Below are 144,179 nucleotides of genomic sequence, written 5' to 3'. Positions count from 1 at the left end.
GAGGAGGCGCCGAGAGTGAGCGAGGGGTCTAAGGACTGCCAGCACACTGTCACCTCTCTGATTTTTAGAATTTTCAGCTTTTCTGCTCTGTTTTTTCCCCATCTTTGTAGTTTTATCTACCTTTGGTCTTTGATGATGGTGACGTACAGATGGGGTTTTGGTGTGGATGTCCTTTCTGTCTGTTAGTTTTCCTTCTAACAGTCAGGACCCTCAGATGCAGGTCTGCTGGAGTTTGCTGGAGGTCCACTGCAGACCCTGTTTGCCTGGGTATCAGCAGCAGAGGCTGCAGAACAGCGAATATTGCTGAACAGCAAATGTTGCTGCCTGATTGTTCCTCTGGAAGCTTAGTCTCTGAGGGGTACCCAGCCGTGTGAGGTGTCAGCCTGCACTTACTGGGGGGTGCCTCCCAGTTAGGCTACTCAGGGGTCAGGGACCCACTTAAGGAGGCAGTCTGTCTGTTCTCAGATCTCCAGCTGCATGCTGGGAGAACCACTACTCTCTTCAAAGCTGTCAGACAGGGACATTTAAGTTTGCAGTGGTTTCTGCTGCCTTTTATTTGGCTAATATACAGTTTTTTGTTTTTTTTTTTTTTGTGACAGAGTCTCACTCTGTTGCCCAGGGTGGAGTGGAGTGCAGTGGTGCAATCTCGGCTCACTGCAGCCTCTGCCTCCTTGTTTCAAGAAATTCTCCTACCTCAGCTTCTCAAGTAGCTGGGATTAGAGGCATGAACCACCACACCGAGCTAATTTTTATATTTTTAGTAGAGATGGGCATTTCACCATGTTGGCCAGGCTGGTCTCGAACTCCTGACCTCAGGTTATCCACCTCCCCTGGTCTCCCAAGGTGATGGGATTACAGGTGTGAGGCATTGCTCCCAGCCCTCTTGTATATTTTGGGTATTAATCCTTTATCAGATATAGGGGTTACAAATACTTCTCCTAATCCGTAAGTTATTTCTTCACTCTGTTGTGTCCTTTGCTGTGCTGAGGCTTTTTATTTTGACATAATCCCATTTATCTATCTTTGCTTTTGCTGCCTCTGATTTTGGGGGTAAAATCTAAACAATTATCACCCAGATCAATGTCCTGTAGTTTTTCCTCAATATTCTCTTCTAGTAGTTTACTGTTTCTGGTGTTATTTTTAAGTCTTTAATCCATGTTGAGTTGCCTGAGTATATGGTGTGAGATAAGTGTTCAATTTTATTCTTTGGCATATGGATATCCAGTTTTCTCACCATTTATTTAAGAGACTTAAATTAGTAGTCTCTTTCTATGGCATATTCTTGGTACCTTTCCATATTCTTGGTACCTTTGTCTAAAATCAATTGTAGTTGCATGGGTTCTTTTCCAGCTGTCTATTATATTCTGTTGGTTGATGGGTCCATTTTTATGCCAGTACCATGCTGTTTTAATTACTATTAATTTGTAGTATAGCTTGAAATCAGGTAATGTGATGCCTCCAGCTTTGTTTTTTCTACTAATTATTGCCTTGGATATTTGGGTATTTTTGTGGTTCTATATGAATTTTTTGGGGATGACTTTTCTTGTATCTATGAGAGATAACATTGGAATTTTGATAGGAATTTCAATGAAACCGTAAATTGCTTTAGATAGTATGGACATTTTAACAATATCAACTCTTCCAATCCATGTATATGGTATCTCTTTTTTATTTGTGTCTTCTTCATTTTTTTAATTAATATTTTATATTTTTTGGTGACTTTCACTTTTTTGGTTAAATTTACTCCTAAATACTTTATTTCTTTGATGCTATTGTAAATGGAATTGTCTTTCAAATTTCTTTTTCATATCCTTTGTTGTTAGTGTATTGAAACACTATCAATTTTTGTGTGTTGATTTTATATCCTGCAACTTTACTGAATTTGATTATCAGTTCTGAGTTTTTTGGTGATGTGTTTAAGGTTTTCTGTATGTAAGATCATGCCATCAGCAAACAGAGACAATTTTACTTCTTTTCTTCTTTGGGTGTCTTTCATTTATTTTTCTTGTCTCAATGCTCTGGCTAGTACTTCTCATACTGTGTTGAATTGAAGTACTGAGAGTGGGCATCCATATCTTTTTCCTGATCTTATGTGAAAATCCTTCAACTTTCCACTATTGAATATGAGGTTAGCCATGCACTTGTCATATATGGACTTGTGTTGAGGCTAGTTATTAGCTCCACTGTCAGGAGCAGCAATTTGCAGGACATGCTAACAAGTCTCATCCAGGCAGAAACTTGGACTTTTGAGTTTCATCCCTTTCTCTGCCCTGATCCCAGAGGATTAAACCTCTGGAAGTGCTTGTGCACTAATATAATACTGGTACTTTTTCCGGTGGTCTAGAGAGAGACTCCTGTATACTTAGTCCTCTCTGCTTCCAGAGTTGGTAAGTTAAGTGGATAGCTGTGCGGAACCTTAGAGTTAGGGTGTTAATGAACGGTCTAAACCCTCCTTTCCACAGGGAGAAGCTGGATGTTGGGGATTCATTCTCAATTGTATGGCACAGTGCCTGGGTGAGGTTGGTGCTGTAGCTTTTTCTTCCCAGTCTATGTGGATATTTTCTTTGTTGCCCTGTACATAGAAGTCTCTCAACTTGTTTCTGACTTTCTCTCAGAGGGAATTGATCTGTGAATAGATATTTATTTGGTGTATACTTGGGTGGAAGAAGAGACTGGAGCCTCCTATTCTGCAATGTCACTATTGTGACACTGAGAATTGCAAACCCTTGATTCTTGCTTATAATGTATTTATGTCTCTAATTTACTTATTTCTATTTCTATCAATTAAGATTGTATATATACAAATAAGAAAAAAACAATTAACATGGCTTAAACAAATAATGTGTTCATTTATTTCACATACAGGGTGTCATGTTGGGCAGTGCAGAACTAGTACTGTAGCTCTGAAGCATCCTAGAACTAGGTGCCTGCCATTTTTGATCCCCATACTTACAACATGAACCTTCATCTTGATTGTTTTTTTTTTGAGACAGGATCTCTCTTTGTCATCCAAGCTGGAGTGCAGTGGCATGAACATGCTTCACTGCAGCCTTGACCTCCTGGGCTCATATGTTTCTCTGTGTCAGCCTCCCATGTAGCTGGGACCACAGATATGTGCCATTCACCTGGTTAATTTTTTTATTTTTAATTTATTTTTTTTGAGAGGAGTTTCACTCTGTCACCCAGGATAGAGTGCAGTGGTGCGATCTCGGCTCACTGCAACCTCCATCTCCTGGGTTCAAGTGATTCTTATGCCTCAGCCTCCCGAGTAGCTGAGATTACAGGCGCATGCCATCACGCCCTGCTAATTTTTGTGTTTTTAGTAGAGACGAGATTTCACCATGTTGCCCAGGCTGGTCTCAAACTCCTGACCTCAGGTGACCTGCCTGTCTTGGCCTCCCAAAGTGCTGGGATTACAGGCATAAGCCACCATGCCTGGCCAATTTTTTAATTTTTTTTTAGAGACAGGGTGTCTCACTTGTTGCCCAGGCTGGTTTCAAACTCCAGAACTCAAGTGATCCTCCTGCCTTGGCATCCCAAAGTGTTGGGATTACAGGCATGAGCCACCACAGATGGGCTTGTTATGATTCTTAAATACTCATGTTCCGAGGTGATATCTATACCACCTCTACCTTCATATATGTGTTTTGAGTAAAAAGGAGAGAAAGTGCCATCAACAGGTACTGCTTATATGTCATAGACAAGAAATATGTTTCATGGCCAACACAGCTCCGAAAGATATTCAGAAATAGAACTTTTAGACAAGCAATAGATAAGCAGGAATGGGAAATGAACTATTTTACATTCTCTGCCACACTGTGCAATTGTTGTAGTTTTAATACTGCACTCTGTAGTTTCCAAATTTCCTTATCTTTAGAACAACCTGATATATTTTGGATTTTTTGTAATTTAATATGCTGGCAAACTACCAAATAATTAAATTATGAAATAATTTTTAGGAAAAGCACAATCAACAGTCTGAATTTGCTATTGAAAGCTTGATAGCCACTGTAACTGATATGTTTGGGGCTGGAACAGAGACAACGAGCACCACCCTAAGATTTGGACTCCTGCTCCTGCTGAAGTACCCAGAGGTCACAGGTATGATGATACCATAGGTGAGCAGGATGATTTTCAGAAAAGATGTTGGGAAGACACTGCTATTTTCCTCCATCTTGTTTCTCTTAGAGAAGCTTCATTATTGAAATTTCTGTGCCATTGGCTCTAAGTTGTCTAAATATGATGAAGGGCTAAGAATGAGACAAATTTACACAATAGGGAAGAGGGACTGAGAGAGGTGAAGACAGTGTGATCAGTAGCAAAAGTAATAAAGCCCTGGATTTTAGTGACTAAATACTTTTAATAAATGTCTAGATTTCATGGGAAAGGATTTGTAGCAGGCACAGGCATGATGAACTGGCCTAGGATTGTATGTTGGCTTTCTAAAGAACAGACCACTTTGTTGCAGTTTCTTTTTTGAAATGAGTAGAAATTTTATTTCACTAAAAGCCATGTCTACAAAATTCCATTTTCCAGCAGAACAGACCACTTTGAATAATAGATATGCTTTTTTTTTTTTTTTTTGAGACAGAGTCTCACTGTGTCACCCAGGCTGGAGTGCAGTAGTGCAATCTTGGCTCACTGCAACCTCCACCTCCTGGGTTCAAGTGATTCTCCTGCCTCAGCCTCCTGAGTAGCTGGGATTACAGGTGTACCCACCACACCTGGCTAATTATTTTGTATTTTTAGTAGAGACAGGGTTTCACCATGTTGGTCAGGCTAGTCTTGAACTCCTGACCTCAAATGATCTGCCCACCTTGGCCTCCCAAAGTGCTTGGATTACAGGCATGTGCCACTGTGCCCAGCTAGGTATGTTCTTATAGATCTTCTCTTATTCTGATAACGTAGTGTTTTAATGCTGGGATAGTAAAGACAGAAACTCTTTTTATTTTTATTATTGGCAATTCTTTTGTGGTTGGTTTGATGCCATTTTTTAATGTTTTGGTAAATTTCTATTTTTATAGACTTAGGGGTACAAGTGCAATTGTGTTCATGAATATATTCCCTAGTGGCGAAGTCTGGGCTTTTAATGTACCCTTTACCTGAACAGTGTACATTTTTCCCAATAGGTAGCATTTCATCCCTCACCTCCCTCCCACCTTTCCACCTTTTGGAATCTCCAGTGTCTATTATTCCACTCTGTATGTCTCTGTGTACCCATTGTTTAGCTCCCATTTATAAGTGAGAACATGTGGTTTTTGACTTTCTATTTTGAGCCTTTGCACTTAGGATAATGGCCTCCAGTTCCATGTTGCCACAAAAGACACGATTTCATTCTTTTACATGGCTGAGTAGTAGTGCATGGTGTGTGTGTGTGTGACACACCATAGAATACTAGATGCAGATTTTTAAATCCCACACATAACATTTTTAATCCAATCGTCTGTTGATGGATGCTTAGGTTGATTTTATGAATTTGCCTTGGTGTATAGTGCTGCAGTAAACATATGAATGCAGATGTCTTTTTGATAAAATGATTTATTTTATTTTGGATAGATACCCAGTAGTGGGATTGCTGAATCAAAGGGTAGTTCTATTTTTGATTCTTTGGGAAATACTATTTATTGAAGTGCATAGCGGATATTCTAGAAATGTCATGAGATAGACTGAGAAAATCTGTATATTCTGGGAAGTATTTTAAACACTTAGGTGTATAATAAAGGTGTATGATATTTAAGCAGAAAATGTGCCTGAGGAATTTTATGATTATCAAAATCTGCATCTAGAAAAATGGTACTTGTCAATATTTTTTCTTAGGGTCAATAGTTTTATCTTTTCCAAGCAACTTTTTTTTTTCTTCAACTTTTGTATTTATCTATGAGCAGATTCTGGCTCTGCATAGCATATTAGCCAGACACTTGTTTTTCTGGGGTCAGAATCACACTGAAATGATGATAAATCTATTACAAATGAGAATTACTCCTGTTAAAGTTGGAGTATAACCATCAAATCTTTAACAAACTTCTCAGACACAGAGAGCAGATAGAAGGATGATAACCAATTTGGCAGAGAGATTGAAGTTGCAACCTAAGGGTCATAAGAATTTATGTTGCTATAGTCCCATAAGGCTGAGTATTCAAAAGAACTAAGACCCAAAGAACATAGAGGGAGAATGAGGCAGAAAACAGAAAATTCTCCCTGCCTAGGTTCCCTCCACAACTCCATTTGTCAACTAATTGTTTTTCCCCACAGAAAAGGGAGGTTCACTCTCTAGAGAAACTGAACCTAAGAGGCTCACTCATGGACAACAGACAGAGACAGGGAAAGAGTGAGGGGTTAAGTAAGAGTCCACTTGAATTCTAAGGCCTTTAGCGCCTTTCTCCATCTTGTTCCTAAAATTCAGCAGCCAGGTGTAAACTCCAGAGGACAAGTAGCACCAGTGGAAAGACCTCCATTTTTCACCATTTAGATAGAAAATTCTTACCAAATGTCCAGCAAAGTGAATGAAATGGAAAATATTCATCCAAGACACCAGGCCATGGGGAATTTTAGAACATCAGAGTTAAAGAGAAAGTCATAAAAACATTCAGAGATAAATTAGGTCACCTATGAAGGATCAGGAATCAGAATGGTATTAGAATTCTCAAGAGCAGCTGTCATCTTGTGTATTTATAGATAAAGAATATTTTCAGACCTGCATTTGGCAAAAAATTTTTGCCCTTTGTGTTTATTTTCTTAGAAAGATACTAGAGAATATTTTCCGTCCAAATGTCTGAAACCAATTCAGAGGAAGTCATGGGCTGCAGGGATCAGGAGATCTCATGTAGGAGGATGGAAGTGTCAGGGAGGCTGCTGGATACCAGGCCTAGAAAACAAATGCTTTAGAATGGACCAGGTGGATCATGGAGGTGTGAGGGAAGACATTAAGGGCAAAGAGAAGTTGATTGATTATTTGATTATTTTTAGTGTTTAGAAAATTATTAGTAAGAGTTTGAAACATTTCTGAGCATTTGCAATAATTCTAAATTGGCATATGAAAATTAGAATTGAAATAGACACAAAAGTCCAAGAATATACAAAAAGGAGACATAATTACAGCTGTCCCACTTGTGGTCAATGTTTATGAAATAATAATGATGTGAACATGAGTATTAATCTAATAAAAATGTGATATAAATACATTGAGGAAACTAGAGTGGGGGCAAGTGTGAATGTGTGTGCATGTTTCTGTTTGTGGGTGTGTGTCTATTTGTTATGGGGTGATGATGGAGATATAAGTCCTCATCTTTCTTACCATGAAGTTTTAGAAGTTTTCTAAAGATAAATTAAAAAATAAAAAGAGAGTCATTATTTAGAAATATGAATATAAGCTTCAGAAGAAACTTCTAGAATGTTTCAGCATAGTCACCTTTGTGGAGTGTGAGGATGAGAGAGAATATCATTTCAAGTTTCAAATAAACATATGCACACAATACACAAATCCATCCATACATATAGATCTGTTAGTAGAATTAAAGTTTTAAAACATTATATATTATTCTGATACAACATTAATTTGATTTTCTTCTTTCTTCAAGAACAGTAATTTCTTGAGTTTATAATGTACTAAATATTTATATTTTGAAGCATTTTATCATTTATATTTGTACTGATTATCTTGTATGCTAATGTGTAGGTGGTTACAGATTTATCTTAATACTTAGCTTGTAGGAGAGTTAGATGTATCTATAATGTAGTAATTTCTTCCCTAAGTCTAGGTGTACTTTCAGTCCTATAAGTTTATAATGACGTTGGGACCCCTTCCTTATGCTTCTTGTAACCTGAATTGCTACAACAAATGTACCATTTTTCTCCTTTTCCATCATTTCTTACTTGTGTCTTATCAGCTAAAGTCCAGGAAGAGATTGTGTAGTTGGCAGAAACCGGAGCCCCTGTATGCAGGACAGGAGTCACATGCCCTACAGAGATGCTGTGGTGCACGAGATCCAGAGATACACTGACCTCATCCCCACCAACCTGCCCCATGCAGTGACCTGTGATGTTAAATTCAGGAACTACCTCATCCCCAAGGTAAGCTTGTTTCTCCTACACTACATCTCCATGCTCTTCAAGTCCCCAAATTCATAGTATGGTCCCAATCCTCTAACAACACATGATGACAGAAGTGTAAAATTCATACTTGGGGCAGCTTTCTGGACTCTGCTGTTTCCATTCCAGTTTGGGCCTATGAAGATTTATAACAGGTCTCGGTATCTAGCAGTGTATGTCTTCCAAATTTGTTCTGCTTCTTTAATATTTTTTTTGTGGCTATTCTCAGGTGTTTACACTTCCAAATAAGTGTTTAAAGTATCATTTTGTCAATTTCCCAAAACACTGTGCTGGGATTTTTATCATGGTGACATTAAATCTTTAAATCAATTTAGAAAGAATTGATGTCCTGACAGGTTGAATCTTTCAGTTCATGGATATGATTATGCTCTTTATTTATTTGAGCTTTCTTCTATTTTGTCAGTAATGTTTTGTCTTCAGTTCAGTGGCTTTCTCATGTATTACATTTTTTTCTGAAATGATATTTTGATGTAATTGTAAGTTGTGTATATAATATATAAATATATATAATATGAAATATATATAATATTAAAAATATATTTTCAAAACAGAGTCTTTCTATGTTGCACAGATTGATCTTCTGGGCTCAAGCAATCCTCCACTTCATCCTCCTGAGTAGCTGGGATTAGAGATGTGTGCCACCGCTTTTAAATAATATACTTAAAAAAATGCCTTTTCCATTTCTTTGTTTCTCGTGCATGGAAATATAATTGACTTTATTATTTTGATGACCTTACATCAAGCAAATTTACTTAGCATTGTTAAATTTTTGTTTGTAAATTTATTTGTGATTTCTATGTATTCTGTGATCTTTTAATATTTATTTTATTTCTTATTTTTCAATTCTTATAACTCAATTTTCTCTTTATTGCTTTATTTCACTGGTTAGGATTTCCAGGACAGTGTTGAATAAATCATGATGGTGGGCATCCTTGTTTCATATATGATGTTCAGGATGGGTGGAGGTTTAACGTCTCACCAGTGAGAATGATGTTTTATGTATATTTTTGTAATTAAAAAATCAGATTAGAGAAGGTTGCCTTCTACTTTTGATGATTTTTTTTGGTCTTGAATGTGTATACAATTTGATCAAATGGAGTCTCTGCATCAATTGGTATGGCCATATATTTTGTCCTGCCTATATTAGTTAAATATTAGTTAAATATTTAGTTAAAATGTAGTTAAAATACACACAAATGCACACACAGAGACATACAGAGCTGGGTTTTATTTGCTATGTTTTTTCAGGATGTTTGAACTTATATTTACAAGAGACATTGGTTTGCAATTTTTCTTCCTCAAAATTTTCTTGTCAGATTTCTGATATTGAGGAAATGTTGGCTTCATAAAATAAGGAAGATAATGTTCCGTATTGTGGTTGTTTTTATAATCTTTTCTCCCTTCTCTATTCTTTTTGTGCTCACTTAGTTCTGTCTTTGGAGTGACTCATAAATTTTGGTTAAGTGCCAGTTATGACATATGAAAAAATGCAGAATGTCAGATGAAGTTCATCTTTTTCCAGAAAGGGTTCATCCCTCCCATGGTAGACAGACAGAATTATGCAACACCTTCTACCTTCATTCAGAATTAGATATCAACAAAGTCAAAAAATTTTTTTTTTCAATTTTTTAAATTATACTTTAAGTGCTGGGATACATGTGCAGAATGTGCAGTTTTGTTACATAAGTATACACGTGCCATGGTGGTTTGCTGCACCCATCAACCTGTCACCTACATTAGGTATTTCTCCTAATGTTATCCCTCCCCTAGCCCCCCATCCCCCACAGGCCCTGGTGTGTGATGTTCCCCTCCCTGTGTCCTTATTGTTCAAATTCCACTTATGAGTGAGAACATGCGGTGTTTGGTTTTCTGATCTTGTGATAGTTTGCTGAGAATGATGGTTTCCAGCTTCATCCATGTCCCTGCAAAGGACATGAAGTCATCCTTTTTTATGGTTGCATAGTATTCCATGGTGTATATGTGTCACATTTTCTTAATCCAGTCTATCATTGATAGACATTTGGGTTGGTTCCAAGTCTTTGCTATTGTGAATAGTGCCACAATAAACATGAAACACAGTCAAAAATTGACTGTAGCCATCAGCTGACCTCTCTGAGGTTCCCCCATGCCTGCAACCCTGAGTCATTTTTGTCTCAGCAGCTTTTCCAGTGCCTTCTAACACATGGTTTCTGTGTTTATTGAGACTTTTTAGTTGCTATTCTGCAAACTGCTCTATTCCACTTGAAGCGAGTACATATTGCCATTATAAAGAAATAAAATAATGAAAATTTAACTTTGAGAGGAAGAAGGATTTTAGTTTGATAAGATTGAAATCACTACTGCCATCTTATAGGGAAGAGGGAATTCTGAATGTCGTATTGTGCCCTATGGAATCCACTAGCCACAGGTACCTATTGAGCACCGGAAGTGTAGTGAATGCAACTGAGGAAATGAATTTAAAATTTTATTTACTTTTCATTACTTTAAATTTAAATACAAATAACCATGGATCATTCATGGCTACCGTGCTACAGAACACATATCTAATTTTTTAATTTTCTGTAATACAGGGTTAGAAATATCTCATTCTCAATTATGCAATACTAAAAGCCTGAATAGTTAAAAACAATTTAAGGTGGGTATAATTTCATTTGGCTAAACCTTTACTTGCATGGAGTGAATGTATTTATTTTCCTTATTTATCATACTTTGTATAAGTATTAATGTTTTGCTAAAGAAAAGGCCAGCAATTTGGGAGGCCAAAGTGGAAGGATCATTTGCACCCAGGAGCTGGAGGCCAGCCTGAGCAACATAGTGAAACCCTATCTCTACAAAAAATAAAAAAATTAGCTGGGCATAGTGGCATGTGCCTGTAGTCCCAGCTACTTGGGAGGCTGAAGTGAGAGGATTGCTGGTGCCCGAGAGGTTGAGGCTGCTGTGAGCTATGTTCGTACCACTGTACTCCAGCCTGGATGACAAAGCAAGGCCCTGTCTCAAAAAAAAAAAAAAACAAGGAAAGAAAAGAAATATCATGTATTCAATTATATGGTATCTCCCCACTCCCACATTACCAGGAGTATTAGAAAATCTATAGCAACTATTATGTAGCATAATATCTTTCTAGAATGAATATATGTGTGTGTAGGTATATAGTATACATATAATATATGGAAATGTGTATACATCTACATTTTAATCTACACATTTATCTGCATTTATTTATCATCTGTCTACCTATGTAATCTAATCTGTCACATTTACCACCTAAGTACTTCAGTATATAATTCCCAAAAACAAGGACTTTCTCCTACATAATAATAATAACATCCACACTCAAGGAATTATTATCAATACATTAATATTATCTAATATCTTACAACTACATTTCCCCGGTTATACTAAAATATCTCTTACAACTTTTTTTTTGGTGGACTTCCTGTAGTCCAGTCAAGGAACAAGCTTTTAATTTGGTTATCTTGTTTTGTTAGTCCTCCTTCATCACGAACAGTTTTTTTTAGTTTGTTTCACTTTAATACACTGACAGTTTTTAAAAGTCCTGTCCCCTTGTTATGTAAAATGTTGCTCAGTCTGGTTTTGTTAGAATTTTTTTTGACAATTAGATTCCAGTTATGTGTTTTTGGCAAGAAAGTTACATAGGTGATGTTATATATGTGCCATTGCATCACATGTATGGTCCACATTTTGTAAGGGTGTATCTGCTAGGTCTCTCCATTGTTGGAGTTCTGTTTTTCATATGCAGTTAATAAAAAGATGGCATGGTACTTTAAGATCCTGTGAATATTACTTTCCCAAATAATTTACCCAGTAGTTTTAAAGTTAATTGATGATCCTTGCCTGAATCTGTGGTCCTACCTGAATGGCTGCAAAAATGATGATTTTTCTAATTTTATCCTTCCTTCTGTGTTTTTTAGGTTGGATTCATCTCTAATGAAGAGTTCTCCCACATGTTTTAACTAAAAGAAACATATAGCATTTCTGTGATCAACCCCTCAATAGATTTTAGTGTACTTGTTGATATCATCTCAGAAGTCATTTTTAATTAGATCAGACCTCCATTTAAAAAACCCCTATGAACAGATTCCAAATTCTTCTGACTCTTTTTTTTTGTAAATAAAAGTTTTATTGGAGAAAAATAGAACCACCACGTACACAGGGAAAAGAGCACAAAAATTCAACTGATACAGAACAACAAATGAAAGTCACAATTATCCAATGTGGTTTGCAATTACTTTTCAGCTTCTTAAACAGCTCCCTTCAACTTCTTTTTTTAACAGTCTTGCTAATTTTTCAGCTGAAATAGCATCAAGTTTTCAAAGAATTAAGAGCCTCGGGGAGGGGACCCGCTTTCAAGATACCGAAGGTGGCATTAAGAGTCTCCTCCTAACAGGACCAACTCTATCTAAAAGTTGCTTACGAGTAACTTGAATCTTGTGTAATAGTCTACATCTCACAGACCATCAAGGATGAGTTAGAACACTGTTGTTGATGGTCCAGTATGAAGAGAGGGCAACCAACTAGCTGTATTTGCTTGTCAGCTGAGCTCATATAAAGAAATCAGTGAGGAGCTGAGAAAATATAGGCAATGGCTGCTCAATAAGAATTATAAGTTCCAAATACCACATATAGTTAGACACCAGTGCGCAAGTTGATGCAACTAGAAAGAAACAGACGACTTTTTAAAATACCTGGCCACAGGTCTTTGAGAACTCAAGAAAACAATCAACAGTAGACACAAGAGTCAAAAATCTTCTCAGGTTGACGATTAGGACATAGGTAATCTTCCTAACGGCTCCAACAGACAAGGAAATATGCTGTGGCAAAAAGCATTAAGTAGTTCTGATTTTTAAAAAACAAAAACGAAATTTTCTGCTTCTCCTCCCTTCAAAGCTTCAAGGAAATAGGAACAAGGAAACAAAACAAAAACAAAAAAAAATAGTGATGGTAAAGAGAAGCCTTTTGCTTGAATTATCACTTTGAAAAACAGTACTTTTGCCATTTTGTATATATAAACAATCTTGGGACATTCTCCTGAACACTAGTTGTCCAGTGGCTAAGAGAACTCAATTTCAAGCAATTCTGAAACAAAAACCAGCATGACACAGAATCTCAAATTCCCAAACAGGGGCTGTGTGGGAAAAATGAGGCAGGACCTTTGTATCTAGGGTTTTAGCAAGTTAAAATGAAGATGGCAGGAAAGGCTTATTTATCAACAAAGAGAAGAGTTGGGATGCTTCTAAAAAAACTTTGATAGAGAAAATAGGAATGCTAAATCCTAGGAAGCCTGTAACAATCTATAATTGGTCCAAGTTGAAGACAAAACTGTCCAAACAACATTTAAAGTCTAAAGTATGTTGAAAACTAGTTGAGAAGTTTTTGCTCCTGTAACAATTTACAAAACACGTTCATTTTGGTCTCTTTTGCAATTTTCTTATTGTATTCATTTTTAATATAAAGAGTTGGATTTTTCTCTTCTATGATGTTCCTCTAGTACAACTGATCATTAATTTTCTATTTTAGCTATTTTTATAAGTACTTGTTAATCAGCACAGTTAACTTGGGGCTAAGCCATATATACACATCCCATACTCATAAATGAAAAGTTTTAGGATGTGAATATACAAGATATTATGTAAGCAACTGTCCCCCTACTTGAAAACTTGTTTCCAAATAATTTTTTTTAAAAACATCCCTTTCAGTGTAACAGAACATTACCTAGTAAAATATCAATAGCTATGACAATTCATTTCTCTTTTCAAGGGAAATCACAAAACAGGTGAACAACCAAGTCAAGGGTGGTTTTTCTATTTGATAAATACATCCAGAACTCTGTACAGTAAACAAAGTTTGCATGCAGTTTAAGTATCTTTAAATGACATTTTAAGCAAATAAATCTTTTGCTTCATAATTAATGGTGTATAAGAACCTTCCCCCCTTTTTAGTAGCCACAGGGATCTCTTTCCCAGTTCCAAAGAGGAATTCATGAAGACCAGGTATGTTCAGAGGCTTCTATTTAAAAACCATCTTCTGGAAGTCCTAGCCAGAGCAATCAGGCAAGAGAAAGAAAGAAAATGTATTCAAACAGGAAAAGAATAAATCAAACTATCTCTCTTCACTGATGATATGATTCTACACCTAGAAAACTCTGAAGACTCTTCCAAAAGGGCCCCCGGAAGTGATAAATGACTTCAGTAAAGTTTCAGGATACAAAATAAATGCACAAAAATCAGTAGCATTTTTATATATCAATAACGTTCAAGCTGAGAGCCAAATCAAGAATGCAATCCCATTTACAATAGCCACAAAACATTAAATCCCTAGGAATACATCTAACCAAGGAGGTGAAAGATCTCTATAAGGAAAACTGCAAAACACTACTGAAAGAAATCAGAGGGCCGGGCGCGGTGGCTCATGCTTGTAATCCCAGCACTTTGGGAGGCCGAGGCGGGCGGATCATGAGGTCAGGAGATCGAGACCACAGTGAAACCCCGTCTCTACTAAAAATACAAAAAATTAGCCGGGCGTGGTGGCGGGCGCCTGTAGTCCCAGCTACTGGGAGAGGCTGAGGCAGGAGAATGGCGTGAACCTGGGAGGCGGAGCTTGCAGTGAGCCGAGACTGCGCCACTGCACTCCAGCCTGGGCGACAGAGCGAGACTCCGTCTCAAAAAAAAAAAAAAAAAAAAAAAAAGAAATCAGAGATGACACAAACAAATGGAAAAGCATTCCATTCTCATGGATTGGAAGAATCAATACTGTTAAAATGACCATACTGGGCCAGGCATGGTGGCTCACGCCCATAATCCCAGCACTTTGGGAGGCCAAGGCCAGCGGATCACAAGGTCATGAGATCAAGAACACCCTGGCTAACACGGTGAAACCCCATCTCTACTAAAAATACAAAAAATTAGCCAGATGAGGTGGCGGGCACCTGTAGTCCCAGCTACATGGGAGGCTGAGGCAGGAGAATGGCATGAACCCAGAAGGTGGAGCTTGCAGTGAGCGGAGATCACACCACTGCACTCCAGCCTGGGTGACAGAGTAAGACTCTGTCTCAAAAAAAATAAAAAAAATAAAAAAGGCCATACTGCCCAAAGCAATCTACTGATTCAATGCTATTCTTATCAGACTACCAGTGTCTCTTCTAAAATTTATAGGGAAACAAAAAAGCCTGAATAGCCAAAACAAACCTAAGCAAAAAGAACAAAGCTGGAGTCATCACGCTACCAGACTTCAAACTATGCTATAAGGCTACAGTAACCAAAATAGCATGGTATTGGTACAAAAACAGACACACAGAACAATGGAACAGAATAGAGAACCCAGAAATAAAGCGGCATACCTACAGCCATCTAATCTTAAACAATGCTGACAAAAAACAGGCAATGGGAAAAGACTCCCTATTCAATAAATGATGCTGGGATGGCAGGCTAGCCGTATGCAGAATGAAACTGGACCCCATCTTTTCACCATATACAAATATGCACTCAAGATGGATTAAAGTTTTAAATGTAAGACATTGAACTATAAGAATTGCAAAAGAAATACCTAGGAAACACCATTCTGGACATTGGCCTTGGGACAGAATTCGTGACTAAGTCCTCAAAAGCAATCACAATGAAAAAAATTGATATGTTAATTAAAATTGATACATTAGTTACAAATTAAACTAAAGAGGTTCTGCATAACAACAGTAACTATTAACAAAGTAAACAGACAACCTACAGAATGGGAGGAAATATTTGCAAGCTATGCATCTGACAAAGGTCTAATATCCTATAAGGTAATTAAACAATTGAACAAACAACAAATAACGCCATTAAAAAGTAAAAGACATGAACAGACACTTCTCAAAAGACATACAAGTGGCCAATAAACATATGAAAAAATGCTTCACATCACTAACCATCAGAGAAATGCAAATCAAAACCAGAACGGGATGCCATCTCACATCAGTCAGAATGGCTATGATTAAGGTCAAAAAACAATGGATGATGGCAGATGGCAAGGCTGTGGAGAAAAGGGAACACGTATAGGCTCTTGGTAGGAATGTAAACTAGTTCAGCTACTGTGGAAAGCAGTTTGGAGGTTTCTCAAAGAACTTAAAACAACTACAATTTGATCCAGCAATCCCATTACTGGATATATTTCCAAAAGAAAATAAATCATTCTACTAAAAAGACACATGCACTTGTATATTCATTGTGACACTATTTACAATGGCAAAGGATTGGAATCATCCTAAATGCCCATCCACAGTGGATTGGATAAAGAAAAGGTGGTACAAATACACCAGGAAACCCTATGCAGCCATAAAAAAGAATGAAATCTTGTTCTTTGTAGCAACATAGATGCAGCTGGAGTTAATTAACGCAGGAACAGAAAGCCAAATATTGTATGTTCTCACTTACAAGGAGGAGTTAAACATCAGTACTCATGGACATAAAGATGGCAACAATAGACACTGGGGACTACTAGATGGGGGCTGAAGAGGAGGAAGGGTTGAAAAACTACCTGTTGGATACTGTGCTATCTACTTGGCTGATGAATGAGCAGGAAGTGGGCAGATTCCCCTGCTGAGCTCCCCAACATCCTGCGCTTTCCCCTCTGGCAGCCTTCCTCCTACTATCACCTCAGCATCACACAATATACCCATGTAACAATCCCGCAAACAACAACAAAAAAGGTAATCCATGTGTGAGATGTGTGAAAACCGAAGTGATGAGATACAGCAGCAAGTGGGGATGTACACCAGGGTCCAAGCTTGATGCTAAACAGGGATTCAGAAGGCTTCCCCCAAGTACTCAAATGCCCAGGACTTCAAGTGCAATTAATTGGAGGGGACTTTAGCAAAGTCACTGCCACTTGCCTTAAAGTCATCCTGCTTCTTACTAGGTCTGTCTGGGTGGGAATGTAACTTCTCTGGACCTCAATTTTCTTATCTATTGATCAAAGAGATTGGACTAGGTGATTTCCATCACTTCTTCCCACTCTTTGACTTCTTTATAACTTAGTTTGTCTGTTTTGTTATTTCCAGGGCACGACCATAATAACATCCCTGACTTCTGTGCTGCACAATGACAAAGAATTCCCCAACCCAGAGATGTTTGACCCTGGCCACTTTCTGGATAAGAGTGGCAACTTTAAGAAAAGTGACTACTTCATGCCTTTCTCAGCAGGTAATAGATATTCATTTCCACCTGTCCTTCAGGGGACACGATACCTTTTTGAAATCAGTTGACTCTTACATGATGCCACCTCTGAGGTTTGGCTGAATTGCTTTGCAGATCATTAGCACCATTCCCTATGCCTATGCGATTTCCTTGCTGATGAACATCCTTGTTATTGGGCCAGGTTAGTGGGGCTTTGGGGAGTTGATCCAGTTTTTCAAACTGAAAAAGCTAGAGTGTAGGTTAATTTAATTCTGCCTCTAGATACATCACTGAGCTACCCAAGAGCTTCTCTTAATGGGTGAAACTTATTTAGACATTTCTCATCTGCCATGAGAAAGGTATCTAATTCCACAACTTTGAATATCTTCCCTGTGGTGTCCCTAGCTCTGTAGACTGAGCTCTGGAGATACAAGTATCTGAGAGCAGAGAACGGGCTCTTAAGAGGCTCACTCCTGATTTAGAGAAGTAGACAAGTAAACAGATCATTGTAATATAGTAGGAGGAAGGCTGCCAGAGGGGAAAGCGCAGGATGTTGGAGCTCAGTGGGGGAATCTGCCTGCTTCCTGCTCATTCATAGGCCGTACCACTTCCAAGAGGAAGGAAACTTAAGCTGCCTCATTGCAGCAGGAAACAGGACAAGAAGAGAAAGCAAGGCACTTTTACAGAAGTAATGGACCATAGTAGCAGGACATTTTCTGTAGATCTAGGGGGTCAGAACCTGCCAACAAATTTCAGGGTCAGGAAAACCCTGGGAATATGGAAGGATAGTCTGCGATAATTCCAGAGCACCTTGATCTCCCTCCACTCATGATCATACATCTTGGATATTCAATCTCTACAGCTAAAGTGTGTGGTGAGTCTGTGGACATAGAGTTCCCTTCATTTTTTCCTCTGGCTTTTGATCCCTGCTTTGGATCTGGCACTGTATACACTGAGATGTCAAGAACTAAGACCTTCTTTTAAGGATTTCACGTTTTAGCAAGATAGAAAAGTAAATACACAGAGAATAGAATTCCACGTGATCTGTGCTCCAGTGGAAGCATGAATATGATGAGGAAACCTAGAGAGGGTGAGTTTCTATTGACTAGGGATCACAGAAATCATAAAGAGGAAATGACATGGGGCATAAATTCTGAAGGAAGCATAAGAGTAGAGCTTTTTAGGCAGATGGGACAGCAAGAGATAAAGCTTGAAACTTTGTGGTGTGTTGGAAATTGATGAAGAATGGATATGCCTAGAGCTGAGAATGGAGGAGATGAAGAATGGAAGGAGTGATATAGAACGTCAGACTGGGAACAGAATGTGAAGAGTCAGGTCAAGCCATTTGGCCTTTATCCCATAGGACAGATGGGTGTTGTTTAAAGTTGTAAAATGAGAGACTGACATGTTTAGACATGTACTTTTGAAAGTACACTAGGAAAAAAAATCTTTGGCTAAATATTGTGCCAGAGGTACAAAGGGGAACACACTATATGAGCCTTCTCCTTTCAGCCCGTCTTCCTTGTGAGTGCATTTCTAGAAAAAGACTGATAGAAACTTGTAGTGTCCAAAGAGCAGTTATAACACGGGAATACTTAGTGAAGTGCATGGCATAGAGCTGATACTCCATAAATATTTGTTGAGTGAAGGGTGCCTAGTAAAATAATATATTAAGGAGATAGGAAGTGTATTCATTTTTCTGTTTTTCTGTGTATCCAACCATCCTTCCAGTCATTCTGCCTTCGATCCATCCATTTAATCATTTATCAAATAGTTACTGCATACTTTTTGTGACTGTTCATGACCTAATGTTCAAGGAACAAATCCCCTATGTCTCTTATTTTCAGGAAAACGGATGTGTGTGGGAGAGGGCCTGGCCCACATGGAGCTGTTTTTATTCCTGACCACCATTTTGCAGAACTTTAACCTGAAATCTCAGGTTGACCCAAAGGATATTGACATCACCCCCATTGCCAATGCATTTGGTCATGGTGCCACCCTTGTACCAGCTCTGCTTCATTCCTGTCTGAAGAAGGGCAGATGGTTTGGCTGCTCCTGTGCTGTCACCTGCAATTCTCCCTTATCAGGGCCATTGGCCTCTCCCTTCTCTCTATGAGGGATATTTTCTCTGACTTGTCAACCCACATCTTCCCATTCCCTCAAGATCCAACGAGCATCCAACCTCCATTAAAGAGAGTTTCTTGGGTCACTCCATAAATATATCTGCTATTCTCCATACTCTGTATCACTTGTATTGACAACCACATATGCTAATACCTATCTACTGCTGAGTTGTCAGTATGTTATCACTATAAAACAAAGAAAAATTATTAATAAATGACAATTCAGAGCCATTTATTCTCTGCATGCTCTAGATAAAAATGATTATTATTTGCTGGGTCAGTTCTTAGATTTCTTTCTTTTGAGTAAAATGAAAGTAATAAATGAAAGAAAATAGAATGTGAAGAGGCTGTGCTGGCCCTCATAATGTTAAGCACAAAAAGGGAGAAAGGTAAGAGGGTAGGAAAGCTGTTTTGGCTGAATGTCACCTAGAGTTACTGGAGGTCTGAATTTGGAGCAAAAAAACTATGTCCAGGAGCAGCTGTAACCTGTAGGGAAATACTGGAACAATCAGCCATAAGAGGAATGAACATTAAGTGTTTGAATTCATGCTCTGCTTTTGTGTTACTGTAAACACAAGATCAAGATTTAGATAATCTTTTTCCTTTGCGTTTCCATTCCATATTAGATCATGTCTAAATATATGCTTTCATATGGCTAATCATGTGTTAATGACTGTTATTTTTCTCTTCCAAACAAGAGCAAAATCTCCAGAAATCCTCACCAGGTTTTATTTTTTTCTGTTTTGCACTGCATACTTTTTTTTTACTGAACATAAATGCAATGGTAATTAGATGCTATGATCCTGAAATTATTAGCCTTATGTCAACTCTAAAGCTTAAACAAGTTAACAAATCATATATATCAAATTCTAGTCATCTTTTTTCCTTCCTTCTGTCTTGAAGTGTATGAAATGAGAAGTGACACATTAACCTTTTCCCAGCTCATCTCCAAGAGAAAGTCATTTATACTTATCATGCATTTGTAAGATGACTCATGTGTATAGTTTTATAAACACACATGCACATATGTCTGCATAGATGTATATTTACATATATACACATATATATGAGATTAATAGTGGTTCTTTAATGGGTTCATATTACACATTGTATTATACAACTTGCTCTTTTTTAACTTTTATTTTAGGAGGTACACATGCAGGTTTGTTATATAGATAAACTCATGTCACAGTGATTTTTTGTACAGCACATGTCATCACCCAGGTACTAAGCCTAGTACTCAATAGTTATTTTTTTCTGCTCCTCTCCCTCCTCCCACCCTCCACCCTCATGCTGTCCCTAGTGCCTGTTGTTCCCTTCTTTGTGCTCATGAGTTCTCATCATTTAGCTCCCACTTATAAGTGAGAACATGTGGTATTTGGTTTTCTGTTTCTGTTAGTTTGCTAATGATAATGGCCTCCAGATCCATCAATTTTCCTGCAAAAGACATGTTTTGTATTAAACAATATGCCAGGAAAACTTCCAAGGTAGTAGAAACATGACAAGTCATTTCATTGGGCAGATTACAGAAGAAAATATGAAAATGGCTATTAAAAGTATTAAAATAGCTTAAAAATAAAAAAGTATACATTAAAGCTACATTACTTGTAGTATTAGCAATAAAACAGACATTTCCTTATTTAAGCAATAGATAATATAGAGCAACTTTTTCACCAACACTACTATCCCATGACTGTGTTGAGCTTAAAGCAGGGAGTGGGCAGTGGTTGTATTAGCAATGTTGTCCAAAGTTGCCCTCCAGGTGGACTAAAGATTCTGTAAGTGAAAATCATAAGCATTAATAGTGATAACAGTCTTATGATATGGAGTCTTTTTCTAGTGTTGTGGGAAATGCTGTCAATAGCATGAAGCCATGAAGCCATCAACTTCTCATCCTGGTTTGCAGTTTGAATGTCTCTGGTTATGGGCTTTGGGAGGTTTGGTAAATTTTCTTTGTGCCCCACACATCAGGAATGAGACTCATCCCTTAAAATTAATCTAGTTTCAGATTATAGGGCTTCAGGAACAGATCAGTTCTCAGTTTACTAATTTCATAGAAGAAAATGGGATTAGAGAAATCTAGAAGAATTCAGGATCTAGTCTAGTCTGTAGGTAGATAACAAGAACTAGAAAACAATGCACAGGGCTACAATCCAGTAACAGGTGTAAGTTTTCTCTACAAACATACTTTTTCTCTCTACGTTGATCACAGAGGAATCTCAGATTTATTGTTTATTTCTTTTTTTAGGTTCAAGGTACATGTGTAAGTTTGGTATGCAGGTTAATTTCATGTCACAGGAGTTTAGTATACAGATTATTATTTCATCACCCAGGTAATAAGCATAGTACTTGATAGGCAGTTTTTCGATTTTCACCTTCCACCGTCAAGTAGGCCCCAGGGTCTGTTGTTCCCTTCTTTGTGCCCATGTGTTCTCAATGTTTAGCTCCCGCTTATAAGTGAGAACATGCACTACTTGGTTTTCTGTTCCTGTGTTAGTTCTCTTAGAATAATGGCCTCCAGCTCCATCCATGTTCCTGCAAAGGATGTGATCTTGTTCTTTTTTATGGCTGTGTAGTATTCCTCAGTGTATATATACACATTTTCTTTATCCAGTATACCATCGATGGGCATTTAAGTTGATTCCATGTTCTTGCTATTGTGAACAGTGCTGCAATGAACATATGTATGCATACATATGTCTTTATGGTAGAACAATTTATATTCCTTTGGGTAGTATATACCCAGTAATGGGATTGCTGAGTTGAGTGGTAATTGTGTTTTAAGTTCTTTGATAAATCACCAAAGTGCTTTCCAAAGTGGCTGAACTAATTTACATTCCAACCAGGAGTCTATAAGCATTCCTTTTTCTCTGCAGCCTTGCTAGCATCTGTTATTTTTTGAGTTTTTATTATGATAGCCACTCTGACTGGTGTGAGATGGTGTGTCATTGTGATTTTGATTGGCATTTCTCTAATGGTTAGTGATGTTGGGCATTTTTAAATGTTCATTGGCTGTATATATGACTTCTTTTGAAAAGTGTCTGTTCATGTTCTTTGCCCACTTTTTAATGAGATTTTTCAATTTTTGTTTTTTAATTTGTTTAAATTCCTCATGGGTTCTGGATATTTGACCTTTGTTGGATGCATAGTTTGCAAATATTTTCTCCCATTCTGTAGGTTGTCTCTTTACTTTGTTGGTAGTTTCTTTTGCTGGGGAGAAGCTCTTTAGTTTATTTAGGTCTCATTTGTCAATGTTTGCATTTGTTGCAATAACTTTTGGCATCTTTATCATGAAATCTTTGCCAGGCCTTATGTCCAGAATGGTATTTCCTAGATTATCCTCCGAGGTGTTTATAGTTTTAGGTTTTATATATAAGTCTTTAATTCATCTTGACTTTTGTATATGGTGTAAGGAAGGGATCCACTTTCAGTCATCTGCATATGGCTTGCCAATTATTTCAGCACCATTTATTGAAGAAGGAGTCCTTTTCCCATTGCTTGTTTTTGTTGACTTTGTTGAAGATCAGATGGATGTAGGTGTGTAGCATTATTTATGGGCTCTGTATGTTGTTCCATTGGTCTATGTGTCTGTTTTTGTACCAGTACCATGCTGTTTTGGTTATTGTAGCCTTATGGTATAGTTTGATGTCAGGTAATATGATGCCTTCATCTTTGTTCTTTTTGCTTAGGATTGCCTTGGCTATTCAGGCTCTTTTTTGGTTTCATATAAATTTAACATAGTTTTTTCTAATTCTGAGAAGAATGTCACTGATAGTTTGATAGAAATAGCATTGAATCTGTAAATTGTGTTGAGTAGTATGGCCATTTTAATAACATTGATTCTTCCAATCCATTAGCATGGAATGTTTTTCCATTTGCTTCTGTCATCTCTGATTTATTTCATCAATGTTTTGTGGTTTTCTTTGTAGAGCTCTTTCACTTCCCTGGTTAGCTGTATTCCTAGGTATTTTATTCTTCTTGTGGCTGTTGTGAATGGGATTGTGTTCTTGATTTGGCTCTCAGCTTGGATGTTGTTGGTATATAGAAATGCTATGAATTTTTGTACATAAATCTTATTTCCCAAAACTTTGCTGAAATTGTTTATCAGATCAAGGAGCTTTTGGGTATAGATTTTGGGTTTTCTAGGCCTAGAATCATATAATCTGCAGTGATAGATTGACTTCCTGTCTTCCAATTTGGGTGAGTTTTATTTCTTTGTCTTGCCTGATTGCTCTGGCTAGGACTTCCAATACCATGTTTAATAGGAGTGGTAAGAGAGGGCAACCTTGCCTTGGTCCCGTTTTTAAGGGAAATGCTTCTAGCTTTTGCTCATTCAGTATATGTGGCTGTGGGTTTGTCATTGACCACTCTTATTCCTTTCTTTCTTTATTCCTCCTTTGTCTTTCTTTCTTTTTAAATTATTATTGTTTATTGGATAAGATGGCTCTTACTATTTTGACATATGTTTCTTAAAAGCCTGCATTGTTGAGGGCTTTTTAACATGAAGGGATGTAGGATTTTATCAAAGGCCTTTTCTGAATTTATTGAGATAATCACATAGTTTTTGTTTTTAATTCTGTTTATGTGATGAATCACATTTACTGATTTATGTACATTAAACCAATCTTACATACCAGAGATAAAGCCTAATTGACTGTAGTGGATTAGCTGTTTAATGTGCTGCTGGATTCAGTTTGCTGGAATTTTGATGAGGATTTTTGCATCAATGTTCATCAAGGATACTGACCTGAAGTTTTTTTTCTTTTTGGTGTGTGTGTGTCTGCCAAGTTTTGATATCGGGATGATGTTGGCCTTAAAGAATGGGTTACTGAGGTATCCCTCCTCCTCATTTTTTGGGAATCATTTCCATAGTAATAGTTCCTGTTCTTTTATGCATCTGGTTGAATTCAGCTATTGATCCATCTGGTCCTGGGCTTTTTTTTTTTTTTTTCCTGGTTGGTAGGCTTTGTATTGCTAACTCAATTTTGGAACTCATTATTGGTTTGTTCAAGGATTTGATTTCTTCCTGGTTCAATCTTGGGAGGTTGTATGTTTCCAGAAATTTGCCTGTTTCTTCTAGGTTTTCTAGCTTGTGTGCATAGAGTGTTTATGGTAGTCTCTGATGGCTTTTGTATTCTTGTGGGTTTGGTAGTAATGTCCCCTTTTTCACTTCTTGTTGTGTTTATTTGGACGTTGTCTTTTTATTAGTGTAGCTAGCAGTCTATCAATCTTATTTATTCTTTCAAAAAACAAACTGGATTGATTGGTCTTTTATATGGTTTTTCATGTCTTGACTTCCTTCAGTTCAGCTCTGATTTTGGTTATTTCTTGTCTTCTGCTAGCTTTGGGGTTGGTTTGCTCATTGTTTTACTGGTTCCTCTAGGTGTGTTGTTAGGTTTTAATTTGAGATCTTTCTAATTTTGTTTTGATTTCCAACTTTTATTTTAAATTCAGGGGTACTTGTGCAGGATATGCAGCTTTGTCACATACTTAAGTGTCTGCTATGGTGGGGTAGCTGCACAGATCATTCCATTGCCTAGGTTTAAGCCCAACATCCATTAGCCATTCTTCCTGATGCCTTCCCTCCTCCCACTCCCAACCCTCTGATGGGTCCCAGTGTGTGTTTTCCCTTCATGTGGCCAGGTATTCTCATCATTCAGCTCCCTCTTATAAGTGAGAACACGAGGTACTTGATTTTCTGTTCCTGTGTTAGTTTGCTGAAGATAATGGCTTCCAGTTCCATCCATGTCCCTGCAAAGGACATAATCTTGTTCCTTTATATGGCCACGTGGTATTCCATGGTGTATATGTACCATATTTTCTTTACCCAGGCTATCATTGATGGACATATAGGTTGATTCCATGTATTTGCTACTGTGAATAGTGCTACAATAAACATACACGTGCATGTATCTTTTATTTATTTATTTATTTTTGAGATGGACTGTCACTCTGTTGCCCAGCTGGAGTGCAGTGGCATGATCTCGGCTCACTGCAACCTCCACCTCATGGGTTCAAGCAATTCTTCTGCCCTAGCCTCCTGAGTAGCTGGTATTACAGGCATGCATAACCATGCCTGGCTAATTTTTCTGTTTTTAGTAGAGACAGAGTTTCACCATGTTGGCCAGGCTGGTCTCAAATTTCTGACATCAGGTGATCCACCCGCCTCCTAAAGTGTTGGGATTACAGGCATGAGCGACCACACCTGGCTGGATGTATCTCTATAATAGAATAATTTACATATTTTTGGGTATATACTCAGTAATGAGATTGCTGGGTCAAATGGCATTTCTGCCTCTAGGTCTTTGAGGAATAACCACACTGTTTTCTACAATGGTTGAACTACTTTACACCCCCACCAATGGAGTAAAAATGTTCCTTTTCCTCCACAATATTGTTAGCATCTGTTGTTTTTTGACTTTTTAATAATAACCCTGCTGACTAGGAGATCCTTTTAACTTTTTGATGTGGGCATTTAGCACTAAATGTTTCCCTCTTAACACTGCTTTAGCTGTGTCCCAGAGATTCTGGTATGCTTTATCTTTGTTCTCATTAGTTTCAAAGAGCTTCTTGATTTCTGCCTTAATTTCATTGTTTACCCAAAATTCATTCAGGAGCATGTTGTTTAATTTCCATGTAATTGTATGGTATTGAGTGATATTCTTAGTATTGATTTATATTTTTATTGCACTGTGGTTCACGAGTGCGGTTGGTATGATTTTGATTTTTTCGAATTTGCTGAGAATTGTTTCATGGTCAGTTGTGTGGTCTATTTTACTGTATGTGCCATGTGGCAATCAGAATATATATTCTGTTGTTTTGGGGTGGAGCATTCTGTAGATGTCTACTAGGCCCATTTGGTCATGTGTCGAATTCTGGTTCCAAACATCTTTGTTAGTTTCTGCCTTGATGAACTGTCTGATGTTGTCAGTGGGGTGTTGAAGTTTCCCACTATTATTGTGTAGTTATCTGAGTCTCTTTGCAGATCTCTAAGAACTTGCTTTATGAACTAGGTGCTTCTGTATTTGGTGCATAAATATTTAGGATAGTCTGGTCTTCTTGTTGAAGTGAACCCTTTACTATTATGTAATGCTTTTTTGTGTTTTTTTTTTTTTTTATCTTTGTTGGGTTGAAGGCTGTTTTGTCTGTAATTGGAATAGCATCTCCTGCTTTTTTTGTGTGTTTTCTAATTACTTGGTAGATTTTTCTCTGCAAATTTACTTTTTGCCTACGGGTGTCATTGCATGTGAGGTGGAGCTCTTGAAGACAGCATACAGTTGAGTCTTACTTTTTTATCCAACTTGCCACTCTGTGCCTTTCAACTGTGGCAATTAGCCCATTTACAGTCAAGGTTAATATTGACATGTACAGGTTTGATCCTGTCATCATATTGTTAGCTGCTTGTTATACAGCCTTTTGTGTGTGTGTGTGTGTGTGTGTGTGTGTGTGTGATTGCTTTATAGTGTCACTGATCTGTGTACTTAAGTGTGTTTTTGTGGTGGCCAGTAATGACCTTTTCTTTCCACATTTAGCACTCCTTTCAGGACCTCTCGTAAGATAGGTCTTGTAATAAATTATCTTAGCATTTGCTTGTCTTTTTGAAAAGGATCTTATTTTTTCTTCATTTATGAAGCTTAGTTTGGCTGGATATGAAATTCTTGGTTGGAATTTCTTTTCTTTGAGAATACTGAATATGAGCCCCTAGTCTGGCTCGTAAGGTTTCTGCTAAAAAGTCTACCACTAGCCTGATGGGGTTCCCTTTCTAGGTGACCTGCCTTTAATATTTTTTCTTGCAATTTCAACCTTGGAGAATCTGTGTGTCTGGGGGATGGTCATCTTGTATAGTATCTCACAGAGGTTCTCTGCATTTTCTGAATTTGAATGTCAGCCTCTGTAGGTGAGGTTGGGGAATTTTCAAGGACAGTATCCTGAAATATGTTTTCCAAGTTGCTTGCTTTCTCTCCCTCTCTTTCAGAGACACCAATGAGACTTAGATTTCATGTCTGATATGGTTGGGCTATGTCCCCACCCCAAATCTCATCTTGAATTGTGGGCCCCATAATCCCCATGTGTTGTGGGAGGGACCTGGTGAGAGGTAATTGAATCATGTGGGTTGTTTTTTCCCATGCTGTTCTCATGATAGTGCATAAGTCTCATGAGATCTGATGATTTTATAAAGGACAGTTCCCCTGCATATGCTCTTTTGCCTGTGGCCACTTAAGATGTGCCCTTGCTCCTCCTTCACCTTCTGCCAAGATTGTGTGGCCTCCTCAGCCATGTGGAACTGTGAGTCCATTAAACCTCTTTTTCTTTATAAATTACTTGGTATTTCTTCATAGCAGTATGAAAGTTGACTAAGGCAGTAAATTGGTCCTGGAAGTGGAGCACAGCTATTAAGATACCCAAAAATGTGGAAGTGACTTTGAAACTGGATAACAGTTTGGAGGGCCAGAAGAAAATAGGAAAATGTGGGAATATTTTCCTATTTAATAAGTCCATTGTTGAATGGCTTTGATCAAAATGCTGATAGAGATATGGACAATAAGGTCCAGGCTGAGGTGGTCTCAGATACAGATGAAGAACTTTTAGGGAACTGGAGTAAAGGTCACTCTTGCTATGCAAAGAGACTGGTGGCATTTTGTCCCTTCCCTAGAGATCTGTGGAACTTTGAACTTGTGAGAGATGATTTAGGGTATCTGGCAGAAGAAATTCCTAAGTGGTAAAGTGTTCAAGAGGAAGCAAAACATAAAATTTTGGAAAATTTGCAGCCTGATGATGCAAGAGAAAAGAAAATCCCATTTTCTTGGGAGACATTCAAGCCTGCTGTAGAAATTTGCATAAATAACAAGGGGCCAAATGTTAATCACCAAGACAATGGGGGAAAATATCTCCAAGGCATGTCAAAGACCTTTGTGGCAGCACCTCCCATAACAGGCCCAGAGGCCTAAGAGAAAAAAATGGTTTCCTGGGGTGGGCCCAGGGTCTCCCTGTTGTGTTCAGTTTAGGGACTTGATGCCCTGCATCCCAGCTGCTCCAGCCATGGCTAAAAGGGGCCAAGGTACAGCTTGGCCTGTAGCTTCAGATGGTACAAGCCCCAAGCCTTGGCAGCTTCCATGTGGTGTTGAGCCTGTGGGTGCACAGAAGTCAAGAATTGAGGTTTGGAGGCCAGGTGTGGTGGCTCATTCCTGTAATCCCAGTGCTTTGGGAGGATGAGGCAGGCAGATCACCTGAAGTCAGGAGTTTGAGACCAGCCTGGCCAACATGGAAAACCCCATCTCTACTGAAAATACAAAAAAATAAACTGGGTGTGGTGGTGGGCACCTGTAATCCCAGCTACTCGGGAAGCTGAGGCAGGAGAATAGCTTGAACCCAGGAGGTGGGGGTTGCAGTGAGCCAAGATTGTGCCACTGCATTCTAGCCTGGGTGACAGAGCAAGACTCCATCTTAAAAAAAAATTGAGGTTTGGTTACCTCTGCCTAGATTTCAGAGGATGTATGGAAAAGGCTTGGCTGTCTAGGCAAAAGTTTGCTGCAGGGGTGGAGCCCTAATGGAGAACTTCTGCTAGAGGAGTGCGGAAGGGAAATGTGGGGTACGAATCCCCACACAAAGTCTCCACCAGGGCACTGCCTAGTGAAGCTGTAAGAAGACGGCCACCATCTTCCAGACCCCAGAATGGTAGATCCACCAACAGTTTGGCTTGTACTGTGTGCCTGGAAAAGCCACAGACACTCAACACCAGCCTGTGAAAGCAGCCATGAGTGGGGCTGTACCCTGCAAAGCCACAGGGTTGGAGCTGCCCAAGACCATGGGCACCTATCTCTTGCATCAGTGTGACCTGGATGTGAGTCATGGAGTCAAAGAAGATCATTCTGGAGCTTTAAAATTTGACTGTCATGCTGGATTTCAGACTTGCGTGGAGCCAGTACCTCCTTTGCTTTGGCCAATTTCTCCCATTTGCAATGGGTGTATTTACCCAATGCCTGTATCCCCATTGTATCAAGGAAGCAACTAACTTGCTTTTGATTTTACAGGCTCATAGGCAGAAGGGACTTGCCTTGTCTCAGGTGAGATTTTGAACTGTGGACTTTTGGGTTAATGTTGGAATGAGTTAAGACTCTGGGGGACTATTGGGAGGGCATAATTGGTTTTGGAATGTAAGGACATGAGATTTTGGAGGGGCTGGGGTGGAATAATATGGTTTGGCTCTATCCTCACACAAATCTCATTTTGAATTGTAGGTCTCATAATACTCAAATGTTGTGGGAAGGGCCCAGGTGGGAGGTAATTGAATTACGGAGGTAGGTTTTTCCTGTGCGGTTCTTGTGATAGTGAATAAGTCTCATGAGATCTCATTGTTTTATAAAGGGCTGTTTCCCTACACATGCTCTCTTGCCTACCACCATGTAAGACATGCCTTTGCTCACCTTCTGTCATGATTGTGAGGCCTCTCTAGGCATGTGGAACTGGGAGTCCATTAAACATTTTCTTTTTTACAAATTACCCAGTCTCAGGTATTTCTTCATAGCAGTATGAAAATGGATAATAATCTCATATTTTTTTGGAGGTTTAGTTCATTCTTCTTTTATCTTTCTTCTTTATTTTTGTCTGAATGAGTTATTTTGGAGAACTGGTCCTCAAGCTCTGAGATTCTTTCCTCAGCTTGGTTTATTCTGCTCTTAATACTTATGATTGCATTACAATATTCTTGCAGTGGTTTTTCAGCTCCATCATGGTAGCTAGTTTGTTTCCTAAGATGGCCATTTCATCTTTTATCTTACAACTTGTCCGTTAATTCCCTGTGGTCATTTGATTTTTCAATTGGTTGCCTTTAAACCTAGGTTCATGGCTTAAAGCTATTTTGCAAACTGAGATTATCATGCTACTATTAATTTACTTGAGCCTGCCAAGAAGAGACAGTTTTTATGCAATCACTGTAAAATGGGGAGCTCTAGAAGCCAGGTTTCTACATATGGTTACTTGTTTTTCTTGTGTTTTTACCTGTAACCTGCAGAAGTGCAATTCTTAACAGAAGAATGCTGGCCTAGCACTTTGAGATTATCGCCATTACCTACACAACAGACAAAATTAACTTAACAGTAAACTCCAGGAAGACAGCCTGGGGACCACTTTTCTGAAACTTCCTTCTTGCTCAGATGTGGCTAAAAGGGTTTTGGCACTGACTCCTAGTCACTGGTCATTTCCTTCTAATGTGGGACCAGTAAAAATCAAACAGGGAATGCTTTTTCTCAGCGCCAAGAGACCTCAGTATTTACCTAAATGAGTTGAAAACTGATTTCTACACAAAAACCTGCACATGGATGATTTTAACAACTTTTTATTTGTCATTGCCAAATATTGGAAGCAACCAACATGTCTTTCAATAGGTGAATAAACAAAGTGGTAAATCCATGCAATGGCATATTGCTTATTGTTAAAAAGAAATGAGCTGTCAAGCCATGAAAAGACATGAGGGAAACATATGCATACCAGTAACTAAAATAAACTAACCTGAAAAGGCTATATACTGTATGATTCTATCTATATGACATTCTGGAAAAGGCAAAACTATGGTGACACTAAAATATTATATTTTTTGCCAAGGCCTGGGGAAAGAGAGGAATGAATAGGCAGAGCATAGAGGACTTTTAGGGGATTGAAACTATTCTGTGTGATACTAACGTGCTGGATACATGTCATACATTAGTGAAAGCCCATCGAATGTACAACACAAAGTGAACCCTATATAAGCCGGACTTTGTTGATGGTGATGTGTCAATATTGGTCTATTGATTGCAGCTATGAAACCTCACTGCTGAGAGTAACTAATTGTGGGGGAGGTTATCTGTGGGTGAGAGGAGGGAGTATGTGGGAACTGTGTACTTTCCACTTAGTTTTGCTGGGAACCCAAAACAATCCTAAAAAATAACTTCTACTAATTAAAAAATCCCCACTGTAATCCACAATTGCAGCCAAGCTGAGGTTTGCATTATTCTGTGACTGTGGAGGGCTTAATGCTGATACTCTCCTGATCACTTTGATTGAGATGTGTGTTTTACAGGATGGGATGTGCAATATCATTAAACTGGGAGTTGAAAAACTGAAATTCTCACACACTTTTGCATTGGTGGCACTTTATCTCATTGTGTTACCAAATGCTCATTCCTTAAAAATGAATCAAAATTAAAGGCCCCCTCTATCTTTAACTTATCTATGATTCTTTCATTCTATAAAAGGTCCAGGCAGGAGACTTAGTTCATCAAAAGGGAGGAGGGCAAATCAGGGACACTCACCTCTCAAGGAATAAAATAATTGCTGTAAAGAGAGCAATTGAGCTTATTTTATCCAAAATAAGGTGGTGTAGTTGTAGTTCTTCTAGAATTTGTAGGTATGGGAGTTAGGCAGTAACCCTTCACCCTGGGTACAGAATTAACCAAGATCTAGACTCACTCAAGTACTAAAAGTGTATAAAAGTATACTCTCTGACCCCCATTTTAGTCGATTGCCACTGTAATTATTAACGAAATTAATATTTACTTTTCAAGTCACTCACTTGGCTGAATCATGAAATATCAAAACACAGTACACAATCAGTCAATGTTAGCAAACCCAGTTGAACTGAATGTTTTATTTGGGAGAAAGGGTACAAGACTCAGAGGTTATGGGTTCCATAGCACCTGCAGACACCATGTACTTGGTCAAGATATTGAATTTCTGAGGCCCAGCTTCCTCATCCCTAAAATAAAAATACTTTTACCTGAGGCAAAAGTAATTGAGTGAATAAAGAGGAGTATGATGGGTATGAAAATTGTATGTTAATTGTCAGAATCCCTGTAAACATGACTGATAAAACATTGTGTAACTGCATATTAATTTTTTTAATTTTAATTTTATGGGTACACTGTAGGTACTTGTATTTATGGGGTATATTCGATGTTTTGATACAGGTATCAAATGTAATAATCATATCAGGGTAATTGTAGTCATGTCAAGCATTTATCATTTTCTTGTGGTAGGCACATTCCAATTCCACTCTGTTATTTTCAAATATACAATAAATTATCATTGATTGTAGTCACCCTATTGTGCTATCAAATACTAGATCTTATTCATCATATATAACTATATTTTTACACTCATTAGCCATCCCCACTTTATCCCCCAATTTCTGCTACCCTTCTCAGCCTCTGGTCACCATCATTCTACTCTCTATCTCCATGAATTCAATTGTTTTAACTTTTAGCCCCCACATATGAGTGACCATGTATTTGTCTTTCTTTTAACATAATATTTTATTTAACATAATATCTTCCAGTTATATCCATGTTGTTGCAAATGACAGGATGCCATTCTTTTTTATGGCTGAATAATATTCTATTGTATAAATGTACCATATTCTTTTTATCCATTTATCTGTTGAACACACTCCAAATCTTGGCTATTATGAATAGTGCTGCAATAAACATGGGAGTGCAGGTGTCTCTTCAATATACTGATTTTCTTTCTTTTGAGTATATATCTAGCAGTGGGATTGCTGAATAATATGGTAGTTCTATTTTTAGTTTTTGAGGAACCTCCATACTAGGTTGCTAAAACGTTTTCCATAGAGATTGTACTAATTTACATGCCCACCAACAATGTACAAGGGTTCTCCTTTATCCACATCCTTGCCAGCATCAATTGTTGCCTATCTTTTGGATAAAAGCCATTTTAAGTGGGTTGAGATGATATCTCATTGTAGTTTTGATTTGCATTCTGTGATGATTAATGATGTTGAGTATTTTTCATATATCTATTTGCCATTTGTATGTCTTCTTCCAAGAAATTTCTATTCAAATCTTTGGCCCATTTAAAAATACAATTATTAGGCTTTCTCATATTCAGTTCTCTGAGCTCCTTAGATGTTCTGGTTATTAATCCTTTATTAGATGGATAGTGTGTAAATATTTTCTCCAATTCTGTGGATTGTTGCTTTAATTCGTTGAATGTTTGCTTCACAGAATCTTTTTAAACTTGATATGATCCCATTTGTCCATTTTTGCTTTGGTTGTCTGTTCTTTTGAGGTATTACTCAAGAAATGTTTGCCAAGACCAATGTCCTGGAGAGTTTCCCAGATACTTTCTTTTAGTAGTTTCATAGTTTGAAGTCTTAGATTTAAGTCTTCAATTTATTTTAATTTGATTTTTGTATATGTTGAGAGATAGGGGTCTAGTTTCATTTTTCTGCATATATATGTCCAGTTTTCCCAGCACCATTTATTGAAGAAAATATCCTTCCCCTAGTGTATGTTTTTGGCACTTTTGTGATAAATGAGTTCATTGTAGGTGTGTGGATTTATTTCTGGGTTCTCCATTCTGTTCCCTTGGTCTATGTATATGTTTTAATGCCAGAATCATGCTGTTCTGATTACTATAGCTCTGTAGTATAATTTGAAGTGAGGTAATGTGATTCCTTCAGTTTTGTTCTTTTTGCTTTGGATAGCTTTGGCTATTCTGGGTCTTTTGTGGTTCCCTATAATTTATAGAATTTTTTTCTATTTCTGTGAAGAATGTTATTGGTGTTTTGATAGGGATTGCATTGAATATGTGGAGTGCTTAGGATAGTATGGACATTTTAACAATATTAATTCTTCCAATCCATCAACATGGAATATCTTTCCATTTTTTGGTGTACCCTTCAATTTCTTTTATCAATGTTATATAGTTTTTATTGTAGAGATCTTTGGTTAAATTATTCCTAGATATTTTATTTTGCGTGTAGCTATTGTAATGGAATTACTGCCTCTATTTCTTTTTCAGATTGCTCATCGTTGGCATATAGAAATGCTACTGATTTTTGTGTGTTGATTTTGTATCCTGCAACTTTACTGAATTTGTCAGTTCTAATAGTTTTCTTGGGAAGTTTTTAGACTTTTCCAAATATAAGATTATATCTTCTGCAAACAAGAGTAAATTGACTTCTTCCTTTCCAATTTGGATGCCATTTATATCTTTCTGTTTTCTGATTGCTCCAGCTAGGACTTCCAATACTATGTTGAATAACAGTGGTGACAGTGGGCATCTTTGTCATCTTCCAGGTCATAGAGGAAAGGCTTTCAGTTTTCCCCATTCAGTATGATACTAACAGTGGGTCTATCATATATGGCTTTTATTACGTTGAGTCATGTTTCTTCTATCCCCAGTTTTTTGAGGGCTTTTATCATGCAGTGATATCGAGTTGTATCAAATGCTTTTTCAGCATCAACTAAAATAATCATATTGTTCTTATCCTTCATTCTATTGGTATGTCACATTGACTAATTTGTGTATATTAAACCATCCTTGCATCCCAGTGGTAAATCCCACTTAGTCATGATACATGATCTTTCTAATGTATTGTTAATTTTGGTTTGCTAATATTTTGTTGAGGATATTTGCATCAATATTTATCAGAGATGTTAGCCTGTAATTTTCTTTTTTTTGTCTGGTTCTGATTTTAGTGTCAGGGTAATACTGGCCTTGTGGAATGAGTTTGGAAGTATTTCCTCCTCCTCTATTTTTTGGAATAGTTTAAGTAGGATTCGTATTATTCTTCTTTAAATGTTTGGTAGAATTCAGCAGTGAAGCCATTAGGTCCTGGATTTTCTTAACTGAGAGATTTTTTTCTTAAGGCTTTGATCTTGTTACTTGTTAGTAGTCTGCTCAGGTTTTGGATTTCTTCATGGTTCAATCTTGGTAGGTTGTATATGTCTAGAAAATTGTCAATTTCTTCTAGATTTTCTGATTTATTGGCATGTAGTTGCTCATAGTAGCCACTAATAATCCTTTGAATTTCTGAAGTATCAGTTGTAATGTCTCCTTTTTCATCTCTGATTTTATTTATTTGTATTTTCTCTCCTTTTTTCTTAATCAGAAAAAAGGCTTTGTTAATTTTGTTTAACTTTTCAAAAAACAAATGTCTTGTTTCATTGATCTTTTGTATTGTTTTTAAATTTCAATTTTATTTCTGCTCTGACCTTTGTGATTTCTTTTTTTCTACTAATGTTGGGTTTGGTTTGCTCTTGCTTTACTTATTTGTTAAGATGCATCATTAGATTGCTTATCTGAAGTTTTTCCTGTTTGTGATGCAAGCAGTTACAGCTGTAAACTCCCTCTTTGTACTTGTCTTGCTGCATTCCATAGGTTTTTGTATGTTATGTTTCCATTATTATTTTTTTCAAGAATTTTTTCAATTTTCTTCTTAATTCTTCATTGACCCACTGGTCATTCAGGAGTGTATTGTTTAATTTCCATGTATTTGCATAGTTTCCAAAATTTCTTGTTATTGATTTCTAGTTTTTGTTTTGTTTTGTTTTTTGAGATAGAGTTTTGCTCTTGTTGCCCAGGCTGGAGTGCAGTGGCACAATCTCGGCTCACCACAACCTCTGCCTCCTGAGTTCAAGTGATTTTCCTCCCTCAGCCTCCTGAGTAGCTGGGATTACAGGCATGCACCACCATGCCTGGCTAATTTTTGTATTTTTAGTAGAGACAGAGTTTCTCTATGTTGGTCAGACTGGTGACAAATTCCCGACCTCAGGTGATCTGCTCACCTCAGCCTCCCAAAGTGCTGGGATTACAGGCATGAGCCACTGCACCTGGCCAATTTCTAGTTTTATTCCATTGTAGTCAGAGAAGATGCTTGATATTATTTCAATTTTTGTGTGTGAGTGTGAGAGAGAAGCATTATGTTTCTGCCTATCTTGGACACAGAGCTGGTGCAGCCCAGTTGCCCTTCACAGAGACATCAGTGAATCTTACCAGGAGCTCCTCTCAGCCATACTCATCAAATCCCATGCCTGTGCTCATCACTGAGGTATTTATGGGCAAGCCAGCTTTGCCCAGCTGTGGCCCTGCATCCACACAGAACAGGAAGCTCAGGGAACTGGGTACTCCAATGTCCAGCCTATCACCTTAAACAACAGAGAACATCTCACAGTAAACAAAGATCCACTACATACCCATCTGCTTGTGCTACAGCTGGTTCTTACCTGTAAGTGCCATCTACTTGCTTGTAAGTTGAGTCAGACAGTTTAATATAAAATCTGCTGACAGTGGGCTTAGGGCTGTAGAAGAAAAGCCAAAAGACCTTACCCAATATACTCTAGAGTCACACCCCATAGGAAGGGAGGGAAGAATAAAGGAAAAGAAAAAAATAATAAGAAAAGAAAAATTCTGTCCACAGAAAAATAATTTCAAAAATTAAAAGTGCCAGCCTCTCCAAATGAGAAGGAACCATCATGATAATTCTGATACCATGAAATATCTGAGTGTTGTAAAGCACCAAAAGATCATGCTAGCACCCCAGAAATGAACCCTAAGCAAAATGGGAACTCAGAAATGACATATAAAGAATTCAAAATATAGATTGCAAGGAAGATCAATGAAATTCAAGACAAGATTGAAAATCAACACAAAAAAACTACTAAAGCCATCTGGGAAATGAAGAAAAAGATACACATCTTTAAAAAATCAATCAGAATTCTGGAATTGAAAAATTCACTTAAAGAATTTCAGAATACAATGGAAAAATTTATCAATAGAGTAGACCAAGCCGAAGAAAGAATTTCAGGATCTGAAGACCAGTCTTTTGAACTAACCCAGTCAGATAGAAATAAAGAAAAAGAATTTTAAAAAATGAAGAAAGGCTTTGTGAAATATGTGATTATGTCTAACAACCAAACCTATGAATTATTGGCATTCCTGTGAGAGAAGATAAAGTAAACAACATGGAAAACGTATTTGAGGGAATACTTCAAAAATTTTTTCAAGAAAAAACAGCAATAAAGTCTGGATGACAGCACATCTGTTTGCATCATAATTTACTGAATATCTTAAGACCACTTTTGAGATCTACCACTCAGAAAAAAATTCTTTTGAAAATATTACTGCTCCTTGACAATGCAGCTAATCATGGCACCCATGATCTCTGATGGAGATGTATCAGGAGTTGTTTTCGTTACTGACAACACAACATTTATTCTTCAGTCATGAATCAAGTAGTAATTTCAATGTGTAAGTCTTATTTGATATGTACAGTTCAGAAGGCTACACCTGCTAGAGATAGTCATTCCTCTAATTAATGTGTGCAAACTAAATTAAAAACCTTTTGAAAAAGATTAAGAACATTTGTAATTCATGGGAGGATTCAAACTATCAGTATTAACATGAATTGGAAGAAATTGATTCCAACCCTCATAGATGACTAGGCAGGTTTCAAGACTTCAGTAAAGAAAGTAAATGCAGGCCAGGCGTAGTGGCTCACACCTGTAATCCCAGCACTTTGGGAGGCTGAGGCGGGCGGATCACGAGGTCAGGAGATCAAGACCATCCTGACTAACACGGTGAAACCCTGTCTCTACTAAAAACATTTACAAAAAATTATCCAGGTGTGATGGTGGATGCCTGTAGTCCCAGCGGCTCAGGAGGCTGAGGCAGGAGAATGGCGTGAACCCGGGAGGTGGAGCTTGCAGTGAGCTGAGATCGCGCCACTGCACTCCAGCCTGAGCGACAGAGCAAGACTCCATCTCAAAAAAAAAAAAAAAAAGTAAATGCATGCAGATGTGGTGGAAATAGCAAGAAAATTAGAAATAGAGCTTGAAAATATGACTAAATTGCTGCAATCTTATGATCAAACTCTACTGGATGAGGAGTTGCTTCTTACAGATGAGCAATGAAATTGTTTCCTTGACAGTGAATCTACTACTGTTGAACATTGTTAAAATGACAAAAAAAGGATTTAAAATATTATATAAATTTTGTTGGGGAAGAAGCAGGATTTCAGAGGATTGATTCCAATTTCAGAAGAAGTCTTATTGTGGGTGAAATGTTATCAAAGAGCATCACATGTAATAGAAAAATCTTTCATGAAAGGAAGAGTCAATGTGGCAAGCTTCATCATTGTCTCATTTTAAGAAATTTTTACAGCCACTCAAAAATTCAGCAAGCACTACCATGATTAGTCAGCAGCCATCAACACTGAGGTAAGACCCTACACTAGCAACAAGATTATGACCTGCTGAAGACTCTAATGATCATTAGCATTTTGTAGCCATAAAGTATTTTAAAATTAAGTTATGTACACTTTTTAGATGTAATGCTATTGCATACTTAACCTACAGTATAGTGTAAACATAACTTTTATACATACTGGGAAACCAAAAAATTCATGTGTCCTACTCTATTGAAATATTTGCATTATTGTGGTGGTCTGGAATTGAACACACAATGTCTTCAAGATATGCCTGGTGATCCTCATAACCAAAAATGTAGTTTTCCATTCAGTTTTGTACATTGTGGTCATTCTGTACTGTGTGTCTGTTTAATAGTATACCTACCTCCTATATACCACTGAAGCACTTGTTGTTGCTGTTCCATCAGCTTCCTTTCTTGGTATGCATTACTTTATTCTATTATTTCTGACAATGACAGGGCAAAAAAATTACGGATACAGCTATGTCTGGAGGTGACTAAGAAGTGGGAGAAGCCATAATTTCTCAAGTGTTCTCTACTAAATTCTTTGAGATTGGCTCTTCCATTGGTTATTCTGAGCACGTTTTACTTCTGCAGTAATGGAGAGAGGAGAACCATATGTTTTTTCCATTCTCTTGAACACCTATGACCTTTGTCTCCTTGGAGTGAAATAACCTTCTATTTGATGTGATGACTTTTTTGATGAAGGAGCAGAGTTACTAGAGTATGCATTCATGGAAACTAATGACTTTGGAGTTTGTTTTGTTTTGCTAAAATTGCTCTTGAGGCAGCCGTGGTATAAGCAATAATGTACCACAATGCAAATCATAAGATCTCCATTCAAATCTGAGTTCTGCCATATAATGAGATATGTGACACTAGATAGATCTCCCTTTCCCCATTTGAAAAATAAAAAAATATTATTCTTTGCCTTCTAGTGCTTTGGAAAAAGCTTAATGATATAGTGGTGAAAATTGTCTCTAGTTGCTTTCAGAATCTCTGTCATTGTCTTTTGAAAGTTAAGTTATAATGTGTCTTGATGTGAGTCTCTGAGGATATATTTATTGGAGTTTCCTGAGCCTCCTTAATGTTTATCTTCATGACTATCATCAAATTTGGGTTGTTTTAAGCCATTGTTTCTTCAAATATTCTGTCTATCTGTTTTCATCCTTGGATTTCCATAATGCACGTCTTGGTCTGCTTGATGGGGTCTCACAGATCCCTTAGGCGCTATTTAATTTTCTTTAATTTTTTTTCAGTCTGTTCATTAGGCTTGATAATTTCCACTGACCTATCTATCTTCATGGTCTCTGATTCTTTCTTCTGCCTGCTCAAATCTGCTTTCGAATCCATCTAGTGAATTTTTAATCTCAGTTATCATACTTTTAAGCTCCAGAATTTCTTTTTGGTTTAATTTCAGGTTTTTATCTCCTTATTAACATTGATATTTTGTTGATACATTTTTTTAACCTTTATCATATCTTACCTTAGTTTGTGAACTCAAAATATCTGAGACAAGTCTCAGTCAATTTAGGAAGCTTATTTTCCTAAGATTAAGGACACACCCATGACACAACTTCAGGAGATCCTGATAACATGTGGTCAAATTGGTCAGGGAGCAGCTTAGTTTTAAACATTTTAGGGAGACATGAGACATCAGTCAATATATGTGAGATTTGCATTCATTTGGTCTGGAAAGATGGGACAACTCAAAGTGGGGAGTGGGGCTCATGTCATAGGTAGATAAAGGCAAACGATTGCATTATTTGGGTTTCTGATTAGCCTTCTTTTAATTGTGATGTTAGAGTGTCGATTTTAGATCTTTCCTGCTTTCCCTTGTGGGCATTTATTGCAATAAATTTCCCTCTACATACTGCTTTAAATGTGTCCCAGAGATTCTGGTATGTCTTGTCTTTGTTCTCATTTGTTTCAAAGAACACCTTTATTTCTGCCTTCATTTTGTTATTTACCCAGTAGTCATTCAGGAGCAGGTTGTTCAGTTTTCATGTAGTTGTGCAGTTTTGAGTGAGTTTATTTTATTTTATTTTATTATACTTTAAGTTTTAGGGTTTCTTAATCCTGTGTTCTAATTTGATTGCACTGTGGTCTGAAAGACAGTTTGTTGTGATTTCTGTTCTTTTACATTTGCTGAGGATTGCTTTACTTCCAACTATGTGGTAATTTTGGAATAACTGCGATACGGTGCTGAGAGGAATGTATATTCTGTTGATTTAGGGTGGACAGTTCTGTAGATGTCTATTAGGTTCACTTGGTGAAGAGCTGAGTTCAATTCCTGGATATCCTTGTTAACCTTCTGTCTCATTGATCTGTCTAATATTGACAGTGGGGTGTTAAACTCTCCCATTATTATTGTGTGGGAGTCTAAGCCTTTTTGTAGGTCTCTAAGGACTTGCTTTATGAATCTGGGTGCTCCTGTATTGGGTGCATATATATTTAGGATAGTTAGCTCTTCTTGTTGAATTGATCCCTTTACCATTATGTAATGGTCTTCTTTGTCACTTTTGATCTTCGTTGGTTTAAAGTCTGTTTTATCAGAGACTAGCATCGCAACACCTGCTTTGTTTTGCTTTCCATTTCCTTGGTAGATATTCCTCCATCCCTTTATTTTGTGCTTCTGTGTTTATCCAATTTGCAAGGCTGTGTCTTTTAATTGGGGCATTTAGCCCATTTACATTTTTTTATTATTATACTTTAAGTTTTAGGGTACATGTGCACAACGTGCAGGTTTGTTACATATGTATACATGTGCCATGTTGGTGTGCTGCACCCATTAACTCGTCATTTAACATTAGGTATATCTCCTAATGCTATCCCTCCCCTCCTCCCCCCTCCCCACAACAGTCCCCGGTGTGTGATGTTCCCCTTCCTGTGTCCATGTGTTCTCATTGTTCAATTCCCACCTATGAGTGAGAACATTCAGTGTTTGGTTTTTTGTCTTTCTGATAATTTGCTGAGAATGATGGTTTCCAGCTTCATCCATGTCCCTACAAAGGACATGAACTCATCATTTTTTATGGCTGCATAGTATTCCATGGTGTATATGTGCCACATTTTCTTAATTCAGTCTATCATAGTTGGACATTTGGGTTGGTTCTAAGTCTTTGCTATTGTGAATAGTGCCGCAATAAACATACGTGTGCATGTGTCTTTATAGCAGCATGATTTATAATCCTTTGGGTATATACCCATAATGGGATGGCTGGGTCAAATGGTATTTCTAGTTCTAGATCCTGAGGAATCACCACACCGACTTCCACAATGGTTGAACTAGTTTGCAGTCCCACCAACAGTGTAAAAGTGTTCCTATTTCTCCACATCCTCTCCAGCACCTGTTGTTTCCTGACTTTTTAATGATGGCCATTCTAACTGGTGTGAGATGGTATCTCATTGTGGTTTTGATTTGCATTTCTCTGATGGCCAGTGATGATGAGCATTTTTTCATGTGTTTTTTGGCTGCATAAGTGTCTTCTTTTGAGAAGTGTCTGTTCATGTCCTTTCCCCACTTTTTGATGGGGTTGTTTGTTTTTTTCTTGTAAATTTGTTTGAGTTCATTGTAGATTCTGGATATTAGCCCTTAGTCAGATGAGTAGGCTGCAAAAATTTTCTCTCATTCTGTAGATTGCCTGTTCACTCTGATGGTGGTTTCTTTTGCTGTGCAGAAGCTCTTTAGTTTAATTAGATCCCATTTGTCAATTTTGGCTTTTGTTGCCATTGCTTTTGGTGTTTTAGACATGAAGTCCTTGCCCATGCCTATTTCCTGAATGGTATTGCCTAGGTTTTCTTCTAGGGTTTTTATGGTTTTTAGGTCTAACATGTAAGTCTTTAATCCATCTTGAATTAATTTTTGTATAAGGTGTAAGGAAGGGATCCAGTTTTAGCTTTCTACATACGGCTAGCCAGTTTTCCCAGCACCATTTATTAAATAGGGAATCCTTTCCCCATTGCTTGTTTTTGTCAGGTTTGTCAAAGATCAGATAGTTGTAGATATGTGGCATTATTTCTGAGGCCTCTGTTCTGTTCCATTGGTCTATATCTCTGTTTTGGTACCAGTACCATGCTGTTTTGGTTACTGTAGCATTATAGTATAGTTTGAAGTCAGGTAGCACGATGCCTCCAGCTTTGTTCTTTTGGCTTAGGATTGACTTGGCAATGCGGGCTCTTTTTTGGTTCCATATGAACTTTAAAGTAGTTTTTTCCAATTCTGTGAAGAAGGTCATTGGTAGCTTGATGGGGATGGCATTGAATCTGTAAATTCCCTTGTAGCCCATTTACATTTAAGTTTAATATTGTTATGTGTGAATTTGATCCTGTCATTATGATGTTAGCTGGTTATTTTGCCTGTTAGTTGATGCAGCTTCTTCCTCACATCAATGATGTTTACAATTTGGCATGTTTTTGTGGCTGGTACCAGTTGTTCCTTTCCATGTTTAGTGCTTCCTTCAGGAGCTTTTTAAGGCAGGCCTGGTGGTGAGAAAATCTCTCAACATTTGCTTGTCTGTAATGAAATTCTGAGTTGAAAAATTTTTTTTTTTTTTTTGAGATGGAGTCTCGCTCTGTCACCCAGGCTGGAGTGCAGTGGCACAATCTCGGCTCACTGCAAGCTCCGCCTCCTGGATTCACGCCATTCTCCTGCCTCAGCCTCTCCTAGTAGATGGGACTACAGGCGCCCACCACCACACCCGGCTAATTTTTGTTTTTTGTATTTTTAGTAGAGACGGAGTTTCATCGTGGTCTCGATCTCCTGACCTCATGATCTGCCCACCTCGGCCTCCCAAAGTGCTGGGATTACAAGCGTGAGCCACTGCGCCCGGCCGAAAATTCTTTCCTTTAAGAATGTTGAATATTGGCCCCCACTCTCTTTTGGCTTGTAGAGTTTCTGCCAAGAGATCCACTGTTAGTCTGATGGACTTCCATTTGGGGTAACCTGACCTTTCTCTCTGGCTGCCCTTAACATTTTTTCCTTCATTTCAACCTTGGTGAATCTGACATTTATGTGTCTTGTGGTTGCTCTTCTTTAGGAGTATTTTTGTGGTGTTCTCTGTATTTCCTGAATTTGAATGTTGGCCTGCCTTGCTAGGTTGGGAAGTTCTCCTGGATAATATCCTGAAGAGTGTTTTCCAGGTTGGTTACATTCTCCCCGTCCCTTTCAGGTACAGCAGTCAGATGTAGATTTGGTCTTTTCACATAGTCCCATATTTCTTGGAGGCTTTGTTCATTTCTTTTTACTCTTTTTTCCCTAAACTTCTCTTCTTGCTTCATTTCATTCATTTCATCTTCAATTACTAATACCCTTTCTTCCAGTTGATCGAATCAGCTACTGTTGTTTGTGCATGCATCGTATAGTTCTCATGCCATAATTTTCAGCTCCATCAGGTCATTTAAGGTCTTCTCAACACTGTTTATTCTAGTTAGCCATTCATCTAATCTTTTTTCAAGGTTTTTAGGTTCCTTACCGTGGGTCAAACATCCTCCTTTAGCTTGGAGAAGTTTGTTATTACCAACTTTCTGAAGCCTACCTCTGTCAATTCATCAAAGTTATTCTCCATGCAGCTTTGTTCCATTGCTGGCAAGGAGCTGTGATCCTTTGGAGGAGAAGAGGCCATCTGGTTTTTAGAACTTTCAACTTTTCTGCTCTGGTTTTTCCCCATCTTTGTGGTTTCATCTACCTTTGTTCTTTGATGATGGTGACCTACAGATGGGGTTTTGGTGTGGATGTTCTTTCTGTTTGTTAGTTTTCCTTTTAACAGTCAGGTGCCTCAGCTGCAGGTCTGTTGGAGTTTGCTAGAGGTCCACTCCAGTCCCTGTTTTCCTGGGTATCACCAGCAGAGGCTGCAGAACAGCAAATATTGTAGAACAGCAAGTATTGCTGTCTTATGCTTCCTCTGGAAGCTTCATCTCAGAGGGGCACCTGGCTGTATGAGGTGTCAGTCAGCCCCTACTAGGTGCTGTCTCCCAGCTAGGCTACATGGGGGTCTGGGACCCACTTGAGGAGGCAGTCTGTCTGTTCTCAGAGCTCAAACACTGTGCTGGGAGACCCACTCCTGTCTTCAAAGCTGTCAGACAGGGACGTTTAAGTCTGCAGAAGTTTCTGCTGCCATTTGTTTAGCAATGCCCTGCCCCCAGAGGTGGAGTCTACAGAGGCTGGCAGACCTGTTTGAGCTGTGGCGGTCTGCACTCAGCTTGAGCTTCCTGGCTGCATTGTTTATTCACTCAAGCCTCAGCAATGGCGGATGCCCCTCCCCCAGCCAAACTGCCACCTCGCAGTTCGAACTTGGACTGCTGTGCTAGCAGTGAGCAAGGCTTCATGGGTGTGGGACCTGCTGAGCCAGGCACAGTATAGAATCTCCTGATGTGCCATTTGCTAAGACCATTGGGGAAGCACAGTATTTGGGTGGCAGTGTCCTGATTTTCCCAGTACAGTATCTCACGGCTTCCCTTGTCTAGAAAAGGGAAATCCCCCAACCCCTTTCACTTTCTGGGTGAGGCAATGCCCTACCCTGTTTTGGCTTGCCCTACATGAGCCACACCCACTGTCCAACTCATCCCAATGAGATGAACAAGATACTTCAGTTGGAAATGCAAAAATCACCCATCTTCTGCATCAATCACCCTAAGAGCTGCAGACCAGAGCTGTTCCTATTTGGCCATCTTGGAATGGGGGGCCTCTATTTTTATTATTTTTTATCTTTGGATATTTACAGTATGATTGTAAAGTTTATATGGAGGGACCAAAAAACCCAGAACAGCCAATGTTAAGAAGAACAAAATCAAATGATTAACCTTACCCGATTCAACTTCAAGACTTATTATGAAGCTGCAGTAATCAAGACAGTGTGCAATTGTGAAAAAACAGTCAAATAGATTCATGCAAATGAGTAAAGAGCCTGAAATAGATCATCAGAAATACAGCCAACTGATCTTTGAAAAAAAAGCAAAGGCAACTCAATGGGGAAAAATAGTCTTTTCCACAAAGACTAATGGAGTAACTGGAGATTCACATACAGAAAAATGAATCTGGAAATAGACCTTACATCTTTAATGCAAGTTAACTAAAAATATAGATCTAAATATTAAATGCAAAACTATGAAACTCTGGTAATATAAGGCAGGAGAAAATAAAGATTACCTTGATCTGGCAATGGTTTTTAAAATACTACAATGAAGGCACAATCCATGAAATAAAAGAATAACTAAGCTGGACTTTATTAAAATTTAAAACTTCTACTCCACAAAAGACACTATCAAGGGAATGAGATGACAAGACACAGACTGGGATAAACATTTTTCAAAAGATATATCTGATAAATGATGGCTATCCAAAATTTTTAAAACTCAAAAATTAGAAATCAGACAACTTGATTAAAAAAATGGGCAATGGGTCTGAAGAGACACCTCACACAAGAAGACATACAGATGCCAAATAAATATACGAAAAGTGCTAATCATTAAATGTCATTAAGGACCTGCAAGCTAAGACCCCAATGACATACTATTACACACTTATACAATGGCTAAAATTCAAAATACTGATAGAACCAAATGCTGGCAAGGATGTGCAGCAAGGAGAACTATTAGTCATTGCTGGTGGAAATGCAAAATGGTACAGACACTTCAGGAGACAGTTGGGCAGTGTCTAATAAAGCTAAAATATGTTTACTATATTATCTAGCAGTTGTGCTCCTTGGCATTTGCCAAATGAATTGAAAATATATTTCCACACAGAAATCTGCACATGGATGTTTATAGCAGTTTTATTCATCATTGTCAAAAATTAGAAATCACCAAGATGTTCTTCAATAGATAAATGAATAGACAACATGGTAAATCTATAAAATAAATGTTATTTAGTGTTAAAAGAAATGAACTATCAAGCCATGAAAAGACATGGAGAAATTTTATACATATTAGTAAGTTAAATCTTAAAAGGCTATATACTGTATAATTCCAAACATATGACATTCTGGAAAAGGCAAAACTATGCCGACACTGCAAAGATTATTTGTTGCTAGGGCTCGTGAGGAAGACAGGGTGAACAGGTAGAGCACAGAGGGTTTTAAGGGCAGTAAAGCTATATTATATGATACTACAATGGTGGATACATGTCATTATGCATTAGTCAAATCCCATAGAATGTACAACACAAAGAATGAACCCCACAGAAACTATGAGCTTTGGTTGATGATGTGTCAGTGTTGGTTCGTTGATTGTAACCTATGAGAGTTCTTGATTGTGAGAGAGGCTGTGTGTGAGTGCAGGGAAAGAGGCATGTGGTAATTATGTACTTTCCACTTAGTGTTGCTGGAAACCCCAAACTGCTGTTAAGAAATACATTTTTCTAAAGCCTACTCTAACCCACCATTCTAGTCAAGCTGAGGTTTGTATTACCCAGTGACTGTGGAGGGCTTAATGTTGATACTCCCCTGATCATTTGGACTGAGATGAGAATTCTATGAGATGGGATGTGATATGTCACTGAACTGGGAGTTGAAAAACTGTGATTCTAAGTCTTATACTGAGGCATTGTGATACTTTGTCTCACTGAGTCAACAATTGCTCATTTTTTAAAAAAACAAATCAATTCCTGTTTAGAATAATTGATCTCGGAGATCCCTTTTGTCTTCAAATTATCTATAATTCTTTCATTGTATAAACTGAAAGATCTAGGGAGGTGCCTCAACTTAGCAGAAGAGAGGAGGAGCAGAGCTGGAACACCTAGCGCTCAAGGAATGAAATGATTATTCTAAAGAGAGCAACCGAGCTTATTTTACCCAAAATAAGGTAGTATATTTCTGTTAGAGTTTAGAGTTACGTGAGTCAGGGACCAAGTTATTGCTTTTCTTTGCCCTGTATAAAGGGTTCTCCAAGGCCTTGGACTCACCCAAGTACTAAAGGTTATCAAACCAAACTCTTCTGACCCCCAATCTAGTCAACTTGGGCTGTAATTATTAATGAAATTAATGTTTATTTTGAAAATCATTTACTAGACTGAATCACAAAATACTGAGCCATTGTACACAATCAGTAAATATCTGTGGACTCAATTGAACTGAATGTTTTGTTTGAAATGAAACCTTCAAGATGCAGGGCTTATGAATTCTAGTCTCAGCTCTAGCACCAGCTGACACCATGTTCTTGGCTACGGTACTGAATCTTCAAGGCTCAGCCTCCTCATTCCTGAGATGGGTCAATTTTATTGTAAGCAAAGGCAATTGAGAGATTCCAAAGGGTTATGAGGTGTGAGAATTCTCTCTAAATGGGGTTAGGATCCCTGTTAAAAATGACCAGTGAAACACTGTTCAATTGTGTCTTAACATAACTTAATTTTTCTTAATAAGAGAACTGGAAATAACCTCACTAGGAAATTTAGAACAAATATGATGATATATTTAAAGAAAATGGCTTTGGATAAGTATTGTCGTTAGTGATCTAGTAATGTGTATCTTTCTGGTTGTATTTAGACCCTCAACTCAAATGTCAGCTCCTGTTAAGGTCTATACATTGTGGTGGTTTTGTGCTGTGGGTCCATTTAGTGATTTCCCTACCTCCCATCCTCTATTAGATTCACAACTCTTGTTCTGCCCATAATTTCCTATGCTTGCTTTGCATTATTACATTTTTTTTGAAAATGAGAGACCAAAATCAACAGAAAGCAGCCATGTCTGGAGGTGACCAGGAGGTCAAGAAGCCTTAGGTTCTCAAGCCCTTAGCACCAAATTCTCTGAGATCAGCTAAAAACAAAGTTTTAGCAAACAATTTTTTTTCAAATTTGAGACTTCTGTTCTCAAGGCATCTCTGATGTAAGAGATAATGCACCATGATGGGCATCAGAAGACCTCAGCTCAAATCCCAGTTCTGCCAGCTATGAGCTGTGTGGCACCAACAGGCTCCCTGTTCTCCCAGGGTCTCCCTTTTCCCATTTGAAAAATAAAAAATAACAATTCCTGCCTTCACGTGTTTTTTTGGGGGGTCAAATGGTAAAGGTGTTTATATCTGCTAAGCTAATTTACTTGATATATGTTTGGTTATTGAAGATATATGAGTTATGTTAGCTATTTCATGTTTAGGCTGCTGCATTTTTAGTAGGCTATATTAAATAAAGGATTTCATTATAAAGGACAAAGTCTCCTAATCTTTGATATAGCATTGACATACTTTTTAAATATATAAGGCATAGAATACATCCATTTCCGTCAAACTCATAAATCCCCAACTGGTTATTAATCTAAGAATTCAGAATTTTGAGTAATTGTTTTTGCATCAGATTGTTTACTTCAGTGCTCTCAATTATGATGGTGCATTGGAACCACTTGGGTTAACATTTTTTTTATTATTACCAATACCTAGGCTTCAGCCAAGTACAATGAAACCAGAATGTACAGAGTGGGCACTGGAACGAAGGAGAACAAGACCAAAGGACATTTTATTTTTATCTCTATCAGTGTGTCAAAGTCCTTTCAGAAGGAGCATATAGTGGGCCTAGGTGATTGGTCACTTTATCCATCAAAGAGGCACACACTGAATTAGCATGGAGTGTTATAAAAGGCTTGGAGTGCAAGCTCACGGTTGTCTTAACAAGAAGAGAAGGCTTCGATGGATCCTTTTGTGGTCCTTGTGCTCTGTCTCTCATGTTTGCTTCTCCTTTCACTATGCAGACAGAGGTCTGGGAGAGGAAAACTCCCTCCTGGCCCCACTCCTCTCCCAGTGATTGGAAATATCCTACAGATAGATATTAAGGACGTCAGCAAATCCTTAACCAATGTAAGTATGGTCCTTCAGTGGCTTGCAGAAGGTAAGTAAATTCACCTGTATTTTTTGAATAAAGTATATCCCTAGAGGTACAGTGTTACAAGAGATCATTGTAAAGTAAAATACTTTGAAAGGCTTTGTTGCCTTTTCCAGTCTGTCAGTGTCAGAAATAGTGGAATGAAATAATATCTTTTGTGAGTAGAGAAAGATTTAGGTCTTTGCATGTTAAATTCAGAATAAGAAACTGTCAATAGTTTGAAATGTTGTGTTCCTTCTTTATTTCATAGCCATTTGCTATAATTTTTGGCTGAAGGTAAATGGTAAGGGACGTGTTTGTTATTAGAGATTTTATTAAATAAGTCCTCTGCTATATTAGCCATGTGTTTTATTCAGAATAGCCGTGAAAATTGAACTTCTCTGAAGAAATAATTTATGCCTGTTGTAAAGGAAATAGCTGTGGGTTTAGGACTAGCAAAAGCAGATAAGTGGTAGATAAGAAGTTATAGACTTCAATTGTTAGATCCACAAACTAATGTTTTAATTAAACTGTAGCTACAATATATAAACCCCAAAATGACCTTAGGGTTTAGTAATAGTAGAAAGAGGGTTAGAAGATGTATAAGTATTAGGGTTTTTTCTCGAGTAAAAGATGTTTTGATAGTGTTAATATGATATGTGAATACACCTCGTTGTGTAATAATTAGCATATACAGAGAGTAAAGGGCTGCGATTAGTATATTAAGCCTTATAAGCATGATGGTATGATTAGATCAAGAGAATGAGGCTGTAGTTATGAAGACTACTCCTACTAGATTGATGGTAGGGGGCAGGGCAAAGTTGGTGAGGATAGTTAAGAGTCATCACTTTCAGGGAGAGCAGTGTTTGAAGGCCCCGTGTTATTAGTATGCTTTTGTGTCTGGAATTGGTTCCTTCCAGTGGGTACTTCGTCTCGCTGTCTTCAAGAATGAAGCCACGGACCCTCGTGGTGAGTGCTACAGTTCTTAAAGATGTTGTGCCCAGAGTTTGTTCCTTCAGATGTTCAGATGTGTCCAGAGTTTCTTCCTTCTGGTGGGTTCATGGTCTTGCTGACTTCAGAAGTGAAGCCGCAGACCTTCACAATGAGTGTTATAGCTCTTAAAGGTGGTGTGTCTGGAGTTGTTCATTCCTCCTGGTGGGTTTGTGGTCTTGCTGGCTTCAGGAGTGAAGTTGCAGACCTTTGCAGTGAGTGTTATAGCTCATAAAAGTAGTGTGGACCCAAAGAGTGAGCAGCAGCAAGATTTATTGCGAAGAGCGAAAGAACAAAGCTTCCACAGCATGGAAGGGGACCTGAGCAGGTTGCCGCTGCTGGCTCAGGTGGGCAGCTTTTATTCCCTTATTTGGCCCCGCCCATGTCCTGCTTACTGGTCTATTTTACAGAGTGCTGATTTGTCCATTTTACAGAGTGCTGATTGGTCTGTTTTTACAGAGTACTGATTGGTGCATTTACAAACCTTTAGCTAGACACAGAGCACTGATTGGTGTGTTTACAATCCTTTAGCTAAACAGAAAAGTTCTCCAAGTCCCTACCTGACCCAGAAGCCCAGCCAGCTTCATGTCTCAATCCCCCCTCTAAACAGGACACCCCAGCTGCTGTTGGGAATTGGGTGATGACCACTCTATCTACTTCCTGCTGGAGAGGAGCAAAGAAGGGGCCCTGCAGTTGTAGTGTCCTCCAGAGGGGAACTCTTTAGGCCAGTGAAAGGGCCAGTGGGTCAGTCCAGGTGTCCTCAGTAGGAGTTGTTAGTTGAGCTCATTTGGGGTTCCATTTGTAAGACCATCTGTAGCTTGATGGCTTTGATCCTAGAGGAAACAAATTTGACAAGGAGGTTAAAAATACAGGGCCCAAAGGCGAGTAATAGCAAGATGGCTGCCATGGGACCTAGAAAGGGGAGAAGCCATGTTGCCTAACTTCAGAGGTTGGTATAAGAGTTTGAAAGGCATTGTCTGATTTCAGAAGCCATTTCCTGTAAATGCTGGACAGCATCTCATACTATTCCTGATTGGTTAGTGTAAAAATAACACTCTTCCCCTAAGAAGGTGCAGAGTCCTCCTTTCTCAGCAGTGAGGAGGTCTAGTCCTCAGTGGTTTTGGAGATTAACTGTTGCCAAAGAGTCTATTTGAGATTGTAGAGTAAGGATAGATTTTGTTATTTCTTGTAAACTGAGAAATTCTTTGAGAGTATGTGGTAGTAGGATAATGAAGAAGACAAACTGGCTATTCCGGTTCCTATAGCAGTAGCCATTCCTAACCCTATAAGTAGGGATATTAGTTGTATGGCTTTGCACTGATGGAGTTGAGTTTTGAGGGGTAATGTTACGGTCTGATTTCCTGGGGCAATGTTTATGTTGGGACTTAGGAAGACTAAGGTGCAGGTGCCAGTCCAGTTAGTGGGAAGGCAGATATAGGTCGACATTCCACATAAGAATATACCTTGGCTGGGTAGACACAACTGGTTGCGTATGTTAAAAAGGTGTGTGTTTGTTGTTTTCATTTTCCCATACTCCTAGAGTACTTGCCAAGGTAGCTCTGGTGAGTGGCTGGAAAGGGGTGTTGGGAGCAAACTGAGTGGCTCCCTGTGTTCTATTTTCCCACTGAAGAAAAAACCGTTTTGTGTCTACTAGGAACCACTCAAGAGAGTGATTGAAAGGGGATGAGAAGACATTTACTAGTGGTGGGGCAACTGCTGCAGGGGGTCCAGGGGTGAATGGTCATGCAGGGAGTGTTTGCCATTACAAAACCTGGACTGTTTGTTAAGCAGGGAGGAGGTGATGATTTTTTGGGGCCCTGAGAAGTGGACAGTCCATCTGAATAGAGCTGCTTGAGTGACTTGGAAGTTACTATGATCAGTTGGGGCTTGAAGTTGTAGGGTGTAATTATACTGATGGGGTAGTAGGTGCCCCAGGGGCAGGCCTGATAACAGGTTGCATTGGATGCATACAGGGGCTTGGAAAGTTAAGATGGTATTTGTAGTTACAGGGCTGTGTATGGGCTTTTCATTGCTTGTGTAATAGGTGAGGTGGAAATGTAATAACGTTAAAGTTGGATTGCACGTCCTGTTAGGGTATTCTTGGTCCTATCAGAGATGGAGAAGTCAGCTAATGATTGCATATTTAAAAGTTGGAAAGGGTCTTTTCCTTCATAATGAGGGTGGTAGGTTAAGTTGGTAAAGACCCAGTTTTTTTGTGGGAATGGGGGTGGCAACGTAAGCAGAGGTTGATAGAGAGATACAAAGCGAACAATCATTTGCCAGGGAAGGATTGGACTGGTTTAACAAAGAGTGGGTTAATTTGAGATTCTTGTAGAGATAATTAGGAGCTAGTGGAAAGGGAGGGGTGATTGTATGAGGTATCCAAGGAAGCAAGAGGGATAGATAGGCAAAGAGTAAATAGGAAGGTAAAGATGGTGCTCTGGAAGATGAGATCATTTTATCCAGGCCAAGTTAAAGGTAGGAGTAAATTGCTGTCAGAAGGAAGGAAGATAGAAAGAAGGTTGATGTGATTAGGATTTTCATCCCAGCAGGAGCTACAGTATATAGTCCTATTGCAAAGAGTATGGTTAGTATGCTGCTTAATAATATGAAGAAATAGTAAAAGGGTTCCATTAAAGGGGCAAGAAGAGGTGTTAAGGTTAAAGATTATGTAGGTTTTCACTTATCTTTTTTAAGGAGGAAGGGGCTTTTCTTCAGGATCAGTGGTAGGAGCCTTTTTAGTCTGGGATGTTTCCTTCCAAAATAAGAGATGCAAGTCCTCCAACAGTTCGCAGGTGTATCAAGGCTGGTCTGGCTGATCTTGGGACTGCTGAGTTGATGGTCCTGCAGATTCCTCAGGGGATGTTCAAAATTAACTCAGGTGTGGTGAATCCAAGATTCCACTCCTGCACCTTAACTGCAGTGGGGTTAGAGAGGATTACTGAGTATGGTCCTTCCCACAAAGAGGCCATAGATAGGGAGGTAGAGGTGAGATATTTGATCAACACTAGATCTCCTGGTTGAAACAACTCTGTTCCCTTTTCTCTGTGACATCCTTCAGGTAGGTTTTTAAGGTTTCATTGATATTTTGCCAAAGAAGTTATATCTTTGACCAAGTTGGCCATTTCCTGATCAAGTAGGAAGTCATTTGTGAAAAAAGGCCATCCATACAGCATTTCATCTGGACTGAGCCCCATTTTGTGAGGAGAATTTTGGATTCTCAACAAGGCCATGGACAAAAGAGTAGGCCATGGGAGATGAGATTCTTGTGTTAGTTTCCTTAAGTGCCTCTTGAGTGTTTCATTTGCCTTCTTGACCTTCCCTGAGGATTGTGGCCTTCAGGTGCAATGAAGGTGATATTGTATCCCTAGCACCCTGGAAATTCCCTAAGTTATCATGGCTTTAAAAGCCAGACCATTGTCACTCTGTAAGCTTTGGGGAAGCCCAAATCTAAGAATTATTTCATGAATCAGGACTTTACTCACTTTCTGAGCCTTCTCTATCTTGCATGGGAAAGCTTCTATCCAATTTATAAAGGTATCAACACAGAACAACAAGTATTGAAATCCTTTGACTTAGGCATATGGGTGAAGTCTAACTGCCACTCCTCTCCAGGATAGTGACCTATTCTTTGTTCCCCCAAAGTGGCCTTACAATGGACCAAGGGATTATTCCTTTGGCACACCTCACAGGCTTTGACTACCTGTCGGATTGTCCAGAGGAGATTTGGCCCTGTAAATAGGGATTTGGCCATTTGATTAGTGTTTTCATACCCATATGAAAAGTTTGGAGGAGTGCTTTAAGTATTTTCCACTGGCTGGCTTCAGGTATAAGTACCTTTCCTTCTTCTGTCATTAACCACGCTGAGGGGAGAGAAAACTATGCCCCTGTGAAAGTCCCCATTCTGTTTCAGTCAGGGAATACTGAGGCTTAATCTCTTGGAAGGGTTTGTTCCATACCAAGGGTCCTTCCATAGGTATTTCTAATGGGAGGTTCCGCCTGGCAGCAATTTTGGCCTCAGCATCTGCCTGATGGTTTCATTCTGCCTTTTGTCCTTCACCTTTCTGATGGCTTTGGCAGTGTAAGACTGCCACCGCCTTGGGTTTTTGCACTGAGCGCAATAACTCCATAATTTCCTTGTGGTATTTAATGGGGGTTCCCCCAGAGGTTAGGAACTCCCTTTCTTTCCATATTGCAGCATGGGCATGTAGGATTAGATAAGCATACTTACTATTTGTATACACATTTATTCTTTCTCCCTTTCCCAGTTCTAAGGCTCGGGTAAGTGCCAGCAGTTCTGCTAAGTGGGCGCTGGTCCCTGTGGGAAGAGGCTTACTTTCAAGTATGGTTACATCACTAACTATGGCATAACCTGCCCTTCATATCCCATTCTCCACAAATGAACTTCCATTGGTATATAGGTTAAGGTCAGGATTAGCTAAGGGGACTTCTAAGAGCTCATTTCAGGTGGCATAAATCTGGACTGTAATTTATTGGCAGTCATGCTACATTGGTTCCCCATCCTCTGGGAGAAAAGTGGCAGGGTTGGTGGCTATGCATGTATGTATTTGAAGCACCAGTTCCTCAAGGAGTAGCACCTGATATCTAAGTAGGCAGTTGTCTGATAGCCATAAACTTCCTTTGGCACCTAGTATGCCATTTACATCATGAGTAGTCCAGACAGTGAGAATTTTTCCTTGTATTATTTTGATAGCCTCTGACACTAAGACAGCCACTGCCACAACTGCCCATAAACAGTGAGGCCAGCCTTTTGCCACAACATCAATTTCCTTGCTTAGGTATACCACTGGTTGTGGGGTTGTCTCACGAGTCTGAGTAAGGACTCCAAGAGGTATCCCTGCTCTCTCTGTGACAAATAAAGAGTTTTGTCCTGTGGGAAGGCTTAAAGCTGGAGCTTGTACTAGGGCCTGCTTTAAGGTTTTGAAGGCTGTTTCTGCCCCTGGTTCCCATTCTACTAGATGAGTATTTGCCCTCTGTGTCTCCTTGATTAGAGTATAGAGGGGCCTGGCTATCTCGCTGTATCTGGGGATCCATAGTCGGCAAAAGTCGGTGATTCCAAGGAATGCCCACAACGGTTTTAATGTCTTAGGGTGAGGATAAGCCAGTATAGGCTGTATTCATTCCTTGCTGAGGGCCCTGGTCCCTCTGGCTAAGATTAGGCCTAGATATTTGACCTGCTGTAGGCAAAGCTGGGCCTTTGACCTAGACGCCTTGTACCCTTGATTAGCTAGAAAGTTCAAGAGATCTAGAGTAGCCTGCTGGCATGAGGCTTCCGAACTGATAGCCAAAAGTAAATCATCCACGTACTGAAGGAACAGAGTGCTTGGACTTGAGAACTGGCCTAGATCTTGGGCCAGTGCCTGACCAAACAGATGAGGGCTATCCCTAAGCCCTTGGGGCAAGACCATCCACGTAAGTTGGGACATGTGGTCTGAGGGATCCTCAAAGGCAAAGAGAAACTGGGAGTCAGAGTGCAGGGGAATACAGAAGAAGGCATCCTTGAGGTCCAGAACAGTGAACCATTCTGCTACCTCTGGTATTTGACAGAGCAGGGTATAGGGGTTGGGTACAACTGGATATAGAGGAATTACCTCATTGATGACTATAAGATCTTGCACTAGTCTCCACTGGCCGTTTGGTTTTCGTACTCCTAGAATTGGGTTGTTGCAGGGACTGCTGCCTTTCCTTGCTGAGCCTTGAGCTTTTAAATGTTTAACAATATCCTGTAATCCTTCATTAGCTTCAGGCCTTAAGGGATATTGCCTTTGATAAGGAAAAGTGGCGGGGTCTTTTAGCCTGCTTTGGACTGGGTAGGCATTTTTTGCCCTTCCAAATTGTCCTTCCAGTGCCCAGACTTCAGGGTTAATTCCCTCAAGTAGGGGACAATAAATGGGTAACTTGTTTCCCATATTCATGTAGATAATAGCTCCAGCTTTCATTAATATATCCCTCCCTAATAAGGGTGTGGGACTTTCAGGCATAACAAGAAAGGCATGTGAAAAGAGCAAAGTCTCCCAATTACAACTGAGGAGGTGGGAGAAATACCTGGTTGCAGGCTGTTCCAGGTTTCCTCAGATGGTAATGGACCTTGAGGACAGTCATCCAGGACAGGAGATTAACACTGAGAAGGCCACACCAGTGTCCAGGAGGAAGCCAATTTCCTGGCCCTCAATGGTTAAACATACCCAGGGCTCAGTGAGGGTGATGACATGAGCTGGCGCTTGCCCTGGGCACCCTGAGTCCTGTTGTTGGATCATCTGGTTGGGGGCTTCTGGCCCAGAGAACCATTGCACTCTGGGGCAGTGTGCCTTCCAGTGATTGCCTTGGCATAGCAGACATGGGCGAGGGGGGCGGCTTGTTTCTCATTGGACAATCTTTTAAAAGTGTCCTTGTAAACCACACTGATAACAAGCCCTACCAGGTGATTGCCCTGCTCCATTTTCTGTCCTCTCTGAACCACCAAGCTTTGTTTGTCTGAGAGCCATGACTAAGGCTGCAGCCTTTCTCTGATCTCACTTTTCCTTTTGGGCCTGTTCCTCTTGGTACCTGTTACAGAACACCGAGGTTGCCAGGTTTAATATTGTCTCCAGATTTTGTTCAGGGCCCAGGGCTCACTTTTGGAGCTTTCTCCTGATATCTGCAGCTGATTGGGTAATAAACTTATCTTTTAAGATCAGTTGACCCTCTAGTGAGTTGGGTGACAGGGGAGTATATTTTCTTAAGGCCTCCTGTAGCCACTTGAGGAAGGCAGAAGGATTTTCTTCCTTTCCTTGAGTTATAGTGGACATCATTGAATAATTCATGGGCTTTTTCCTAATTCTCCTTAGTCCTTCTAGAACACAGGTCAACAGATGTTTATCACTCCAGTCCCCATGATCTGAGCCAAGGTCCCAGTGGGGATCCCTACCGGGGTTGGGTTGCTGACCAGTAGGGAATTTGTCCCTTTCTTTAGCTGTCATTCTATCATTTACTTGACTAAGATACTAGGTATCTCCAAACTCTCAGGTTGCAGCTAAAGCCACATTCTTTTCATTAAACGCCAGGGTTTGATCTAACAATAGCATGACATCTCTCCAAGTGAGATCGAAGGTTTGTCCTAGACACTGTAGGATATCTATGTACCTATCAGGATCATCTGAAAACTTCCCCAGGTCTGCCTTGATCTGCTTTAAATCAGAGAGGGAAAAGGGGCCATGTACCCAGGTTGGGCCAAATTCCCCTTCCCCTACAGCTTGAAGGGGACATAACCGATAGCCCGGGGGTTTTTGTAGACCTTTGGAGATTTCTTTGCTTATTTCTTTCTGGGAAGGGGAGATTAGAGGAGGCTTATCATTAATAGGAAGTGGAACTATAGGGAGGCTAGGATATGGGGGTAAGCTGAAAGGTCCTCCTGTGGGATGTAAATTGCAAGCTTTGCATAGTTGTGTATTCTCCTTCAATGAAAAGAAAGCTTGGACATAGGGTATTTCACTCCATTTGCCTTTCCTCTTACAGAAAAGGCCAAGCTGCAGGATAGCTTTGTAATTTATACTTCCCTCAGGTGGCCATTTTTCCCCAACAGAGAGAGAATAGTGGGGCCAGGCCATAGTGCAGAAAAAAATAAGCCACCTCTTTTTCAGGTTTTGTGAGTCAAATTGGTCCCAATGGCTTAGGATACATTTCAAGGGTGAGCCTGTTGATGCCTGATTGTCTTCTATCTGAAAGACAAAACTCTCCATGGTTTTGGTTTGTTTGTTTCTCTCCTGCCCAGGAACCTGCAACAGTCCCTGGACCCTGCTGATCAGAATAGTTGTACTCACTGACGCAGCAGCAGAAACACTTCTTGCCCAAGAACCCAAAATGGTCCCTGGACCTTGCTGATCGGAATAGTTGTGCTCACTGACACAGCAGCAGAAACACTAGTTTTCCTCTTAGACCACAAAGAGGACTGAGGAAGGTCAGATTTAGTGGCCCTTACCAATGCATTCTTGAAAACCTGTACCCTTGCCTGTCCTCCTAGACCACAAAGAGGACTGAGAAAAATCAGATTTAGTGGCCCTTACCAACGCATTCTTGAAAGCCTGTTAGAGTCCTAAGTGTTCTCCTGTTAGTATTGGGACTTTACCTGTGTCCTATAAAGATGTTATGCCCCAAAAATGAAGTGGAGGGTCATACCCTGAGGGAGGGAAGGGATCTCCAGAGTTGGAAGAGTGGTGCCTTTTGTCCTCATTTATATGAATAGGAAGGATAGAATTTCTGAGGCTCCCCATATCCTAGCTTCAGGAATAGTTTTTGTTAGGCCTGCTTGTCTGAGGAGGGATTCTAAAATTCCAGATAGTACTCCCTAAAATGGGGCTTTGGGCAAAAATTATGTCTTTCTGATTGGTGAGCCTGGGTACCTAAAGAAGGTAACAGAGTCCTGGAGTTTATACTAGAAATCATTCATTTGGGAGAAACTAGAAAAGCACCAGAGACAGGCAGTGGTTTTTAGAAGTGGGACTAGCCTTGGAGAAGAGAGGCAAGAGGAAGTTTGTCTGGCAGGCATTAGGACCCAGGAGGCAAGGGTCAGGATAGATAGGATAGATGGGCAAGTCTTGCTTGGGTGACATGACTTTGAGAGTTCTGGTCATGGCCACAGGGCCAACCAACTTGTTGTCGGGACCCCGGAGCTGAATGGCTTTCCTCTCTGTTGACCCTTGGCTCAGCCCAGAAATACAAGAAAAGTGGAAGCTGGTTCCAGGCAAACCAACGCTCCCAACTCCAAAGAGCCAGGGATTGTTAGAGAGCCCTTTCCCAGAAAGCCTGACACCTATGTCTTTAGTCTGGTGGCCACACTGGTCACTTTTAACTGGCTGACAGGTGCCCGGTATTTAGCCCCCGAATTCTAAGGAAAAATAGGACAGAATAGCAAGAGAAAGGGATCCAATGGTACTCACTGCTTGGCGATGGGCAAAAGTCCCTTCATTGTCACCAAAATGTGTCTGGAATTGGTTCCTTCTGGTGGGTTCTTGGTCTCACTGACTTCAAGAATGAAGCTGCGGACCCTCGTGGTGAGTGTTACAGTTCTTAAAGATGATGTGTCCGGAATTTGTTTCTCCAGATGTTCAGATGTGTCCAGAGTTTCTTCCTTCTGGTGGGTTCATGGTCTTGCTGACTTCAGGAGTGAAGCTGCAGACCTTCGCATTGAATGTTACAGCTCTTAAAGGTGGTGCATCCAGAGTTGTTCATTCCTCCTGGTGGGTTCATGGTCTTGCTGACTTCAGGAGTGAAGTCACAGACCTTCTCAGTGAGGGTTACTGCTCTTAAAGGTGGCACGTCCAGAGTTGTTCATTCCTCCTGGTGGGTTTGTGGTCTTGCTGCCTTCAGGAGTGAACCTGCAGACCTTTGCAGTGAGTGTTAAAGCTCTTAAAGGTGTCACGTCCAGAGTTGTTCATTCCTCCTGGTGGATTTGTGGTCTTGCTGCCTTCAGGAGTGAACCTGCAGACCTTTGCATTGAGTGTTACAGCTCTTAAAGGTGGCACGTCTGGAGTTGTTCGCTCCTCCTGGTGGGTTCGTGGTCTCACTGGCTTCAGGAGTGAAGCTACAGACCTTCACAGAGAGTGTTACAGCTCATAAAGGTAGTGAAGACACAAAGAGTGAGCAGCAGCAAGATTTATTGTGAAGAGTGAAAGAACAAGGCTTCCATAGTGTGGAAGGGGACCCAAGAAGGTTGCCGCTGCTGGCTTGGGTGGCCAGCTTTTATTCCCTTATTTGCCCCACCCATGTCCTGCTGATTTGTCCATTTTACAGAATGCTGATTGTTCCATTTTACAGAGCGCTGATTGATCCATTTTTACAGAGTGCTGATTGGTGTGTTTACAAACCTTTAGCTAGACACAGAGCGCTGATTGGTGCATTTTTACAGAGTGCTGATTGGTGCATTTACAAACCTTTAGCTAGTCACAGAGCACTAATTGGCATGTTTACAAACCTTTAGCTAGAGAGAAAAGTTCTCCAAGTCCCCACCCGACCCAGAAGCCCAGACAGCTTCACCTCTCAGTTTGGCTGTATCCTTGTTTGTAGTTTGAATTTGCAAGGCAGAATAATAGGGATGAGGTTAGTCCATGGGTAATTATTAGGGCAGTTGCACCTGTAAAACTTCAGGGGGTTTTAATGAGAAGAGCCATGATAATAAGTGACATGTGGCTTATGGAGAAGTAAGTAATGAGTGATTTTAGATCAGTTTGGCACAGACAAATTGAGCTTGTTATGATTATTCCTCATAGGGATAGCCTGAGGGAGGAATAAACTATAAACTCTGTGAGGGGGTTAAGGATTAAGGTGATTCTTATAATCCCATAGCCACCTAATTTTAGGATTACTGCTGTGGGGACTATTGACCCAGCAATGGGGACCTCTACATGGGCTTTTGGGAGTTCTAGGTGGAGTCCATAGAGAGGTCTTATTACTATAAATGCTATGGTACATGCTAATCATAAAAGGCTGTTAGACCAGGAAATTTTTAGTTCTGGTATTTGTCTTAAGGTAGACACAAGAGTGCTGATAAATTTCTCAAGAATGAGTGTTTGAATAAACAAAGTTTCAAATTTGGGTCTTTTGTATATTAGCTGTGGGACACTGAAAATGAATTTGTCATTCTCTTAGCTCAGTTAGTTTGTTTAAAATAGAGCAAATAGACTGCTGAATATGTTGGTGTAAGGATTAATTGTAATCTGTGTAGCAATTGTCTGACCATTGCCTTGCACATCATAGGCCATCTGAGTGGCAAGTATAATAATCATCATCATGTTTATATATACAATTCAGAAATATTTGAGCCTGTGTGACTGAATAAAAGCATACAAATACAATGAAAATCTGAATCTAAGTCAGGCTTAGTAAATGGATGAAACAGTGACTTCATTTGCTGTTAACTGTATCTCCTTTTCTAGCTCTCAAAAGTCTATGGCCCTGTGTTCACTCTGTATTTTGGCCTGAAACGCGTGGTGGTGCTGCATGGATATGAAGCGGTGAAGGAAGCCCTGATTGATCTTGGAGAGGAATTTTCTGGAAGAGGCCATTTCCCACTGGCTGAAAGAGCTAACAGAGGATTTGGTAGGTGTACATGTGCCTGTTTCAGCATCGGTCTTGGGGATGGGGAGGATGGAAAACAGACTAGCAGAACTTCTTGGGCAGAGCTTGGCCCATCCACATGGCTGCCCAGTGTCAGCTTCCTCTTTCTTGCCTGGGATCTCCCTCCTAGTTTCTGTTTCTCTTCCTGTTAGGAATCGTTTTCAGCAATGGAAAGAGATGGAAGGAGATCCGGCGTTTCTCCCTCATGACGCTGCGGAATTTTGGGATGGGGAAGAGGAGCATTGAAGACCGTGTTCAAGAGGAAGCCCGCTGCCTTGTGGAGGAGTTGAGAAAAACCAAGGGTGGGTGACCCTACTCCATATCACTGACCTTACTGTTCTACTATCTTCTCTACTGACATTCTTGGAAGCATTTCAGAGGTGGCCAGATCTTCTATTTGGAGTCCTGGTTGTTAGCTCATGTGAAGCAGGGTTTGAAGCTGAGGGCCAAGGGAATTTGCACATATTTGTGCTGTGTGTGTACAGGCATGACTGTGCATACAGTGTGGGTATAAAAGGTTCATTTAATCCTATGTTCTCCTGAACTTTGCTTATTTGTTTTCAAATAAGAAATGATGAATATAGATTTTGAGTTCATATTTTGGAAGAGTTAAAGAGCAGTGTTTTTTCCATTACCTATTCCAGAACATGTCACCAGAGAATACTTGACAAGTGGACATGGTGGGAATGGCCCTATCACACCCCTAGGGAGCATGAACCAAATGGCATGTGCTTTTATTTAATTGGACTGTGTTTGTATGGTCAGCCTCACTGACTTGTCTAGGGTTTCTTTTAGGCCGATGCTTGCTGTCCTGGCCAGTAATGACATTCTACAGTTTTTATTGCTTAGGCATATCTTAGTGCAGTTCTCATCAACTTTTATTTCTCTGTAAATACAGCATTATTTAAAAAATAGTGTTGATTATTTCTTGTTACTCTATTGATTTATTTTGAGTAAACATATGCTATAACATAATTCTGTGAAATAGACAAATGTCAATTTATAAAATAATTTATTTAACTAGATTTTAATTATTAGTAATAACTGTAATTTTTATTCCTTAAGTATAATTTGGCTCTGTTTCATTTTGCTTATCTCTTTCCAAACATATTTATGAAATTTTGGCTTAGAAATTTATTATTATTTTCCACTGCCAACTCTACTCACCTATGAAGTTTTACGATGAATCTGTTTATCAGCTTGGATACCAAATTACCTCATTTTTAAATTCTGTTTTCCAAATGAAGTGAAAGACTGAAAATCAGATTTATCTGTGAATGACACACACACACTCAACAGACTTCCAGCTGTTCAATGCCTTGCTATTCATTCAAAGTACTTTTGACTAAAGTCACTATTTAGGGCCTATAGGTGTGAATTTGGAAGCTCTTTAAATATAAAGTTTAATACTTCAAAATAATAAGAGCTATTTATGACAAACCCATAGCCAATATCATATCGAATGGGCAAAATCTGGAAGCATTCCCTTTAAAAACCAGAGCAAGACAAAGATGACCTCTCTCACCACTCCTGTTCAACATAGTATTGGAAGTTCTCACCAGGGCAATCAGGCAAGAGAAAGAAATAAACGGTATTGAAATAGGATGAGAGGAAGTCAAATTGTCTCTGTTTACAGACGACATGATTGTATATTTAGAAAACCCTATTGTCTCATCCCCAAAACTGTTTATGCTGATAAGCAACTTCAGCAAAGTCTCAGGATACAAATTCAATGTGCAAAAATCACAAGCATTCCTATACACCAATAATAGACAAGGAGAGAGCCAAATCATGAATGAACTCCCATTCACAACTGCTACCAAGAGAATAAAATGCCTAGAAATACAACTTAAAAGGGATGTGAAAGACCTCTTCAAGGAGAGCTACAAACCACTGCTCGGGGAATTAAGAGATTACACAAACAGATGGAAAAACGTTCCATGCTCATGAATAGTAAGAATCAATATTGCAAAAATGGCCATACTGCCAAAATTAATTTATAGGTTCAATGCTATTTCCATCAAGCTGCCATTGACTTTCTTCACAGAACTAGAAAAAACTACTTTAAATTTCATATGGAACCAAAGAAGAGCTTGTAAAGCCAAGAAAATCCTAAGCAAAAAGAACAAAGCTGGAGGCATCATGCTACCTGACTTCAAACTATACTATAAGGCTACAGTAGCCAAAACAACATGGTACTGATACCAAAACAGATATATAGACCAATGGAACAGAACAGAGGCCTCAGAAATAATGCCACACATCTACAACCATCTGATCTTCAACAAACCTGACAAAAAAAGCAATGGGAAAAAGATTCCCTATTTAATAAATGGTGTTGGACAAACTGCCTAGCCATATGCAGAAAACAGAAACTGGATCCCTTCCTTACATCTTATAAAAAATTAACTCAAGATGGTTTGAAGACTTAAACATAAAACCTAAAACCATAAAAACCCTAGAGAAAAACCTAGGTAATACCATTCAGGACATAAGCATGGGCAAAGACTTCATGACTAAAACACCAAAAGCAATGGCAACAAAAGCCAAAATTGACAAGTGGTAAACTAAAGAGCCTCTGCACGCAAAGGAAACTATCATAAGAGTGAACAGGCAACCTACAGAATGGAAGAAAATTTTTGCAATCTATCCATCTGACTAAGGTCTAATATCCAGAATCCACAAGGAACTTGAACAAATTTACAAGAAAAACAACAACAACAACAACAACAATAAAACTTCTGGGTCTGTCCTGCAGACCCTGGCCAATGGATGAAATGAGTACTCATATACAGGTATGCGGTGTAAGAGCAGCTAGGGGACTGTCTGGCTCAAGTGGCCAGAGTGTAGCCTCGAGAAGCTGGAGCTGCATGCTTTTATTCAGTGCAGGCACAATGCTGAAAACCTGGAGCCCACACAATCTGTAGGTAATTAATATTTATCGTTCCCCTTTCAGGGAACATCAAGAACGGATGATCAGGCCAGGCATGGTGGCTCACGCTTGTAATCCCAACACTTTGGGAGGCCGAGGTGGGCGGATCACGAGGTCAGGAGATCGAGACCACGGTGAAACCCCGTCTCTACTAAAAATACAAAAAAATTAGCCAGGCGTGGTGGTGGGCGCCTGTAGTCCCAGCTACTTGGAGAGGCTGAGGCAGGAGAATGGCATGAACCTGGGAGGCGGAGCTTGCAGTGAGCCGAGATTGCGCCACTGCACTCCAGCCTGGGCGACAGAGCGAGACTCCATCTCAAAAAAAAAAAAAAAAAAAAAGAACGGATGATCAAAGGTCAGTTCCTGGTCAACATAAGTAAACAAGCCTGTTCAAGATGACTTCCCTTTCCCTCCCTTGTGCATACTTCTCACCCTCTGCTTCAGGGTCAGAGAACAGCTGCCTTCAGCTATTCTCACCTGAAGCTGTGCAGAGCCTTCCGACCTTTCAGAAGGCCTGCTCCTTTCCCTATACTTTCTCCCACCACTCTGACGGATCTCCTACAAACAACTCCATCAAAAAGTAGGTGAAGGATATCAACAGACACTTCTCAAAAGAAGACATTTATTTGGCCAACAAACATATGAAAAAAAGGTCATCATCACTGGTCATTAGAGAATGTAAATCAAAACCACAATGAGGTACAATCTCATGCCAGTTAGAATGGCGATCATTAATAAGTTAGGAAAGGAGATGCTGGTGAGAATGTGGAGAAATAGGAACACTTTTACACTGTTGGTGGAAGTGTAAATTATTTCAACCACTGTGGAAGACAGTGTGGCGATTCCTCAATGCTAGAACCAGAAATTCCATTTGATCTAGCAATCCCACTACTGGGTATATACCCAAAGGATTATAAACCATTGTACTATAAAGATACATACACATGTATGTTTATTGCAGCACTATTTACAGTAGCAAAGACTTGGATCCGACCCAAATGCCCATCAATGACACACTGGATAAAGAAAATGTGGCACATATACACTGCGGACTACTATGCAGCCATAAAAAAGAATGAGTTCATGTCCTTTGCAGGGACATGGATGAAGCTGGAAACCATCATCTTCGGCAAACTAACACAGGAATAGAACACCAAACACCGCATGTTCCCACTTATAAGTGGGAGTTGAACAATGAGAACACATGGACACAGGAAGGGTAACATCACACACCAGGGCCTGTTGAGGGGTTGGGGGGCAAGGGGAGGGAGAGCATTAGGACAAATACCTAATGCATGTGGAGCTTAAAACCTAGATGACAGGTTCATAGATGCAGCAAACCACCATGGTACATGTATACCTATGTAACAAATCTGCACAATTCTGCACATGTATCCCAGAACTTAAAGTAAAATTAAAAAATTAAAAATATATAAAGTTTAACAATCACTTGATTACAACAACTTTATTTCAGAGATCCTCCACCAAACAAGAAAATCTTTCATATAATTTAATTTATTTAGCTATTAAATGATAGACTTGGTCTAATCAATGTCAAATTTCAAATAAGTTAAATTTGAAGGATGATTAGAGATGATGGGCATTTAATTCCTAGAGGAGAAAATTCATTTTTAAAAAACTAAAGAAGAAACAAAAAACTCCATTTATTAATTTACTTTATTTATTTATTTTTTTTTTTTGAGTTGGAGTCTCACTCTTTTGCCAGGTTGAAGTGCACTGGTATGATATCAGCTCACTGCAACCTCTGCCTCCTGGATTCAAGTGATTCTCCTGCCTCAGCCTCCCAAGTAGCTGGGATTACAGGCACCCACCACCACACTCGACTAATTTTTGCATCCTTAGCAGAGATGGGGTTTCACCATATTGGCCAGAATGGTCTTGAACTCCTGACGTCAGGTGATCCACCTGCCTTGGCCTCCCAAAGTGCTGGGATTACAGGCGTGAGCCACTGTGCCCTACCTAATTTACTTTTCCTTTTTTGCCTTATCTGGGATTTACATTTCAAATAACAAGTTTTTGTTTAATTTTTTTTGACAAACTAATCTATGTTTAGGCATACTATTCATTTATGTTTGTTTTCCTTCTCATAAAACACATTCTGCTTCTTACATTTATTTTCTCAAATATGTGAATTCACCCATAGTCTCTCTAGTTCCTCTCTACTGGTTCAATACTGATTCTTTCAGCTATTCATTATAATATAAAAGGTTTGAAATCCCCAACTATTCTCACCTTTTCTATCTCAGTGCTTTGTTGTCTACAGACTTTGCAGACTGATGTGATTCCCTCTGAAACTTGAATTATTTGGTTTCCAAAAAAGTCTCTTTTTTTTCTTTCCAAAGTAAAAGACAAATAGGCCGGGAATGTAAATTTAGCATTTGAGCAACCATTATTTAACCAGCTAGGCTGTAATGGTTAATTCGGGATTAATGTAAAAGTGATGTGTTGATTTTATGCATGCCAAACTCTTTTTTGCTGTTAAGGGAATTTGTAGGTAAGATATTGCTTAAAATTTCTAAACTATTATTATCTGTTAACAAATACAAAGTGTTTTATATCTAATGTTTACTCATATTTCAAAACTGTTTCCAATCATTTAGCCTCACCCTGTGATCCCACTTTCATCCTGGGCTGTGCTCCCTGCAATGTGATCTGCTCCATTATTTTCCAGAAACGTTTTGATTATAAAGATCAGCAACTTCTTAACTTGATGGAAAAATTGAATGAAAATATCAGGATTGTGAGCACCCCCTGGATCCAGGTAAGGCCAAGATTTTTGCTTCCTGAGACACCACTTATGGTCTTTTTTTTCTGAGAAATCCAAAATTCTATATGGATCAAGCCCTGAAGTACATTTTTGAATACTACAGTCTTGCCTAGAAAGCCATGGGGTGAATATCTGGGAAAGATGGCAAAGCTCTTTATTTTATGCACAGGAAATGAATACCCCAATATAGATCGGGCTTCTAAGTCCATTAGCTCCCTGATCAGTGTTTTTTCCACTAAATTACAAAGTCCTTTTTCTATAAAGTACTTTGGTGACAGCCCCAAAGTGTGCGCATATCACTCCATGGACATCCAGGCACTTTGGAGTCTTCCATTACTCACAAGGCTTGTCCTTCAATTCACACTTTGTCATATTATGTGACAGAAATATCCTAATCTAAAAGACATTATCTCCTTCAAGGAGAGAGAATCTTTGGAACCATAGAAGCTGCCAAGAAACACTGAATAGGGCAGAGGTGTTTGATGTCTCAGTTGGGATTCTAGCTGTTGAGATAGCTGGGTTAGGAATGAAAAAATTATTGTTTTTTTGGTGTATGAACCATAAACAGACATCACACTTTTACCCTGTGCTGAATTGGCATGTTTTATACTCTGCCTAAATAATAATTGTATGATTTTACAGAAGTCATTTAACTGCTCTGGTGCACAGTTGGAATTTGAAGTATCTTTGAGCCCCTCCCACTTCTAAAATGCTAATTCAATTTCAGAGTCTGCTTGATAGAAATCAATATAGCAGGGACTAGCTTTGTACTATCAATCAGGTTGTGCAAACTCTTTTAACCTATGCTGTCATCTCCAAAATATTAATGTAGTAATTCATACCATCTTATATTTCAAGATTGTAGAGAAGAATTGTTGTAAAAAGTAAGAGAATTAATATAAAGATGCTTTTATACTATAAAAAGGAGGTATGAGTCTGGGAAATGATTATCATCTTTGATTCTGTGGTCAGAATTTTCTTTCTCAAATCTTTTATAATCAGAGAATTACTACATATGTACAATAAAAATTTCCCCATCAAGATATACAATATATTTTATTTCTATTTATAGCTTTAAATTACAACCAGAGCTTGGTATATGGTATGTATGCCTTTATTAAATGCTTTTAATTTAATAAATTATTGTTTTCTCTTAGATATGCAATAATTTTCCCCCTATCATTGATTATTTCCCGGGAACCCACAACAAATTACTTAAAAACCTTGCTTTTATGGAAAGTTATATTTTGGAGAAAGTAAAAGAACACCAAGAATCGATAGACATAAACAACCCTCGGGACTTTATTGATTGCTTCCTGATCAAAATGGAGAAGGTAAAATGTTAACAAAAGCTTAGTTATGTGACTGCTTCGTATTTATGATTTATTGACTAGTTTTGTGTTTACTACGGATGTTTAACAGGTCAAGGAGTAATGCTTGAGAAGCATTTTTAAGTTTTTATTGTATGCATGAATATCCAGTAAGCATCATAGAAAATATAAAATTAAATTGTTAAATAATTAGAATACATAGATGAAATTGTTTAGATAAATATAATCTACATGAACAATACAGATGACAGAATAGAAAAAGCTCTGTTCTGCAGCTTCCAGTGAGATCAGCACAGGAGGAACTTAAACAAATTTAAAATAAAATAAAAAACATCTCTATGAAAAAGTGAGTGAAGGATATGAACAGATACTTTTCAAAAGAAGTCATTAGAGAAATGCAAATAAAAACAACAATGAGATACCATCTCATGCCAGTTGGAATGGAGATCATTAAAAAGTCAGAATACAACAGATGCTGAAGAGGATGTGGAGAAATAGAAATGTTTTTACTCTGTTTGTGGGAGTGTAAATTAGTTCAATCATTGTGGAAGGCAGTGTGGTGATTCCTCAAGGATCTAGAACTAGAAATACCATTTGACCCAGCAATCCAATTACTGGGTATATACCCAAAGGATTATAAATTATTCTATTATAAAGACACATGCACACATTTGTTTATTGTGCCACTATTCACAATAGCCAAGACTTGGAATCAACCCAAATGTACATCAATGACAGACTGGATTAAGAAAATGTGGCACATATACACCATGGAATACTATGGAGGCATAAAAAAGATGAGTTCATGTCTTCTGCAGGGACATAGATGAAGCTGGAAGCCATCATTCTCAGTAAACGAATACAGGAACAGAAAACCAAACACCTTATGTTCTCACTCATAAGTGGCAGTTGAACAATGAGAACACATAGACACAGGGTGGGGAATATCACACACTGGGGCCTGTCAAGGGGTGGAGGGCCAGGGGAGGGATAGCATTAGGAGAAATACCTAAGGTAGATGACAGGTTCATACTTGCAGGAGACCACCATGGCCCATGTATACCTATTTAACAATCCTGCACGGTCTTTACACATATCCCAGAACTTAAAGTATAATAATAATAACAACAACAAAAATCTACCCAAGGGGAAACAAAATGCAGGTTTTAGGTGAAATGGAAGCAATTATCAACAAGTTAGAAAATATAAAATATTATGTCATAGGATGAAAATGGACATCATTATTGCACACAGTTTATTTGAGAATGGGAAAGAATGGCTTAACCTAAGTGGGTTGCCTGCATTCCTGCAGATTGAAATAGGCCTTGAAATATTTGCAATGAGAGTCAGAGGAGGCGTTTCAGACGGGTTGGAATGCTTTACATGGAGGTGTAGAGGTGTGTGATGGGAAAGAGTAGGTGGATGGAAGAGGGAAGGCTTCATTGAGTGTAAGCTAAAATGATTTGTACAGATAAGAATTGGAATTTGGTATCTATCAGATACCGTGTAAACATCACCTCTGTTGTCATTGCACCATTTTTGAAAAGGCTATTTTTTCCTCTTATTGAATTGTCTTGACAACCTTGTCAAAATCCAATTGACTATAAATGTGTGAAGGGTTTTTTGGGGGGCTCTCAGTTCTACTCCATTGATATGTGTGTTTGTCCTAACGCCTATAGTACACCATCTTGAAGTCTTAATTACTGTACCTTTGTATTAATATCATCTTATTAAATCAAGGAATGTGAGTCTTTTGTTGTTCTTTTTCAATATTGTTTTCACTATTCTGGGTCCCTTGAATCTTCATATGAAATTTAGGATCAACTTGTCAATTTCTTCAAAGGAGCCCGTGGGGATTTTGACAGGATTGCATTAAATCTGTAGAACAGGGAGTTATGCCATTTTAAAAAATTGAAGTAAAATTCACACAACATACAATTAACCAGTTTAAAGCATACACCTAAGTGGTATTTAATGTATTCACAATGTTTTGCAACCACCAGCTTTCTCTGGTTTCAAAATGTTTTTATCACGCCACGAAAACATATTATATTCACTAAATAATCACTCCATTCCCCCGCTCCATCAGGTAATAACCACTAATCTTTTTTCTGTCTCTATGGGTTTGCCTGTTATGGATATAGAAAGAACTCATAGCATATGCGACCTTTTATTTCTGGGTCCTTACACTTACAATGTTTTGGAGGCTCGTCTAAGTTGTAGCATATGTCAGTACTTCATTCTTTTTTGTGGATAAAGTATATTTTATTTTCTAAGCACATTTATCACAAATTGTTATTCATCTGCTTATGGACATTTGCATTGTTTCCAACTTTTGGCTCTTATAGATAATCTTTCTTTAACTATTTGTGTATGTTTCTTTTTGGGCATGTTTTCATCATTCTTGGATATATTCTCAGGAGTTGAATTGCTGGGTCAAATGGTAATTTTATATTTATCTTCTTGTATAAGAGCCAAACTTTTCTACAGTGAATGTGGCATTTTATATTCCTTCCAGCAATGTAGAAGGATTTCTATTTTTCCACATAGTTGCTAATACTTGTAATTTTCTGTGTTTACTAAAGCCATCCTAGTGAATGTAAAGTGGTATCTCATTATGGATTTATTTATTTATTTATTTTGAGACATAGTCTCACTCTGTTGCCCAGGCTGGAGTGCAGTGGCATGATCTCATTCAAGCAATTCCCCTGCCCCAGCCTTCAGAGTAGCTGGGATTACAGGCATGTGCCACCACATCTGACTAATTTTTATATTTTTGGAAGAGATAGAGTTTCACCATGTTGGCCAGACTGGTCTCAAACTCTTGATCCTGCCATTATGATGCTAGCTGATTATTTTGCCTTTTAGTTGATGCAGTTTTTTAATAGTATTGACAGTCATTACAAAATTTGGTATGTTTTTGCAGTGGCTGTTCCCAGTTGATCCTTTCCATATTTAGTGTTTCCTTCAGGAGGTCTTATAAGGCAGGCTTGGTGATGACAAAATCCCTCAGCATTTGCTTATCTGTAAAGGATGTTATTTCTCCTTTGCCTATGAAGCTTAGTTTGGCTGGATATGAAATTCTGGGTTGAAAATTCTTTTCTTTAAGAATGTTGAATATTGGCCCCCACTCTCCTCTGGCTTGTCGGGCTTCTCCAGAGAGATATGCTGTTAGTCTGATGGGCTTCCCTTTGTGGTAACCCGACCTTTCTTTCTGGCTTCCCTTAACATTTTTTCCTTTATTTTAACCTTGGTGAATCTGACGATTATGTATCTTGGGGTTGCCCTTCTTGAGGAGTATCATTGTGGGTGTTTTCTGTATTTCCTGAATTTGAATGTTGGTCTGCCTTGCTAGATTGTGGAAGTTCTCCTGGATAATATCCTGAAGAGTGTTTTACAACTTGGTTCCATTCTCCCCATCATTTTCAGGTACACCAATCAAACGTAGATTTGGTCTGTTCACATAGTGCCATATTTCTTGGAGGCTATGTTCATTTCTTTTTATTCTTATTTTTTAAATTTTTTCTTCACATTTTATTTCATTAAGTTGATCTTGAATCTCTGATATCCTTTCTTCTGCTTTATCAATTTGGCTATTGATATTTATTTATGCTTCACAAAGTTCTCATTCTGTGTTTTTCAGCTCCATCAGGTCACTCATGTTCTTCTCTAAACTGGTTATTCTAGTTAGCAATTCATCTAACCTTTTTTCAAGGTTCTTAGCTTCTTTGCAATGGGTTAGAACATGCTCCTTTAGCTCAGTGGAGTTTGTTATTACACACCTTCTGAAGCCTACTTCTGTCAATTCATCAAATTCTTTCTCTGTCCAGTTTTGTCCCCTTGCTGGCAAGGAGTTGTGATCCTTTGGAGAAGCGGTGTTCTGGTTTTTGGAATTTTCAGCCTTTTTGTGCTGTTTTTTTTTTTCTCATATTTGTGGATTTATCCACCTCTTGTCTTTGATGTTGGTGACCTTTGAATGGGTTTTTTGCGTGGACATCCTTTTTGTTGATGTTGATGCTATTCCTTTCTGTTTGCTAGTTTTTCTTCTAACAGTCAGGCCCTTCTGCTGCAGGTCTGCTGGAGTTTGCTTGAGGTCCACTCCAAACCTTGTTTGCATGGGTATCACCAGTGGAGACCACAGAACACCAAAGATTGCTGTGTGTTTATTCCTCTGGAAGCTTCATCCTAGAGGGACATTTGCCAGATGCTAGCCAAAGCTCTTTTGTATGAGGTGTCTGTTGACCCCTGCTGGTAGGTCTGCTGCTCTCTTTAGAGCCAGCAGGCAGGAACATTTAAGTCTGCTGAAGCTGCACCCACTGCCACCCCTTCTTCCAGGTTCTCAGTCCAGTGAGATGGGAGTTTTATCTATAGGCCCCTGACTGGGACTGTTGCCTGTCTTTCATAGATGCAACTGCTCAGAGAGTAGGAATCCAGAGGGGCCGTATGGCTACAGTGGCTTTGCGGAGCTGAAGTGGGCTCCACCTAGTTCTAGCTTCCTGGAGGCTTTGTTTACACTGTGAGGGGAAAACCACCTACTCAAGCCTCAACAATGGCAGATGCCCCTCCCCCTCCCCCAAGCTCGAACATCCCCAGTCAACTTCAGACTGCTGTGCTGGGAGATAGAATTTCAAGCCAGTGGATCTCAGCTTGCTGGGCTCCATGGGGGTGAGATCCCCTGAGCTAGATCTCTTGGCTCCCTGGCTTCAGCCCTCTTTCCAGGGTACTGAATGGTTCTGCTTTGCTGGTGTTACAGGCACCACTGGGACATGAAAAAAACCCCTCCAGCTAGCTTGGTGTCTGCCCAAATGACAGCCCAGTTTTGTGCTTGAAACCCAGGGCCCTGGTGGTGTAGGCTCTCAAGGGAATCTTCTGGTCTGTGGGTTGTGAAGATCATGGAAAAACTGTAGTATTTGGGCCAGAGTGCACCATTCTTCACAGCACAATCCCTCAAGGCTTTCCTTGGCTATGGGAGGGAGTTCACCAATCCCTTGGGCTTCCCAGGTGAGACAGCATTCCTCCCTGCTTCAGTTTAGCCTCCATGCACTGCACCTACTGTCTAAACATTCTGAGTGAGATGAGCCACGTACCTCAGTTGGAAATGCAGAAATCACCTACCTTCTTCATTGATCTTGCTGGGAGCTGCAGACTGGAGCTTTTCCTATTTGGTCATCTTGCCAGCCACCCTCCTTATTGAGTTTCTTTAAGGTAATTATTTTGAATTCCTTTTTTTGAATGTTTGTGGATTTTTTTTCATTGAGATCTGTTATTTAAGAGTTATTATGTCCCTTTGCTGGTGCCATATTTCTTTATTTTTCATGTTGTGTCCCTGCATTGATGTCTATGCATGTGATGGAACAATTGCTATTCCAAAATTTCTAGAGTGAATTTCATAGAGAAAGACTTTTATCTGAAGTTGAGTGTTTGTGTACAGTTGACGAAGAGTGGGTAACTCAGTTTTCGAATAGATGCATTGTGATAGTTTCTGTGGAGTTTCTCTAGCTATGGCCAACATCAGCAATAATTTTAGGGGCCTCAGTGGCCTAGGCTGTAGAAGGTTGCAGCAGTATCAGGAGTAGTGTAGGTTGTTAATGTCTTTAGTGTCAAAGTATTTGGGCATCCTCCTATTTTTATTTTCGTAAAATTAGGGTGACTTAGCCTAAGGGATTCCTTTTGGTGTCAGCTCTGACATGGCATACACTCAGTGGCATTTGTGCTGGGTTATAAGTACAGGTCCTTGAAGTTGTCATAGAAGCATCATTCTAGACTCAGGGTCTTTTAATCATGTATTGTGACACCTGGGTCTTGTGGTGCAGGTTCACTCTCTGTGGCAGGGTTGAATGTAGATTGCCCACAGAACCAAGGCCTATGACTCTGCAGCACACCCTAGCAGCTGAAGCCCACAGACTGAGTTGTAGCTGTGAGTCTGTTTCTGAGGGTGAGGTGCAGGAAAATGCCGTGGCCTGCCTCTGATGTAGAACGGGTGCTCTTTAGATTTGAGTCCAGCAACTATAATATGGCTACTATCATTAATAAGATAGGATATACTACCTTATTAATGCTAAGTAACCAAGCTCAAGTCAACAGATGGAAATGTTAATACTGGTTTGTGACTGCATTGTTCTTCTTACTTAAGAGTAATTTTCAACATGACAAGCTTAGAAAACTGTGTGAAGCTGATGTTACCAAGGGAGAGGACTGTCTTTGTCTACACATGTTGAGAGAATCTAGTCTATTTCAGCGGTGTTAACTACACAATATTTAACACAACATAGGTCACTTGGAAACTCTAAAAGCATCATTAATATATTGCTGGCCTAGGGACTTGTTAGAAAGTAATATGTTTTTGTATATTGATGATCTCTTGTACTCAGTATTCAAAACTTTCCCCTTATTGTTGTCAATTCTGCATCATATCAACACCCCAGTCCTAATTCAAACTAAGTATTCCTCATCCGTTGCTTTCTCTCTCCGAACTTCCAAATTATGAGAACTCCAGTCTCTGAGCCTTGGCATATGCCTTACCCTTACTCTCTCCTTTATTCCCTGTGGGCAATTAATGTCCTTATTCTCCATCTTCATCATTTTCCTTTCTCTTCACTTTGTATATTTTTATTTATTCCTGCACTACTTGCATTCTAGAACAAGTTGTCCATTGCCTCCCATATAGATTACAATAGTGTGGGCCCATCTTGTCATTGTAAACTCACTCTCTTTCTCTATAATTTATTCTAGGTTTTACTGTCATGTTCTTTTTTTCATATTTGTTTTTACAAAATTTCAACTTTATAATGAATCTTCAGGCAATATTGAGTCCATGTACCTTTCTGACAGAAGAAAATTGCAGACTCTTGATTCAGGCTCATAGTATCTAATGATATGGCCCTAATTTCCCTATTTTTATTAATTTAAGTTGTGGCTGTCTACAGGTAATAATAACTTTAACAGATAATGTCTTTATATCTTCACATTTGTGTTTTGAGTATGAAAGAGGAAATAGAAGAAGTGGACCTAGAGATCTTCTGCTTATTTTTTTTTTTTTGCCAAAATATATGCTGTGTGAGTCAGCTAACTGCAGAGTCTGACAAATGGAATTTTTAAGCAAGCATGGAATAAGGGGGTAGGAAATAAAGTTTGGGCCAGTTGGCCTACAGCATCCACTATACCTTACAATATTTTCTTCGAGTGCTATACTTTACAGTTTCTATGTTGGTAAGTATATAATGTGAGTAATTTTGAATTTACTGTCATCAAATATGCTGTTAAATAATTTGTCAGATAATTGCACCAAATCATTCCTAGGAAAAGCAAAACCAACAGTCTGAATTCACTATTGAAAACTTGGTAATCACTGCAGCTGACTTACTTGGAGCTGGGACAGAGACGACAAGCACAACCCTGAGATATGCTCTCCTTCTCCTGCTGAAGCACCCAGAGGTCACAGGTATGATCACAGATGATGAGTTAATGGAGTTTTAGAAAAGATGTTGGGAAGGTGCTGCTAGTGTTCTCCTTCCTGTTTCTCTTAGAGAAATTTCATTATTTAAATTTCTGCACCCGCAGCTGTAATCTGTCCCAATTTAATGGTGTGATTAAAATGGAATATCCTGGCCTGGTGCAGTGGCTCATGCTTGTAATCCCAGCCCTTTGGGAGGTGTAGGTGGGTGGATCATTGAGGCCAGGAGTTCAAGACCAGCCTGGCCAATATGGCCAAGACCCATCTCTACTAAAAATACAAAACATAGCCAGGCATGGTGGCACACAACTGTAATCCCAGTTACTCGGGGGCTGAGGCATGGGAATCTCTTGAACCTGGGTGGTGGAGGTTGCAGTGAGCCAAGATTGTGCCACTGCCCTCTAGCCTGGGTGACAGAGTGGGACCCTGTCTCAGAAAAAAAAAAAAGGAAAAGTAAAAGAAAAGAAAGAAAGGACATCTTTGCACAGTAGAGGAAGATAACAGAAATGAAGACAGCATGGCAGTTTCAAAAGCAATAGAGCTCTGGCCCAGTGTGTCTGGATTTCATCGACAATGGCTTATGGTAGGAAGAGACAACATAAGTTGGCCTGGGTTTGCATGTTGGTTTTATTATTAAAAGGCCATTTTGAACAGCAAGTGTATTGTTAAAGATAACTTTTCTCATTCTCAAAATTTCAGGTTCTAATGCTGGAGTAGGGAAACTGGAAACTCTTCTTATTGAAGGATAAATGGTAATCCTAGAAATGTAGTGAGGCTGCCTGAAAAAATTCCTAGTCTGATAAGTATTCTAAAAAGTTAGATTCATGAGAAAGTTGATTCTCTTTACTAAAAGAGGTACCTAAAGAATGTTCCATTTAGGCAGAAGATGTACCTGAGACAGTTTCCATGAAATTGGTGTTGGATAAAATAAGAATTTTTTTGGGGGGGTCAATAATTTTATCTTTTATGAACAACTTTATTTTAGAAATTTACTTTTAAAGACTTTTGGTTATGCTGCAGATAATAAATATTCTTTTTTCCCCTGTGTCAGTATCCCCCATTTAATGACAATAACCAAATTACAAATAAGAATTAGGACTTTTTTGAACAATTACTAACCTATAACGTTCTAGAAGATTTTTTCAACTTTTTTTATAGATTAAAGGGTACAAATACAGATTTGTTACATGGGTAAGTTGTGTAACACTGAGGCTTGGGGTCCCAACTATTTCATCACACCGACAGTAGGCACAGTACCCAACAGATGGTTCTCCAACCCACATCCCTTCTCTCCCTCCCCTATCTAGTGATCCTCAGTGTCTATTGTTCACATCTTTAGGTTCATGTGTATTCAATGTTTACCTTCCATTTATAAGTGAGAACATGTGGTATTTGGTTTTCTGTTCTTGTATTAGATTGCTTAGGATAATGGCCTCCTGCTTCGTCTATAGTGCTGCAAAAGACATGATTTTTGTTTTTTTTATGGCTGTGTAGTATTCCATGGTGTGTATACTAGTCTGTTCTCATGCTGCTAATACAGACATATCTGAGGCTGGGTAATTCATAAAGGAAAGAGGTTTAATGGACTCTCAATTCCACATGACTGGAAAGGCTTCACAATAAGTCTCTGATAGAGACTTATTTACTATCACAAGAACAGCATGGGAACACCCTGCTCCCATGATTAAATTATGTCCCATTGAGTCCCTCCCATGATGTGGGAATTATGGGAGCTAAAGTCCAAGATGAGATTTGAGTGGGGACACAGCCTAACCATATCAGTGTATATTTACCACATTTTCCTTATACAGTCTACTGTTGATGGGCACTTAAGCTGATTCCATTTTTTTGCTATTGTGAATAGCACTACAGTGAACATATTGGTGTGTGTGTTTTTTTGATAGAATGAATTATTTTTTGGGGGGGTATATACTCAATAGTTGGATTGCTGGGTCAACTAAAGTTCTATTTTAAGTTCTTTCAGAAATATCCAAACTGCTTTCCACAGTGGCTGAAATAGTTTGCATACCCACCAGCAGTGTAAAAGCATTTCCTTTTGTCTGCAACCTCACCAGCATCTCTTGTTTTGGGACTTTTTAATATTAATAATTGCCATTCTGACTGGTGTGAGATGGTACCTCCTTGTGATTTTGATTTTGATTTCTCTGATGCTTAGTGATGTTGAACATTTTTTCATATGTTTGTTGGCTGCTTGTATGTCATCTTTTGAGAAGTGTCTGTTCATGTCCTTTGACCATTTCTAATTGTTTTTTTTTGTTTTTTGCTTGTTGATTTGTTTTAGTTTTTTATAGATTTGGGATATTAGCTGTTTGAGCACTTTAAGGTAGGTAGAGTAGAGGAAATAGTCAATAAAGCTTTAACAAATTTCTAAAACACAGAGCACAAATGGAGGAATAATAAATCTGTACAGAGAGGATAAACTTGTAACCAAAAAGTCAGAAGAGGAAAATTTATCAAGGAGGAAAATTAATCAGTGTCCCTTAAATCCCCTCAATTTTAGTATTTGGAAGTACCCAGGGTCAAATATGGTAGAGAATGAGGCTGAAAAAGGAGGGTCTCTCTGCCTAGGTTTCCTACGCAACTCTCTTCATCAAGTAACTAATTTTCTCCCACAAGAAAAAGGAGGCTTACTCTCTAGAGAAACTGAGTTTAAGAAGCCCTGTACTCAGGGACACAGGGCAGTGCCAGAAAAGACATGAGGTGTAGGCTAGAAAGGCAGATTTGGTAAGGGTCCACACTCTCAATTCGGAGACTTAAAGCTGTTTTATTCACCTTGCTTCCTAAAACTCAGCAGCTAGCTTTATCCTACCGAAAGGGAACTGATCTAGAGAAATGACATTTTTCTTTTGCCATCTTAACAGAAAATTATCTTCAATGTCTAATAGAGTGAATGAAATGAAAACATACACTGCTAGACACAGGGTCATGGAATTTCAGGACACCAGAATTAAAGGGAAAATCACAAAAACTTTCAGAGATATACCAGGTCATATAGAAAGAATTAGGATTCAGAATTCTCGAGAGGAACTATTAATATTATTTAGCATATTAATAGAAATAGGGTGTTTTCAGACTTGCATATTTGCCAAAATTTTACCTTCTATTGTCCCTTTCTCAGAAAAATATTGGAGAATGTGCTTCATTCAAATGCCTGAAACCTAGTTAGAGAAAGTCCTGAACTCCAGCAATCAGGAGACCTCATGTAGGACAATGAGAGTGCCAGGGAGGCTGCCTAGCACCAGGCCTAGAAAACAACCACTTCAGAATGGACCTGGTTGATAATTCAGAAGTGAGAGGAGACAGCAAGAACAAGAGATGTGATAGATTTTATGAGAGTTTCCAATAACTAAAAAAGGAGTTCAAACATCTGCCTGAACATTTGTAAATAATTCTAACTTGGGAAACAGAAAATTACAAATAGAAATAAAGAGACGTGGTTAAGTTTAAGAAAGCGCTAAAAATAAAATATAATCATAGCTGTCTTACCAGAGAACCATATTTATGTAGTCAGAATGATATAAGCAATGAATACTGATATCATAAAAATTGTCAACTAAATACATTCTGGAAAAAGCAGTGTAGAAAAATGAGTGTGTCTATCTGAGGGTGTGTTCAAATATGAGGTGAAAATGGAGATTAAATTTTTCATGTCTCATAATAAAAAATTATTAAATATAATCTACAAAAAGATAAGTAAGAAATAGAAACAAGGCCTTTATTTAGAAATGTGAATGTATTTTCAGAAGAAGCTGCTAGAATGTTCAAAATGGTAGATTTGGAAATTGTGAGAATGTAGAGAATACCATTGCAAATTGCAGACTCTCACACACACAAGCACAGATGCACAAATACACAGTTATATATATGCATAAATCTGTTAGCAAAATTTAATGTTTAAGCGTGTTATTTTGATGTAAAACTAATTCCCGTTTTTTTCCAAGACAGTAATTTCATAACTAAATTTATGCTTACTTTATGTTTTCAAACATTTCATTATTTTTATTTTTATTACTTATATATACTAATGTATAAGTACATACTGATTTATCTTTTTTCTTTTTTATATTTATGGGTACATAATAGGTATATATTAATATGTTTGTGGGGTACAGGAGATGTTTTGATACAGGCATGCAATGTGAAATAAGCATGTCATGGAGAATGGGGTATCTGTGCCCTCAAGCATTTATTCTTTGAGTTACAAACAATTCAATTACAATCTTTAAGTTATTTTAAAATATACAATTAAGTTATTATTGACTATAGTCACACTGTTTTGCTATCAAATAGTAGGTCTTATTCATCCCCACTTCCCTTCTCACCCCCCCACTACACTTTCAAGTATCTGGTAGCCATCCTTCTACACTTTATGTCCATTAGTTAAATTCTTTTTATTTTAGATCCCACAAATAACTGAGAACATGCTATGTTTTTCTTTCTGTGCCTGGCTTATTTCACTTAATGTAGTGCTCTCCAGTTCCATTCATGTTGTCGCAAATGACTGAATCTCATTCTTTTTTTATGGCTGAATAGAACTCCATTGTGTATATGTACTACATTTTCTTTATCCATTTGTCTGTTGATGGATATTTAGGTTGTTTCAAAGTCTTAGCCATTGTAAACAGTGCTGCAACAAACATAAGAGTGCAGATGTCTCTTTGATATACTTATTTCCTTTCTTTTGGGTATATACCCAGTAGTAGGGTTGTTGGTAGTTTTATTTTTAGTTTTTTAAAAAACAATATATATTTTTAGTTTTTTGAGGAACATTCAAACAGCTCTCCATAGTGGCCATACTAATTTACATTCCCACCAACATTGTATGGGGGTCCACTTATCTCCACATCCTCACTAGCATTTGTTATTGCCTGTCTTTCGGATATAAGCCATTTTAACTGGAGTGAGGTGACATCTCATTGTAGTTTTGATTTATGTTTCTCTGATGATCAGTGGTGTTGACCACCTTTTTGTATGTCTGCTAACCATTAATATGTCTTCTTTTGAGAAATGTCTATTCAAATCTTTTGCCCACTTTTGGATTGGATTATTAGATTTTTTTCTATAGAGTTACTTAAGTTCCTTATATATTCTGGTTATTAATCTCTTGTCAGGTGAGTAGTTTGCAAATATTTTTTTCCATTCTGTGGGTTGTCTCTTCCCTTTGTTTATTGTATCTTTTGCTGTGCAGAAGCTTTTTAACTTGGTATGATCCCATTTGTCCATGTTTGCTTTGAATGCCTGTGCTTGTGGGGTACGGCTCAAGAAATTTTTGCCTAGACAAATGTTCTGGAGATGTCTTCTAGTATTTTGCAATAGTAGTTTCACAGTTTGAGGTCTCATATTTAAGTTTTTAATCCATTTTGAGTTGATTTTTGTATGTGGCAAGAGATATGAGTCCAGTTTCATCCCTTTGTATAGGACATTAAATTTTCCCAGCACAATCTATTGAAGAGACAGTCTTTCCCCCAGTGTATGTTCTTGGTACCTGTGTTAGTCTGTTCTCATGCTTCTAATAAAGCCATGCATGAGAACAGGTAATTTATAAGGGAAAGACCTTTAATGGACTCACAGTTCCACATGGCTGGGGATGCCTCAAAATCATGGTGGAAGGCAAATGAGGAGAAAAGTCACATTTTACATGGTGGCAGGCAGAGATCTTTGCAAGGGAAGTCCCATTTATAAAACCATCAGATCTTGTGAGACTTATTCACTACTATGAGAACAGTATGGGGGAAACCACCCCATGTTTCAATTATCCCCACATGGCCTTGCCCTTTAGGCGTGGGGATTATTACAATTCAAGATGAGATTTGGGGTGGGGACATAGCCAAACCATGTCAGCACCTTTGTCAAGAATGAGTTCACTCCAGGTGTGTGAAATTGTTTTTGGATTCTCTATTCTGTTCCATTGGTCTATGTGTCTGTTTTTATGTCAGTACCATGCTGTTTTTGTTAGTATAGCTGTGTAGTATAATTTTAAGTGAGATAATGTGATTCCTCCAGTTTTGTTTTTTTTGCTTAGGATAGTTTTGACTATTCTGGGTCTTTTGTGGGTCCATATTAATTTTAAAGATTTTTTTTTCTATTTCTGTGAAGAATGTCATTTGTAGTTTGATAGGGATTTTATTGAATCTGTAGATTGTTTTGATAGTATGGACATTTTAATAATATTGATTTTTCCAACCCATGAACATGAAATATTTTTCCATTTGTCGTGTTTTCTTAAACTTCTTTCCTCAGTGCTTTATAGTTTTCATTACAGAGATCTTTCAGTTCTTTGGTTAAATTAATTCCTAGGTATTTAATTTATATATGGCTATTTTAAATGGGATTACATTTTAAATTTCTTTTTCTCATTGTTCATTGTTGGCATATATCAACACTACTGATTTTTATGTTGAGTTTGTATCCTTCAGCTTTACAGAATTTGTTCATCAGTTCTAATAATTATCTTGTGGAACCTTTAGGTTTTTCCTAGTATAAGGTTATATCATCTGCACACAAGGCTATTTTGACTTCTTCCTTTCCAATGTGGATAGCCTTTATATCTTTCTCTTGTCTGATTGCTCTTGCTAGGTCATCCAGTACTATGATGAATAACAATGGCAACAGTGGACATCCTTGTCATGTTCCTGATCCTAGAGAAAAGGCTTTCAGTTTTCCCCATTCAGTATGGTACTAGTAGTAGGTCTGTCATATAGCTTTTTTTATGTTGAGCTATGCTCCTTCTATCTCAAGTGTTTTTAATGAATTTTTATCAAGAAGGGATGTTGAATTTTATCAAATACTTTTTCAGCATCAACTGAAATGATCATACGGTTTTTATCCTTCGTTCTGTTGATATGATGTATCACACTGTTTGATTTCCACATGTTGAACCATACTTGCATCACAGAGATAAATCCAACTTGGTCATTGTGAATGATCTGTCTATTGTATTGTTGAATGTGGTTTCCTAGTATTTTGTTGGGGATTTTTGCGTCAGTATTCATCAGGTGTATTGGCCTGTAGTTTTCTTTTTTTGATGTGTCTTAGTCTGATTTTGGTATCAGGGTAATACTGGCCTCATAGAATGAGTTTGGAAGTATTCTCTTCTCCCTTATTTTTTGGAAAAGTTTGAGTAGGGTTGGTATTAGTTCTTCTTTAAATGTTTGGTAAAATTCAGCAGTGAAGCCCTCCAGTCTTGGGGTTTTTCTTATTGGGATAATTTTTATTACAGGTTTGATCTTGGTACTGGTCATTGAATGTTCAGGTTTTGGATTTCTTCCTGGTTCAGTCTCAATAGGTCATATATGTCTAGGGATTTGTCGATTTCTTCTAGATTTTCCAATATATTGGCATATAGTTGCTCATAGTAACCATTAATTATTCTTTGAATTTCTGCAGTATCAGTTGTATTGCTTCCTTTTTTATTTTTGTTTTTATTTATTTGAATCTTCTTTGTTTTTTTCTTAGTCTGGCTAAAGACTTGTCAATTTTGTTTAATTTCTCAAAGAAGCAACTTTTTGTTGCATTGATATTTTGTTTTGCTTTCTTCATTTAAATTTCATTTATTTCTGCTCTGATCTTTATTATTCCTTTTGTTCTACTAATTTTGGTTTTCTTTCTTTTTTCTTTTTTTTTTTTGTGTGCAGTTGCAAGATTTAATAGGGTGAAAACAGAGCTCCCATACAAAGGGAGGGGACCCAAAGGGGGTTGCCATTGCTGGCTCAAATGCCTGGGTTTATATCCCGATCATTGTTCCTCCCACTGTGCTCTCAGGCAGCAGATGATTGGCTATTTCTTTACCTCCCATTGTTGCCTAATTAGCATTTTAGTGAGCTTTCCTTACTATCTGATTGGTCATGTGTGAGCTAAGTTGCAAGCCCCGTGTTTAAAGGTGGAAGTGGTCACCTTCCCAGGTAGGCTTAGGGATTCTTAGCCTAGGAAATCCAGCTAGGCCTGTCTCTCAGTACCCCCTCTCAACAGGAAAACCCAAGTGCTGTTGGGGAGGTTGGCCAACGACCGTTCTAACTGCTTCCTGCTGAATTGGGGTGTAGTAGGGATGGTGCAGTTGAGATTTCCTTGGGAGAGGTGCCTTGATGTCATTAACATCGGAGCATGAGCTAGCAGGCTGTTCCAAGGGTCCGCAGTAGATCTTAGTCATGGACTGCATCTGGGGCTCCATTTGAAGAATGATTTGTAGTTTTACAGCTTCAATGCTGGAAGAGACACACTTAACAAGGAGGTTAAAGATACAGGGATTGAAATGTATGCCTGCAGTGCCTTTGGCACACTTCACAGGCTCTGACTATCTGCTTGATAGTTTTGAAAAGGCCTGGTGCAGTAAATAATAATTTGGCCATCTGATGGGTGCTATCAATGCCTAAGTGAAAAGTTTGGTGAAGGGTTTTAAGTAATTCCCATTGGTTAGCTGCAGGCAAATGTAATTTTCCTTTTTCAGTGGCTAGCCATCCTGAGGGGAGAAAACTATGTCCTCATGAGCTTACCCATTCTATTTCTCCTGCTGATTATTGGGGCTTGGTTTCCCAGAGGGGATTACCCCATACTTGGGGTCCTTCTATAAGCATTTCTAATGGAGGGTTCTGCCTTGCAGCTCTTTTGGCCTAAATATCTGCTTGGCAGTTCCCTTCTATTTTCCTTTCCTTTCTGATGACCCCAGCAGTGTAAGACTGCCACCTCTTTAGGTTTCTGTGCATCCAATAATAATCTCCTAAGGGCTTCCTGAGGTTTGATAGGTGTTCCCTCAGAAGTTAGGAATTCCCTTTCTCTCCATATTGCTGCATGGGCATGGAGGACTTGGTAAGCATACTTAGAGTCTGTATATATATTTACCCTTTTTCCTTCTCCTAATTCTAGTGCCCGAGTGAGGGCTATTAGTTCTGCCAGCTGATCACTAGTTCCTGGTGTGAGGAGATTACTTTCAAGTATTCCATTATCACTGACCACTGTGTACCTCACTTTTTGAAGTCCTTTTTCTACAAAGGAACTTCCATCAGTATACAAGTTGAGGTCAGGATCAATCAAGGGAACCTCTAAAATGTCCCCTCAAGTAGTGTAGTTTTGAGCAATTACTTGTTGACAGTTATGTTCTATCTTTTCTTCATTGTCTGGAAGAAATGTGGCTGGGTTAAGAGTTGCACAAGCGGACAGTTGCAGCACTGGCCCTTCAAGTAATAGAACCTGATATTTAAGTAAATGGTTGTCTGACAGCCACAAGTCTCCTTTAGCAGTGAGTATGCCATTCATGTCATGGATGTCCATACAGTAAGATCTCTTCCCTGTATTCTTTTAACTGCTTCAGATACTAAGTCTGCCACTGCTGCCACTACCTGTAAACCATGAGGCCAACCCTTTGCCACTACATCAGTATCCTTACTCAGGTATGCCATGGGTTGCAAGCTCATCCCTTGGACCTGCGTAAGGACTCCTAGAGCTATTCCTGTTTTTTCTGTGACATATAAAGAAAAGTCTTGCCCCATTGGCAAGCTTAACACTGGGGCTTGGGTTAGGGCCTTCTTTAGGGCCTGGAAATCCACTTCTGCTTCAGGTGTCCATCTTACTAAATGGGTATTGGCTTTCTGAGTTTCCTTAATTAGTGTATATGATGGTCTGGCTATTTCACCATACCTGGGAATCTATATTCGGCAGAAACCTGTTATGCCAAGGGACTCTCTTAGTTGCTTTAGGGTTTTGAGATGAGGATAAGCCAGTATAGGCTGGATACATTCCTCAGTGAGGGCCCTGGTGCCTTTGGATAATTTTAGCCCTAAGTATTTAACCTGCTATGAGCAAAGCTGAGCCTTTGGTTTGGAAACCTTGTAGCTACAGGTAGCAAGGAAATTTAAGAGAGCTTGGGTGGCTTGATGGCACAAGGTTTCTGAACGGGCAGCTAAAAGTAAATCATCCATGTACTGAAGGGCAAGAGTGTCCAGGTGTTAGAATTGACTCAAGTCTTGGGCTAATGACTGGCCAAATAGATGGGAGCTATCCTTGAACCCTTGGGGTAAAACAGTCCAGGTGAGTTGAGAGGTTGGGTTTGAAAGATCTTCAAAGGCAAACAAGAATTGAGAGTCAGGATGTACAGGGATTTAGAAAAAGGCATCCTTAAGGTCCAGGACTGTAAACCACTCTGCTTCCTCTGGTATTTGGGAAAGGGCTGGGTACAGCTGGGTATAGAGGGACAATGGCCTCACTGATAATCCTGAGATCTTGCACTAACCTCCACTGTCTGTTGGGTTTCTGTACTCCTAAAATTGGAGTATTGCAGGGGCTACTGCATGGTTTTATTAGGCCTTGGGCTTTTAGGTCCTTAACAATCTTTTGGGTCTGTGGGGGTGCTGCCTTTGGTAGGGAAAGGAGGTGGAGTCCTTTAGTTTAACTTAAACAGGACGGACATTCTTTGCTCATCTATATTGTCCTTCTGTTGCCTAGACTTTAAGATTAATTCCTTCCTCAAGCAGAGGACAACCAATGGGTGTTCCTTCTTCTATGTTCAGGTGTATAATGGCCCCTGGTTTTGCTAGAATGTCTCTCCCTAACAAGGGAGTGGGGCTTTCGGCATAATTAGAAAAGCATGTGAAAAGACTAAAGCTCCCCAGTCACAGCTTAGTGACTGGGAGAAGTATCTAGTGACTAGCTGTCCTAGGACCCCTTGGATAGTGACAGATCTGGATGACAGTTGTCTGAGACAGGAGAGTAAGACTGAGAAGGTCACACCAGTGTCCAGGAGACAGTTAACCTCCTGGCCCTCAATGGTCAAGCATACCCGGGGCTCTGTGAGGGTGATGGCATGGGCTGGGGCTTGCCCCAGGCACCCTTAGTCCTGTCCTGCTGCTGGATCATCTGGTTAGTGGCTTCTGACTCAGAGGACCTTCATCCCCTGGGGCAGTGGGCCTTCCAGTGGATTCCCTTGACATAAGGGGCACGGACGAGGGGGCAGCTTACTTCTACTTGGACAATCATTTTTAAAGTGTCCTTGTAGACTGCACTGGAAGCAAGCCCTATTAGGCATTTGATTTTCCCAACTTTTCCCTTTTCCAGAGCCTCCAAAGTCCACTTGCCTGGTATGCTTCCTCAATGCCTCCCTTAGTCTCTCCAGAAAGGCAGTAGGATTTTCTTCCTTTCCGTGTTATAGTGGACATCATTGAATAATTCATAGTCTTCCTAGTTTTCTTTAGTCCTTCTAGCATGTAAGTTAGCAAATGTTTGCGGCACCAATCTCCATGTTCTGATTCTGTGTCCCTGTGAGGGTCTACACTGGGAACTGCCTGCTGACCTGTGGGGAATCGTTCTCTTTACTCTGTTGTCATCCTATCATTGACCGGACTGAGATACCAGAGATTGCCAAACTCTCGGGCTGCAGATATGGTGGCACTTCTCTCATTTGGGGTTAGTGTCTGATTTAGCAGTAACATTATATCTCTCCATGTCAGATCAAAGGATTGCCCTAACCCTTATAAAACATCAATATAGCCATCAGGGTTATCTGAGAATTTACCTAGGTCTATTTTAATTTGCTTTAAGTCTGAGAGAGAAAAAGGTACATGCACTCTGGCTGGGCCGAATTCTCCTCCTCCCACTGCTTGGAGGGGGCATAATTGGGGAATATTGGCACTCTTTGTTTCATTGTTTACCCCTTTATCTATCTCCTTTTGGATGGTTTGGGTTGAAAGGGGGTCCTTATTAGCTGGGGAAGGAGTTGGGGAGACGCTGGGATAGGGAGGTAGACTGAGGGCTTCCTGTAGGGCATAAATCACACTTTTTACATAATTGTGAGTTGTCTGTTAATGAAAAGAAAGTTTGTACATATGGCACTTCACTCCATTTGCCTTTTTCCTACAAAAGAGGTCTAGCTGTAAGATGGTGTTATAATTTATACTTCCCTCAGGAGTCCAGGTTTCTCCCCCTTGAAGAGGATATCGTGGCCAGGCGGTACTGCAGAAGAATATAAGTCATTTATTTCTTAGCGTCTGAGGGTCAAATTGGTCCTAATTCTCCAGAATACATCTTAGGGGAATTTTTGCCTTGGGGGAAATGTTTCCCATCTGAAAAAAGAACATAGGGATGCCAGCACCCCTATTCATTTTCCGATAAGCATTAGTCCTAGAGCGTCCTCTATGGTCCTAATGCTTATTCCTTTCCAGGGTGCGTAACCACCCGTGGACCTCTGCTTATCGGATTAGTTACACTCACCAATGCAGCAGTCCTGCATCTGTTTTCCCACCTCTCTTGACCACAAAGAAAGGGGCCTGGGCTGTTGGATTCTAGTGGCCCTTTACCAGCATGCCCAACATTGTCTTTGCGCTCAGAGGTGAGTTCCTTTCCAGGGTGTGTAACCACTCATGGACCTCTGCTAATCGGATTACTTATGCTTACCAATGTAGCAGTCCTGCACCTGTTTTTCCTGCCTTTCTTGACCACAAAGAAAAAGGGGTGGGGGCTGCTGGATTCTAGTGGTCCTTTACCAGCATGCCTAACATTGCCTTTGCACTTAGGGGTGAGTCCTAGAGCTGGGCTGGGTTCCTGAGTATTTCATAACAACCCAGCTGCCCCATCAAGATGCATTTGCATAAACAACTGTTCTTATGCAAATTTGTTTCAGAGAGGGTGTATTGAACCTTTTGAGTCAGGATTGAGATAGTCTTTTGATTCTGTAAGTACTTTAAGGCTTGGCTGAGTGCAAAGAGTTTGCACGTTTGAGGAGACCAATTATTAGGCAATTTTTCTAACTCTGCTTCCACGAGTCTCTGTATCAATTACTGAATATCCATTGTGGTTTTTTCCTCACATCTGGGAAGAACCATCTATCATCCTGTCCTGAAGGGAGTTCCTCCTAAGTCTGGTTGGACTGTTGTATGGTAATTAAGATTTAAATCCCCTGTTAGGAAATCTGCTGGGTTAAGGGAATTATCAGTGGTTGGAGTTACATTACCTTTTTCTAACATAATAGCCCCATACATTAAGATTTTTGAGTTAGTGAGGTACATTTTTGCTTTTTTTAATTTTTTTTTTGACTTAGAATAACTCTGAACTGGTGTGGTGTGCTCGCAATGAGGTTTCCTCTAAAAGTTACTTTTCTACTTTTAGTTAAGCAGTTGTCACTGCCGACTGAATGCATTTGGCCCATCCGTGGGTTACTGGGTTAAGGATTTACTACACCCTTACTTACACTGACAACAAAGTGGCAATTATCAATTACAGGTTTTAAATTTACCCTGGCTTTTAAAGGAATAGGGCACAATTTTTTTTAACTATTTCTATCTTTTTCTTTCTTTTTCTCTTTGACTCCCTCTTTGTCTCTCTCTCTGACTCTCTCTCTTTGCCATTACAAATTTGGGGCCCTGGCAAGCGTGGTGGGGAATGGGTCCCACGTAACTGCCCATGTCAAGAGCTGTATGCCTAAATCAGGAGGGATACCAGGGATAAGACTCCCTGGGTTCATAGCCTAGGGGCCTAAGGATGCAGCGTAGAGTCTCCTTAGATCCCTTTAGAGATACAATTTGCTAGAGGAAATTAAAGTCTGAACCATTAGTACCTAGGAGGCAGGGATCAGAGGAAGTAGATTCAGAGGTAAGAAGAATTTTGGGGCTACACTTTCAAGAAAGGCGTGGTCAGGACCCAGGAGGTATGGGTCAGAAGGAAAGGTAGGGGCGCATGCATGGGTGACTGCTGAGTAGAGACTTCTGGCTGTGCCATGATCTCAACCGGCTACTGCCGGGAGTTCGGGACAACAGCTTTCTGCCTCTAGTCAGCTCTCAGCTTCCCCAAGAAAATTGAAAGTGGAAGCTGGCTCCAGGAGGACCAACATCCCCAATAGAAGGGTTGGGGGTTGTTAGAAAGCCCTTCCCCAGATAGCTTCACACCTGAGACTTAAGTCCGGTGGCCACGCTAATTGTTTTTAACTGGCCGACAGGTGCCTGGTATTTTCCTCCAGTTCTAAGGAAGGATAGGACAGAATAGCTAGTGAAAGTGGTCCAATATTACCGCTTTGGATGTCCCTTCGTGGTCACCAAAATGTTAAGGGGTGGTGGGGGTCCTTGCTCACAGAGCTCCCAAGATGGTGGTGAGCCATTTCCAAGATGGTGGTGGGCCACTTCCAAGATGGTGGCAAGCTTCGTGTTCTCTGACCTGGGGTTCTTGGCCTCACAGATTCCAAGGAATGGAATCTTGGGCCATGCAGTGAGTGTTATAGCTCTATTAAAAGCCATGGGTCATGGAAGAGAACTGTGGAACCCAGCAACTAGTGTTCAGCTTGATTAGGATGAACCCAGGCACTTAGCCATGCAGGAACAATGGCAAGCCTTTAGCCCTATCAGGAATGGCAATGGGCACATCACTGGATCAGGAGCACAGTGGGCAGCCTGCCAGATCTGGAGGGATGGAAGTCTGCAGCGGGTCTGCGATGGTGGCAAACAGAAGTGGTGGATGGCGAGTGAAAGCTCAGCTCAAGCTGTAACAAACACAGACCAGAAGAGTGCAGTTGCAAGATTTAATAGAGTGAGAACAGAGCTCCCATACAAAGGGAGGGGACCCAAAGGGAGTTGCCCTTTGGTTTTCATTTGCTCTTGCTTATCTAGGTCTTTAGGATTCATCATTAGATTTATTTGAAAATTGTCTCTATTTTTGATGTAAGCTCTTAGAGCTATAAACTTTCCTCTTAGTACTGGTTTTGCTGTAGCCCCTATGTTTTGGTATGTTGTGTTTCCATTATCATTTGTTTCAAGAAATTTTTGAATTTCCTTTTTAATCTCTTCATGGACCCTCTGGCCATTCATGAGCATATGGTTTAATTTCCATTTATTTGTGTAGTTTCCAAATTTCCTTGTGTTATTGATGGCTAGTTTTATTACTTGGTGGTCAGAGAAGATGCTTGATATTATTTCAGTTTCTTTGAGTGTTTTAAGACTTGTTCCATGACCTAACATCTGGTCAATTCTTGATAACAATCCATGTGCTGTGGAAAATAATGTGTATCTGTAGCAGTTGGATGAAATATTCTGCAAACTTCTATTAGATCCATTTGGTCTATAATGCAGATGAAGTTCAATGTCTCCTTGTTGATTTTCTATCTGGATGACCTGTCCAATGCTGAAGTGGGGTGTTGAAGTCTCCAGCTATTGTTGTATTGGGGCCTATCTCTCTCTAGTTCTAATTATGTTTCTTTTATATATCTGGGTGCTCCATTGTTGGTTGCATATATACTTAAAATTGTTCCATCCTCTTGCTAAGCTGACTGATTTATCACCAATTGTTATATTCTTTTTCTCTTCTTACAGTTTTTGTCTTGAAGTCTATTTTGTCTGCTTTAAATATAACTCCTGCTCTTTTTTTTTTTGTTTCCTTTGGAATGTACTGTCTCATTCCATTCCTTCATTTTCAGTCTATGTGTGTCTTTTTAAGTGGAGTGTGTGTTTTATTTTTAGGCAACAGATTAATGGTTCTTGTTTCTTCATCTAGTCAGTTTGTCTTTTGATTGGAGATTTTAGTCCATTTACATTCAGTGTTATTATTAAGGACTTACTTCTGCCTTTTTGTTATTTGTTTTCTGGTTGTTTTGTGGACTTCTCTTCCTTCTTTCATTTCTTCCTGTCTTCCTTTATTGATAGTAATTTTCTCTGCATATATGTGTACAGATTTTTCTTAATGCCTAGCTTAAGGCACAGTTACACATTTGTGTATCTGTAACAGTCCTCTCTTTAAGTTACACATACTTCCAGCACTATAATTTAAATTTATAATGTTTGGATACCTTCATCATTATTCATGTACCCCTGAATTGCTACAACAAATGTGCCATTTTTCTCCTTTTCCATCAGTTCTTACTTGTGTCTTGTCAGCTAAAGCCCAGGAAGAGATTGAACGAGTCATTGGCAGAAACCGGAGCCCCTGCATGCAGGACAGGGGCCACATGCCCTACACAGATGCTGTGGTGCACGAAGTCCAGAGATACATTGACCTCATCCCCACCAACCTGCCCCATGCAGTGACCTGTGACGTTAAATTCAGAAACTACCTCATTCCCAAGGTAAGTTTGTTTCTCCTACACTGCAACTCCATGTTCTTTTATTCCTCAGATTCACTGTATGATTCTTATCCTCTACCATCCCAGGGTGAGAGAAGTGCATAACTCCTATGTGTGGCAGTATTGGACTTTCTGTTGTTTCCAGTATGGGACTATAAAGATTTGTAACAGGTCTTAGTGTCTCACGGTGTGTGTTTTTCAGATTTATTCTCTTTCTTCAAGATTGTTCTGGCTACTCTTAGGTACTTATATTTCCAGATAAATTTTGAAGGTATTATTTTGTCAATTTCCCAAAACATTGGGCTAGAATTTCTGTCAGGGCAACATTAAATTTATAGGTCAGTTTGGAAAGAACTGACATCTTGACACCTTGAGTCTTTCTGTTTGTGAATATAATTATGCTTCCAATTTATTTGTGCTTTCTTTATTTTCCTAGGAATGTTGTGATTTTGTTGTCATGGCTTGCAAGTCTTTGGTTTTTCCTAGATAATTAATATTTTTGTTGTTGTTATAAACTTACAAAATGCCTTTTGATTTCTTTGTACTTGGTATGTTGAAACATAATTAGTTTTTGTCATTCTGATGACCTTAATCTATCAACTTTGCTAAATTTACTAATCACTGTTCATAATTTATCTCTGGATTCATTGGAATTTCTGTGTACAGTATACTGTATCTGTGTTAATATTGTTTTATTTCTTATTTTCCAATTCTTGTGGGCTTAATTTCTCTTTATTGCATTCATTATTGCATTGGCTAGAATTTCTAGGAGAGTGTTGAATAGAATTGCTGATAGTGGGCATCCTTGTTTCTCATTTCTAATCTGCAGAAAGCAGTGGAAGCTTTACATTTCAATATTGAGAATGATGCTTGAAGTAGATTTTGGAAGAAATTCTTTATCAGATTAGGGAAGTTTGCCCTCACATATATATAGAAAAGAGTATAAAAAGAAATAAGTATGCACATAGAGATGAATTTGTATTCCTCATATTGTTTAGGGCTTCTATGTTTACATTCACAAGGATTTGGTTTGTAATTTTCTTTTTCAGAATTTTCAAGATTTTTGATATCAAGATTATGCCAGCCTTATAAAACTAAGTGAGAAATGTTTCCTAATGTGAGTCTGTTTTTATTGCCTCCCTGTCCCCACTTTTCTTCTTGTGATCACTTAGTTGTATCTTTGAAATGCCTAATAACTTTTGGTTAAATACCAGATGTTATGTGTAAGAAAGTGCAGAATTTCAGAGGATGTTTATATCCTTCAAAGAAAGATTCATTCCTCTCCCATCGGCAGTCATAATGACATAACACCTGTTGTCATGATTCAGAATTGTACATAATGTGAACCCAGTCAAAAATTGACTGTTAGTGTTAGCTTAGCTCTCTGAGTTTCTCCTACCTCTGGAATCTTGAGACCAATTTTTGTCTTGGCAGCTTTACGATTGCCTTCTATCACATGGTTTCTGTGTTCATCCAGACACTCTAGTTGCCATCTCAAACCTAATCTTTTCCAATTTAACCAAGACATATTATTAGTAAAATTAAAAATAATATAACCTAAAGTTATATTTTCAAGGGGGAAAATCAATGAAATTGGTCAGGTTGCAATTACTAATGTCATCTTTTGAAGAAGACAGAATTGATAATTTACTGAGAGATTATGGGGCTTACCCTGAGGTCACTGATTTAGTACAAGAGTTAAGAGTTCAATGCACTCTATTTTCACAAACACAGGAGATAACCAGGAGAAGGCTTTCTTTTCTCAAAATTAGGGTCTGAGGGTAATAGTAATGAAACTTATTTCTTCTCCTAAAACTAATTAATGAGAAATATACTGAAGAATCAGGATGAGTCGCCAGTCTCCCAATCCACTGCATCAGCTTTTGTGACCTGTTGGAGGGGAATGCTGCATCTGATGAGCTTCTTCATTCACCTGCCTGCAGGGCAGCTCATGCTATGCCTGGTGTCTTTTGAGCCCTGAGAACCCAGAGCACAAGGGAATCACCCACAGAATCCCTTCTTCGTGGAACAGCCCTGTACAGAAAAGTGCAGCACTGTGTGGCCAATTCTACCCTCTTTACAAATCAGGCAAATGTGTTCTTCTGCTACAGGCTGGATCCACTTATCTAGGTGGAGATAATAGTCTGAGACAGGAATTGGCAAACTGTTCCTGTAATGGGCCAGATAGTAAATATTTTAGACTTTTTAGGCCATGATGTTTCTGTTGCAATCCTTGACGTCTGCTATTGTAGCATGAAAGCAGTCATAGAAAATGTGCAAATGAATATCTTCCAATTTTTATAGAAACAAATGTAAATTTCCCATAAATTTTTGTTTCAAAATATTTTGTTTCAAAAATATTATTTCTTATTTGCATTTGTTCAATGTAAATACTTTTAGCTCACATACTATTCAAAAACAGGTGGCAGGATGGACTTGTGCAGAGAGTATTGTTTACTGATTCCCAATATAAGACATTCCTGTCCAGTAGAATTTTCTGCAAAGGTGCTCAGTTGATTTGTGTCCTATTTAAAGAATATTTGTCAGCACAAGATTCCAAAGACTGACTTTTAACTTTCCCATAATTTTTTTGTTTTAGCTCTTATATTTACATCAATGACATGTTTCAAATTAATTTTGTAGTATGGAGTAATAATGGTCATGCTTCAATGTCTATAAATTTCTATTTATTCAAGTAACATTTGTTGACATAAATCTGCTTTGGTATCTTAAAAATATTTTAATATAGTACTTGTTTATAAATATTCAAGGGAATATTTTTTAAAACAAAATTTTAGACTATTTATATGAAAACTTAGTGGTAGAATTTTTCCTCACCTTTGTATTATAAAATTTTTAAGAATAAATAACATTACACACATATATGTATATGTACATATGGCAGTGTGTATATATATCTACTTTGCTATCTGTCCATCCATCTATCTACACCTCAATACTTCAGTATATGTAGCCCAATAACAATGATTTTCTCCTACATAATAATAATATCATTCATATTGTGGAGTTATTGATACAATAATATTATTTACTATACAGCTTATATTTAAAATTCCCCAATTTTTAAGGAATATTTTAATCACTTTTTTCTTTTTTTATTTTTATTTTATTATTATACTTTAGGTTTTAGGGTACATGTGCACAATGTGCAGGTTTGTTACATATGTATCCATGTGCCATGTTGGTGTGCTGATTTTTCCATTTCATCCATATCCTACAAAGGACATGAATCATCATTTTATGGTGATAGTTTCCATGGTGTATATGTGACATATTTCTTAATCTTGGGTTGGTTCCAAGTCTTTGCTATTGTGAATAGTGCCGCAATAAACATACGTGTGCATGTGTCTTTATAGCAGCGTGATTTATAGTCCTTTGGGTATATACCCAGTAATGGGATGGCTGGGTCAAATGGTATTTCTAGTTGTAGATCCCTGAGGAATCACCACACTGACTTCCACAATGGTTGAACTAGTTTACAGTCCCACCAACAGTGTAAAAGTGTTCCTATTTCTCCACATCCTCTCCAGCACCTGTTGTTTCCTGACTTTTTAATGATGGCCATTCTAACTGGTATGAGATGGTATCTCATTGTGGTTTTGATTTGCATTTCTCTGATGGCCAGTTTAATCACTTTTTTCTTTCAATTCACTCTCCAGTCAGGAAACAGGCACATAATTTGGGTATGTTGTCATTCGCATCTCCTGTAATCAAGAACAGCTCATTTCCTCTGTTTCCTTTCAGTATGTTGATCTCTGTGAAGAGTTGAGGCCTTTAGTCATTTAAATTTTCTTCGGGCTTGTTTTGTATAATTGTTTTCTGGATATTATATTCCAGTTATGACTTTGGCAAGAAAACTACACAGTACTTTGACTATTCCACTGAATCACAGTGGTGAGGCAGAGGCACATAATGTTACATATGCCATTATTGGTTATGCTAAGATTCTCACCTAATAAGTTGGAATCTGCCATATCTCTCCATTGAAGGAGTTCTGCTTTTTATGTGTAAATGATGAAAATCTATGGCATGATACTTTAAGACTGAACACCCTGTTTCCAAAGTCACACATCCAATAGTTCTATCTTTCATTGATGATCCTTGCCTGGCCTAATGATCTTGACCTGAATGGTTACAAAAGATGATTTTTTTCTAATTTCATTATTCCTTCTGTATATTTAAGCTATGATTAATCTGTAATGAATATCTCTCCCATATCTTTAAATGATGACAAACTAACTGCATGGCAATTAGAAGCATTTAATATGTTTTATACTTGTGACTATACTTGTTACCATCCTAGAAGACGTCATTTGAAAGTCAATCATATGTTTATTCACAAATGCCCTGTGAACAGACACTCTGGCCATTTCCCATGTCAACAGAGACTTCAACTTTATTTTATTTATTTATTTTTATTATTATACTTTAAGTTTTAGGGTACATGTGCACAACGTGCAGGTTTGTTACATATGTATACATGTGCCATGTTGGTGTGCTGCACCCATTAACTCATCATTTAGCATTAGGTATATCTCCTAATGCTAACCTTCTCCCCTCCCCCTACCTCACAAGAGTCCCCGGTGTGTGATGTTCCCCTTCCTGTGTCCATGTGTTCTCATTGTTCAATTCCCACCTATGAGTGAGAACATGTGGTGTTTGGTTTTTTGTCCTTGCAATAGTTTGCTGAGAATGATGGTTTCCAGCTTCATCCATGTCCCTACAAAGGACACAACTCATCATTTTTTATGGCTGCATAGTATTCCATGGTGTATATGTGCCACATTTTCTTAATCCAGTCTATCTATCATAGTTGGACATTTGGGTTGGTTCCAAGTCTCTGTTATTGTGAATAGTGCTGCAATAAACATACATGTGCATGTGTCTTTATAGTAGCATGATTTATAATCCTTTGGGTATATACCCAGTAATGGGATGGCTGGGTCAAATGGTATTTCTAGTTTTAGATCCCTGAGGAATTGCCACACCGACTTCCACAATGGTTGAACTAGTTTACAGTCCTACCAACAGTGTAAAAGTGTTCCTATTTCTCCACATCCTCTCCAGCACCTGTTGCTTCCTGACTTTTTAATGATGGCCATTCTAACTGGTGTGAGATGCTATCTCGTTGTGATTTTGATTTGCATTATCTGGTGGCCAGTGATGATGAGCATTTTTTCATGTGTTTTTTGGCTGCATAAATGTCTTCTTTTGAGAAGTGTCTGTGCATATCCTTTGTCCACTTTTTGATGGGGTTGTTTGTTTTTTTCTTGTAAATTTGTTTGAGTTCATTGTAGATTCTGGATATTAGCCTTTTGTCAGATGAGTAGATTGCAAAAATTTTCTCCCATTCTGTAGGTTGCCTGTTCACTCTGATGATGGTTTCTTTTGCTGTGCAGAAGGTCTTTAGTTTAATTAGATCCCATTTGTCAATTTTGGCTTTTGTTGCCATTGCTTTTGGTGTTTTAGACATGAAGTCCTTGCCCATGCCTATGTCCTGAATGGTATTGCCTAGGTTTTCTTCTAGGGTTTTTATGGTTTTATGTCTAACACTTAAGTCTTTAATCCATCTTGAATTAATTTTTGTATAAGGTGTAAGGAAGGGATCCAGTTTCAGCTTTCTACATATGGCTAGCCAGTTTGACCAGCACCATTTATTAAATAGAGAATCCTTTCCCTATTTCTTGTTTTTGTCAGGTTTATCAAAGATGAGATAGTTGTAGATGTGTGATATTATTTCTGAGGGCTCTGTTCTGTTCCGTTGGTCTAGATCTCTGTTTTGGTACCAGTACCATGCTGTTTTGGTTACTGTAGCCTTGTAGTATAGTTTGAAGTCAGGTAGCATGATTCCTCCCACTTTGTTCTTTTGGCTCAGGATTGACTTGGCGATGCAGGCTCTTTTTTGGTTCCATATGAACTTTAAAGTACTTTTTTTCCAATTCTCTGAAGAAAGTCATAGGTAGCTTGATGGGGATGGCATTGAATCTATAAATTACCTTGGGCAGTATGGCCATTTTCATGATACTGATTCTTCCTACCCATGAGCATGGAATGTTCTTCCATTTGTTTGTATCCTCTTTTATTTCACTGAGCAGTGGCTTGTAGTTCTCCTTGAAGAGGTCCTTCACATCCCTCGTAAGTTGGATTCCTAGGTATTTTATTCTCTTTGAAGCAATTGTGAATGGTAGTTCACTCATGATTTGGCTCTCTGTTTGTCTGTTATTGGTGTATAGGAATGCTTGTGATTTTTGCACATTGATTTTGTATCCTGAGACGTTGCTGAAGTTGCTTATCAGCCTAAGGAGATTTTGGGCTGAGACAATGGGGTTTTCTAGATATACAATCATGTCATCTGCAAACAGGGACAATTTGACTTCCTCTTTTCCTAATTGAATGCTCTTTATTCCCTTCTCCTGCCTGATTGCCCAGGCCAGAACTTCCAACACTATGTTGAATAGGAGTGGTGAGAGAGGGCATCACTGTCTTGTGCCTTTAATTCATAGTCTACACATAAGATTTGTGAAAACTGAAGTGATGAAACACAGCAGCAAGTGTGGACAGGCACTAATGCCCAAGCTTGATGAAAAGGACAGATTCAGAAGGTTGCACCCAAGTATGCAAGTACTCTGTATTTCAAATGTGATTGTGGGCATTTTTGCAAGATTATTGTCACTGGTCTTAAGCTCACGCCTCTTATTACTTCATCTATTCGTCGGAAATGGTACTGCTCTTCTTTGGAATGGTGTTTCCTCATCTGTACATAAAAAGATTTAACTGCATGATTACCACTGTTTCTTCAACCTTCGTGACTTGTTTACAGCTCAGTTCATCTATGTCTCTTGTTTCTAGGGCACAACCATATTAACTTCCCTCACTTCTGTGCTACATGACAACAAAGAATTTCCCAGCCCAGAGATGTTTGACCCTCGTCACTTTCTGGATGGAGGTGGCAATTTTAAGAAAAGTAACTACTTCATGCCTTTCTCAGCAGGTAATATACACTTATTTCCGTTTGTGTTTCCGGGTACAAGATAACTTTTTTTATCAGTTGGAACTTACATGTGCCTTCTCTGCAGTGGTGCAATTACTCTTTTTACATGATCAAGAGCACTGTTCTGAATGCCTCTGTGCTCCCTGCTCATGATACACCCTAATTATTGGGCCAGATTAGTGGGCTTTGGGGAGTTAATCCAATTCTTCCAAACTGAGAAAGCTGAAATATAGATTGGTTGAATTCTGCCTCTAGATACACCACTGAGGTACCCAAGAACTCCTCCTGGAAGACAAAACTAATAACATTTTTCTCACTAGCCATGAGGAAGTTATTTCACTCCAGAACCTCACTGAGTGTCTTCCACATGGTGTCCCTCACCCCCTAGGCCGGGCTTGTAGGATAAAATTGTTCTCAAACACAGCATAGGGTCATAAGAGGCTCACTTCTGGGTTTGGAAAGCAGAATAAACAGATCAATGTAGTTCAATAGGACTGAGGCTGTGATATAGGAAAGAACAGGCTGTTGGGGGTTGGGAGGTAGATGGAAAAGCTGTCTGCTTCTTGTTCTGTTATAATCCAAAATGAGACATAAGTAACTAATTACAGTAAAGACATTTAAGCTACATCAAAGGAGGCAGAGAGGATGAAAAGAAGAGAAGGCAGGACTATTAAAGGAGATAATGAGCCACAGGAGCAGGACATTGGCTCTAAATAAAGGATATTAGAATCTTTGCCAAATAACCGTGGAAGGGATCAGGGGGACATTAAGAATGTAGCAGGATACTCTGCAGTGATGCAGAGCACCATGCTCTTTCGCTAGTCATGGCAATGTTTTTTGGATGTTTGATCTACACACCTGTAATGTGTGTGCTGAGCATCTGGTGATAGAATCTCCTTCCTTTATTCTGTGACCTTTGATGTCTGCTTTATATGTGGCACTGTAGCTACCAAGATAACAAGGAAAGAAACATTCCTTCAAGCATTCACATTTAGCACATGTATCAGTCCATTCTTACATTGCTATAAGGAACTACGTGAGACTGGGTAATTTATGAAGAAAAGAGGTTTAATTGACTCACAGTTCCACAGGCTCTATAGGAAGCATGGCTGGGAGGACTCAGGAAACTTGCAGTCATGGTAGAAGGCAAAGAGGAAGCAAGCACATATTTTCATGGAAGAGCAGGAGAGACAGAGCAAAGAGGAAAAGCTACACACTTTTAAGCAACCAGATCTCATGAGAACTCATTCACTATCATGAGAACAGCAAGTGAGAAATCATCCCCCATGGTGCAGTCACCTTCCACCAGATATCTCCCCCAACACTGGGAATTACAATTTGACATGAGATTTGGGTAAGGACACAGAGACAAAGCATATCAGCACACAAATAAATAAACAAATAATAAATAAGAAATTATGATTCTAGGTGACACATGCTGTCTGTTTCTTCTGCCATATCAAAATACCCAAGACTAGGCAACTGATAAATAACAGAAATTTATTTCTCACAGTTCCGAAGGCTGTGAATTCCAAGATCGAGGTGTCAGCAAGTTCACTGTCTGGTGAGGGCCTGTTCCTTATAGATAATGCCCCCTCTGTATCCTCATGTGGCAGAAGCACAAAAAAAGGCAAAAGGGGAGAAATGGCTCCCTTGCATCTCTTGGTGTTATTATTTTAGCAAGGACACAGCCTTCCTGACTTATTCACTGCCTACGAGGCCTCATCTCTTTAGCAATGTTGCAATGGGGATTATGTTTCAACATATGAAATTGGGGGAGGCATATTCAGACAATAGCACATTTTTCATTGGAAGCATGAACATGATGTTGAGGAATCCCAGAGAAACGAACATTTTCTTCCTCAATGAGATGAGAAAGAGGGTAAAAAAGGAGATAAAATTTGACCTATGTCCTGACTGTGGCAATAGAAAAGTCCATCTTGGCCAAAAGGAGCAGCATGATATAAAACTTGAAACCTCATGGTTTGTCGGAGACTGATAACGAGTGGCTATGCCTAGAGCTGAGAGTAGGGGAGGTGAAGAGTGTAAAATGTGATATGGATCATCAGACTGGAAACAGAATGTAAGGGTCCAGGTCAAGCTATTTGGACCTTATCCCATAGGACAGACAGGGAAGCCATTTAAAGTGAGGGGATAACATGTTTAGACATGTGCTTCTGAAAATACTTAGGGGGAAAAAAATCTTTGGCTGCATATTGAGCCAGAAATACAAAGGGAAATGCCATACGTGAGCTTCTTCCCCTAAGCCCTTCTCAGTTCAACCCACTGGACAGGGAATGTATGTTTCTCAAGAAAGATTTTAATGAATTGCTTGACATGTAGCTGACACTCAATAAACATTTGTTGAATACAGGGTGCCTGATAAGATCTGAAGATAGGTGAGGAGTATGTATGTCCATTCATCGTTCAGTTGCCTATCCATCCATTCATCCATTAATCCATTCACCCATCCATCCATTCATTCATGCATTCACCCAACCACCCATCTATCTACTCATCCCTCCTACGATTCACCGAACTGTTCTTGCATATTCTGTCTGTGCCAGTTATAGAGACAGTGTTTGTCACTCTCACAGTTACACGTGAGGAGTAACTTCTCCCTATGTTTGTTATTTTCAGGAAAACGGATTTGTGTGGGAGAGGGCCTGGCCCGCATGGAGCTGTTTTTATTCCTGACCTTCATTTTACAGAATTTTAACCTGAAATCTCTGATTGACCCGAAGGACCTTGACACAACTCCTGTTGTCAATGGAGTTGCTTCTGTCCCGCCCTTCTATCAGCTGTGCTTCATTCCTGTCTGAAGAAGCACAGATGGTCCATCTGCTGCTGTGCTGCCCCTGCAGCTCTCTTTCCTCTGGGACATTATCCAAATTTCACTATCTGTGATGCCTTTTCTGACCCGTCATCTCACATTTTCCCTTCCCCCAAGATCTAGTGAGCATTCAGCCTCCATTAAGCAGAGTTTCCTAAGTTTCACTGTGCAAATATATCTGCTATTCACCATACTCTATAATAGTTACATTGACTGCCACATAATGCTGATACTTATCTAATGTTGAGTTATTAATATGTTATGACTAAATAGAGAAAGATGATTTGTGTATTATAATTCAAAGGCATTTCTTCTCTGCATGTTCTAAACGAAAAGGATTATTATTTGCTGAGTCAGGTTATTAGACCTTCCTTCCTTTTTGCATAATGCAGGTCAGAAATTAAAGAAAATAGAGTTCCAAGAGGCCATGCTGGTTCTCAAAATGATAAGGACAGAAAGGACACAGGGGAAGATGGTAGGGAAGCTATTTTGGCTGAGCATTACCAAAATTTAGAGTTACATGAGGATTGGATTTGAAAGTGAGAAACTGTCCAGGAGCAGCTCCAATCTCTAGGGAAATATTCAGAGGATCAGGTATTGGGAGGAATGGATATTAAATGTTCCACACTGGTGTTCCTTTTTTTTTTTTTTTTTGCGACAATGTCTCACTCTGTCTCCCAGGCTGGAGTGCAGGGGTGCAATCTCTGCTCACTATAACCTTCGCTTCCCAGGTTCAAGAGATTCTCCTGCCTCAGCCTCCCGAGTAGCTGGGATTACAGGCACATGCCACCGTGCCTGGCTAATTTTCTTGTATTAGTACAGACAGGGTTTCACCATGTTAGCCAGGATGATCTCAATCTGCTGACCTCGTGATCTGCCTGCCTCAGCCTCCCAAAGTTCTGGGATTACAGGTGTGAGACACTGTGCCTGGCCTAATGTTACTTTAAAGTGTCATTACTTTATGTCTAAATAAAGAATCAGATTACTTTTATTACTTCATGTTTCCAACTTTGAAGTAATAAAGTATAAGTATATGCTTTCATATTGCTGCTCATGTGTTTTGTCATGCTTCTCTCTTCAAACATGAAAAAAATTTCTTTTCTTTTTTCTTTTTCTTTTTGAAATGGAGTCCCACTTTTGTTGCCCAGGCTGGAGCATAATGGTGTGATCTTGGCTCACTGCAATCTCCACCTCCTGGATTCAAGTGATTCTCCTGCCTCAGCCCCCTGAGTAGCTGGGATTACAGGTGCCTGCCACCACACCAGGCTAATTTTTGTATTTTTAGTAGAGACAGGGTTTTGCCATGTGGGCCAGGCTAGTCTTGAACTCCTGACCTCAAGTGATCCACCCACCTCAGCCTCCCAAACTGCTGGGCTTACAGGCGTGAGCCACTGAGCCTGGCTAAATAAAATTTCTAAGAATTACCAGGGTTTAATCTTTTTCAGCTTCTCCTATATTATTTTAGTTTTAACGTTAGTGGGATGATAATTTTATGCTATTGTCCTAATATAATTAGCCTCATGTCATCTCCAAAGCATAGACAACTAAGTATCTTATGTTAAATTATGTTCACCACTCTTCCTCTCTTCTACTTGAAATGTAAGAAATAAGAAGTAACATAATTGATTATGCTCCTCACAGCTCATCTCCCAGAACAAGCTACTTACAATTTGGAATAGGTTTAAAGATAATATATGGGTACAGGTGTACATGTACTTCTATGCATGTGTGTGTACATTGTGTGTATTCACACATAATATATATATGTATAACTTGTGCACACATACATATAGGGTTAAATGTTTATTTACAATATTGGGCTCATATCACACACCTTGTATCAAAACTTGCTATTTTCCTACCAAGTAATATGCCAGCAAAACCTCTAAGGTGATAGAAACATAGGCAAATAATTCGGAGAGATAATAGAAGAGAAAGTGGAAATGGATATTACGTTAATGGAAAGATCCAAATGGAAATTACACATTATACATTTTAAACATTCTTCATTGGGAAATGATAATGTATTAATGTAGTGTTAGTAGAGGTGTTGGCAAACACCCATGGGTGAGATAAATCAAAAAGTTGTCTAGTCTGTTTCCTCCTGAAGACTGTAGTGGATAATCTGTTTTCCTGCCTATTTCAGCTCCTAAAGGCTGCCTGCATTCCTTGGCTCATGAACTCTTCTTTCTTTCACTCCAAATACTTGCTTCTTTTGTTACATCTCCTGCTCCTACTACTCTTATTCTCTCTCCCTTATGTAAAGACCCTTGTGATTACATGAAACCCACCAGTGTAATCTCTTCATGTCCAGACATCATTTAGCCTACCATACTATTATTATACCCACTTGAACAACCAAACAATTGCACTGATGATCTGTTAAGTATCTTGTTCAAGGTCACACAGCTTTTTAAGTGTCAGAGCCAACAATTGAACAAGAGCAATCTGACTGGAAAGTAGAAGTGGCTAACAACTTTGCTAATTCTCTGCGTTTATTTTTATTGTTTGTATTTCTTCCCTAAAATACATATTTCATATGAGCAGAGAACTTTATTTGGCTCACTAATGAATACCAGCCACCTGAAACACTGTTTAGAAGATACTGGCTCAATAAATATTTAATGAATGAATGACTACTTAATGAATTAATGTGGGCATAAAGGAGCATGTGAATTTATATATTCTCTTTTAAGGCCAATGGGACAATATTCATAGAAATGTATATGAACACCTCAGTCCTTCAAACAGTTTCACTTCTTGAGTATTCATGGATATCATTGAATGTATATGTTAATTACTATATATATAAATGCTTATTTTATGAGTGTTCATAATAGATTTGAAACAAAAATTTTACTGGAGGGTGTGAATAAATTATGGTGGATCTTTTTTTATTATACTTTAAATTCTAGGGTACATCTGTACAACGTGCAGGTTTGTTACTTAGGTATACATGTGCCATGTCGGTTTGCTGCACCCATTTACTTGTCATTTACATTAGGTATTTCTCCTAGTAATATCCCTCCCTTTGCCCTCCGCCCCACGACAGGCCCCAGGGTGTGATGTTCCTCACCCTGTGTCCAAGTGTTCTCATTGTTCAATTCCCACCTATAAGTGAGAACATGCAGTGTTTGCTTTTCTGTCCTTGTGATAGTTTGCTCAGAATGATGGTTTCCAGCTTCATCCATGTCCCTGCAAAGGACATGAATTCATCCTTTTTTATGGCTGTGTAGTATTCCATGGTGTATATGTGCCACATTTTCTTAATCCAGCCTATCATTGATGGACATTTGGGTTGGTTCCAAGTCTTTGCTATTGTGAATAGTGCCACAATAAACATACGTGTGCATGTGTCCTTATAGTAGCATGATTTATAATCCTTTGGGTATATACTCAGTAATGGATCACTGGGTCAAATGGTATTTCTAGTTCTAGATCCTTGAGGAATCACCACACTGTCTTCCACAATGGTGGAACTAGTTTACGCTCCCACCAACAGTGTAAAAGCATACCTATTTCTTGACATCCTCTCCAGCATCTGTTGTTTCCTGACTTTTTAATGATCACCATTCTAACTGGTGTGAGATGGTATCCCATTGTGGTTTTGACTTGCATTTCTCTGATGACCAGAGATGATGAGCATTTTTTCATGTGTCTGTTGGCTGCATAAATGTCTTCTTTTGATACGTGTCTGTTCATGTCCTTTGCCCAATTTTTGGTGAGGTTGTTTTTTTTTTTCTTGTAAATTTGTTTAAGTTATTATTTGTAGATTTTTGATATTAGCCCTTTGTCAGATGGGTAGATTGCAAAAATTTTCTCCTATTCTGTAGGTTGCCTGTTCACTCTCATGGTAGTTTCTTTTGCGGTGCAGAAGTTCTTTAGTTTAATTAGATCCCGTTATTCAATTTTGGCTTTTGTTGCCGTTGCTTTTGGTGTTTTAGTCATGAAATTTTTGCCCATGCGTATGTCCTGAATGGTATTGCCTAGGTTTTCTTCTAGGGTTTTTAAAGTTTTAGGTCTAACATTTACATCTTTAATCCATCTTGAATTATTTTATAAGGTCTAAGGAAGGGATCCCGTTTCAGCTTTCTCCATATGGCTAGCCAGTTTTCCCAGCACCATTTATTAAGTAGGGAATCCTTTCCCCATTGCTTGTTTTTGTCAGGTTTGTCAAAGATCAGATGATTGTAGATGTTTGATGTTATTTCAGAGGGCTCTGTTCTGTTCTATTGGTCTGTATATCTTTTTGGCACTGGTACCATGCTGTTTTGGTTACTGTAGCCTTGTAGTATAGTTTGAAGTCAGGTAGAGTAATGCCTCCAGCTTTGTTCTTTTTTGTCTAGGATTGTCTTGGCAATGTGGACTCTTTTTTGTTTCCACATGATCTTTAAAGTAGTTTTTTCCAATTCTGTGAAGAAAGTCATTGGCAGCTTGATGGAGATAGCATTGAATCTATGAATTACTTTGGGCAGTATGGCCATTTTCACAATATTGATTCTTCCAACCCATGAGCATGGAATTGTCTTCCATTTTTTTGTGTCCTCCTTTATTTCATTGAGCAGTGGCTTGTTTTTCTACTTGAAGAGGTCCTTCACATCCCTTGTAAGCTGATTCCTAGGTATTTAATTCTCTTTGTAGCAATTATGAATGGGAGTTCACTCGTGGTTTGGCTCTCTGTTTGTCTATTACTGGTGTATAGAAATGCTTGTGATTTTTGCACATTGGTTTTATATCCTGAGACTTTACTGAAGTTGCATATCAGCTTAAGGAGATTTTGGGCTGAGACAATGGGGTTTTCTAAATATACAATCACGTCACCTCCAAACAGATAATTTGACTTTTTTTCCTAATTTAATATTATTTATTTCTTTCTCTTTCCTGATTGCCCTAGCCAGAAGTTTCAACACTATGTTGAATGGGAGTAGTGAGAGAGGGCATCCCTGTCTTGTGCCAGTTTTCAAAGGGAATGCTTCCAGTTTTTGCCCATTCAGTATGATATTGGCTGTGTGTTTGTCATAAATAGCTCTTATAATTTTGAGATACATTACATCAATACCTAGTTTATTGAGAGTTTTTAGCATGAAGTGCTGTTGAATTTTGTCAAAGTCCTTTTCTGCATCTATTGAGATAATCATGTGGTTTTTGTCTTTCATCCTGTTTATGTGATGGATTATATTTATTGATTTACATATGTTGAACCTGCCTTGCATCCCAGGGATTAAGCCAACTTGATCTTGGTGAATAAGCTTTTTGATGTGCTGCTGGATTCAGTTTGCCAGTATTTTATTGAGGATTTTTGCATTGATGTTCATCAGGGATATTGGTCTGAAATTCTCTTTTTTTGTGTGTTTCTGCCAGGCTTTGGTATCAGGATGATTCTGGCCTCATAAAATGAGTTAGGGAGGATTCCCTCTTTTTCTATTGCTTGGAATAGTTTCAGAAGAATTGGTACCAGCTCCTCTTCATACCTCTGTTAGAATTTGGCTGTGAACCCATCTAGTTCTGGGCTTTTTTTGGTTGGTAAGCTATTAATTATTGCCTCAATTTCAGAGCCTGTTATTGGTCTATTGAGAGTTTCAGCTTTTGCATGGTTTAGTCTTTGGAGGGTGTTTGTGTCCCAGAATTAATTCATTTCTTCTAACTTTCTAATTTGTATGTGTAGAGGTGTTTATAGTATTCTCTGATGGTAGTTTGTATTTCTGTAGGATTGGTGGTGATATCCCCTTTATCATTTTTTATTGCATCTATTTGATTCTTCTCTCTTTTCTTCTTTATTAGTCTTGCTAGCAGTCTATCAATTTTGTTGATCTTTTCAAAAAACCAGCTCCTGGATTCATTGATTTTTTGAAGAGTTTTTTGTGTTTCTATCTCCCTCAGTTCTGTTCTGATCTTAGTTATTTCTTGCCCTCTGCTAGCTTTTAAATTTGTTTGCTCTTGCTCCTCTAGTACTTTTAATTGTGATGTTAGATCTTTTAGATCTTTCCTGCTTTCTCTTGTGGGCATTTAATGCTGTAAATTTCCCTGTCCACACTGCTTTAAATGTGTCCCAGAGATTCCGTTACCTTGTGTCTTTGTTCTCATTGGTTTCAAAGAACATCTTTATTTTTGCCTTCATTTCGTTATGTACCCAGTAGTCATTCAGGAGCAGGTTGTTCAGTTTCCATGTAGTTGAGTGGTTTTGAGTGAGTTTCTTAATTCTGAGTTCTAGTTTGATGGCACTGTGGTATGAGAGACAGTTTGCTGTTATTTCTGTTCTTCTGCATTTGCTGAGGAGTGCTTTACTTCCAACTATGTGGTCAATTTTGGAATAAGTGCAATATGGTGCTGAGAAGAATGTATATTCTGTTGATTTGGGTTGGAGAGTTCTGTGGATGTCTATTAGGTCTGCTTGGTGCAGAGCTGAGTTCAAGTCCTGGATATTCTTGTTAATTTTCTGTCTCATTTTTCCATCTAATATTGACTGTGGGGTTTTAAAATCTCCCATTATTATTGTGTGGGAGTCTAAGTCTTTTTTAGGTCTCTAAGGACTTGCTTTATGAATCTGGGTGCTCCTGTATTGGGTGCATATATATTTAGGATAGTTAGCTCTTCTTGTTGAATTGATCCCTTTACCATTATGTAATGGCCTTCTTTATCTCTTTTGATCTTTGTTGGTTTAAAGTCTGTTTTATCAGAGCCTAGGATTGCAACCCCTGCCTTTTTTTGTTTTCCATTTGCCTGATAGATCTTCCTCCATCCCTTTATTTTGAGCCTATGTTTGTCTCTACACTTGAGATAGGTCTCCTGAATACAGCACACTGATGGGTCTTGACTCTTTATCCAATTTGCCAGTCTGTGTCTTTTAATTGGAGCATTTAGCCCATTTACATTTAAGGTTAATATTGTTATGTGTGAATTTGATCCTGTCGTTATGATGTTAGCTGGTTATTTTGCCTGTTAGTTGATGCAATTTCTTCCTAGCATCAGTGGTCTTTACAATTTGGCATGTTTTTGCAGTAGCTGGTAGCAGTTGTTCCTTTCCATGTTTAGTGCTTCCTTCAGGAGCTCTTGAAAGGCAGGCCTGGTGGTGACAAAATCTCTCCACATTTGATTGTCTGTAAAGGATTTTATTTCTCCTTCTCTTATGAAGCTTAGTTTGTCTGGATATGAAATTCTGGGTTGACAATTCTTTTGTTTAAGAATGTTGAATATCATCCCCCACTCTCTTCTGTCTTGTAGAATTTCTGTCGAGAGATCCACTGTAAGTCTGATGGCCTTCCCTTTGTGGGCAATCCAACTTTTCTCTCTGGCTGTGCTTAACAGTTTTTCCTTCATTTCAACCTTGGTGAATCTGAGAATTATGTACCTTGGGGTTGCTCTTCTCGAGGAGTATCTTTGTGGTGTTATCTGTATTTCCTGAATTTGAATGTTGGCCTGACTTGCTCGGTTGTGGAAGTTCTCCTGGATAGAAGAAGAGTTTTCAAAGTTGGTTCCATTCTCCCCATCCCTTTCAGGTACACCAATCAAACATATATTTGGTCTTTTCACATAGTCTCATATTTTTTGGAGGCTTTGTTCATTTCTTTTTACTCTTTTTTTCCTCTAAACTTCTCTTCTCACTTTATTTCATTCATTTGATCTTCAATCACTGATACCCTTTCTTCCACTTGATTGAATCGGCTATTGAAGCTTGCGCATACATCACATCATTCTTGTGCAATGGTTTTCAGCTCCATCAGGTCATTTAAGGTCTTCCTACACTCTTTATTCTAGTTATCCATTCATCTAATCTTTTTTCAATGTTTTTAGCTTCCTTGCAATGGGTTCAAACATCCTTATTTAGCTTGGAGAAGTTTGTTATTACCAACCTTCTGAAATCTACTTCTGTCAGCTCATCAAAGTCATTCTCTATCCAGCTTTGTTCCATTGTTGGCAAGGAGCTGTGATTCTTTGGAGAAGAAGAGGTGCTCTGGTTTTTACAATTTTCAGCTTTTCTGCTCTGGTTTCTCTTATCTTTGTGGTTTTATCTACCTTTTGTCTTTGATTTTTGTGACCTACAGATGGGGTTTTGGTGCAGATGTCCTTTTTGTTGATGTTGATGCTATTCCTTTCTGTTTGTTAGTTTTCCTCCTAACAGTCAAGTCCCTAAGCTGCAGGTCTGTTGGAGTTTGCTGGAGGTCCACTTCAGATCCTGTTTGCCTGGGTATCACCAGTGGAGGCTGCAGAACCACAAATATTGCAGAACATCAAATATTGCTGCCTGATCCTTCCTCTGGAAGCTTCATCCGAGAGGGGAACCCACCTTTATGAGGTGTCAGTCAGCCCCTACTGGGAAATGTCTCCCAGTTAGGCTACATAGGGATCAGGGACCCACTTGAGGCAGCAGTCTGTTCATTCTCAGGCCTTAAACACTGTTCTTGGAGAACCGTTGCTCTCTTCAGAGCTGCCAGACAGAGACGTTTGAGTCTGCAGAAATTTCTGCTGCCTTTTGTTCAACTGTGCCCTGCCTTGAAAGGTGGAGACTACAGAGGCAGCAGGCCATGCTGAACTGCAGTGGGCTCCACCCAGTTCAAGCTTCCCCAGCTGCTTTGTTTACCTACTCAAGCCTTAGCAATGGTCGACACCACTCCCCTAGCCAGGCTGCTGCCTCACAGGTTGATCTCAGACTGCTGAGATAGCACTGATCAAGGCTTTGTGGGCGTGGGTCCCACTGAGCCAGGCATAGGATATAATCTCCTGTCATGCCATTTGCTAAGACTGTAGGAAAAGTGCAGTATTTTGGTGGGAGTGTCCTGTATTTCCAGGTACCATCTGTCATGGCTTCCCTTGGCTAGGAAAGGGAAATCCCCCAACCCCTTGTGCTTCCCAGGTGAGGCAATGCCCTGCCCTGCTTTGGCTCACCCTCCATGGGCTGCACCCACTGTCCAACCAGTCCCAATGAGACAAACCAGGTAGCTCAGTTGGAAATGCAGAAATCACCCATCTTCTGGATCAATCATGCTGGGAGCTGCAGGCCATAGCTGTTCCCTTTTGGCCATCTTGGAATGGAATCCCCCCAATTTTTTCTATTGTGGATCTAAAAAATGGAAAAGTATGAAGTAGTTTCAAATGATTTTCATCATCATATAATAATGAATTATTTATTGTATGGCAGACACTATTTTAATCATATGAAAACATTAATTTAGTTCCTATAACATTACAATGAGTTTAGTACAATTTTAATTCATCTCCATTTAACAGATAAAGTCATGGAGGAACAGAGATGTTTATTAATGTGTCCAATATTGTAAGGCCAATAAGTGACACAGCTGGAGTAAACAGAAAGTCTAATTCCAGAGTCTGTTCTCCTAAACTCTACAGTGTGCTGGGTTTATTTCTGGGGAGTCTCATCTGTACAGTTCTTCTAGGCTCTGGCTGTTAGAGACTTGGTCTCTCTTCTTCCACCTAAAACTATCCTGATATCTACGTTCTCCTTTCCATTGCTCTTCAATGCTATTCCAGATCTGGGTAGAAAAGCCTTAGCTTCACAGTCCCTCAATAATAATGAAATGGGTGTGTTCCCTTATCCCTCTCAGGATGTGTGACAGGGGTGTGGCTCACTTCCTTGGTGCTTCACTGCTCAAACCGCAAATGGGAGCATGCTGACGGGCAGGTACAGAGGCCGTGGGGAGAGCTTTTTAGGCTCTGGCACCACGGCAGCATCTAGCGGTGTCTGTAACTACTGAAGCCAAACTGGGTTATGTTACAGTGTGCTCTTTCAACTTTGCTGTCTGCAGATGGCTTGTGTTAATCAGCTCAGTTAGACCCTCTGCCTTATTGGAAGGTCAGAGGGCTTTCTGTATCCCAGGTTCTTGCCCTAGTTACCAGAGAAATCAGATCACATGTGGGTCTGGAGGATGAATGCAAGGTTTCATTGTGTGGTGCTGATAGCTCCTATAGAGATGAGTGAGGAGTTAGAAGGGAGATGGGTGGGAAGGTGGTCTTCCCCTGGAGTAGGGCTGGCCAGTGGCTGGACTCTCCTCCAACCACCTCTGGCTGAATTCCCCTCAGCAGTATACTACCTGTACCCTGATAACTTATGGAAAAATAAAAAAGAATAAATAAATTTGTAACATTAAAAAATAAATAAATAAAACTAATGCCCCCCCAATTAAAAGAGCACAGGGAACAACACAAGGGCTTACACAGTGCTAGTAATAATTCCTGTAACCATCCTCCAGAGAGAAAAACCTCTAATTCATTGGATATCAGGTAGAGTGCTCAAAGCATATTGCCTCAGTAAAGGGGGGAAAATCCATAGGCTAACAGCTTCCCTTGTGTATTCTAATAAAGTTTAAATACAAATCTCAAAAGGATAAAACTGGTTTCTAATAACTTAACTACATTTCAGAAGAACACAGAAAAATATTTATAAGATCATATGAATTTTCTGCAGCCTTAAAGTAAAATCACAATGGTTTTTATCCAAACGAGAGTTATCAGACACACAAGCAAAAGTGAAGATATGAGAAAAAAAGTAATATACAAAAGTAGGTTTAAAAATTACACGATGATTGAATTCATGACAAGGAAAATAAGATAGTTATAACTGAATATCTAGATTTTGTATGTTCAAGAAAACAGAAGGAAGACTGGCCATACTACTCATCAAAAGGGGATACATAAAAAAAACAGATTGAAAACCTAGAGAAAAAAAATGCAAGGTCTGAAATGAAAAGCACACTGAATATAATTAAGGGTAGATTAGAAACTACAAAAGAGATAAGTGAATTTGAAGACATAAGAGAAAAAATGATTTTAAATTAAACAAAGAGAAAAAAAGACTGAAATAAAATGACCAAAGGATAAATAAGTGGTGGGACAACTTCAATTAAATTTAAAAACATGCAATCATAGCTCATAAATGTGGGTAAAAAAGGTATGGGAAATATAATGGCTATATTTTCTTCAAATTTGATGAAAACTAGAAGCCAAAAGATCCAAGTAACTCAACAAGCTCTAAGTACAAGAAACATAAAGAAATTTACAAGAATGTACCCCATAAATTGTATAAAGCCAACCATAAGACAATCTCAAAAGCAAACAAAAAGGATTTTAAATATGGGGGAAATGAAATTAAGGTGTATAGTCTTAGTTCTCTTTTTGCTTTTTTTAAATGTACACAGTATTAAGTTGTTATCAGCTTAAAATAATGGGTTATAAGATAGTGTTTGCAAGCTCCATGGTAACCTCAAAAAAAAAAAAGTACAATGGAGACACAAAAGTTAAAAGCAAGAAACTAACTTATACGGCTAGAGAAAATAACCTTCATTAAAAGGAAGACAAGAAAAAAAAAGAAGGAAGAAAAGACCAAAAAACAAACAAAAGCAAATAACAATATGGCAGGGGTAAGTCCTTACTTATCAATAATAACACTGAATGTAAATGGACTAAACTGTTCAATCAAACTTCATAGAGTGGCTAAATGGATTAAAAAAGACCCATTGATCTGTGGCTTAAAAGAAACATATTTCACCTATGAAGACGCACATAGACTGAAAATAGAAAGATGGAAAAAGATATTCCAAGTCAATGAAAATGAAAAAGGAACAGCATTGCTATACTTATATCAGACAAAACAGATTTCAACACAAAAACTATAAGAGACAAAGAAGGTCATCAAATAATGATAAAGGGTTCATTCAGCAAGAAGGTATAACAATTTTAAATATATACACACCCAACACTGAAGCAGCCAGATACATAAAGAAAATATTAGAGCTAAAGAGGGAAATAGGCCCCAATACAATGATAGAAGGAGGCTTCAACTCCCCACTCTCAACACTGGACAGAATTTCAGCCAGAAAATCAATAAAGATACATCAGACTGAATCTGCACTATAGAACAAATATATATAATAGGTATTTACAGAACACTTTATTCAAGAGCTACAGAATACACATTCTTTTCTTCAGCACATGGATCATTCCCAAGGATAGACTATATGTTAGGTCACAAAACAATTCTTAAAACATCCACATAATTTGAAAGTATATCAAGTATCTTTTTGGACTGCAATGGGATAAAACTAGAAATCAATAACAAGGGGAATTTTGGAAACTATACATATACATAGAAATGAAACAGTTTGCTCCTGAATGACTAGTGAGTCCATGAAGAGATGAAAAAGAAAGTGAAAAATTTCTTGAAATAACTGACAATGGAAACACAACATACCAAAATCTAGGGGCTACAGCAAAGACAGTACTAAGAGGGAAGTTTATAGTTACAAGTTCCTACATCAAAATGAGGGAAAACTTCAAATAAATAATCTAATGATGCATCTTAAAGAACTAGAAAAGCAAGAGCAAACCAAACCCAAAATTAGTAGTCAAAAATAAATAATAAAGATCAGAGTAGAAATAAATGAAATTGAAATCAGAAAAGAATAAAAAAGATCAATGAAACAAAAAGTTGAGTTTTTCAAAAAGTTAAAAAAAATGATGAATCATTAGCCAGACTAAGTAGGAAAAGAAGTGAGAAAATCCAAATGAATGAAATCAGAAATAAAGGAGATGTTACAACTGGTACCAAAGAAATTCAAAGGATCATTAGTGGTTACTATAAGCAATTATATGCCAATAAGTTACAAAATCTAGAAGAAATAAATTCCTGGATATATAGAATGCACCAAGACTGAACCATGGAGAAATAAAAAAGCCCGAACAGATCAATAACAAGTATCAAGATGGAAGCCATAATAAAAAGTTTTCCACTAAAGAAAGGCCTGGGACCTGACAACTTCACTGCTGAATTCTACCAAACATTTAAAGAAGAAGTAATATCAATCCTACTCAAAAGATTCCAAGAAACAGGATATGGGAAGACTTCCAAAGTCATTCTATGAGGCTGGTATTACTCTGATACAAAAATTAGACAAAGACACATTAAAAAAGAAAACTACAGGTCAATATCTCTGATGAATATTGATGCAAAAATCCTCTACAAAATACTAGCAAGGTGAATTCAACAAGACATTAGAAAGATCATTCATCATGACCAGGTAGGATTTATCCCTCAAATCAATCAATGTGATACACCATATTCACAGAGTGAAGCATTAAAAACTATATAATCATTTCAATTGATGTTGAAAAAGCATTTGATGCAATTTAACATCCTTCCATGAAAAAACCCTCAAAAAACTGGGGATAGAAGGAACATACCTCAACATAAAATCCATATACAACAGACACACAACTAGTATCATATTGAATGGGGAAAAAACTGAAAGCCTTTTCTCTAAGCTCTGAAACACAATAAAGATGCCCACTGTCATCATTGTTATTCAAGATAGTACTGTAGGTCCTAGCTAGAGCAATCAGACAAGAGAAAGATATGAAGGGGATCCAAATTAGAATGGAAGATGTAAAATTATCTTTATTTTTTATTTTTTTCCATAAGTTATTGGGTTACAGGTGGTATTTGGTTACATGAGTAAGTTCTTTAGTGGTGATTTGTGAGATTTTGGTGCATCCATCACCCGAGCAGCATACACTGCACCATATTTGTAGTCTTTTGTTCCTCACCCCCCTTCCCACCCTTCCCCACAAGTCCCCACAGTCCATTGTATCATTCTTATGCCTTTGGATTTTTATAGCTTAGCTTCCAAATATCAGTGAGAACATGCAATGTTTGGTTTTCCATTCCTGAGCTACTTCACTTAGAGTAATAGTCTCCAGTCTCATCAAGTTGCTGCAAATACTGTTAATTCACTCATTTTTTATGGTTGAATAGTATTCCATCATATAAATATATACCACTATTTCTTTATTCATTTGTTGATTGATGGACATTTGTGTTGGTTCCACAATTTTGCAATTGTAAATTGTGCTGCTATAAACATGCAGGCACAAGTATCTTTTTCATATAATGACCTTTTCCTCTGGGTAGATTCTCTGTAGTGGGATTGCTGGATCAAATGGTAGTTCTACTTTCAGTTCTTTAAGGAAGCTCCACGCTGTTTTCCATGGTTGTACTAGTTTACATTCCCAACACCAGTGTAGAAGTGTTCCCTGATCACCTCATCCACGCCACCATCTACTGATTTTTTATTTTTTTATTATGGCCATTCTTGCAGAAGTGAGGTGGTATCACATTGTGGTTTTGATTTGCATTTCCTTGATCATTAGTGATGCTGAGCATTTTTTCATAAGTTTGTTGGCCATTTGTATATCTTCTTTTGAGAATTGTCTATTCATGTCCTTAGCCCGCTTTTTGATGGGATTGTTTGTTTTTTTCTTACTGATTTGTTTGAGTTTGTTGTAGATTCTGGATATTAGTCCTTTGTCAGATGTCTAGATTGCAAAGATTTTCTCCCACTCTGTGGGTTGTCTGTTTACTCTGCTGACTATTCCTTTTTCCATGCAAAACCTCTTCAGTTAAATTAAGTCCCAACCATTTATCTTGGTTTTTATTGCATTTGCTTTTGGGTTCTTGGTCATGAAATCCTTGCCTAAGCCAACATCTAGAAGTGGTTTTTTTTTTTTCAGTGTTATCTTCTAGAATTTCAGGTCTTATATGGAAGTCCTTAATCCGTCTTGAGTTGATTTTTGTGTAAGGTGAGAGATAAGGATCCAGGTTCATTCTCCTACATGTGGCTAGCCAATTATCCCAGCACCATTTGTTGAAAAGGGTGTCCTTTCCCTATTTTATGTTTTTGTTTGCTTTGTCAAAGATCAGTTTGCTGCATTTGGGTTTATTTCTGGGCTCTCTGTTCTGTTCTATTTTTCTCTGTGCCTATTTTTATACCAGTATCATGCTGTTTGGTGTCTATGGCCTTATAGAATAGTTTGTAATCAGGTAGTGTGATGTCTCCAGATTTCTTCTTTTTGCCTGGTCTTGCCTTGGCTATGTGGGCTCTTTTTTGGTTTGGTTCTATATGAATTTTGGAATTTTTTTTCTAGTTCTGTGAAGAATTATGTGGTATTTTGATGGGAATTGTGTTAAATTTGTAGATTGCTTTTGGCAGTATGGTCATTTTCACCATATTGATTGTACCCATCTCTGAGCATCGGATGTGTTTCCATTTGTTTGTCTCATCTACAATTTCTTTCAGCAGTGTTTTGTAGTTTTCCTTGCAGAGGTCTTTCGACTTCTTGGTTAGGTATATGCCTAAGTATTTTAATTTTTTTGTAGCTATTGTAAAAGGGATTGGCTTCTTGATTTGATTCTCTGCTTGGTCACTGTTGGTGTATAGAAGAGCTACTGATTTGCGTATATTAATCTTGTATCTGGAAACTTTGCTGAATTCTTTTATCAGTTCTAGGAGCTTTCTGGAGGAGTCTTTAGGGTTTTCAAGGTAAACGATCATATTGTCAGCCAACAGTGACAGTTTGACTTCCTCTTTATTGACTTGGATGCCCTTGATTTCTTTCTCTGGTCTTATTGCTCTAGCTAGGACTTCTAGTACTGTGTTGAAGGGAAGTGGTGAGAGTGGGCATCCTTGTCTTGTTCCAGTTCTCAGAGGGAATGCTTTCAACTTTTTCCCATTCAGTATTATGTTGGCTGTGGGTTTGCCATGGATGGCTTTTATTACATTGATTTTGCTGAGGCTTTTAATCATAAAGCAATGCTGGATTTTGTCAAATGCTTTTTCAGCATCTAGTGAAATAATGATGTGATTTTTGTTTTAAATTCTGTTTATGTGGTGTATCACATTTATTGACTTGCATATGTTAAACCATCCTTGCATCCCTGATATGATACCCACTTAATCATGATGGATTATCTTTTTAATATGCTGTTGAATTATGTTAGCTAGTATTTTGTTGAGAAGTATTCTCAAGTATATTTCTAAGTATTCTCTGGTGAAGTGTTCTGGAAGAGATAAACCACATTTATGCTATAGAGAAAGAATAGTTTTTTAACTCTTTCTGAAAATGAACTCAAATCTTGTGTTCATGATTTCTGATTTGAAAAGAAGGAAACAAAGTTGAGGCAAAAGGATTAAGTGACCTTGTATACCCACACTGTATGCACCTTTATGCCTGTGTAAACACAGGACAGGTACACAGCAGCTCTTTTGGCTCTCTGCTCCAAATAATCCCTCCTCTACATCAGGATTGACAACCACCATCTATAATGAAAGATCAGGTCACCACTGAAATGTTTCCAGTGTCATCTGTGAACATAGCTGACTGTTAAGGTCAGTGATGCAGAGTAGAGTTATCCACCCTTGGTTCTTCTCAACTCCCACACAATACAGTGGGCTTCCACTTGAACATGCTTCCCCAGTACTCCCCTTTACCACCCCACAATTCCACAGGGTCATGAGCAAGAAGAGCCAGATCTCCTTCCATGGCTTTCTGTTGCTAAAAACTATCCCAACAGGAAGGAAACAGAAACAAGGAGGGAGATCCCATCCAAGAAAGAGGGGGCTGATTTTCAACAGCCACATGGGTGGGCCAAACTCTGTTTTAGGAGCTCTTCAAGTGTTTGTTTTCCATTCCCCTTCTGCTTCATTACCAATGCAGACAAAAGGTACACACACACCTACCAACTACTTACTAGTTTTTTTTGGATACTGGGAAAATGCCTTTTCCAGAAAACTCATCCCCATGATGAATTAGAGATTTCTTCACCACTTCATATCCATGCAACACCAGGACAAGCTTCATGTCAAAATACAGTGAACACTGGGACATAGACTTTTGAGAACTGGGAAAGGAGTTGCAAATAACAATAAAACAAATCACTATTTGGTTCATATACTATACTTAATTCAGACTGTTATTACCATTGTATTTTGTAAATATTTTATTTTATAATGAACAATCTTAAATATTCCTGAAATATATATATATATATATATATGATGATGATTACTATTGTCGCCACTGATGGATGGCCTACAATGTGCCATGAAATAGCCCAACCAGTAGGCAGATTAAATGAATCCTCACATCAATACTCTCAGCATGTTTATTTGCCTTGTTTTGCAAATAAAGAAACTCAGGTCAGAGAATTTCAAATTCATTTTCAGGGTTCTACAGGTGATATATAGAAGATCCATATTTGATTCTCTACTTATTCAAACTCTGTTCAAACTCTGACACTTGACCAAAGTATCAGTAACCTCAAGGTAATCTTTTTTTTTTTTTTTGGTTACTAACATTTATTGTAATTCAAATGTAGCATCGTTTTTAATCCTCACATATTTCTATGAGATGAGAATTATTACCAGTTTTACAAGGGCAAGATTTTAGTAATAATAAAGAAGGGTATTTTTATTTTATTTTATTTTACTTTAAGTTCTGAGATACAAGTTCAGAACATGCAGGTTTGTTATATAGGGATACACGTGCCATGGTGGTTTGCTGCATCTATCAACCCATCATCTAGGTGTTAAGCCCCCCATGCATTAGATGTTTCTCCTAATGCTCTCCCTCCCCTTTCTTCCTACCCCATGGCAGGCCCTGGAGGTGATGTTCCCCAACCTGCGTCCAGGTGTTCTCATTGTTCAATTCCCATCTGTGAGTGAGAACATGTGGTGTTTGGCTTTCTGTTCCTGTGTTAGTTTGCTGAGAATGATGGTTTCCAGTTTCGTCTATGTCCCTGCAAAGGACATGATCTCATCCTTTTCTATGGCTGCATAGTATTCCATGGTGTATATGTGCCACATTTTCTTTATCCAGTGCATTATTTATCAGCATTTGGGTTGTTTCCAAGTCTTTGCTATTGTAAATAGTGCTGCAATAAATGTACGGGTGCATATATCTTAATAGTAGAATGGTTTATAATCCTTTGGGTATATACCCAGTAATGGGATTGCTGGGTCAAATGGTATTTCTGGTTCTAGATCCTTTAGGAATCACCACACTGTCTTTCACAATAGTTGAACTAATTTACACTCCCACCAACAGTGTAAAAGCTTCCCTATTTCTTCCCATCCTTGCCAGCATCTGTTGTTTCCAGACATTTTAATGATCGCTGTTCTAACTGGCATGAGATGGTATCTCATTGTTGTTTTGATTTGCATTTCTCTAATGACCAGTGATGATGAGCTTTTTTTCATATGTTTGTTGGCTGCATAAATGTCTTCTTTTGAGAAGTGTCTGTTCATATCCTTCTCCCACATTTTGGTGGGGTTTTTTGTTTATGTCTTGTAAATTTGTTTAAGTTCCTTGTATATTCTTGATATTAGCCCTTTATCAGATGGATAGATTGCAAAAATTTTCTCCCATTCTGTAGGTTGCCTATTAACTCTGATGATAGTTTCCTTTGCTGAGCAGATGCTCTTCTGTTTAATTAGCTCCCTTTTGTTAATTGTGACTTTTGTTGCCATTGCTTTTGGTGTTTTAGTCATTAAGTCTTTGCCCATTCCTATGTCCTAAATGTCACTGTTGAGGTTTTCTTCCAGGCTTTTTGCAGTTTTAGATTTTACATTTAAGTCTTTAATCCATCGTGAGTTAATTTTTGTATAAGGTGTAAGGAAGGGGTCCAGTTTCTGTTTTCTTCAGCCAGTTTTTCCAGCATCATTTATTAAATAGGGAATCATTTCCTCATTGCCTGTTTTTGTCAGGTTTGTCAAAGATCAGATGGTTGTAGATGTGTGGTGTTATTTCTGAGGCCTCTGTTCTGTTCCATTGGCCTATATATCTGTTTTTGTACCAGTACCATGCTGTTTTTCTTACTGCAGCCTTGTAGTATTGTTTGAAGTAAGATAGCATGATGCCTCCAGCTTTGCTCTTTTTGCTTAGGATTGTCTTTGCTATACATGTTCTTTTTTGTTCCATATGAAATTTAAAATGGTTTTTCCTAGTTCTGTGAAGAAAGTCAATGGTAGCTTGATGGGAATAGTAGCATTGAATCCATAAATTACTTTGGGTAGTATGACCATTTTCATGATATTGATTCTTCCTATCCATGAGCATGGAATGTTTTTCCATTTGTTTGTGTCCTCTCTTATTTCCTTGAGCAGTGGTTTGTAGTTCTCCTTGAAGAGGTCCTTTACATCCCTTGTAAGTTGTATTCCTAGGTATTTTATTCCCTTTGTAGCAGTTGTGAATTGGAATTCACTCCTGATTTGGTTCTCTGTTTGTCTATTATTGGTATATAGAAATGCTTGTGAGTTTTGCACATTGATTTTATATCCTGAGAATTTGCTGAAGTTGTTTATCAGCTTAAGGAGTTTTTGGTCTGAGGTGATGGGGTTTTCTAAATATACAATCATGTCATTTGCAAACAGAGACAATTTGATTTCCTCTCTTCCTGTTTGAATACCCTTTATTTCTTTCTCTTGCCTGATTGCTTTGGCCAGGACTTCTGGTAATCTTGAAATAATACCAAGACAGTCTACTTCAGGATCATGTGTAATGTTCTTCCTATAAGGATCATGACACAGTAGACCTGTGACGTACATTAGAAATCTTTATTTTTAGAAAATTACAGGCCAATCTCCCTAATGAACATAGATACAAAAATCCTCAGCAAAATACTAGTAAACCAAATCCAACAGCACATCAAAATGATGATATACCATGGTCAGACTGGACACGGTGGCTCACTCCTGTAATCCCAGCACTTTGGGAGGTCGAGATGGGTGGATCACCTGAGGTCAGGAGTTTGAGACCATCTGGCCAACATGGTGAAACCCCGTCTCTACTAAAAATACAAAAATTAGCTGAGTGTAGTGGTGCACCCCTGGAGTCCCAGCTACTTGGGAGACTCAGACAGGAGAATTGCTTGAACCCAGGAGGTGGAGATTGCAGTGAGCTGATATCAAACCACTGCACTCAAGCCTGGGCAACAGAGTAAGTCTCCATTTGAAAAAAAAAAAAGATAATCCACCATGATCAAGTGGGATTGGTTCCAGGCACACAAAATGGTTCAACATACACAAATCAATAAATGTGATACATTACATCTGCAGGATGAAGGGCAAAAACCATGTGATCATTTCTACAGACAAAGAAAATGCATTTGAGAAAACTTAGTATCCCTTTATGATAAAAACGGTTGACAAAGTAGGCATCGAAGGAACATATCTCAACATAATAAAAGTTATATGTGGCAAGTCCACAGCTAATGCCATATCAAATGGGGAAAAGCTAAAATCCTTTTCTCTAAGAACTGAGCAAGACAAGGATGCCTACTTTCACCACTCCTACACAACATAGTACTGGAACTCCTAACCAGCTAAATCAGCAGCATTTCTGTACACCAATAATAAAATAGCTAAAAAAGAAATCAAGGAGGCAATCGTATTTAGAATATCTGCAAAAATTACCTAGGAATACATTTAAAAAGAGGTAAAAGACCTCTATAAGAAAAACTACAAAACACTGGTGTAAGAAACTGTAGATGACAGAAATAAATAGGAAACTATTCCGTGCATAGGGATTGAAATAATTAATGTTGTTAAAATGACCACATTACACAAAGTAATCCACAGATTCAATGCAATCCCTACAGAAATACCTATAACGTTCTTAATAGAAATAGAAAAAACAACCCTAAAATTTGTATGGAACCAAAAAAGAGCCTAATAGCCAGGGTAATTTTAACCAAAAAAAGAAAAAACATAAAGGAATCATACTACCACACCTCAAAATATGTTACAAGACTGTAGTAAACAAAACAGCATGATATCAGTATAAAAATAGATACACAGACCCATGAAGCAGAATAGAGAAACTGGAAATAAATCCATATATTTACAGCCAACTGATTTTCAACAAAAGCATCAAGAACATATCTTGGGGAAAGTGTAAGTGGTGCTAGCAAAACTGGATATCTATATGCAGAAGAATGAAACCAGACTCCTATCTCTCACCATACACAAAATTAACTCAAAATGATTAAAGAGATAAATATAAGACCTGAAACTATCACACTATTTAAAAAAAACAAGGGAAATAGTACAGGACATTGGTCCAGACAAATATTTTATGACTAAGATGTCAAAAGCATAGGCAACAAAAACAAAACTAGACAATTGGGACTATAGTAAAGTAAAACACTTTTGCCAAGCAAAGGAGAAAATCAAAAAAGAGACATGTGGAATCACAGAAATTATTTGCAAACTATTCATCTGAAAAAGGGATAATATCCAGAAAACACAAGGAGCTAAATAACTCAACAGCAAAATACATATAATTCCATTAAAATGTGGGCAAAGAACATGAATAAACCTTTTTCAATTTAAGACATACAAATAGCCAAAATATATATGAAACATGCTCAAAGTCACTAATCGTGAGGTAATTGCAACTCAAAACTGATATCATCTTGTCCCAGTTAGAATGGCTATTACTAAAAAGAAAGTAACAGAAGCTGGGGAAGATGGACAGAAAAGGGAACTCATATGCTGTTTTTGGGAATGTAAGTTACTACGACCATTATGGAAAACAATATGGAGATTTCTCAAAAAACTAAAAATAGAACTACCATATGATCCTGCAATCTCACCACTAGGTATATAACTAAAAGAAAGAAAACCAGTATATCAAAGGGATACCTGCAGTCTCATATTTTTTGCAGCACTCCTCACAATAGCAAAGATATGGAAATAACACATTTCCAACAACAGATGCATGGATTAAAAAAATGTGGTATATGCATGTTCTCACTTATAAGTGGGAGTTCAATGATGAGAATTCATGAACACATGGTGGGGAACAACACACATTTTGGTCTGTCCAAGGGGTTTGAGAAGAGGCAAACCTTCAGGAATAGCTAACGGACGCTGGGCTTAATACCTAGGTGACAGGATGATGTGTGCAACAAACCACCATGGCACATGTTTACCTATGTACCAGACCTGCATATTCTGCACATATACCCCTGAACTTACAATAAAAGTTGAAGAAAAAAATGTGGTATATATACACAGTGGAATATTGTTTGGCCATAAAAAGGGATGCAATCCTGTTTTTTGCAGCACCATGAATGGAACTTTGGAGTCATTATGTTAAGTGGAATAAGCCAGGCACACAAAAATATGCCATGTTACCACTCATACATGGAAAATAAAAAAGTTGATCTGATGGAGGTAGAAGGTAGGATAATAGTTACCAGGAAATGTTAAGGGTTTGAGTGTATGTGGAGTGTTTGCTTAATGGGCAAAAACAGGCAGTGAGTTAAAATAAATAAATTTTAATGTTCAGTAGAACAGTAGGGTGATTATAATTAACAATAATATATTACATATTTCAAAATAGCTAGAAGAGAGGACTTAAATACTCCCCAAATATAGAAATGATAAATACTTGATAAATACTTGAAGTGGATAACACTGGCTTAATCATTACACATTCCATGCATGTAACACAATATCACATGTAAACCATACAAATTTACAAATATGATAAAGCAATAAAATATAAAGTAAAAATAATTCACCCCCTGTAATTTTAATGCCCATCCCAGTTTGTTACAGCTGGTATTGTTATCACAAAAAGAGTGAGCACCAAGGAGGCAGAACCAGGACACACAGCATCTCCTGGAAAAACAGTTTCTTCCACCGTCTAGCATTATTGGTCACAGGTAGCCACTTTTCACAGAACTCCTCAAAATTCTGTACCAGTAATTGAGCCCTGACTTATTATTTCTTTCATGCATTTATGCTGTTCCTGAACACATAGCTGTTTCCTTGATATCAGGCATAAAATGATGCTTCAGCAAAGTTCATTTTTCATGGCAATTCTGAATAAAACACATAGCTAAGAGAGTAGATGATTTACTGAATGAAATCTTGAATCACAAACATTTTTTCTTAGCATTTACCTTCAGCTAAAAATCATAGTAACTGACTATAAAAAAAGAAAGAGTGTGGCAGTCCCAAGTTTTGCCTTTTTATTGTTTTTATTCTATACAAGGGCCTAAATGTTTTTCTACTCACAAAATGCAGTAACAACTTATTTCACTATTTCTGACAATGAGAGATTAGAAAAGGCAACAGAAACATCATCGTTTATATGGAGTAATTTCCTTTCCAAAGGTCTATTATAATAGTGGGTCTCCTGAAATATATTTTATTTTAAAAAAGGGGTCAATTTACTCATCCTTTGTGAGTCACTGGAGAAACATAAAGCGTACTTAAATTGCTACTAGATTTGCAGATGTCCTTATCAGCCATCTGTAGGATACTTTCAATAACTTGGAGAGGAGTGGAATCAGAAGGGAGCTTCCCTCTCCCAGAGATCTGTCTTCACAGTGAAAGGAGGAGCAAACTGGAAAGACAGAGCATCAGTACCACAGCCGGATCCATTGAAGCCTTCTCTTCTTACTAAGACAACTATGAGCTTGTACTTCAAGACGTCTATAACACTGCCTGCTAATTCAGTGTGTGCCTCTTTGACATATAAAGTGACCAATCACCTAAATTCACTTATTCTCTTTTCTGAGTGGGCCTTGACCTTCTGACAGAAATAAAAATAAAATGTTCTGTGGCCTTATTCTCCTTCTATCCAGAGCTCTTTTGGATATTTTGGTTTAATTGCACTGGGTGGGGCTAAGGTATTGGTAATGAAAATAGAACCTGGTTGTTCCAATGTGAAGTTATAATTAAGAAGCACTAACATAAATGATTTGATGCAAAATAGTTACTCAAAAATCTGAATTCTCAGATTAATAGCCAGTTGTGAATTTATGACTTTGAGGGAAATCAGTGTATTTTATGCCTTTTATAAATCAAATATTAGGATATTTGTCCTGGATAATGAAAGCCTTTCAGATGTTAAATATACTTTACTAACATAATAGTGACCTAAACATGAAATAGATATCATAACTCATACATCTTGAATTACCAAATGTTATGTCATGTTATTAGCTAATAAATTTATATACATTTCACCATTAAACAAAAGAAAATGTTGGAAGACAGAGATTATCATTTTTTTCTTTTTCAAATAGGAAAAGGTAGGCTCTGGGAGAAGGGGAGACCTGTCAGTACCACACCATTCACACCTGGGAAAACTGAGATTTGAGCTGAGATGTTCCGATGTCAATTGTCGTGCGTTATCACTTACACCAGAGCTGCCTCAAGAACAATTTTATCAAAACAAAACAAACCCCCAAACATTAGTTACTCTGAATACACACCACATTGATCCTATTCATATGGCAACCAGGCTTCACATCAAACAGAAATCCCTTATTTGACTCGAGGGTTAACAGGACCAGAGATGCTCAAGAGAAGAAATAAAAGATAGGGTTCTCCCTATCTTTTATTCTCCCATCACTGCATAGGAGAAACTTGCTTAGCACAACTGAGCGAAGGACCAATCTCCGATAATTTACTGCAGAGAGCTTGAGAAACTATGACTTCTCCATCTCCCAGTCACATCTAGACATGACTGCTTTTGTTATTTTGGGTCTGTCATTGTCATAAATAATAGAAAGTAGTAACATGCAGTAAGGAAAGAAATTACACACAGAACAACACTTTTAGATGCAGTAGAGGATGGGAAGTAGGAAAATCACTAAATGGCCCTGAGTACAGAACCACCAGAAGGGGCAGACCTGAACAGGAGATGATATTTAGTGGTCATGAAGATTATAATACACTTAGAATTAAATACATTACTGTATCATTAATGACAATGTTTGTGCAAAGGCACATTCTGTAAAGATATCAGCATATTTGTTTTAAATGACTAGCATGGTTATTTCCAGCTCTTTTATTAAGAAAAATTATGTCATGACACAGTTACTTAATGTAGCTCATGTTTACAAACTTTCTGATAATTTACAGATAATTTTCACACCCATTGTATCCCTTTTGATTCTCTTAATTATCTTTGCCTAAGGCAAAATTATTTGCATTTTAGAGAGAAGAATACTGAACCTCAGAGATTCAGTACTTTGACCACGGACAGACTGATTGCAGATGGAAGAGCTGAGGCAGAAATCCATAACCCTTGCATCTTGCAGATTTCCCTCCAGGTAAAACATTCAGTTCATCCTGGTTAACCAAGAGTTACTGATGATTTACTATGACTCAATATTTAGAAGATTCAGTCTAATAATTAAATTTAAAAATACACGTTAATTTAGTTAATAATTCCAGTACCACTTGACTAAAATATGGGTTAGAAGAGTTTTCTTTTATAACCTTTTGTACTTGAGTTAGTCCAGGTCTTGTAAATTCCTTATCTAGGGCAAAGTAAAGCAGTAATTTACTGCCCGATCCACATAACATAAACTCTAAAAGAACTACACTAGCTTATTTGGATAACAATAAGCCAGTTGCTCTCTTTGGAGCAAGTCTTTCATTTCTTGAGGGACAGGTGTCCCTGTTCTGCTCCTCCTCCCTTCTGCGGAGCTGGGTTCCTAACTAGACCATTTGTTTTATAGAATAAAAGAAACATAGGTAATTTAAAGATAGATGGGATCTATGAAATCGACTAGTCTAAACTTTGCTTTTTAGGAATGAGTAATGTGATGTTTCTAGATTTGTTCTTTTTGCTTAGTCTTTGGCTATGTGGGCTCCTTTTTGGTTCCATATGAATTATAGGATTGTTTTTTCTAGCTCTGTGAAGAATGATGATGGTATTTTAATGGGAATTACATTGAATTTGTAGATCGCTTTTGGCGGTATGTTCATTTTCACAATATCGAGTCTACTCATCCATGAGCATGGGATGTGTTTCCATTTGTTTGTGTCGTGTATGATTTATTTCAGTGTTTTGTGGTTTTGCTTGTAGAGGTTTTTCAGGTTCTTGGTTAGGTATACTTCTAAGGTTTTTTCTTTTTTGCAGCTCTTTTGAAAGGCGTTGCGTTCTTGATTTGATTATCTGGTCGCTTGGGTGCATAGCAGAGCTACTGATTTGTGTACATAAGTTTTGTATCCTGAAACTTTGCTGAATTCATTTACCAATTCTAGGATTTTTTAGGAGTCTTTAGGGTTTTCTAGGTATACAATCATATTATCAGCAAACAGCAACAGTTTGACTTCCTCTTTACCAAATTAGATGCCCTTGATTTCTTTCTCTTGCCTGATTGCTCAGGCTAGGACTTCCAGTACTATCTTGAATAGATGTGGTGAAAGTGGGCATCCTTGTCTTGTTCCAGTTCTCAGGGGGAATGCTTTCAACTTTTCTCTGTTCAAGATAATGTTGGTTGTGAGTTTGTCATAGATGGCTTTTATTACCTTAAGGTATGTCTCTTCTATGCCACTTTTGCTGAGGGTTTTAATCATAAAGAGGTGCTGGATTTTGTCAAATCTATTACTGCATTTGCATCTATTGAGATCATCATATGATTTTTGTTTTTAATTCTGTTTATGTGTTGTATCACATGTATTGACTTATGTTAAACCATCCCTGCATCCCTGATATGATACCCACATAATCATGATGGATTATCTTTTTAATATGCTGTTGGATTATGTTAGCTAGCATTTTCTTGAGAATTTTTCCATCTATGTTTATCAGGGATGTTCGTCTGTAGTTTTCTTTTTTTGTTAGGCCTTCCCTTATTTTGGTATTAGGGTGATACTGCCTTCATAGAATGGTTTGGGAGGATTCCCTCTTTCTCTATCTCTTGGAATAGTGTCAATAGAATTGGTGCCAATTCTTCTTCAAATGTCTGATAGAATTGAGCTGTGAATCCATCTGATCCTGGACCTTTTTTTGTTGGCATTTTTTATTTTATTTTATTTTTGCATTTTTAAAAATCACCATTTCCATCTTGCTGCTTGCTATTGGTCTGTTCAGAGATTCTATGTCTTCCTTGTTTAACCTAGGAGTGCTGTATATTATGAGGAATTTCTCCATTTCCTCTAGGTTTTGTAGTTTATCTGCATAAAGGTGTTCATATTAGCCTTAAATAACCTTATGTATTTCTGTGGTATCAGTTGTAATATCTCCTGTTTCATTTCTAATTGAGCTTATTTGGATCTTCTCTCTTCTTTTCTTGGTTAATTTCACTCATGTTCTATCAATATTATTTATTTTCTCAAAGAATCAGCTTTTTGTTTCATCTATCTTTTTGTTTCAATTTCATTTAGTCCTGCTCTGTTCTTCATTATTTCTTTTCTTCTGCTGGGTTTGGGTTTGGATTGTTCTTGTTTCTGCAGTTCCATAAAGTATGACCTTACATTGTCTATTTGTGCTCTTTCAGACTTTTTGATGTAGGCATTTAATGCTATAAACTTTCCTCTCAGCACCACCTCTTCTGTATCTCAGAGGTTTTGATAGGTTGTGTCAATATTATTGTTCAGTTCAAGGAATTTTTTTTTAATTATACTTTAAGTTTTAGGGTACATATGCACAATGTGCAGGTTTGTTACATATGTATCCATGTGCCATGTTGGTGTGCTGCACTCATTAACTCGTCATTTAGCATTCGGTATATCTCCTAATGCTATCCCTTCCCCCTCCCCCCACCCCACAACAGTCCCCGGAGTGTGATGTTCCCCTTCCTGTGTCCATGTGTTCTCATTGTTCAATTCCCACCTATGAGTGAGAACTTGCAGGTTTGGTTTTTTTGTCCTTGCGATAGTTTATTGAGAATGATGATTTCCAGTTTCATCCATGTCCCTACAAAGGACACGAACTCATCATTTTTTATGGCTGCATAGTATTCCATGGTGTATATGTGCCACATTTTCTTAATCCAGTCTATCGTTGTTGGACATTTGGGTTGGTTCCAAGTCTTTGCTATTGTGAATAGTGTTGTAATAAACATATGTGTGCATGTGTCCTTATAGCAGCATGATTTATAGTTTTTTGGGTATATACCCAGTAATGGGATGGCTGGGTCAGATGGCATTTCTAGTTCTAAATCCCTGAGGAATCGCCACACTGACTTCCACAATGGTTGAACTAGTTTACCGTCCCACCAACAGTGTAAAAGTGTTCCTATTTCTCCACATCCTCTCCAGCACCTGTTGTTTCCTGACTTTTTAATGATGGCCATTCTAACTGGTATAAGATGGTATCTCATTGTGGTTTTGATTTGCATTTCTCTGATGGCCAGTGATGATGAGCATTTTTTCATGTGTTGTTTGGCTGCATAAATGTCTTCTTTTGAGAAGTTTCTGTTCATGTCCTTCGCCCACTTTTTGATGGGTTTCTTTGTTTTTTTCTTGTAAATTTGTTTGAGTTCATTGTAGATTCTGGATATTAGCCCTTTGTCAGATGAGAAGGTTGTGAAAATTTTCTCCTATTCTGTAGGTTGCCTGTTCACTCTGATGGTAGTTTCTTTTGCTGTGCAGAAACTCTTTAGTTTAATTAGATCCCATTTGTCAATTTTGGCTTTTGTTGCCATTGCTTTTGGTGTTTTAGACATGAAGTCCTTGCCCATGCCTATGTCCTGAATGGTATTGCCTAGGTTTTCTTCTAGGGTTTTTATGGTTTTTGGTCTAACATTTAAGTCTTTAATCCATCTTGAATTAATTTTTGTATAAGGTGTAAGGAAGGGATCCCGTTTCAGCTTTCTACATATGTCTCACCAGTTTTCCCAGCACCATTTATTAAATAGGGAATCCTTTCCCCATTTCTTGTTTTTGTCAGGTTTGTCAAAGATCAGATAGTTGTAGATATGTGGCATTATTTCTGAGGGCTCTGTTCTGTTCCAGTGGTCTATATCTCTGTTTTGGTACCAGTACCATGCTGTTTTGGTTACTGTAGCCTTGTAGTATAGTTTGAAGTCAGGTAGCGTGATGCCTCCAGCTTTGTTCTTTTGGCTTAGGATTGACTTGGAGATGTGGGCTCTTTTATTTCATTGAGCAGTGGTTTGTAGTTCTCCTTGAAGAGGTCCTTCATGTCACTTGTAAGTTGGATTCCTAGGTATTTTATTCTCTTTGAAGCAATTGTGAATTGGAGTTCACTCATGATTTGGCTCTCTGTCTGTTATTGGTGTATAAGAATGCTTGTGATTTTTGCACATTGATTTTGTATCCTGAGACTTTGCTGAAGTTGCTTATCTGCTTAAGGAGATTTTGGGCTGAGACAATGGGGTTTTCTAGATATACGATCATGTCATCTGCAAACAGGGACAATTTGACTTCCTCTTTTCCTAATTGAACACCCTTTATTTCCTTCTCCTGCCTAATTGCCCTGGCCAGCACTTCCAACACTATGTTGAATAGGAGTGGTGAGAGAGGGCATCCCTGTCTTGTGCCAGTTTTGAAAGGGAATGCTTCCAGTTTTTGGCCATTCAGTATGATATTGGCTGTGGGTTTGTCATAGATAGCTCTTATTATTTTGAGATACATCCCATCAATACCTAATTTATTGAGAGTTTTTAGCATGAAGGTTGTTGAATTTTGTCAAAGGCCTTTTCTGCATCTATTGAGATAATCATGTGGTTTTTGTCTTTGGTTCTGTTTATATGCTGGATTACATTTATTGATTTGCAGATGTGCTGCTGGATTTGGTTTGCCAGTATTTTATTGAGGATTTTTGCATCAATGTTCATCAAGGATATTGGTCTGAAATTCTGTTTTTTAGTTGTGTCTCTGCCAGGCTTTGGTATTGGAATAGTTTCAGAAGGAATGGTACCAGTTCCTCCTTGTATCTCTGGTAGAATTTGGCTGTGAATCCATCTCGTCCTGGACTCTTTTTGGTTGGTAAGCTATTGATTATTGCCACAATTTCAGAGCCTGTTATTGGTCTATTTAGAGATTCAACTTCTTCCTGGTTTAGTCTTGGGAGGGTGCATGTTCAAGGAATTTATCCATTTCTTCTAGATTTTCTAGTTTATTTGCATAGAGGTGTTTGTAGTGTTCTCTGATGGTAGTTTGTATTTCTGTGGGATCAGAGGTGATATCCCCTTTATCATTTTTTATTGCGTCTATTTGATTCTTCTCTCTTTTCTTCTTTATTAGTCTTGCTAGCAGTCTATCGATTTTGTTGATCTTTTCAAAAAACCAGCTCCTGAAAAACCAATATTTCAATAAGATATCTGCACTTGTATATTTTCAACAGCACCATTTACAACATCAAATATGTGGAATCCACTCAGGTGTTCAACAGATGACCAGATTTAAAAAAATGGTATACATGCAAAATGATATACTATTCAGCCATAAAAAAAACCCAAAATCATGACATTTGCAACGATATTAATATAACTGGAAGTCATTATCATAACTGGAATAAGCCAGGAACAGAAAGACAAATATTGCATTTTCACTTATATGTGGGAGCTTAAAAATATGTTCACATGGACTTTAGAGAGCAGAATGATAGATAATGGAGACTCAGAAAGATGAAGAGTGATGGGGGAAGGACAATGAGTTATCAACTAATGGGTACAATGTACATTATTTGGATGATGAATACCCTATAGCCCTGACTTTGCCACTACACAATCTATGTATGTAAAAAAAACTACACATAAATTCCATAAATGTATACAAATAAAATAATAATAATAAAACATACTCTGCATAATTAAAAAATGTCTTAAAATTGGGTCAAGTAGGGTCAATCCTCTGACTTTGTTCTTCAATAGTGGCTATTCTGGATTTGTGTTCTCACCACATAAACTTTGTAATCAGGTTGTCAATATCTAGAAAAGAAGTTGCATGATATTGATTGTAATGGCATTGTGTCTGTAGATTAGACAATGACTGACAACAATAATGAGACTTCATGAACCTAGAATACCTCTCCATTTATTTAGATTTTTTCGTTTCTTTCATCAGAGTTTTGTCACTTTCCTCTAATCTTCTTCATATTGTGACAGACTTATACCTAGGTATTCATATATTTTGCTGCTGATATAAATGATACTTTGTTTTTAGTTTCAAGTTACAATTGTTCATTGCTAGCATATAAGAAAGTAATTGACTGCTGCATAGTAACCTTGCATCCTACAACCTTACTATAATTGCCTGTTAGTCTCAGGAGCTTTTTGTTTTTCTTATTTCCTTTTGTTTTTTTAGAGATTTTTTAATTTGCGGGGATTTTCTGCATAGATAATTATGTGATCTGCAAACAATGACAGTTTTAGTTCTTCCTTCCCTATTGGTGTATCTTTTGTTTCTTTTTCTTATTGCATTAGTTAGGATTTCTAGTATGATGCCGAATAGAATTATTAATAGTCTCTTACCATTAATAATAATGTTAGTTATAAGATTTTTGTAGATGCTCTTTATCAAATTGAGAAGCTTTCTCTTCTATCTTTACTTTGCCAGAGAGAATTTATGATGGATTAGTGTTGGATTTTGTCAAAGACTTTTTCTACAACTGTTAATTTGATCATGTTGACTTATCTTCTTTAGCAAGATAATGTGATGGAGCACATTAGTTGACTTTAAAATGTTGAACCAACCTTGCATACCTGGAATAAATCCTACTTGATTAGAAATATAATTATTTTTATGTATTGTTGAATGCAGTTTTTTGGTATTTTGTTGAAATTTTTGGCATCTGTTTTCATTAGATATATTTGTAAGTAGTGTTCCTTTTTATTAATATCCTTGCCTAGTTTTGCTGTTAGGTTAATGCTGGACTCATAGAGTGAGTTAGAAATATTTATTTCTGCTACTATTTTCTGGAAGAGATTAAAGATAATTGGTATAAGTTTTTCCTTTAATGTTTGGAGGAATTCAAGAGTGAATGTAATTAAGACTTGTGCTTTCTTTTCTGGAAGTTATTAATTATTAATTCAATTAAGTTTGTAAATAAAGACTTCATCAGATTACCATTTCCTCTTTCCTGAGTTTTGGAAGATTGTGTCTTTAAGAAATTAATCTATTTCATCTAAATTACCATGTTTGTGGGCAGAGACTTGCCGGTAATATATCTTTATTATCCTTTTAATGTCTAAGGTATCAGTAGTGATGGCCCCTGTTTTAATTCTGACATTATTAAAATGTGTCTTCTCTCTTTTTTCTCTTTGTGAAACTGGCTAGAGTTTTGTTAAATTTATTTTCAAAGAACAAGCTTTTGGTATCATACATATAGTTGGACTTTGTTTTTTATCCACTCTGATAGTTTCTGTCTTTTAGTTGGTGTATTTAGTTATGTTTAAAGTGATTTTGGTATAGTGGGATTGTATCTACCACACATTAGTTGCTGTTTTCTACTCATTGCCCTTGTTCTTTTTCTGTTTTTGTCATCAATTCTTGTTCTGCCTTCTATGGTTTTAAATGAACATTTTATATAATTTAATTTCCTCTTAACACACTGTATTTCAATATTTACTTTAGTAATTTCCCTATAGTTTGCAATTTGTATTTGTAATTAATTCAAGTTCACTTTCTAATAACACTACACCGCTTCATGAGTAGTGCATCTACCCGTAACAAAGTATTCCTAATTCCTCCCTCCAGTTCCTTATATCATTACTGCCATTCATTCCACCTATCCATAAGCTATAGTTACCAAATATATTGTTGTCATTATTATTTTGAACAAACTACTATCTGTCAGAATAATTAAAAAAAGAAAAATAAAAGTTTTATGTTGCCATCAATTACTCCTTCTCTAACATTGTTCTTTTCCTTATGTGGGTCAGTATTTGGCTTGTATCATTTTCTTCTTTCTGAGGAAACTCTTTTAACATTTCTTGCAAGGCAGGAACTAAAGACAAATTTTCTCAACTTTCTGTGAGTGACAGTCCTTACTTCTTCAGTTAAAAAGGATGTTTTCTGGATACAGAAAGTGAAATGGGTGAGAATATTTTCCAACACTTTAAATATTTTGCTTCACTCTCTTCTTATTTGCATGAACTTTTAAGAGATGTTTGATGTAATTTTTATTCTTGTTCCTAGATAGCTAGGATGTTTTCTTCCCTTAGCTTCTTTCAAGATTTTTGCTTAGTCTTTATTTTTTTCATTTGAATATGATGTGCCTAGGTGTAGACTTTTGGGTACCTAACCTACTTGGTGTTCTTTGAGGCTCTTGGATCTGTGGTTTGCTGTCTGTCCTTAATTTTGAGAAATTCTCAGTAATTACTGCCTCAAATATTACTTCTGCAGAACACTTTGTTTTTATATAAGCTTTTTCATTGAAGTATAACATACGTAGAAAAAGATGCACATATTCTAAATGTACAGCTCAATGGATTAATGTAAAGTTAACATATTTATATAATGTACAAACAAGGCATAAAAAGAATTTTATTTCTAAGGCATTCTCATTCTTTCTACTGCCACATCCTCTCATAAGGTATCTGGTATCATTCCATAGGTTAGTTTTTAAAAATTTTGTTGTATTATACAGTCAGGGTATACATGCTCATATTTCTTACATGGGTATGTTGTGTACTGGTGGGGACTGGGCTTCTAGTATACCCATTACCCAAATGAGGAACATTATATCCAATAGGTAATTCACCAACCCTTGCTCCCCAGTCCATCCTCCACACTTTTGGAGTCCCCAGTGTCTATGATTTCCATCTTTATGTCCACATGTACTCATTGTTTAGCTCCCACTTACAAGTGAGACCACGTGGTATTTGATTTTCTGTTTCTGAGTTAGTTCACATAAGATAATGGCCTCCAGCTCCTTCTATGTTGCTGCAAAAAACATAATTTCATTCTTCTGTTTTTTAATGACTATGTGTTACTCCATGGTGTAAATACACCACATTTTCTTTATCTGAACAACCACTGATGGACACTTAGAGTGGGTCCCTGACTTTGCTATTGTGAATAGTGTTGCAAGAACATGAATGAAGGTGTGTTTTTATATAATTATTTATTTTCTTTAGGGTATATACCCAGTAGTGAGATTGCCAGATTGAATAGTAGTTCTATTTTTAGTTCTTTGAGAAATCTCTTTAATGTTTCCCATTGAAGTTGAAATAATTTATATTCCACAAACAGTGTATAAGTATTCCCTTTTCTCCACATCCACACTAACATTTGTTGTGTTTTGATTTTTTAAAAATTTACTTTATGTTCTAAGTTACATGTGTAGAACGTGCAGTTGTGTTACATAGGTATACACATGCCCTTGTGGTTTGCTGCACCTATCAACCCGTCATGGACATTAGGTATTTCTCCTAATGTTATCCCTCCCCTAGACCCCCACCCTCCCTTCTGTTCTCATTTTCACCCTGTGAGATGCCAGCTCCTCCTTTTGCCCTCTGCCATGATTGAAAGCTTCCTGAGCCCTCCCCAGAAGCCAAGCAGATGCTGGCAACATTATTCCTGGATGGCCTGCAGAACTGTGAGCCAATTAAACCTCTTTTCTTTACAAATTACCCAGTTTCAGGTATTTCTTTCTTTTTTTTTTTTTTTTTTCTGAGACAAGGTCTTACTCCGTTATCCAGGCTGGAGTGCAGTGGTGCGATCTTGGCTCACTGCAACCGCTGCTGCCAGGGTCCAAGTGATTCTCATGCCTCAGACTCCCAAGGAGCTGGAATTACAGGCACGTGCCACCATGCCTGGCTAATTTTTTGTATTTTAGTAGATATGGGGTCTCGCCAAGTTGCCCAGGCTGGTATAGAACTCTTGGACTCAAGCGATTCACCCGCCTTGGCCTCCCAAAGTGCTGAGATTACAGATGTGAGGCACCTCATGTGACCTCAGTTATTTCTTTATAGCAATGCAAGAACTGCCTACTACAGGCAGTTCCTGAAGTTGCATCCACATACATATAGGAAACCTGAGACTCTGTGGTGGTCAGTCTGCAGTTTCTACAGTGTCATTACAAACCTTGATCTGGCTGACACCAAGGATCTGTGACACAGCTCCACTGAGGCGTCTGACAGCTGCTTTGCTGAAAATGTTTGTGGCTCTGGACCAGGCTCAGAATCAGCACAGCCTCATCTGTCATTTGTAGTGTAAGACGGGTCTGAGCCTCAGACCCAGGACTTCTTGCCTAAATTCCTGAGACCTCAGCTGTGCTTTCTTCTCTCACACCTTCCCACATGCCAACCCTGGGGATATGCTTGACTCTGTTTCAGCCCCCTGTGGCTACTGAGCAGAGCTACTACTGTACTTTGTCCTCAAGCAGCAAATCCCACACCCAAGATTTTGGGAAAGATGCCTATGATGATATCAGCAGGTGAAGCCCAAAGACAGCATTTTGGCAAGGAGGTGATATTGGGATAGAATCATTCTTCTTATGAAGCATTTGAGGGCCCCAGTGGCCATCAGGTCTCCTGGTGAGTTGGAACAGAGGGAAGGAGTCACAAGTGTAAGTCTTCCTCCCTCTTCAGTGAGAACCTACAGTAGGTGCCTGTAATCCCAGCTGAGGCAGGAGGATTGGTTGAACCCAGGCGGCAGAGGTTGCAGTGAGCCAAGATCTCACCACTGCATTCCAGTCTGGGTGACAGAGCGAGACTCTGTCTCAAAAAAAAAAAAAAAAAAAAGGAAAAGATGAGCCTGGAATACCTTGCTGTGCCAGAAAGTAAGGAATTGCTTAAGAATTGAGGGAGACATGACAAAAGGATGCAGAATCCAGTCATTAGAAGATAATTTGAGCACCAAAGTAAATAATGTTATAATGGATTATAACCCATTGAGCACAACTGAATTCATGATTTATTTATTTATATCATTATGTCCATAATGACACATGAATACATTAAAAACTTGATAGAGAATATATAGTTATATAGTATAGTTATACAGTATCAAAGAATCTACCCACAAGTAGATATAGAATCAAAGAATCTACCCACAAAGTATTAATTACAAATGCAAGAAGAATGACATTTTGGTGGAGGACGAAACCAGACACCATAATAAAAAATCAAAGTAGACTTCACCCACAATCGGGCAGATTGAAATTATTTGTCACCAGATATGATGCAATGAGAAGTCAAAGCATCTTCTGTGATATTCCTGCCAAAGCTGCATAACCAGAATCTGATTATGAAAAAACATCAGATAATCCCAAATTGAGAGAAATCTTGAAAACTCCCAATCTATGCTTTTCAAAAGTGACAAGGTCAAGGAGGTTGAGGAAAGACTGAGGAACTGTGTCAGGCTGTGGTTGACTAAGAAGACCTGACAACTATTTGCAAAATGTGATTCAGGATTCTAAACTGGATTCTGAAATGAATACAATGAATACCATTGGGACTTATTGAGGAAACACTAATGGAAATGAGGATTAGATGGCCCTAATGCATCATTAGGTTTTATTTTGAAGGTTTTATTTTGGTTATATAGTCGAATTGCCTTGCTATAAGAGCTATATACTAAAATATTTCAGGTTTGGGACTTTAGGTCAGAAATTACTCTCAAATGTTCAAAATAGAGAAAATACTCTGTACTTCCAACTTTTTGTTACATTTATAGTTATTAAAAATACATAAATATATAATATATATGCATTTGTGTATATAGATATGCATATACATATATAAATGATATATATAAAGCCAACAATGGACTCATATCTAAACTATGCAAGCCCTTCACAAAAGATTTGATATTGCCAAAGCACTCGGCATCATGAAGCTTCACTGAAATGCAAATTAAAATTACAATAAGATATTATTACACACACATCAAAATGGTTAAAATGAAAAAAGACAATATACTAAGTGTTGGCAAGAAACAGAAGCAGCTGGCACTCTCAGTACAATTGTGAATTTATTAAAACCTTTGGATAATTCTTTGGTAGTCATTAATAAAACTGAACATATGCACATCCAGCAATTATGCTTATAGTTATATCAACAGAAATCCTTCTATTGGGATAACAATGTATTAGAGTAATAACAGCACTATTCACAATAACCACAAACTAGAATCAACTCAAAAGTTCATAGCAATACAATGAAAAGATAAATTTTGGAATTGTTATGAAATAAAACACTCTAAAGTAACCCCAACTTATGTACTGCTATTTGTGACAACATGAATGAATTTCACAAACAAAATTAAGTGAAAATACTAGACTCTTGGCTGGGTGCAGTGGCTCATGCCTGTAATCCCAACACTTTGGGAGGCCGAGGAGGGTGGGTCACCTGAGGTTGGGAGTTTGAGACCAGCCTGACCAACATGGAGAAACCCCATCTCTACTAAAAATACAAAAAATTAGCTGGGAGTGGTGGTGCATGCCTGTAATACCAGCTACTCGGGAGGCTGAGGTAGGAGAATCACTTGAACCCAGGAGGTGGAGGTTGCAGTGAGCTGAGATTGTGCCATTGCACTCCAGCCTGGGCAACAAGAGTGAGACTCCATCTCAAAAAAAAAAAAAAGAAAAAATACTAGATACTAAAAAATACATAATATGACTCCATTAATATTAAGTTCACAAACAGGAAACACTAACCTATGGAATAATACTGGAGTTATCTCATGGGAGAGGAAGGTAGGAGGAGACATAAAGGGGCTTCTGGGGTCCTGGCAAAATTTCTTTTCTTGACCTGTGTGTTGATTACACAGCTATATTCAGTTTATGATAATTCATTGAGCTATATACATTTAGGATGTTTCTAATATTCTCTTTGTATATTACACTCCATTGAAAGGGTTTATTTAAAAAGAAGAAGTTTGCATTCACAATTCCACCCAAGCTGAGGTTTGCATTACTCTGTCACTGTGGAGGGCTTCAGCCAGATGCCCTCTTGACCATCTGTTTGGGCAATGACAGGAAATCTCTGCAATGTGAGAATCACTGAACTGGGAATTAAAACCTGGATTCTAAAAGAAGATTATGTACTGATGCACTGGTGACCCTTCACCTCACTTATTCACCAATTCCTCATTTCTAATAATAAAGTAGGGATTAGGCTAGTGGATCTCTAAAACCCCTTCTGTCTCTAATTATCTATGTTTCTTTCATTCTTTGAAAGGACCGGCAGAAGTCTCAACAGAAAGGAGGAACAGAGACCCATTTTTCAAGAAATAAAATGATTGTTTTAAAGAAAGCCATTGAGATAATTTTATCTAAAACAAGATAGTGCACTTCTTTTAGAGTTCAGAGCTACGTGAGCCAAGCAGTAAAATAACTGTTTCTCTTTGTCTCAGATAAATTATTCACCAAAACCTCGACTGACTCAAATTCTAAAGGTTACAAAACCACACCCTAATTGTAATCAACTTGTTTTGCAACTGTTGAGTTGGTTAATGTGTATTTGAAAGTCACTGATTATCCTGAGTAATGAAATATTGCCTCATGGTACATGGTAAGTAAATGTTGGTGTCTCTGGTGGACTGAATTTCTTGCTTGGAGGGAATGATGTAGAGTTAGGAGACAGGATTCCAGCCCTGGCCCTATCACCTTCAGTCTCGCGTCCTTGAACAAAATACTGAATCTCCAAGGACCAGCTTCCTTATCTCTAAAGCGGGAATAATTTTACCACAGGCAAGGGTAATTGAGAGAATCAAATGGTTATGATGGGTGTGAAAATTCTCTGTGAATTGTCAGAATCCCTGTAAACAAGTTCGATAAAACATTGTTGATATGGGTTCTTGACAAAGCTTGAATTTTCCTCATTGCAGTTAGAAATAACTGCATTAATCCAGTATTATTTCCAGTAGCCAACATATGGAAACAACCTAAGTGTTCATGGACAAATAAATGGATGAAGAAATTGTGGTGTATATTTATGTACTCAATGGAATATTTTTAAACTTAAAAAGGAGATATTGCCTTTTGCATCAACATGGAATGAACCTGGAGGATATTATGCTAAGTGACATAAGCCAGATACAGATGAAAAAAGACTGCATGATTTCATTTATATGAAGAATGTTTAAAAAGTCAAATACATAGAACCAGAGAGTAGAATGGTGATTACCAAAAGGGGGAGGGAGAGGAAATGGAAAAAAGTGCATCAAAGAGCACAAATTTGTGGTTAGATAGGAAAAGTCTAAAGATCTAATAAACAGCAAGAGGACTATAGTTAATACACTACCCTGAATATCTGCTAAAAGAGTAGACTTTAGGTACTTATACCACAGAAAAAGGAGGTAATTATAGAATTGATGAATATGTAAACTTGTTTAACTGTAGTAATAATTCTACTGTATATATGTCTACCAAACAATGTTGTATACCTTAAATATATACAATAGAAATAAACAACTGTGCTAGTCATTTAGAATACCACAATGATATCTTTACAGAATATGCCTTTGTACAAGCATTGCCATTAGTGATCTAGAAATGTATGTATCATTTTAGTGATACATAGAGCCTCATGAGCACTAAATGTCATCTCCTGTTCAGATCTGCACAACTGTGTTTGTTCTGTGCCATGGGTCTGTTTAATGATTTCCCTACCTCCCATCCACCACTGAAGCACATCCTGTTGTTCTGCCTATAATTCCCCTTCCTTGCTGTGAAATATTTCATTCCTTTATTTCTGACACAGACCAAAAAAGCAACAGAAACAGCTGTGTCTGGAGGCAACTGGGAGGTTGAGAAGTCAGTTTCTGAGATCTTACCCACTAAATTCTCTGAGATTGGCTCTTTCCTCAGTTATACTGAGTAGGTTTCACCTCTGCAGTGATGGAGAGGCAAGAAACCCTAGTTTTTACTTCTTCTCTTGAGAACATACAGTCTTGTTATTTTGTGAACAGTGTGGTGTACATTCAGAATGACGAAAGGTTGAAGGATTTATTTAATTTTGCTAAAACTGTTCTCCAGGCGGTTCTGGTGTAAATGATAAAGCACCACAGTGGGCATCAGAAGATCTCAGTTCAAATCCCAGCCTGCCATTTATGAGATGTAGGACACTGGACAGGTCATCTGTTCTCCTAGAGTCTCCCTTTCCCCATTTAAAAAATATGAAATAATATTCTCAGCTGTCCAGTGTTTTTCAGGGGGTTTAATGGAAAAAGGTGTGTATGTTTACTTAGCTAGTTAATTGATAATCTGTTTAGCCATTTAAGATGAGTTTGATTGTTAGCTGTTTTATGTTTAGGCAGCTGTAACGTTAGTACTACACTAAAATATTTTAAAAGGATCTCATTTTCAAGGAAAATGATCTAGTGTTTGAGAAAGCATTATAGTTTTGCAGTCTTGCTGATCCTTAGCTCGGCTAGGTCTGAGTTGTTGTCTCATGCAGGAAGAATTAGGCACACAGACACTGGAGAGTGAGTGGAGTAGAGTTTATTAAGTGAAAGGAAAACTCTCAGCAAAGAGAGAGGCCCTGAAAGCAGGTTGTGGATTGCTGCTTCACAGTTGAATACCAAGGCTTTTATAGAAAAGCTGATGAGGCTGGGATACGTATTTGCATAAGGCGTGAATTGCTGGTGTTTTCACCCCTTCCTTCCATTGAGCGTGTGGGCTCTTAGTCTAAGCCACTCCATATTGATTTATTTCTGTTACTGTGCATGTGTTAAAGAATGGAATTTTTCACTGTGGGCATATTTAGGCAAGCTCCCTGTGCAAGTTCCCTTATCTGCACAAAACATCTAGTGTAAGTACTTGGGGTTTGTGTGGATTGGGCAATGACCTGGAAGGGTTGGTGGTTCTCTGGGGACCCTTCCCTTATTGCCTGACTAAAGCAAGCTGGCTAACTCCTCTCAATAGGATAAATAGTATTGTACATACAAGGGATATAATATACAGATTGCCCTCAAAGTTATATTTCCAACTGGTCATCAATCTAAGAATCCAAAATTTTGAATAATTTTTTGATGAAGTAATTTACTTCATTGGTTCTCAATTTTGGCTACACAGTGGAACCACCTGGGGTGTTTAAAAAAACCTGGGCCCGGTGGGGTGCAGTGGCTCACACCTGTAATCCCAGCACTTTGGGAGGCCAAGGCAGGTGGATCACCTGAGTTCAGGAATTTGAGACCAGCCTGACCAACATGGTGAAACCCCATCTCTACTAAAAATAAAAAATTAGCCAGATGTGGTGGCACAGGCCTGTAATCCCAGCTATGCTGGAAGTTAAGGCAGGTGAATTTCTTGAACCCAGGAGGCAGAGGTTGCAGTGACCTGAGATCTTGCCATTGCACTCCAGCCTGGGCAACAAGAGTGAACTCCATCTAAAAACAAACAAACAAACAAACAAACACTTGATCCCTGCTTCAGACTAGTTAAACCAGGGTGGGGTTTTGGAAAGGAGAACAAGAAAAAAAACACCTTATTTTTATTTTTTTCAGTTAGCCAATGTTCATTCAGAAGAGAGATTAAAATGCTTCTTGCTGACTGGTCACAGTCAGTGTCAGAATCACAGGTGGATTGAAGTGAAAGCCCGCAGTTGTCTTATTAAGAAGAGAAACCTTCAATGGATCCAGCTGTGGCTCTGGTGCTCTGTCTCCCCTGTTTGCTTCTCCTTTCACTCTGGAGTCAGAGCTCTGGAAGAGGGAGGCTCCTGTTTGGCCCCACTCCTCTCCTGCTTATTGGAAATATCCTGCAGTTAGATGTTAAGGACATGAGCAAATCTTTAAGCAATGTAAGTATGCTTTATGCTCCTCTAGTAATGTATAAGGTGTATTTAACCTCACGATTCTTAAAGTTTTATTTTATTTTGAAGTGATAAATGATAATTGTATATATTAATGGGGTACAATATTACATTTCGATACATGTATACATTGAGAATTGATCATATCAGGATAATTAGCATATCCATCATCTCAAATATTTGTCATTTCTTTGTAGTGAGAACATTTAAAATCCTCTCTTTTTTAGCCCTTTTGATATATACATAATAATAGCCAATCTAAGAGTTGTGATGTGATATCTCATTGTGGTTTTAATTTGCATTTCTCTGATGATTAAATTTGTTGAGTATTAAAAAATATATTTATTGGCTGTTTGTATGTCTTCTTTTGAAAAATATCTACTCAAATCCTTTGCCCATTTTAGTAACTTATTTATTTATTTATTTTTAGAGACAGGGTTTTGCTCTGTTGCGTAGGCTGGAGTGTAGTGATGGTATCATGGCTCACTGTAGCCTTGAGCTCCTGGGCTCAAGCCATCCTCCCACTTTAGTCCCTCAAGTAGTTGGGACTACAGGTGCATGCCACCATGCCTGTATAATTTTTTAATATTTTGTAGAGATGTGGTCTCATTATGTTTCCCAGGCTGGTCTTCAACTCTTGGACTCAAGCAATCCACCCACTTTGGTCTCCCAAAGTGCTGGGATTAGAGACTTGAGCCATTGCATTTGACCCCATTGCTCATTTTAAGTAGAATTATTTATTTTCTTATTATTGAGTAAATTGAGTTTCTATATATTTTGTGTATTAGTCCCTTATGTCTCACTTGCAAATATTTTCTCCCAATCCGTGGAATGTCTCTTGACTCTATGACTTGTTTCCTTTGCTGTGCGGAAGCTTTTTAGGTTGTCAGAATCTCATTTGTCTGGTTTTGCTTTCATTGCCTGTGCTTTTAGTATCATATCCAAGAAATCTTTGCCTAGACCAATGACATGGAGTTTTTCTCAGGTCTTATGCTTAAGACTTTCACTCATTTTGAGTTAATTCTTGTAAAAGGTGAGATTAAGTTTCACTTTTATTCTTTTGCATATGAATATTCAGTTTTCCCAACACCCTTTGCTGAAGAGTGCTTTCCCCATTTTATGTTCTTGGCACTTTTGTCAAACGTCAATTGACTATAGATGTGTGGGCTTATTACAGGGCTTTCTATCCTTTTCCTTTAATTAATGTGTCTGTTTTTATGCCAACACTATGCTGTTTTGTTTACTATAGCTTTGTAA

At 38.4% G+C, this 144,179-nt stretch overlaps 2 protein-coding genes across 3 annotated transcripts in view; both read left to right on the top strand.

The window, feature by feature from the left end:
- The window catches only part of LOC116480603 (cytochrome P450 2C18-like), a 41,660-nt gene extending 22,354 nt beyond the window's left edge, over positions 1 to 19,306 (top strand). The window contains 6 exon segments of the mRNA XM_032172745.1: positions 3,960 to 4,101; positions 7,887 to 7,904; positions 7,907 to 8,070; positions 17,162 to 17,303; positions 19,124 to 19,266; positions 19,268 to 19,306. Of these exon segments, the coding sequence (XP_032028636.1) occupies positions 3,960 to 4,101; positions 7,887 to 7,904; positions 7,907 to 8,070; positions 17,162 to 17,303; positions 19,124 to 19,266; positions 19,268 to 19,306 (648 nt within the window).
- A 29,663-nt stretch (positions 19,307 to 48,969) lies between these two features.
- Positions 48,970 to 104,291, top strand: LOC116457271 (cytochrome P450 2C19). 2 transcript variants are annotated; one of them, XM_032136346.1, is made up of 9 exons: positions 48,970 to 49,162; positions 61,088 to 61,250; positions 61,421 to 61,570; positions 66,822 to 66,982; positions 68,146 to 68,322; positions 75,619 to 75,760; positions 91,633 to 91,820; positions 98,688 to 98,829; positions 101,470 to 104,291. In XM_032136346.1, exons 1-9 carry the CDS (start codon positions 48,995 to 48,997, stop codon positions 101,649 to 101,651), a joined length of 1,473 nt encoding a protein of 490 aa, XP_031992237.1. In that variant the 5' UTR covers positions 48,970 to 48,994; the 3' UTR covers positions 101,652 to 104,291. The 2 variants fall into 2 exon arrangements, with proteins under 2 accessions (XP_031992237.1, XP_031992246.1); XM_032136355.1 differs by lacking the exon at positions 68,146 to 68,322 and having other exon boundaries at positions 48,995 to 49,162; positions 101,470 to 101,651.
- The last annotated feature ends 39,888 nt before the right edge of the window (positions 104,292 to 144,179 follow it).

Source organism: Hylobates moloch, unplaced genomic scaffold (assembly GCF_009828535.3).
Source record: "Hylobates moloch isolate HMO894 unplaced genomic scaffold, HMol_V3 SCAFFOLD_3, whole genome shotgun sequence".
NCBI classification, from domain to species: domain Eukaryota; kingdom Metazoa; phylum Chordata; class Mammalia; order Primates; family Hylobatidae; genus Hylobates; species Hylobates moloch.
This window is presented reverse-complemented; position numbering and strand designations above follow the sequence as displayed.

Coding starts and splice junctions, on each gene's coding strand:
- LOC116457271 (XM_032136346.1), top strand. CDS start 48,995: ATGGATCCTTTTGTGGTCCTTGTGCTCTGTCTCTCATGTTTGCTTCTC. Junction 68,323..75,618: donor TCCTGATCAAAATGGAGAAG/GTAAAATGTTAA, acceptor AATCATTCCTAG/GAAAAGCAAAACCAACAGTC. Junction 75,761..91,632: donor GAAGCACCCAGAGGTCACAG/GTATGATCACAG, acceptor GTGTCTTGTCAG/CTAAAGCCCAGGAAGAGATT.